Source organism: Phragmites australis, chromosome 4, assembly GCF_958298935.1.
Source record: "Phragmites australis chromosome 4, lpPhrAust1.1, whole genome shotgun sequence".
NCBI classification, from domain to species: domain Eukaryota; kingdom Viridiplantae; phylum Streptophyta; class Magnoliopsida; order Poales; family Poaceae; genus Phragmites; species Phragmites australis.
Genome location: NC_084924.1, coordinates 44,314,874 through 44,457,631, shown reverse-complemented (window position 1 = coordinate 44,457,631; position 142,758 = coordinate 44,314,874). Strand labels below are relative to the sequence as shown.

The following is a 142,758-nucleotide window of genomic DNA, read 5'->3' as shown; positions in this document are numbered from 1 at the left end:
AACGAGAGCATTGGAGAAATGTTCAATCGTTTAAACAACATAATAAATGAGCTCAAGGGGCTTGGCATGGATGTTTCCGATGTTGATTTCTCTCACAAGTTTCTTAGAGCTTTGCCTAACAAATATGATACAATTGTTACTTTGCTTGTGAGGTCCAACTTGGAGGAGACGGCTCCGATGCAAATCTTGAATGAAATTCTCACTCATGATATCTTCAAGAAGTCTCAAGAGGATCTTCATGATGATGTTATTGATGCCAAGAAGAAGAATGTCGCATTCAAGGCTTAAGCATCAAAAAACAAAAATGATCACGAAGAGAGCGATGATGATGATGATGAAAGTAATGAAGAAATGGATCTCTTTGTGAGAAGATTCAAGAGATTCAATTGATGCATGAGCTTCTTTTCAATAACCACCTACGGTCACAAACTCACAAACAAGTAGATTAGGGTAAATCGCCCAAAAGATCAACTAAAAAAAAAGAAAATATGCAAGAAAGTGAAGAAAAGAAGTATTTGTATTCCAAAGTTCGGATCAAACGATCCTACGTCTCAGTTGAGGTGCTCACAAAGAGTCAGATCTCTCTCAACCCTTATCCTCACCGAGTGACCACAAAGATTGAGCTCGGGCCTGTCGGTGTATCAAGAACCGGGGGTCCCTAAGTTCCGAGGCCAGGCCAGCCATCCGCCACGTGTCGCCATCCCGCGAGGTCTCTCCCGCGGGGTAAGGAGAGTTCGAGTCCAGGGAGAAGGTGCTCGGGGCCACAGTCATTGGTCCCTGAGCACCCCAGTTCCCCGATGATCCACGGAGTCTAAGTACTGGGAAGAAAAGTGCTCGGGTCGGTGCCTGGTCACCCCCGAGCACCCTAGTCCCCCGATGACCAGAAGAGCTAAAGTTCCGGGAGAGAGTGCTCGGGACTGCGGGTAGTAGTCCCCGAGCGCTCGGTTCCCTGAGGTTCCACACAAAGAGTGCTCGGGGCTGAGCGTGGCGGTCCCCGAGCATTCGGTTCCCTGAAGGATCGTGCAAGAGTGCTCAGGAGAGAGTGCTCGGGGAGGTGAACAGTACCCCCGAGCACCCGGTACCCCGAAGACAAAGATAGGCATTCCCGGGAGAGAGTGCTCGGGGAGGTGAACAGTTCCCCCGAGCACTCGGTTCCCCGACGACCCAGAGAGGCCTCCGAGGGGCCCACCGATGAGGTGTCCGCCAAACAGAGGTCTGAGGCTCGCATTTAATGAGCGAGCGTGGCCTGACACATCCAACTGCTCCCGCCGCAGCGTCAGTTCCTGCCATGCTTTGGCAGATGGGCGTGGGGGTATTAATTGCACGGGTCCCGTCCCGTATCATCGCAAGGATTGCGTTCCGTCTGCCGCCCTGCTGTGGCAGAGGAACAAGACAGGGCGGGCACGCCGGGTTGCCCTACGGCTGCCCGGTGGGCCCTCTCCATGGCGCCTGTTGCCAGGGCGTTTTTCCACCCTCCGGTCACTTCGCCCAGAAGAAATGATGACGTCTTTTCCAGTGATGGCGTCTTGGAACTTGTGCCCCCCTCCTTCCCGTTCGGGGCATGTCGTAGCCGGCAAGTGCTTAAAAGAGCCGGTGGCACAGAGGAATAGGGACAATCCACAAGCCAAAGAAAGAAGATAGACAACAAAGAGAGAACCAGAGGCCAAACGAGACCCGACTCGAACAGGAGCAATAAGCATCCAAGCATCAGAGACCGAACCATAGACGAACACAAAAGCACAAGGCCAGAGCGTAGTTCTAGCAAAGGAAGAGGGAGCCTCAAACTCTTAGTTAGATCATATTTCTTGTAACCAGCTACATCCTTTAGGAATCTCCCTCAGGACAGTTATTGCATCCATACAGGAGTAGGGTATTACGCCCCCGTGCGGCCCGAACCTGTCAAAACTCCGGTGCATTTACTTCTTTTTGCACTAGGTCATCATCCCCCCCCCCCCACCGGCCGTTGCATTTACTCTCATTTATTTCTCCGACGAACTTATTCAGGATCATCCCCCCGGCCGAATTTCTAAAAAGGGGTCTCTCGGGATCCCTGCGACAGGAGTTAATCCTCCGACAGGGCCTTACTTAACCTTCCTCTTCCTTTGTGGAGGCGAGGATGACATTCACAAACTTCACAAGGCACTCCACAAGCTTGGATGCTCTACGGGTGACGTCTAACCATCTAGGAGCTCGGAGCTCTAAGAGTAACGAATGCGAGTCGATGGCTTGATGATGAATTCAAGTGCTCAAGAGATGGATTTAAGCTCACTCGCACTAAATCTTACTTTCCAACCTAAACTCTCATATTCTTGCTAGAGTTAATGCACTAGAGGAGTGGGTGGGCTCTAAAGAGGCTATGAAGTCTTTTGTCTTGAGTTGGTTCAGCAGCACTGGATGAAAGGGGAAGGATGTATTTAAACTCAACCCCTAAAAACTAGCTGTTACAATTTTTTTTTATTGAACCGGAGTATCTGGGTTCACTCGGAGAATCTGGGTTGGCCTTTGAAAGCGCCACGGAGACATTTATCCGGAGCCTTATCCAGAGGGTCCGAACCTTCCCATAACCTGGAGTATCCGGGCCAACCCGACGACTCCGGGTTGGGCACTCAAGCCCAAACAGAGAGCTTAACTTGGAGTCTAACTCGGAGACTCTGGGCCAATGACCAGAATCCAGAGTATTCGGGTCAACTAGAATACTTTGGAGTCAGTATTTTGGTTCTACCTAAACACCCCTCGTCAGAGCCTTACCCGAAGGTTCTGGTAACCCGTAGACTCCTGGTCAGCTCGGATACTCTGGGTGCAAACAAACACTAAGACCTTCCCGATGTCTGTGGGATGATTGTATCTTTTATATTTGGTATAAAAGAGTCATTTAAGCATTAAGACATTTTCAAGTCAACCTAACGCATTTCTCTTGGTAGTACGATATTCCTAAACTCAAGTTCGAGAATAAAAATAATTTAAATCTAATGTGTAACTTCGTGCCACTTCTCTTTTCTTTTTAAGGGACACCCGCGTCGTTTAACTTCTCCAATAAAACTAAAACTATTCATAACTTTAATAAACACATTAGTCCCTTAATCATTTATCATCAATTATCAAAAGCCACATAAGGGGTATAGATGCACTTTCAAAATCTATATTGATATAATATTTAGTTTAACTAACAAAGAGTTTTGCAAGAAATTTGGTGACATGATGTCTAGAGAGATCGAGATGTCGATGATTAGTGAGCTCAACTACTTCTTTGGATTTGAAATCAAGCAATTGAATAAAGGAATTTTCATCTATCAAGAGCAGTACACGAAGAACATCCTCAAGAAGTTCACGATGGATGATAGCAAGTCAATCAAGTCTCCAATGCCTACTAATAGACATCTCAATATGGATGAATGGATGAAACGGTAAACCGATTGACCAAAAACTTTATTGTTCTATTATTGGATCACTTTTTTAACTTACGACATCTAAACCCGATATTATGTTTAGTGTATGTATGTGCACTCGCTTTCAAGCTAATCCTAAAATTTTTTATCCTAGCATCATAAAAAAATCTTGAGATTTCTTTAGCATACACCTAGCATAGGCTTGTGGTACCTCAAATGTGTTAGTTTACTACTCTTGGGTTACTTAAATGTGTTAGCATACACCTAGCATAGGCTTGCATGTTGTGCATAATTCCTTTATATAAAAAAAACCATAGTAGACTTTGGTGTTTATATAGAGAATGTTTCACTCCTTTGTAACAACGAGAGTTCTCTAAAAATTGCTAATAATCCTGTTCAACACTATCGCACAAAATACATTGATATTCGTCATCACTTCCTTTGAGATCATGTGGTTAAAAATGATATTTCTCTTAGTGGTGTAAGGTCGAAAGATCAATTGACAGATATCTTCATTAAACCTCTAAATGAAATCACTTTTTTAGATTGCGAAATGAGTTCAACGTGATAGATACTTCAAACGTCATGTGATGCCTTGTCATATAGATACATGCATGACAAAAGTTTGTCTAACCTTCTCAAGATAGTGGTGAACATGTGTTTTACTTGAGTTGGTGGTCTCCTAGTTTCGCTCAAAGCATATTGTTGGGTTCACCATGAAGAAATTTGAAAAGGGAAGTAATATGACAAGATAGATTTAATCTATGTTATGCATTCACATGCCATATAACTTGCACTCATGTTTATTTTCATACACTTATTTTGCATTCTATGTGTATTGGCGGTAGAAAGATAACAAAAGAGAATATCACTCTTTGAGATTATTATTCGCTCTTAATGTGGACATACACCTCTATAAGTTTGATTAAAAAGATGTAAGTGCTTAATGCATATTGAGTCATATCCTAGTGTATTTAAAGTCTGAATCCTTGAATTAATAGGAAATATGACTCAAATATTTCTTTGAAGTTTTCTCCTTCTGTTTTTATTGTCCTTTTCAAAACTATTATAAGATAGTCTTTTGGTAAATATTTAAAAATGAGTGTTTGAGAGGGTAAGGCTCACTCAAACTGGTCCAAACATGTGTTTTTGTTGTGCGGTTATTTGAAGTTTGGACTCAGTGAGATATTTTAGTTCAACAGAATCATTTTCTTATCACCGGATGATTCAACGCTCTTTGCTTTCTCCTTAGTGGATCATCCGACGCTAAGTGGCATGTGTTATATGAAGTCCCCCTGCATATGGCCCGACGTCTACTCATTGTCATCACTGGACCTTCCGGCGCTCAGTCAAAGGCAACAAAATAAAAGACGTCCAGATATAGTCTAGCGAGTACAATTTTGCCAACGCCGGAAAAGGTCCGACGTTCAGTGCTTCGTTCAGCGAACATTTCGGCGTGTGAATGTTAGTTTTCGGCTCGGTTTGCGAGCTCTCTGCAAAATTTAGTTTGACAGTCTTTCCGACGTACAGATTGTTTATTGCCGGACCTTCTGGCGTTTGCATTTGTCACGGGTTCCACCTATCATATATTCTTTCAGGCTCAACCGTCTCCTCTCGTCTCGACCTTGCGCCGCCACTCGAGCTCCTTGCGCCGACCTGCCAACTATCATGTCCCATAAAACCCAATTCCACCACTCATATCCAAGAGTCACTGGCTTAAGAAAATGCAAACCGATCTATCCGTAAACCATCAACATGATCAATGACGTCGATCAAACAATTGGCGAGAGAGAAAACGCAATCAATAAATCCAAAAGACTCTCTAGGGGCGGACAATCAACATGATCAGCAACGTAAACCCTAGCTACGTGTGGTGCAACCTCGGGCGAAGATCATAGAGATTGATCTTCTCATGGGCACCATGATGCGAAATCGTGGGATGGAAGCTAAGATCAAAACCTATCTAGTACCATGTAAACTAGACGAAACCCTATCATAATGTAATAGATGTATTGCTTATGTTTTAGGAACACATATTATATAAAGTACCATGCTTATAGTGGCAAGAAGCGACTTCTAAAGATAAAGCGGTATCTCAAGATTACACATCATAAACTACTAAATATAGGGATATGTCAATATATTTTAACAGGCAGTACACCGGTACTACATATTCGAAATGAAAGTGATGAAAAAAAAGCTATGATTATCTCGTTTACGTGATTTGAGCATTGAGTACTTTCCAAGATTCATGAAGTTATTTATGCGGCCATAAAAAAAGAACTCGAATCTTCCTTGTGCATGATAAACAAACACGCAAGCCAAATCAAACACTTAAAATAAGCAGACGAGGACAAAAGTCAGTTCACAACTTCACACCACAAAACAAAAAGGAAAAAAAAATCCACAACTCCGCCTACCCGGATTTTCATCAGCTTGTAACACCAACAAGTGGGCCATGTCGACTCCAGGTCCCACGAATCAGTGCCTTCTAATACTACCAATGATTAGTACTCCGGTATTCTTACGGAGAGACAGCCAGATGTTAAGATAAGTGGTCATGATACGCTAATCGGCCTGCCCAACACTCGAACGCTTGTTAAGTGAACTAAACCACGAGTACTGCTACACGTACCAACATTTGAATACAACTTAGTATAACTTACGATTTAATGGCTAAAATTACTTAGATGGAAGCCCGTAAAAAGATCGGATAGTTTAAATGTATGATTATATGTTTGATTTAAATAGTTGTACGGGAAGAATGCAGTGGAGTAGACAAATGTGCTGGCTGTAGCCCAGGACAGGGAGCAGAGTAGCAGACAGAGCCAATTGCATTGGTCAATGCGTGTGGTGATGACGAAGGCCCGGAAAAAAAGAAACCCATGCCGGTTTGTTTGGTTGTATCTGCCACCGCCCCACGTCATCTCAATCAGCTTCGCTGCGTGCCAAGCGATGCGTGTTTCAAATGCTACGAGCTAGACTTGTTTATAAAATTCCGGACATGTTAGATTCGATTTGTTCTGTTGTGAGAACTGAAAGCGCTATTGTGATTGCTTTCAGCGTACTTGCCAGACCAGGAGAACAGACTTTTTTGGACCACTCTGATTTGAACAAAACAGTTTTGATTTTGTTTGATTTTATTTTTTTGGGGGAAGTTTTGAATTTATTTGATCAGGCAATTTTCAAAGAAAAACTTCATTTTGTGCTACACACTTAAATGAAATAGGTTTCGAACTCGAAATGCAGTATACAGCTCCGAGCTCTGTTTTCAAGAGACCGTCCACATGGTATCTCCAAAAGAGTGACCGTATGACACACGGAGAAAAAAGATTTAAAGCGAAGCCTTTTTCAGTTTAACAGAAAAGAGGTTGCAGCATTCACAAGTCGCTTTCTGCTTTGCTCTCCCATTCTTTTGTTCCTAACATCAAAGTTGACGTACAAATACGAAAAATGCTAACAATACGGAAAAGTTAATAACTGATTAAAGCGAAAGCATTCTTTGCTTGCTGGAGGAAGCTAAATACAACCGAAGCATATATCTGACGTGAACAAAAACAGTGGTCAACCTCAACCAAGCAGATCGATGACCGTGGAGGTAAAATGCCGTTTCTCCAGCGATTTGCTCTGTTTTCTCACTGCTTTTCTTCAGTTTCAGTTCTAACTTTGAACGAGAACCTGTGCAAAACGAGCCAAACAACCGTGTCGTTTTAGATGCATCTGTTGCTTTTGCATCTAGATAGATGGCCAGGTTGCAGATCCTGGATAAACTTGCGCGTGCATCCGGCGAATGTAACCAATGTCTTCGCTGGTCCTAATTGTCGGTATGCTGGTCCACTACGCTCTCTTCGCCTCTGGGATACCATGTAGTCCCGTCCCTGTGGCGCTGTCCCTCAGCTATCCTCTCTCTTCCGTCTTTGGTTTCTTGATCACGTACCGGAGCCAGCAGCTTGCATTTTTTTTTCACATGTATCACACGCCAAGACACTACTCTTCCGTGCATCGTAGAGTGTATCTTGCATCTTCTGTCAGCTTTCAAAGATTACAGGACATAGAAATGCAGAGCAGTTTTTTCTAGAAAAAGAAAGAAAGAAGGAAGGAAAGAAAAGGTAAATCCAATGCAGCATCTTGAACAGAGAACATCCGGAGTAACAATAGAACGGTTGGGTCACACTTCCACCAAATCCCACATGGACACTTGGACGAAAGTTGCTTTAGTTGACAGTACGCAACCAACTCGCCAAATTTCAGCAGGAACACCCGGATTCCATTATAAGCAACGCAATCAAGGCGGAGAATGACAGCCGCTCGATCCCTCCCTCCGTGTAAGGTCTTACTTACTCCGTTTCGCAATATTTATTTACGACCTCAGAAATATCTATCTCAAATTGTTTGTCCATTACGGTAAACAAAAATACTTTATAGTTTATTTTCCTGCTATACCCTTGAGTGCATGTATACATTTACTCTAACGCTGTTGAGTTACTTGCTCTTATTTTTGTATTGATTAGAGGTAGCATGGTCATCTCTATATATTTTTCACTCGATTTTAGTATTCTTCAGTTTGTACGTAATGGTGAACGTGGATAAACAGTGCGAAACAGAGGGAGTATTTAACAGAGCTGTAGCTCTAAAATCGATTTTAAAATTTATAAGATAAAATAAAATAATTTAAATATTTATTTTCGGTTTAAAATAAAAATAATAATAAGATATCTTAAGACCTTCAATTTATCTAAGATATGAAGCCAAAAATAACCCGCTTTAAAATTTATTAAAGCTAAAACTCTTTCAAACATACCATAAACACTGCTATACTCTCTGCCTTTCTTTCTACCCAAAACAACCATCTCTTATACTTACAGCTTTTAAAAAAACCCTCTCTCCGGAAAGAAAATCGCAAAAATCCAAAGAATATTAGCACCCGCGCTACGCTCGGCGCCCCGCTTGACTCCACTAGCCAGATGCTGATCCCCTCCGCCGCTGCGCCCACGTGTACGACAGAGATCCCTCCACGTCAGGCTCACCGGCCCGCTGAGCTCACCTCCCCCACTTAATGCACCGCTCTTGGCTTCCCTTCGTTATCCCCCTCTTTTTTAGCTGCTTCTGCTCCCACCCTTCTTCTCGTCTGTCGCCTAGCTTCCCCCACAAGCAGCGAGGCAAAGCGCAGCGGAGCAGCAGCCGGCGACCGGTGGTTGACGCGGCCGCGACCGGTTGCTTGGCAGCCGTGTCGTCGACTTCGCTCTCCCGAAGGCGCGCGCTTTAATGCTCGAGGCTGCTTACTCCTTGGACTCGGACCTTTCCGCAAAAGCGATATTCTGGTATGGAGGCGGAGGCGACGCCCGCGACGGCCGTGTCGTCATCCGGCGGTGCGCAACTGCCGCCGCCCGGCCCGCCCGCCAAGAAGAAGCGTGCCCTCCCCGGCATGCCAGGTGATTGATTGATAGTATATTATTAGTCGTTTAGTGGCCCGAGGTGCGTTCTGGTGTTTGTCGTGATCGATGGTGACGGTGCCGTGAGTCGTGCAGATCCTGAGGCGGAGGTGATCGCGCTGTCGCCCAAGACGCTGATGGCGACGAACCGGTTCGTGTGCGAGATCTGCAACAAGGGGTTCCAACGGGACCAGAACCTGCAGCTGCACCGGCGGGGCCACAACCTGCCGTGGAAGCTGCGGCAGCGGAGCGGCAAGGAGGCGCGGAAGCGGGTGTACGTCTGCCCGGAGCCCAGCTGCGTCCACCACGACCCGACGCGCGCGCTCGGCGACCTCACCGGGATCAAGAAGCACTTCTGCCGCAAGCACGGCGAGAAGAAGTGGAAGTGCGACAAGTGCTCCAAGAAGTACGCCGTGCAGTCGGACTGGAAGGCGCACGTCAAGACCTGCGGCTCCCGCGAGTACCGCTGCGACTGCGGCACCCTCTTCTCCCGGTTCGTCCTCCTGATTTCTCTTGCAACGCACCATTCCTCCTCTCCGGTCCCCTCGCTCCCCCATCAATTGTCGTTCTTGCATCCAATTCCTTTGACTGACTTGTGGTTCGCCGTGCGCGCGCTTCAGGAGAGACAGCTTCATCACCCACCGCGCCTTCTGCGACGCGCTCGCCGAGGAGAGCGCCAAGGCGCGCGGCGCGCCGCCGCCGGCGGAGGAGGACGGCAGCTCCGCGACTGTGGGTCCGCCACCGGCTCCCCCGCCCCCTCGGGCGCAAGTACCTGCCGCACCGGCGTCACTACGGCAGCAACCGCCGCCGCCGCCTGCACCGCATCATGCGGAGCAGCGCAATGGTCAGTCCACTTCCACGAACGTCTCCTCTCTACCTGGCAGTATGCGTGCGTTTCTACGGTCAAATTCGATAGCACTTGCAGCAGTACAGCTTTGATGCATGTGTGGCTTCGGAATGTTTATGGTGTTTGTAAGATCGCGGGGGAGATGGGTGGAAGTCTCTGCGATTGTTTTTGTCAGGATCCGGTGAGCTAAAAAAATGCGACCTTGTCCCAGAGTTGGGGTGACGAACTGTGTTCTTGCACGCGTCTCGAAACTCGATTACTCCGTTTCTCACATGCGTCATAACTTCACACGAGAGAAAGAGAGATATAGTGGCGATTAAATCTAGGCACTGGGGGATTGGATTGTTCTTGGTTTCTTTTAGGATCATGCAAAGGTGCTTCTGATTACGACATCCCTTTGTGCACATTCATCCACGACGCCTTTCTGAACTCTGGAAGACTGGAACACTGAATCAGATGATAAAAGTAACACGTAAAAAGATCCCATCATGGGGCTCGTTGCTTTCTGCATCTATCTTTATTGCTCCAGCTTTTAGCGCTTTGCACCAATCAATCCAGTCTGAATGTAATTCTTGCTCCTGATTTGCTAAGCCTTCGTTGCACTGTATGCAGAGCGGGAGACCAATGCTCCCGAGCCCGTTCAGTTCGCGCCGCCGGCGCCGGCACCAGTACCTTCGCAGGCTCCGGTCACCACTTCCAATGTCAGTGCCAGCAGCAGCAGCGTCGCGGCGGCATCTAAGGGCCTGCTCGGCGGCATGTTTGCACCGTCTTCGGTGGCCCTAGCACCGCAGTTCCCGGACCTTGGCGGTGGGGTTGGCCGCCCGGAGCGCGCTCTGCCTGCCAAGCCCCCGTCGCTGTGCCTCGCTACGGATGTGTCATCCTCGATCTTCTCAGCGCCTTTAGCCGCTGACCGGCAACAGTTCGCGCCGCCGCCGACACCCTCCCCGTCGCCGCACATGTCCGCAACCGCGCTGCTCCAGAAGGCCGCGCAGATGGGCGCCACCTCATCAAGCTCCTCGTTCCTCCGCGGGCTGGGCCTGGACGTCTCGACTTCATCTCCGGGGGCCTCGTCGTCAGGCCAGCAGCACCACCAGGAAGCCATGCAAATGTCAGTCCCCGAGACTTCACTGCAGCAATGGCCCCCGCGGCTAGAGCCGGAGGCAGCGCCAATGCTGTCGGCTGGGCTCGGCCTCGGGCTACCATACGACTCGACCGGCGCTCCGGTGGGATTTCCGGAGCTCATGATGGGTCAGTCCTCACTGTTCAGTGCCAAGCCGGCTACATTGGACTTCCTGGGGCTTGGGATGAGCCCGATAGGTGCATCAGCAAGCAGAGGGCTCTCCGCATTCATTCGGCCTATCGGCGGCGCCGTCGGCATGGCCGGAAGTGGCACTGGCACTGCCGAGACGTTCGGTGCCGGCCGTGGCGCGCAGGCAACGCCGTGGGAAAGGAATCCGAGTAGCTCGCCAATCCTGTAACAGTATAGCTAGCAAGTACTAGTAGCAAGCGCTGTGAATTGGACGAAAGCAGGAAGAGGAAATAGAAGCAGCCAGCTTCGATTAGCAGCCATTCTCTTCCACCGCCTGTTCTCGCTCTTCTCTCGTTTCTTTAGCCTGGTACGAAGTTACATGTTGCTTTGCTCTTCGTTGTCTCTCAGCTCGTTCTGCTCTTCTCGTTTACGTCTTTTGCCGTTGTCTCTTCTCGTTTGCTTCTTCTTCTTGTCATCTTACTGCCGCTGGCTCGGCATTTAAGCACAGCACTGGGCCTGCGCAAAGTGGACAGGGAAATTAAATGGAATTGGTGCAGCCTGGGACGATTTGTAGTAGGTGATCAAGAACATTCAGGCTCCCCTGAATTGTTTTAAGTATCCGTCATCATCATATTGGTACCATTTCTCTCGCCACAATTTCTTCTAATCAATTCTGGTTCTGTGGCGCCAGGTGCATGCATGTGTAATGTGTTTCCGATAGCTGCTTTAAATAGGTTATTATCTCCGTTGTGTATGACCGTATTCTTGCGTGGTGCTTGGCTGGCTCCATGACTCCATCAACGGTTGACCAGTTCTTGTTTAGTCCTGCAGTTCTGCATCCGATTCAGATGATTGCAGCATCCTAAATTTCTTAGTTTGATATACTGGTTTGTTCCGGTAGCTAACTTCATTCTGAACTTATGATATGATGGTTAGGCAGATGTATGAACTTAATACGATAGCTTGACATGTCATCGTCCGGTATATTGTTACGATGTAGCGAGACATACGGGGAAGAACTACTCTACAAAGGCAGGTCATGCTCACATGGAATGATTAGTAGTTGAGACAGCTAGTATTTGTAAGGCTGCAATGTTTGATTCTTGTCGTGAAAATTACATCACCGATCCATGACGCGCAAGCAACGGAGGGAAAGGACCGAGTGGGAACGGTTAGAAAAGGATCGAACCGAACACATCGTATTCGTACGACTTCCTGCCTTGTGCTCGTGGGATGGGATTACTCTCGTGTTATCAGTTTGTGCTTCTCTTGCTCTTTTGGAATCTCAGTCTGGAAATCATGGAGTGCATTCTGAATGGCAGTTGCTCGTTTGTTTTCAAGTGCACTGCATGTGCTTGGCAGGTCGCTTTTGTATTTGGTTTGCGACTTGTGACAGCCTACTTTGAATCCCTGCATAGATGCAGACGGAGACTATAGGGTGGCCGAAGGAGGCAAAAGTAGTGCAACGATTTGTCATTCTGGAGTTTGTGTTGCCGTGGTGGTGACCCGTGAATTCGTGCTTGTTTGCTCATCCTGGCCTGCAGTTATGCCATGGAGGTAAGATTTGTCCCGCAGGGCCTCACATCAGGTATCTGTGCCGAGAAGAAGCAGTTGTATTCGGAGCAGTTTTTCTCTCTCACTCAAACAAGAAGAGCATTTAAGTGTAACAAGAAGCAGCAGTTGTATTCTAGTATTTGGCTGTAGATCATATAATCATGTTAGCTAGGTTGTTCGTTTGTCAAAAATAGTACTAGCATCAGCAGGGGGCCTGGCCTAGCAGCTCCAGGAACACTCTGACGGCTGCGATTTTGTCCGTAAGCGCGCGTGCAGGGGTGGCCTGGTAGCTGTTCGGCCAGCATGCTGTCACCGTCTCCCCCATTTTTCAGCGCGCTCTACAGCCTGCCGTGCGGAGCCTAGTCCAACACGCCCCGCGCAACCACGGGGGTGGGCGCGAAGTGTTCAGACTTCGCCCTGTGTTTTGGAACGTGGACATCGGACGCCGAGCTACAGCCGTAATGCCTAGTGGGTCACCTTGCAGCCTCCAATTTAGACCTGCGTCACACAGACATCAGCGATCGGCAGTCAGTCGTTGTGGCTAAAAGCTGATTTAGGTGAGCCCTGTCCCCCTTGAATAATGGACACCGAAAAGAGGTGCCGAGGGTCCGGCGACTACCATAAGCTGGTTAAAGTGTTTGCCTCTGTTCAAGGATGTGCATGCAAGCAGCCAGTCCATTCTTGATCAAAACTTGCCGCGTTATTTTAGTTTTGATGGTCGAATCACTGGCGCGGCCAACATTTTAGTTCCCAGACCAGAGAATGGCCCAAAATTTCTGACGAGCCGTGCCCCCGTGTTGACTGCTGAGGAGGAGAGTCCAGACCCAAGCTCCTGCTTTCCCGCTGGAGGTCACGGAGCACGCATCTACCGGGCTCGCCGACGCGTGCCTGTTGGCGTACGTGCGCGCGCGGCGCAAACAACCTCGCAGCTCTTCAACATTGTGGGCGCCTGGCAGGGCAGCGGTACCACACGGACGGACCTCATGGCCGTGGCACCGGCCGCTCGCGCGGGCGGGCGGCAGTAGTCTCTCAAAACGCACGGCGTTTTGGCGCATTTCGCACGCGTGCGCCGGCTGCAGCATTCACATGCAACCTGTGTACCCTGACCCCGGTCCGGTCAAAAGCGTCAGCCCGAAATGAATGCCGTTCCAACTTTCCCCGGCCCTGCGCGTCACGTGGATCGATCGAGCAGCGACCGCCGACCGGTACGTAATAGTAGTCAGAAGTAGTAGTAAATGCTGCCATGCAGCCCCACTCGCTTACCTGCCAGATTTATTGCCGTGTCCGGCTGCGGCCGGTGACCATCGCCTCCGGCAACGCAGCGTACGTGTGCGTAGTGGACGTGTGTAGATGGACGCATGGATGTTAGGGGCGGATCCAGCGGCGATGCTGCAGCACCAGCACCGCCCCCGGCGTAGGTAACACCAGTGACAGCCTCGCCGGTGCTGCACTGCATGCGCCTCTCGGCTCGTTGTTTGTGCTTCAAAGAACGGAATGCATGCACAGGCTATTTATTGGGCACCTCCTTGTTATGTCGAGTGTTGGGCTAGCTGCAGTCAGTTCCGTTAGTCACGTATGTGGGTTTGAGGCTTGTAGTGTGTGCAGCTGCTCTGAAGTGTGAATCACGTTTCGAGGTGACAATGACAATGGTGAGAACGGTGGCGAGAAGGGAGAGAGTTAGGACCTGTTTGCACACAGGAATGAAAAATAGGTTAAAAATCCAAAATTATATATATATATATACACGTATTTGCTGAAATAGATAACATGTTGTCGTATTTATAATTTTAGCATTCGTATTTGTCACATCATTTACCGAAAATAGAATTTCGGTACACCGTACGCCGAAAAACCACGAGCCCGGTCATATTTGTCACACCATGTGGCAAATACGGCAATATAACCTGTATTCGGCACAAGGTGTGCCGAATATGGTTTTTTCAACCTACAGTGTATCGAAAATCCATTTTCGATAGATGATGTGTCGAATACGGATGCTAAATTTGTAAATACGATAATATATTGTCTATTTTGATAAATACGCTTATCTATGTTGTCTAATTTTGGATTTTTGCTAAAAACAGAGGTATAGAAAAACACGTAGGTATAAGATATAGTGTGAAGTGAAAACTATAGTAATATAAAATAGGGGAATAGGAAAAATTTCCTGTTTGAATTTCAGGAATATTTTGAACATTCAAACTTTTGCATGTAAGGAAATAGTCGTTGCACATTTGCTTTAAAAAATAGCCATTGCACATGATGACCTTTACATTCTTGTAGCCATTGGTGCTTTGGTATTCTTGTTGCTATATAAGCTAGTATGAGGCAACCGCTAGGCAAATAGCACACAACTACTTGTTCTTTCTGCACACATCAACATAGCATGCTTGGTTGCCGTTCTCTCATCGTTCCAATAGGAGTTACCTAATAAGTTTGCTTTCTATGGATCCAAACTATCACTGTAGATCAAGATAAAGATGAAATTTTCGCTTTTGTCATACTACCAATGTTACAAGAAGGTAATATATCCAAAAGACAACTGATACACACATCTATTTGAAATAGAGTCATATTTATTGATGAAACTCTAAGAGGACATGAGATCTTATGCAAAAGATAGTTCCATATGGAGAGAGATTTTTCAAGCGCTGGCCCAAATGTTACGTGAAAAGGCCTTGCTGATTAAGGTACTTATATGTGGAAAAGCAATTAGCTATATTCCTTTATGCAATATAAAAGAATGCAAGCAATCAAACATTGCAAGATCAATTTCGATATCGCGGAGAAACAATTAGCCATCATTTTTGGAGCAGTGCGCAATGCACTTACACAACTCACATGCAACTATATACGCCTACCTTCCTTACACCCGTATCGAATTTTAAGATAGCCAAAATTTGCTCCATACTTCGAGACAATCCATTTTTTATCTCTATCTTGGCAATAACAATTGTATTTGTTCCTTTTTTATTTTAATTAAGGCATTTATATATATAGAATTATACTGGTGTTATTGGTGGCACCCACATTCCAGTGACTATACCCTCCAGACAACAGGAAACATATAGAAACAAAAAGCAAGGTTTATCGCAAAACATAATGGTTGCATACGACTTTGATCTAAAGTTTGTGCATGAATTTCTTCTGATGCAAGGGTTCTCTAGGATCCATTCCTCCTGGTAAATTATATCTTGTATATGTAGATTATGCTAATACATCAGAATTTCTTGCTCGATATCGAGAAACTAGATATCATTTAAAAGAATAAGGAAGAGCTGGACAAAAACCATAAAACCACCAGAAATTAGTCAACCTTCGACATGCACAACTACGAAATCATATAGAAAGAACTATTAATATATTAAAGATGAGGTATCCCATAATCATGCATCTTCTCGCACCTTGGTGGGAAAAAATTTTCGCCAGGGATTCTATTGGTCGACTGCCCCTGTAGGATGCTTCCGAGCTGGTCAAAAAGTGCGAAAGCTGCCAATTTTTTGAAAGATAGACCACTCAACCAAACCAAGCTCTGCAAAGAGTCCCTCTTTCTTGGCATTTCTCCGTCTGGGGCTTAAATATCCTGGGACCGTTCACAAGAACTCAAGGTGGTTACATATTTCTATTCATGGATATCGACTCGTTCACCAAGTGGGTAGAGGCTGAACCCGTAGTAAAAATAACCACAGAAGTAGCCAAGAAATTCATGAGGAGCATAATTACTTAATTCAACATTCAACATCGGATAATTACGGATAATGGTAGCCAGTTTAGAAGCGGAACCTTTATTGCGTTCTGCGAAGAATTCAACATTAAGATTTGTTTCACCTTAGTAGCTCACCCATAGAGTAATGGTCAAGTTGAGCATGATAATGGTATAGTCTTGCAGGGTATCAAAACTCAGGTCTTTACAGCTAAAGACTTACTCGAAACGATGGGTAAAAGAGCTTCCCTCGGTACTATGGGCCGTCCGTACGTTGACTAATAGGGTCACCGGTGAAACTTCTTTCTTCTTGGTTTATGGAGCTGAAGCAGTGCTCCGCGAGTGAGTTGCAGTTCGGATCACCTAGAGTAGAAAGTTACTCTGAAGAAGGGCAAGAGCACTTACGAGCGGATGACATAAATCTACTCGAGAAGTACCGAAGCGTCTATTCGAGCTGCCAAGTATCAACAGATGATGTGTAGATATCAAGGCCAGAAAATTCAACCCAGGCAACTCGCTGCTGGGGACCTCATCCTACGGAAGGTCCAGAAACAGGCCCAACACCATAAGTTAACATCTAAGTGGGAAGGATCTTACATAGTAGTCGAGGTAACTCAATGTGGGTCCGTAAGGCTATCTACTCCAAACGGCAAGATACTCGAGCACTCGTGGAACATCGACTAATTCTGAAAGTTTTATTCATAGAAAAGATAGGTTGCAGGTAAGTTGATTACATTCGATTCAGTTGGCTACTCGATTACATAGTTTTCTCGTTCATGCTAATCCGTGTGGCTAATGCAAAATTTACAGAAAGGATCAGCTTAGGTTTTTTAAAAAACCTTATTCGCCCTTAAACGAGTCAAGGAACTTTTTATACTCCTCCCTTAGGCGGCAGCTGATCACCACAGAAATCGGCCACCGACCAGCATAAGGGCCAGGAAAAGTGGCCGAAGCGAAGGCCCTGCTGTAGCTGATGACCAGCGCTGGTGATGCCGAGTGGTCTTCTGCCTAGTGCGAGGGCGACCTGGCGGTTGTCGATGGAGAAGACAACCGCACCTCCCTAGCTGGTGATGACCTGAAGGCTCCACTGCCGAAGACCTCGATGGTGGCTTGGTTGATGATCCGATCGAGATCACCACCATCCTCAATCCTCCCCCGTGTGGAGCGTTGCGCCGTCTGGCTTGAAGCGTAAGCCTTGATGTAATGGCGAACACGCTAAATGAGGGGGGGGGGGCGACGATTATCTATAGTGGGCGCTTCTTCCCTCTTTTTCTTAGGCCTACCACTCGAGTTCTCGTCATCGGAGGAAACGATGATGATTTCAGGAGGGACCATGGCGAGAGGCCTAGGGGAAAGGACTTCTGGGATTATTTCACGAGGAGGAGATGGAGTGGAGGCCATGGCTTCAAGCTCTATAAATCCTAGAAGGCAATGGACAAAGGAACAAAGGGGGGTGATATGAAAGACAGACGCCTTCGAGCCCCCTTTATTTATAGCGGGGGGAACGGGTCTTACTGTATAAACATAATCGTCAGGATCCGAAACGATGGCATCGCCTCAGGCGCGTAGCACGTTCGACGAAGTCAAGACGTCTTTATGGCTTGTCTTGTCTTCGCAAAGAGGGATGGACGGTCATTATGGCACGTTAAATCAAGATTGTGGTGAAAACGAGCTCAAATAGGAGTGGGTTTTTAATGCCCACCTGCCCGGCGGTTCGAGCTCACTTGATTCACATCACAGTTAAAACAATAGTGCTCAGGGGCTTGCACTCTCGAGTATTCGGTCGAGGATGGTGTGTCGATGCATATGCTCTACTCTTTTGTCTTGATTGCTACAACAAATAGAGAGTCGAGGGCTACATCGCATACCTTCGATGCTGGAACTTTAATCTTTGTTCGACTACATTATCGACCAACGGTACAGGTATCACAGATATACCATTGATCGATCTCAAGAATAACGATAGCGCGCTTTAATCGGTTTTGCATCTATCCGTGCTAGACTCTATTTCATAAACAAGGAAATAGTAGTGGCAGCATATTAGACAGGCAAAATATCAGCAACACCTCCAGTACAATTATCAAACAAAAAGAAGCCTATTACATTGTTAAGGGAAAAGCTTAGGAGATATCCACCTACAAGAACGCCACTTAAAATTCCCTTCAAGGGATTTGACCGTCCTGGAAACAACGTCGGGGTGCGAAATCTCGAGCACCTAGTATTCATCTCGGTCGTAAGCTGGTCTTGTCCAACGAAGCCTAGAGTTTGACCAGGGTTGGTAATTCCTGGTACCGGAGGGATGACCTCAGAAGTCAAGCCCAACAGAACTGTGTTGTCGTTCATCCAACTGTGGCAGCATATTAGCTTTCCAATCGAAAGGCTCCCAAATGTCATCATTAAAAGCATGGATGGAAACTGGCATTTGAGCATTGTGTTCAGCAGGATCATCAATTTGGTCGCCCCAAGATTTCAAGGAAAACAAGCGAGTCTCATCCAAGATAAGTTGAGTACCCTCCAGACCAGGCTACCAGAGCTCGAACTCTGGCATCAACTTTTCCAATGCCGCAATGACTCCAAATGGATCCCCTAAAGCAACCCTATTTAGGAAACCAATAATGTGCCACCAGAATTTTCTGCTGGAGATTTGGAACCAGCGCAGGGGACCATTGACAAGAAACACATATACACCCCTTGTCATCTAAAGATGGAAACATGGCATCCTTGGGCAAACAATGACGAATAGTTTCCCGTCCTTTCGCACCACACATCCCTCCAAACTTACCCAAAATGTATCATAAGAAAGTAGCGGAAGGTCGGAGAACCATCCTATCACTGGGTTGATCAATTTGCCCTTGATCTGGCGCCCTCGCTCGACGACAATCAAGAGCCCACTTGAGGCCCCGACTATCTCCCAGCTGTCATCGACTAAACCTAGGAAACAAAGATCAAAAATTTCTTCGCTCCCCAAACGATGCACCCTGATCAAGCCATCATTATGCACAAATGGTCTTTTCATGATCCATGGCGCAAACTCTGCCACCCTGTGCACTTCACGCCAAGAAGTGCAGACACAGCGGAAGAAAGCGAAATCCTCTGGGTGCAGCAACTTGTTAGAGATGATATCTAGTACTCCTAATGGCAGAGCAGCCCATTCGGATTCTCGACCATGACACTCAGGGAAGGTGACAGAAATCCTTGAACAAAAGTGGTTGACGCCGAAAAACTTTGGAGAGGAGATCTAAAGGCAAGGTTTTAGTAAAGGCGGAAAAGATGAAGGTCTCCAAGTAGAACGCGAACAATGGTGGATGAGATCGAAGGGCAGGGTTGCAATGGACGTCATGAGAGTAGGACGATAGAGCTTTCTACTCAGATAAATAGGCCATGCCTCAAGGTATGGCACGGAAGACGTTTTCGGTTCGGAAAAGGAGGATTTACCGTCTCTTTGACAACAACGCCTGTTTTTACCATGCTTCGACTGGCATGAAAAGCGGTACGATGACGACGTGCGAATCTCTGCACGCCCTTCCGCCCGCATTAAATGCACCTACATCCGTCGTTTCAAATTTCAAAAGGTTTTTTTAACTCCACTCAGTGCTGGGTGTCGATTAGTTGAGTTCTTTAGTTTTTTCCTTCAAGTCTCGAGTGCAGTTAGCTACCGGGTGCTCGACCCAACTGAGCTTCTACTTGATACTCGAGGAAGGACCTGCCTATGCTCGATTCCTTCGACCATAAGACTGATCCACTTTACTCGACCAAGGTTAAACTTGGCGGTACTCGAGTGGGCGTTTATGGAAATCTCTCCTCATGAGTAGAGTTAGGAGGCTACTATCGAATATCTAATTATGAGGTATATACGTATAAAGGATATATCATATATAAACAAGATATGTACAACACATATTAAGAAGTTTTAGATATCATGGAACCGAATCAGCGATACCTGATACACCTGAAATCACGAAAGTACATATCAGGAAGGTTTCGATTAGTTACCTAACTCGATGTGGTTAGTACTTAAAACATATCTGTCTACTTGGACGTCAAGGAAGACAAATCTTTATTGACCACGACTGGATAGGAGTAGATACTCCCACCCCTACATAAGGTGAAAAGGCTGGGGGAGAGAGAGATAGAGAGGAGACACAAGAACAACACACAAGGAAAACATAGGAAGACAGAACTCGAGGCAAGCATCAAGACCCTAACAGAGAAGGTACTCGGCGACCCCATTGCTTGTACTCGAGATCATCAATATACAACAACAACACCTTCACAGGACGTAGGATATTACTCTAATCAAAGGCCCGGACTTGTATACATTAATTGTCCTGTCTCGTGATTAATCCCTGCACTCGAAGGTACCCAGTCTATTTACGGACACATTGTCAGGAACTAATATTTGACAAAATTATCCATGTATCGCATAAAACTATATCTTTGTAAACCATTTATGCACATTAAGAAGTACCAATCTATACATAGGTGTAGCTACACTCACTCCAACTTACTTAAACCAAATATAAGTAATTCGGTAAATGAACTAATGACAGTGACTATTGAAGGCCTATTATCGAACATAGTTTAGTAAAAACGTTGAAATTGCATCTAGACCCTCTCCGATGTTGGTTTTGGATAATTGATAATAAATCATTAGAGAACTAATGAATTTAATGAGGTTACGAGCATGTACAATCTCATTGAAGAAGTTAAAAGATGTTGACATCTCTCAAAAAGAAAAAGAAGTGGCTCGTGGCTATTCAATAAATTTAAATTTATTTTATTTTTGAAATTGAGTATAGGTATGACGTGTTATTAAAAGGAATGTGTATAGATTGACTTGAAGATCGCTTAAGTGCTCAAAATATCCATTTAGGTTAAAGATGAGAGACAAAAAACGCACCACAAACACCAAAAACTCTAGTGTGCTAACTGTACCTGGATGTCTTGGGCCGGTCCGGAAGTTCTGGATAGCTGGAACCTCCGGATTTTCACTGAAATAGGGTTCTCAAGTGAAAGTTCTTTCTAGACCCAGAAGTTCCAGATTGGGTCCGGAACCTCCGGATTCTGGACATGATATTCGGAATGTTCGAATTTTTTCTGGTTGGGGTCATCAGGTTGAACTAAGTTTTGGATCTGGAAGTTCCAGTGAATTCGAAAGCTCCGGATTCTGTTAAATCTTCGTGGTTCTGATTGAAGCTAACTCAGGGCAATCCGGAATTTCTAGATCAATCCAGATATTCCGGATTGAGCTAAATTCACTGTAATAGCTAGTTTTAGGGGGTTGGATATAAATACCCCTCCTCTCGTGGCCTGCTGACCTAACCCATGACAAACTCATTGATGACACCTCTAGAGTTCTTCCCACTCCCTTTGGCTTCAATTCTTGCTAGGTTTTGAAAGCTGGGTGAGGGATTTGAGATTGAGTACCGGTGAGCATCATTCTTATCTTTGAGCACTTGAAGTCATTGTAAAGCCACATTGACATCGCGCTTGTTACTTTTAGAGGTTCATCCTCCTAGACGACTAGATGTCACCCGCCGAGCACCCAAACTTGTAGAGTGTTTTGGGAAATTTGTGAAGGCTCCTCCTCACGCCCGCAAGGAAAGAGGACAATTGACTCAGCCCGAGCTTGATCTTTGTGGTCACTTGTTGAGGTAAAGGGTTGAAAAAGATGTAGCTCTTTGTGAGTTACTCAATATAGACGTAGGATCCTTCGATCCGAACTTTGGAAAATAAATCACTTGTCTCTTTCCTTACTTTCTCGTATTCTTGTGTTCATTCTTGTTCTAGTTGACTTTCGAGCAATTCATCCTGATCTATGTGGTCGTGTGATTGTGACTGCAGGTGACTTGTAGAAATGACTTACTACATCTCTTGTGATCTATGGTAACATCTAGAATCAACTAGGAGTGCCTATGTATTGTTCGATTTCAATTTCATACTTTGTATCCAAAAAGTTCTCTGGAAGTTTTGGATTGAACCCGGAGGTTACGAATTTTGTTTAATCCGCTACAAAATTTTAATTTTTCAGAACACATATTCATCCTCCTGTATGTGATATTTTGATCCTTCAACTGTATTTTTAGTTAATAATTCGTAGCATTCTATTCGGTCTTACATGTTGGATGTATAATACTATTATGTCCCTGAGTGTAGATTAGCGTTACTGTCCATACATATATGCATTTATGATGAAAACTATATTTTATTTATTTAATCGGATGTTTGCCTAAATATAGGCTTGCTTTTTAAATATAAAATAGTGATTCCATTAAACTTTTTTATTTCTATATTTTATTTTTCAAATTTGCAAATATATGCGCCTATTTTAAAAATATCTAAATATATACTCATGTCGTCCTTCGTTCCTGTCACCCGTTGGAAGGGTGATATGTTTAAAAATATAAAGATGTCGCATTTCAATACTCTTATAATTCAAAACACTATCAAAATAATAATGAAAAATTCTAAAAAAAATTGTGGTGTATAAGATGCTATCATAGAGCTCACAAAAAATTCAGACAAAAATATAAACTGTAAAATGAGAAAAAAAAGATAAATTCCATGGATGTTGAAATTTATCTTTTTTTTTTCTCACTGTACAAGTAATTATTTGAGTTATTTTTTAAATCAAAAACTCGCTAAAACCATTGGCAACAAACACCTGGATACAATATGGTAGCCCAACAGGCTCATCTTCCACAGAATGCATGCAACTGAGTGCTTTTGCGCTTACCTTTTCAAATACATCAAGGATGAGGATGAGGAAGGGGCTCAGTTGGCTAGCGGCTTCAGGTGCGAGCACTGCCACCCGGGTTCAATCCCTATGATCGAACTCAGGCCTAACCTGGGTTTATTTCCATATTTAATTCCCGTTGCAGGCCTCTCAAGCGTGGAGCCACAATGGGTCTATCTTTAGGGAAATTTATCTTTTTTCTTCTCATTGTACAAGTAATTATTTGAATTAATTTGTTTAGAATAAAAATATAAATAAAAAACTTGTTAAAACTGTTGGCAACAAAGACCTGGATACAATCCGGTAGCCTAGCGGCCTCATCTTCCACATAATGCATGCAACGAGCTTTGTTGCGCTTACATTTTCAAATGCATCAAGGACCGAGGACGAGCAAGGGGCTCAGTTGGCTAGCAGCTCCAGTTGTGAGCGTTGCCACCCAGGTTCGATCCCTATGATCGAACTCGGGCCTCACCGGGGTTTATCCCATATTTAATTCCACTGCATGCCTCTCAAGTGTGGAGCTACAATGGAACTACGACGTACCCATAGTCTATGGAGTCTCGGATGATTATGTCGATCTTCCTAGGGACGCTACTATCTTTGTGTCTAGTATGTAGGTCTAGATGTGTGCGTAGGGTGTGTGAGTAGGTGTGTGTGATGGATAGATGTGTGGTTCCACGTATGTTCAGATTCTACAAGCTGTACCTAGATGAGAGGCGTCAAAAAAGAGAGGAAAAGTCCACTTTACCCCCCTTAAATTATTGGTCCAATTTGAAAGACCACCCACAACCAAGATACCAGAAATAGAACCACCCTCACTTTTGGAAAGCAGTTGTGGAATCCCCCAGAGCCGAATCTAAGGTAGTTTTCGTCTGATGTGGCACATAAATCCCGGTTTCAAATCCATACTGGCCCGAAAGGAATCCACATCACTGAAGAGCGACGAGAGGAGGGAAGGGAGGAGCGTGGATGGGGATAAGGATGGGGAGGAGAGAGCGAACTGGAGGAACACATCGAGGAGCGACGGCGAGCCAACGACAAGCACGCGGAGGAGGACAGGAAAGGTGGAGGCAAGGAGCGAGGAGGAGGGCGACGTGGTGGCGAGGAAGATGGAGAGATTGGAGGCTGGTGGGAGGGCCGAGTGGAGGAGGATGTGGAGGTGGACGGGTAGCGGGAGCAGTGTCGTGGGTAGCAGCATGATGTGGCGAGGAGGTGGCTCGCAAGGCGGGTGGCAAGGAGTGCATCCACGAGACTGGAGAGCGGTGTGACGATGGCGGTCGAGAGCCGGCGGTTAGTCCCGGGTGACATGCTGGGCCCCCGGGAGAGGGCGACAGTCGTGGCGTGCATCGTCTTGGCGATCGAGGTGCCACGTCCGGTGGTAGGGATCCTCGACCTCGTGGAATTTCTGGCGCTACAGGCGATGCGACGATCGCTGGAGGACATGCCTAAGTCAGCATTCTCCGATGGGTGGGACTTCACCACTAACCTACGTGGGTTCCCTGACATGTTCTGTGACGGGGACAAGGTGGTGGCGCTAGTGCTTAGTGACCCGTGGGTCACCAGGCCTGACAGGGTAGCTTGACCCGGCGCTTGATCGGCTGTCCGCGCTCACCGAGCTCTCGCTCGTGCCTAGCGCATGGAGGGGGAGCTCCCGACGTTGCTCGCCACATGTCAAACTTCTGGATCCTATCCGTTAGCAATACCTCATCTTCTACATGATACTGGACAGCATCAGCGCGTTGTCCAACCTCCGGACGCTCAACGTCAGCTTCAACCAGATCTCTGGTGCCATCCTACCATCCATCGTCGCACTACCATCGATTACCAACTTCATCCCCTACCCAAACCAGTTCACTGACGGCATCTCATCATTCCCAGACTCGTCCCTACTCCTCCGGTTGGACCTCTAGCACAACGCTCTCTTCGGCGGTGTGCCTGCCCTCCTGGCAGGGCTGCAATACCTCTTGCTCTCGGCGAACCAGCTCACCTGCACGGGTGACTCTATGTTACACCGGATGACATGACTCAACTTCCTCCACCTTAGAATGAACCATCTCGAGGGGCCAATCCCGTCGTCAGTGTTCACATTGCCATTGTCCGTGCTGCAGCGCAACTTCTTTGCGAGCCCTATCCAGCCATCCAATGACGTGACAATCCCGGTGGTGGACCTAAGCTACAACTGCTTCTATGGCCAGCTCTCGCCGCTCCTCACGTGCATCAGGTAGCTCCTTGATGGACTCTCCTCCCTGTCCGTATCCACACTCCTCCCTGCCCTTCTCTTGTTGCTCCCCTCCGACGTGTATTTCATTCAGCTCCATAATTTATGTGCCACATCAGACAAAAATCACCTTAGATTTGACTTGGGAGGTTCCACATCCGATTTTCAAACATAAGGAGGGTTCTATTTCTAATATAGTGGTTGCGGGTGACCTTTCAAATTGAATCAATAGTTTAAGGGATAAAAAGTGGATCAATATGTTTTTAAAAAATGCATCAAGGACCGAATCCCCCGTCTCATCCGCTTGGGCCGACGCGCATGGGTGGTGGGCTAACTGACTAACTTCGCGTGGGACGCGGACTCCTCGGACTGCCTCCCTCCCTCCCTCCCCCTCCGGCCCACCTCTCCGCCGCCCCCTCCATCAACACCGCGAATCCAACCCTAACCCCTCCGGCCTCCGCATCGCCACCTCGCAAGCAGGCGCCGAACCCCCCCCCCCTCCTCCTCGCCGGCGCTCTTCCCCACCTCCCCGTCGCGCGTCCCCGCTTGTGGTCGGCTCTCCGGTGCGTGTCCCTCACCCTCCCGCGAACCTTCACACACCCGCCTCCACTTCTCCGGCGTTAATTTCACCTTCCGCTATCTCTCTTCGCTTCGGTCGCAGGATTCAGCCCCTGCGATTCGCGCGCAATGGAGCTGGATCAGAGCGTTGCCGCCGGTATCGATTCCAGTAGCGCAGAGCCTGGTGCCGCGGCTTTCGATTCGGCGAGCGCCAACCCTGATGCGAACGCGTACAGTCAGAATCCGAGCTCCGTTATGCAAGTCGATGGGGCGCTTGTCACCGGCGAGAGTGTCGTGGCCCCTGAAGGTGGAGCTCAGGGACCTGATGCCTCCGGGTATCGGACAGAGCACGCGGTGTTGAACGGGACGGCGAGCCAGACGACGAATTACCAATCTGCAGGAGCTACAGAGAACGGCGGTACCACCACGGACGAGATGGGCGAGCTAGTTGCTGAGCCATCCTATGATGAAGGTAATGTTGGGCTCTCACAGGTAGCCTAATTTGGCATCCTACCTATTGTTTGTTCGTAACATGCTGCTTTCTTTTTGCAGCTGTGCTTCCTGCGGAAGAGGCTAGGTTATGGAGTGTCGTTACCGCGAACTGCTTAGACTTCAATGCTTGGACTGCACTTATTGATGAGACAGAGAGAAATGCTGAGGTAAAGTTTGGATTGCTGCTTGCCCATACTAATCATTCTTGCGACTTATTTTGTGCATCCTGCTATATGTGGAGGACCTTTTTTTATCCTCACAACTGCGTCCTCATATGATTATATGCTATTTATTCGTGTTAAGTGGAAAATATGAGTTTTGCGATTATTTCCTTGTAGCTTTGATTTGGTGCGTACTGTAAATGTATGTGTTTACTCTGATGTATGATAATTCGCTTTCTTGTTTTTCTTAGATTAGAATGTGTTTGCAGTCTTAAGGGCCTAATAGTGTAATATTGCCTTTTCCCTCTATCGTGTTAGTAGATTTCGTAACCATTGTGTTTCCTGCAGTTGATTTCAAGTGTTAATTACTGTTCCTCAACCTTTGTTTTTCCTATTGTAGTCGTATGTGATTTTAGTATTTTGTCTTTCAACGCACTTAATCTAAATTCAATCTGATTGATCAGTAATAAGAAATGGAACTTCTGTAAGATGAATTCTTTTTTTTGCTAATACCACATTTTTGTATATTCTTGTACAGAGCAATATTTTGAAGATACGGAAAGTATACGATGCATTTCTTGTGGAATTCCCTCTTTGCTTTGGTTATTGGAAGAAATATGCAGATCACGAAGGACGACTTGATGGCATCAATAAAGTTATAGAGGTGTACGAACGAGCAGTTCTTGCAGTTACTTATTCAGTGGAAATTTGGTATAACTACTGTCAGTTCGCAATTTCAACATATGATGACCCAGATATCATCAGAAGGTATCAATTACACATAATATGCCTATTCTGATGATGTTTCTGTCTTCTGACTTTGTTTCGAATAACTGGGCATTTGTAAGCCATTGTATGTATGAAGGTCCGATTACGTGCTTTAGAATATTTTAGAGCTCTATTTGTGCTATACATGTTATAGCATAGTCCATCTGAAAACTGGATATATTCAAATTCTGACTATGCTATACATGTTATTAGCATAGTCCATCTGAAAACTGGATATATGTCAATGAAGTGCAATGGGCCAATGGCCAATGCTGACCTACCTTGAGTTACTAAATATGAAGTTAAGTACTTATTTGACCTTCTGTAGGCTCAGTATCTCTGCCTAGCTATTTCTTTTAGGTCAATGTTAGTTCATACATTACCTTAGCTAACTTTGACATTATAACGTGCTTTGTTGATACAAATTACTTTAGACACAGTAAAGTTGAAATATGTCTTATAAAAAATAATGCTAAATGTAAAGTAGCTACTAGTTTTTGCACCTGCCAGCCATCATTCATCGAGTGTTTTCTTAATGTGCCTTTTTTGTCTCATTATTTCGTTTTTTAAATGAGTAACTTTGATCACCTTTTCAGTAACTTTTGCCACCTGCTTTTCTGCAGACTGTTTGAACGGGGTTTGGCATACGTTGGGACAGATTACTGTTCCAGTCTTTTGTGGGATGAGTACATTAAGTATGAAGAATCACTGCAGGCATGGAGTCATCTAGCCATGATATATACGAGAATATTAGAGCATCCTATACAGCAGCTTGATCGCTACATTAATTGGTAAGTTCGTTCGTATTGTTTATGCATTTTGTATGCAAGTGTGGAAGTGTAGCTTTTCTTTGTGTGTGTGGATCACTTCTTATGTGTATTATCAAATTGTTTTTTATCCGTGGCTTGCTAATTTTTAGCTTTATTGTCTGATGAATGGATTAAGAAAATATGAATAACAAAACTGCATCCACCATGTATCAGTAGAAATAAACACACGCACCACTATACCATTCCGGCATTTCCTAATCCAGCTATTATGTGGTTGTTATTTTAAGCACCTGAACTATAATTCGCAATGTATATTCTCATTTATAGCAGTACATAGAATGTAAAATTTCTTGTGGTACTAATTGTTATTCTTATTCTTATTCAGCCTCAAGGATTTGGCTTCGACACGGATTTTTTCGGAAATACTTACTGCAGAGGAAGCTTCTTTGTATGGTGTTACTTCTGAGAACAGTGCTCAGGCTCTTGATAGTGAGGCACATCCTGACAATGTCGATAAATCTGCTCAACCTGAAAATTCATCTTCAACAGAAGCAGAGAACCTTGCAAAGTATATCTCCATGAGAGAAGATATGTACAAAAAGGCTAAAGAGTATGAATCTAAGATTATTGGTTTTGAGCTAGCTATTAGAAGACCATATTTTCACGTCAAACCTCTTGACAATCCAGAGCTTGAAAACTGGCATAACTATCTTGATTTTATCGAGAAGGAAGAAGACATTAACAAGGTATGCTTTTGTACCTCTAGCAATCTTGTCTCTTTTTTATTTAGTAGATTTCATGGAACACTTGGTATCTTATAACTTACAATCCAGTCTTATTGGCTCCATTATATGCTTTAACGGCTAGTATTTGGACGGAGATTCCTTTATAATGGGATATTGAACTGAGGATAGAGCGTGGACATAATGTTTGGTTTCGATGAGGCTAAGTACTTCAAACTTTCATTTGTCAGTGGCCGTTCTGGGTTAATGAAATATGGTACCAAATACCAGTTTGAATTTTTAATCTCATATATGCAGGTATTTGCTTAATGTTCACCTTCTTAACCATCTATCTATCAAGCAAGGATGGTCCCTCCTTTATTATGGAGGGGCCTCCCTAATCAGCTAATGGAGTAACCTGTGTGAACTTCTCTTTTTTTTTTTTGTCAATATCAAATTCTTATTCCCTTTATTTCCCCTCTTACATCAGTCTTCTGATGGTACAAATACTGTTTCAGGTTATTAAATTGTATGAAAGGTGTGTCATTGCTTGTGCTAGCTATTCAGAATTCTGGATCCGCTATGTGCAATGTATGGAGGATAAAGGAAGCCTAGAACTAGCAAACAATGCCCTGGCTCGTGCCACTCATGTGTTTGTCAAGGTATTATTCGATAACTTGTATAACAATATGTACTTGATAGCATTGTTGTTTTTACCTTTAAACATTTCATTTTCTCTTCCTTATCATGCATGTTGTACGCACTCCTATATGTACATATAAATACAGCATCTGAATTAGTTAGTTTGTAGGACTTTCAAATGCATATTTACTATTTAAGGTTAAATCACTAATGGTGTACTGATTGGGAAGACCGGCTTTTCGAAATCTCATTTTATTATTGATGCTTTGAAAAGAATCCAAACTTATACCCTGTGCCATGGTTGGTGTTGGTTGCCAGGAGCTCAAACTAAAGCTCTCCTGATGTTTTTTTTTTTAATTTCCATTGGAACCTTTAAAAGTTCTAACTGAGAAGATAAGCATTGGTAATAATGTTTTTGATCTAATATTGTACAGCATTGTGCATTATATAGTTTAGCGGTTTTAGATTTGCTGATAACTACATTGCGTTTATTTTTATTATGTTGAACAGAAACAGCCAGAGATCCATCTATTTAGTGTACGCTTTAAGGAGCTTAATGGAGATGTTTCTGAAGCACGTGCAGAATATCGGCATCTTTACTCAGAACTATGTCCTGGCTTACTAGAGGCCATTGTAAAGCATTCCAATATGGAGCACCGACTGGTATGTCTCTGAACAAACAATTGTCTTGTTCCCTTTTTAAAAGTGTTCAAGAGTTTATTTAATCCGTTTCTCCTTGCAGGGAGATAAAGAATCTGCTTGTTTAGTTTATGAGAAGGCCATAGCTACTGAAAGGGAAAAGGAGCAGAGCCAGCTCTTGCCAACGTTGCTGATTCAATACTCACGCTTCTTATTTCTGGTAAGTTTTCATCAACATTTTGATATTGCCAAAATGTGAAAAAAATCATGGTTTACACGTCTGTCTAAATTGTATTGTCTGACTATGTGAATGTGTTGACTGAACATTCGGGGTTAGACAATAAGAAAATAGTGTTGAAAACTGTGCTTTTGTGTATGTTTATTGTGTATGATCAGACCTTTTATGGAAAGATGATTAAGTTTGCCATGCATCTCACGATTTACATTTTAAGCACTCCAATTTTGTTTTTTAGCTAAGAGATGTTTCTTTTTTCCCCTGTTTGATGAGTAGCTGATTGAACTCAACTTCTCCTGCATTCTTCGATTTAATATATCTCTGTTTAAGTTGGTGGAATTTGATGTATTCCTCAAAATGTGTAGGGCATCCGAGACTTAGAAAAGGCAAGGGAGACTTTAACTGCATTGCGCGGGCAGTTTAATGTGACGAAACCAATTCTTGAGGTTACAACTTTCGGAATTTTATCTGAAATGTTCAATTTTCCCTCATCTTTTTCTTTAATTTACCTAATACTACCTTTAATTTGCAGGCTGTCATCCATTTAGAGTCAATGTTTCCTTGTGAAAAGCGTATTGAATTTTTAGATTCACTCGTGGAGAAGTACCTTACACCTGAACCATCTCAAGGGGAGATTGCAAGTCTAGGCGACAAAGAAGAAGTATCTTCCATATTTTTAGAGGTAATACTTAAAAGCTGCACCTTTCTACATATAATTCCTTCTTGGTTTGGCAAGTCGAGGCATTATGAGTGTGAAGTAAGATAATTTTGTATCTAATTGTGTTTGTTTTGTCAATCTGCCAATGAGAGAATGAAGGTGAAATAGAATAGTGTTTTGATTAGGTACATTAAGTTAGTGTTGTTTATTTGAGTGTGGTTTGTATGGTGCAAGTAAGAAGTATGGTTGTCAGAAGATTGCAGTACTGGCACTTTGAACTAATATTTGAGGGGGCAAACATATAACTGTTCACTGTGATTATTTGATTGCTCATCTTTAGGAACATGAAGTAGATTGTGATAATTCTTGAAATTTTGGTTCAGTTGAGCTGTAGAGTTTTGCAACTTTTGCCTTCGAATGGAATGGAAAGCTATATATAAATGTAGAACTGTCCTTAATACGAAATTCCTGTTCTCTTCTGCTTTTCAATAATAACAATGATTGCACTGTTTGTACAGTTATCAAATCAGGTAATCTGCTAATGTAAGTGCCATGTAAATGAACTAGGCATCAGTATTTACTTTTATTTTGTTTATGGGCTTATCCAGTTAGATAGTTAGATTATTGATACATTTACGAACTGTTTACAGTTTTTGGATCTATTTGGGGATGCAAAAGCGATCAAGAAGGCTTTAGCTCGGCATACAACTCTTTTTTCATGTAAGAGAAGCATTCTGCCATCAAAGAAACGAAAAGCGGATGATGCTATTGTGTCAGACATAGACAAATTGGCTAAAACTGGGGGTACTCAGCCAGTCATGGGAACTGATCCAAATGCTCCTAATCCTCCCGTTTGGCCTGTGACTTCTGAAGCATCAGGACAACAATGGGGAGCCGGTTATGCACCACAGGTTGGATATTCCTATAAATCTGCATGATTTAGTTCCATGCTCTCTTTTTGGGTGAACAAATCAAGATAAGAGACAAATTTCTGGAAATGAAAAGAATAGGAGAAATGAGACATTATTGATTGTCCAGATTTGAACCACTTATCTTTTCAAACTTGGGTAGGAATTTAGCGGTCATTTATCTCAATACCTCTCATTCTCTCTCCCTGAATTTGCAGCCAACATACATGTTCCCAAGCTTTTGGAAATGTGAAAAACATGTTGATTCCAGAATCCTTTTTGGTGACTTGTTTCTTCCTTTTTTGTTGTGCTCATGCTCATTTGCTAGATCTAAAAGTTCATTCCTATGATATTTTTTCCATCACCCCTTAGAATTTGAATAATAAAACCCAAGAAGCTCTTTTACAACTAGTCACTTCTACCATTGTTTGGACATAATGATGCTATTGTGCTTAGCTATATATTGTTGCATTTTGATTTTAACTTCCTTTACATTGTAGTCTGCGTATCCTGCATATGGAACTTATGACTACAGCCATCAAATGCCTCAATCTGCCCCTCAAGCTGCTGCTTATGGTGCATATCCTCCAACATACTCTGCTCAGGTACTGAATCCGTCTCCTGCCTCCTAAATTTACGAAATGGTTCTGGATATTAAAAGATTATTCTTGGTCTCTTCCAGAATTTGTTGCAAGGAATGACTATGGCACATGTTATGGACTTTTTTTTCCCCACCATCAAGATTCCCTACTTGTATCCAAATCCCTAAACAGGAAAATAAACATTAGGATGTTAATTAGAATAAAAAAATTGGTTGTGCCAAAGTAAGAGCTGTCATGATTTGAATCATGTTGTAAGAGCATCTCCAACAATATAGATAGCTGCTATGTATAAGAGTTGTATATGTCACCAATAAATAATACTATAGACCTACCAATTAGTTTAATTGTAGCACTGTTTATAAAATTAATGTATAGGCCCACATGCAATAGACTGCAATATCAATATATTAAATGAGTAGACTATTTACTAGTTAGTAGTCAACTTTTATCTCTCCTCATTACTCTCTTCTCCACATAGACAAAAATCTGATGTGGATAGCCTTATAGCTAGCTGCCAGTATTATTGGAGATGCCTTAATTATTTGGTCTCTAGTTGCTTCTTTCTTTCAAGAATTCTCTCCGCTCCATAATTTTCTCTATTTCTGGTTGATGCTAGTTCTGAGGCAGTCTTGCACAAACATGGTACAGTTTACTAGGCAGTCTAAATTATCAATGGTAATCGGAGATAGTTACTGCTTGTAGTTTGTCAAACAAACCAAGTGCTATAGTCAGACCTACTGGCAGTAACATATGTTTTGTTTAGTCGCATCAGTATTAGCATCAGCAGATATGAACCAACTGCAGATTATGTTACATGTAGATTGGTCTTGGGAGCTGTGTTACCTGGACACGCATGTGAAATTTTTTTGGCGCATCGACGTGTATCCGCGCGTCGATTCGCGTCGGACATGGCGCGACACACATCGGACACCTGTGGTCACGTCTCGTGCCTAGCATGTCAGCCGGTGAGCGTCGATTCTTGTGACGCCGTAGTTGAGACGAGCGAGTCACCGAACGGGAAGCCGCCGTGGACGCGAGAGTTGAAGACAAGAAGATGGAGGAGGGCAGGGGAACGGCCAGCACCGAAGGGGAGCACGCTGTGGTAGCGTAGTCCGCAGTCTCTGGCGGATGAGGGCACCGGAGATATGAGGTGGGTGCAGGCTATCCATTTTGCTAGTCATTGGTAAGAGATGATGGCCGGCAGCGAGGGATCTACAACGGCGGCAGAGCTGCGCCGGTGGAAGAAAGGGGCTAGGAAACAAGACTGGCGGTGGCTGCTGTTTGGTCTTGGAGTCTGGAGTTGGTAGGGCAACTCAGGAGTAGGTGGACTGGATGGGCCACTAAATAACAGCCCATTTAATCCTTTGGTTCCTTTTCTTTTTCTTTCTTCTTTTTCCATTTTCAGCCTTGCATTATTGGATAATCTATGTACAGAATTAGGACTCTAATTTTTGCCCCTTGTACCGTATTAAATAAGAGATAGATCTCTACACTATACATATAAAAGTGATTAAAAATTAAAAAATTAATATGTATTAGGCGAATCCCCGAATCCTGTTTTCTAGAATTTGCCGAATCGGACATCCGCACCCGAGTCGGACTCCGACACCTGTGTCCGTGTCCCGGTAACACAGCTTGGGAGAATACTTGTGCTCACTATTACCATAACTGTAATTATTTCTTCACTGTTATGCTAATGTCATTGTTTTGGGACTATGGATACGTAGTCTTGTCTCTTACACCTCCATATACCTCATTTGTCCAGCGTTTTTTTTTTCAATCTTCACCACTATAGTAACTTTAAATCGTGTTGAAGGTCATCTGATGCAAATTATGGTTAAAATATTGTAGGCCTACACACAACAAAGCTACGCACAACCTGCAGCAATGGCAGTGGCAGCACCAGTGGCCGCAGTGGCACCAGCACCAGCAGCAGCTTACCCTCAGCAACCTGCGGCAGCTCCTCAACCCTATTATGGCACAACCTACTACTGATCTGTTGACTAATCTTGGACAGCGTTTCATCGAGCCTGTTAATCAGCAGGTCTTCGTATTTATGGTTCTACAGTCTAATCGGCTGGTTTGCCAGTACCATGTCAAAAGGCATCGCAAGACCTTTTGTACTGCTAGTGTTCCTGGAAGACTCAATGTTAGTGTTGGGGATGTAGCTAGCCCTTGCCCGGATGCTATTTGCGGTGCAAGACTCAGTGTTAGTGTACTGAGGATGATCACTCGAGTCGGAATCTGAGATTTGTATAGAACATTTTGGTGCTAGCATCCATGTGTCTAGGAATCTCGTCGCTTTTTGTAGCTTAATTCTTACTGTAGGCGACGTATTTGAGTTAGCGGTGTTTACTATGCGTATGAATTGCTCACATGATTGTCATCATCTACGGTACAAGCCCATCTGGAATGCAGGAACTTTTCTCGAGGCCTCGATGCCTCTTACCTGTGAAAATTTTCTTGCAAAGCTCTTAACTCATAGGGCCCTGTGCCCTGTTTGAAACGTGGGTATGTTTCTCAATTCCTACAAGAATTGACTGTTGCTTCCGAATTTCCAGCAAAATTCCTGCCAATCGGGTTCTAAGCTATTTTCGCATTTCAAACTGGTTCCCGGAATCAATTGTCAGCCAAGGAGCATGACCAGTACGATGTGTCATATGAATTACGCGGGCACATGCACCGACTCCTGTGCCGTTGCTAGTTACCATGTACGGTAACAGGCTAATAGCGAACGTAGCCGCAAGAGAAAATCCAAGCCATGCCCTAACGCAGGAAAATTTCTATTGTGTACACAAATCAACCAGCCACAACCTCATGGTAAGGGTCGTAAAAAAATCTAATAAAAATCTAATAGTATAGAGTATACTATCATCTACCATCTTCCGAAATTTAAGCTCAAACAACCACTTGTTTCTCCTCAGGCGCACGGCAGCACCCGCCTGAGGCGATAGCCTGAAATCGAAATGGCGTCATCGTACGAGAGGGGCCGCCGGCGCGTGCGCTGATGAGGCAAAACGACAGCGTCTCCCCCCGCTGGACTCACCCGATCGCATCGGGCGGGCGTCTCCACGCCCGAAGCGCGTCGCCTCGTGGACGTAGCAGCCCCCACCCAGTTCCCTTGGATTGGAACGTGCCGTCTCGTTTGCCACGGCGCCTCGTCTTTGGCCGCTCCGCGCGTCCCCTGCGGCTCTGCCTATACATCCGTCTCTTTTTCCCCACCGATCACCTCGTCGCACACTGGGCCATTGTTCTTGCACGCGTGCTTCCGCCTCTTGCTACTTGGCCAGCGACTCTTGCGCTTGCCTTCGGCTGTCTATTTGTTCAGTGAGATACTTCTGTGACCGAGCTGTTCTGTTCGAGGTAAGCTTTCCTGTCGATACCCTAGAGAAAACAGAGCGTTGAGTATTATCTAGCAGTAGGAATCTAGGACCCAGGAAACATTAGAAGTTGGAGTCGTCCTACACCCCTACTCCGAGTTGTGCGAACTAAGACAAAGTATGTGCTGCCTCAAATTCGCCGTAAATGTTTGGAATATGTAGGCAAATTTGGCAAGTAGATCATATTTGCAGTTAATTTTGCAATGCATCTGCGAAGTTTCCGTCTGTGACAGCGCTAACAAAGTTTTTCAACTTCTCCGATCTCCCAAGTTATGCTACATTGTTTACAGCTTAACTTTGTAGTAGCTGTTGATATTGTAACTTTTCAGATGCCTGAGTAATTCTAATGTTGGTTCATCTAGACCGATATTGCAACTTTTCAGATGCCTGGGTAATTCTAATGTTGGTTCATCTAGACCTGATCTCCCAAGTTATGCTACTTTGTTGATCACTGAACTATGTAGTAGCTGCTGATATTGTAAATATATCACACCACATTGTTTATTGAGTGCAGGTAATTGCACAACAACTCATGGCCGAGATCGACACTAGACAACTAGAATCTGTGCAGGCAGGAGTGGCTCTCTTCGATCCGATAAGCGATCAGCTCAACAGGTTCAGCCCAGACAGAAATGTGGGTAACCATCCATGCCTGTGTAAATTTGTAATTGTATCCACTAGTCCCAGCTTCCATCTTTCCAATACAACAAAATCAATCTCACGCTGGCGAAATGCAGGAGGAAGAGATTGTCATCATCACCAAGGAGCTCGCTACTTGCAAGCTGCAGCTCGAAGTGAAAGAAAGCGAGAGCAAGCAAGCCATTCTGAAGTATGAAGCTCTCCAGAAGGCCATGCAAGAACTCTCCGACAAGTACGACAGGGCGTCTCTAGACGCTTACATCCGTATAACCCAGCTGGAAGCTGACAATAGCACGATCAGAAGCCAACAATCGGAGATGGAAGAGGAATGCAAGACACTGAGAGATGAACTGGCTACCGTGAAAGGCGAGCTGGACGCCGCAAAGGCGTCGATCGCATTTCTGCTGAGAGAGGTGGAGCTGATGGAGACGAGGACGATCATGGAGAGGGAGAGCACAAAGGAGGCGTTGGCGCGCATCCTGCAGCTCAACGATACTGTTTTGTCGTCTGCGGTTGTGGCTATCAGGGCGGAGGAGGAGAGGTCTGTGTTCTTTCAGGAGGTGACACTTGAGTTCTTCAACTCTGACAAGAACCTGGAGGTGATCAGGAGGCAGACGGAGATGATGGAGAGCATGGAGAAGGAGTTGCTGGCGAAGACGATGGAGGTTGAGTACCTACGATCAGAACTGAAGCACGTCAAGGAGCTTTACATGGCACCGCAGGCTGGTTGTGACAACTCAGATGATCGTCAGGTTCAAGCATGTTGTGAAACAACTACAGATGATCAGAAAGCAGAAGCAGAGTTCACATCTCAGCACTCACCACAAGAATGTTTTGTTTCTGAAATCTTCAGAAAGGATTGCCAAGTTGTTCCATCTGATGACACCACGATGAAAACTAAGATGTCTGAAGATGTTGTAGAAGGTGAAGGAGGAGTAGAGGTTATGGTTCAGGTCACGACAGTGCCTGAAGGGAACTCCGATGTTCAAGAGACAAGATGCCTTGTCGCTAAAATCTCTGGAGAAGATCACGCTTGCATCGTCGCCACGGAGATCGCTGTCTCCAAAGACGAGGACGAGTTCTACACCAAGGAGCTCGAGCCCGAGCAGGGAAACAAGCTGGACGGGTACGTGCTCGTCGCGAAGAGCTCCGAAGCCAACGCGGTCAATGGCAAGCTGCTGGACGCGGCGCGCGCGGAGATCAGCAACCTGCGGTTCAGCCTGGAGGAGGCGGTGCGGCGGGCCGAGCTGGCCGAGGAGGCGAAAGAGGCGCTGGAGCGGGAGCTGAGGGAGGAGATCCGGAACAAGCACCCGTCGCGGCGGCTCACGACGTCGGACTCGGAGGACGGCCGTCGCCCGGCTCGCGAGAAGGCTCCTCCGGCGCTCGCTCCCATGCCCAGTAGGCCGCGGCCGACGCCGTCGAGGGGGCCGAGAAGCGCCCGGCCGGGAGGGGAGCACTCGCCGACGCCGCGCTGCGTGACACTGGGGAAGGTGCTGAATATGAAGTACAAGTGAAGTTCGCGTTTTCCATGTTTCGACTTTTGCGCATCTGATGTTTCGACTTTTGTCTTCTGTTTTTAATGGCTACGCTTCTCGCAGGCACACCAAAAATCAATGAATCTCAAAGAAAATTTGGTGTAAAAAAACGGTAGATAAAAAAGCACCACTCTTTTTCTAAAAAAGGAGATAACTCTAGATAAATAGCAAAATAAAAAATATCGTACAACAAATGCGATTGTAAATGTATATTTGCAAAATCACTTCCTTGCCCAGGAATTACTTCAAAATATAGGCAATAAAAACTCCACCTACCTGAGCTGAAATTACTCTACTCTACCCTATCTCCCCTCCTTTCTTTCGACGTGCCGCCGGTCCAACCGATACAGCCATGCACAATGCAATGAGCTGGCTAGTCGCTTGGATATACGCACTTGGAGAAGACGTCACCGCTTGGCCAGGCGCAAGACGTTTTGAGCGGGAGAGCAACGTGATCTTGCGATATATAACTATTGCAAGTAGATATAGAAAGTAGAGATTGAAGATTAAACTAAGAGTAGAGAGAATGATTGTTTGTATTTATTGATATGAATGTTTACATATTATACATATTGAAAGGATATGATGAGAGTACATGTTTATTAGGGAGAACAGGGTCGGTCCTGAGATTTCAGTGGCTTGGAACGAAACTAAAAGCGAGACCCTATTGAATATAAATATTTATATATTAATTAAAAAATAATATTCTAGATAGAGTCCACGAGCATTTACGATAAGTTTGAACAACTTAGAATGCATCCGTTACAGTATGGCTGAAACAAAATTATCGTAAATACCGAACAAAATTGTAAGAGATCAGAGTACATGCATGTATGCTTGTGTTAATGCATGCTAACTAGGTAGAGATACTCATATGCTTATGTACAACTTGCTACGTACAGCTCTAGTTACTTATCGGTACATGCAGCAGTTAGCTTGCAATCATAGTAGCTTTGGAGCTATCTGCTCGCAGGTGCTAGCACCGAAGTACAAACGCTGGACCCATTGATCGCCGAAGCAAGTGGGGACCTTTCTATATTTCAAATGTGCGATCTCAACAAGGGTCGGATCCATTTAAGGTGAAGTAGAAACTATAGAGCAGAAAAACCAGCGACAAAAACTCATATGCCAATGGCTGATGCATGTCCTCGATCGAACCTGCGGGCATGCGGGATGCCTTGGAGTCGTGCTCCCACGAAACGCAAGAAACTAGACTGTCTATACGGAAGAAAACATGAAACAGGCAAACAGCCAAATAGGCTAGACAGACAAATCACTTGAATTTTTATGGACCGGAGGAACCAGGCTACTTGCGTTCTATCGTATGGACTACTAAGCATAGCTGCTACTTTAGACCTAGTTCTATTTATTATCGTACGGACTGTTAGGTATGTATATTATATACAGATACATAAAAAGGGGCCCCTTAGTTTTGGAGGCCCGGGGCGGCCGCACTACTCGACCCCCCTCAGGGCCGGCCGTGAGGGAGAAATCCCTTTCTAATAGATAAACCTTTTGTAGTTGACACCTAATTGATCACATGGTGTTTATTCTCAATACTTCATTTTGATCAATTATTTCAGTTATAAACTCCTTGTTGAAAACTCCTCTAAAACCCTGTGAGAAAATATAAGTAGTAAATAATATATTGATATGCCACTAAAACTCCTTCAAAATCCAATGAGAAAATATAAGAAGAAAATTATATGACATATATTGATAATTGCATCATTTTAAGCTCATATGAGAAACCTAGATAGGAAAAACTCATTGGTGAACTTAGAGAACAATAAACATAGTCTTTGGGCCATATTAAAACCTCTGAAAATCTTTTAGAAAAATAGGAGAAATAATATTGATATTACCTCATTAAAAACCTTATATGAGGATCCATAAAGGAAAAACTCATACAGGAAAAGAGTACAATATAAGAACATATCATTATTCAGGGATCATCTCCGCATGAACCATACAAATCTCGTAGTTGTCGCATACTAATTTCGTAAATACATTTTTTGTAACGTGGAAGTTGGTAATGATTTAGTGAATAAATATATGATATTGTCATATGATTTAGTTTGCAAGATTTATATCTCCCATTATAAGGATAGAACAATTTATGTGCAATATATTTGGTTATATTGCTCTTCATGTAACATGTTTGTATTTGAGCAATGCATGCAGAATTATTTTCATAGATGATGGTTAGTGATTTAATGAAATTAATACCACATGATAGTTGTACGTGGTTTATTATTCTGCGAAGTCATACACATGTATGTGATATTTCAGAATGATAGTTAGAAGTAGACTTTAAAATCTGTTTTTGATGACTCCTATGAGAAGACTATATTACCATAAAATCAATTTTTTATTTGACGTTATGGGGATCAGTTGTATAGCTAGTATTTGAATATCCCACTATAGTCACATCTTAATTTTTCTAATAGAAAAACTAGATCTTTGGTGCCATAATGATATCTTTGGATATCCTCTCTAAGTCTCACCTAATGACATTGTTAGAGTTGTGCTATTTAAGCTAGACAATTATCCGTAAATGCAATATCAGGTATGTTGCTATTTACAAGATACATGAGCGCTTTGATGACACTAAGATATAGAACTTTAGATTCAATATCTTTTCATCATCAACTCAATATATGAATTGATCTTGATTCATATTTAGGGATTGAATGACTATAAGTATTTTGATGGATATGATTATTCAATATCATTTGGGTATTGGACTGATGGAATATGCTCAACTTGTAAACATAAGCGAAATTTAGTTTTAGCCAAATCATTTATCTCAAATTCCGTCATAAGATAATTACATATTTTATCGTGTGTGATACGGAGATGATACAAAATCCAATTGAAATTTTATTATGAACATACATATGCAATTGTTGTATTGGGGTAACCATTCTATGTAAAGAACTCATATAGTCAATTGTACCACAATCAACTTAACTATTTGAAATCATGGAGTGACTTTAAGCTGTATATAATATATATTATTATTTGTATTTAGATTCATAATACAAAGTCCATTAGAAACTTATATGTCCAAATCTATCCAATCCATTTGATATACCAATAATATTGAATATGAGAACATATTTTCCACATATATGATGGGGTATGTAATATCGTAATTGATGACGGGTCTCTGTGCGAACTCTTGTACTACAAGCCTAGCTATTTCACCACCTTATGGAACGAAAATCCATTTGCTTCCATAGGAAAGACATTGTGTTGTTGAGCAAAAGCATTTCTCCTTAATTACCACCTTTGGTTTGACCAATTTAAGTGCTGAAGCACTCTGCCTAGTACTTTTGGTTTGGATCCAACTGAAGGTGTATGGTCATTTTGAGAAGAAATATATGTCAACAATTTGTAGTTTTTTTTAATATCGATTGATTCTATAAAAATAATATAGTTTGTGGAAATATTATCCTATTTAACTCTGTGTATTTCCCAAACAATGGAGTTAGGATGTTCGCATAACTCAGAGCCTAAATTTGTGTACATATTTGTAATGGATATTTGGATGCTGAACATCCATAGGCGTTTGGATAGTGAATATCCATAAGGTGTCTATCAACTTGATGTTGATTTGTATTTACTGTATTGGAGGATATTCTCCTCCTGTTTCTGAAAATGCTTGCAAGAAGTTGTATCCCTTGTAATCATACTTCTCCCTCTCTTATTTTGGTTTGGGAGTTGAGTGATTTTGTTAGGTATCTCTACTCTTTCTAGCACATTAATAGCGAGAATCAGATTCGATGATACTTTTTATAACGAGTAAACGCTTCTAGCGAATTATTTGCAATATGTTGCAAATACAAGATGATCTGAATAAGGATTCAGATTTCTGGTACGTGGATATGAGGACTGAATGTGATCGTGTATGACATTCTCTTATGATTCCTGATATTCTTTGTGATATTAATCTCTCTATAATACTGAAAATTATCTTTAAAATATTGTAAGTATACAGGCCATGAATAAGTCCCTTATAAGGAACTCGAGGTATTATATGATTGACCTCATATAGATCCTCAATACCCTTTGAGGTATTATGCTCATTTTGTTATTATTTGAGCAATAAGTTTGGTAATTATATCTCATATAGATTCTCAATGCCTTTTGATGTATGTTATAGGATGATGATATCGGTACGTGCAGAATATAACCGATTCACAGATAGAAAATACTTAGTTGAGGCCACCATATATGTCATAGGAAATTTAATTTAAAGACTCCCTTACCTTAAAATTCATAATGCACCACCTATTTTCTTGAACGCATTCAAGAACAAACATTAGGCTCTATTCAACAATTTTATGTAACATCTAGGTATTTTACAATACTGATTGATACATTTATAAAATAGTCTCATATGTGTCCTTATACATAAGTAAAAAAGTAGTCTTTATTGAACAATTTCAGTTTAAATTTTACATATATTTTTTGAGTAAATCTAATTAAAATAGATTGCACATAAATTATGAAACACATAAAAAATTCTAAAATTTTTTAAAAACAAAAGACCGCTATTTTAAACAAAGAAGATGGAAATGGGGAATGGGAGCTGTCGAGTATCTTATCCGTGAACAGTATCAATGAAAAGTGCATTTTGACGGAAAGGCTAAAGGAGTGGCGTGGAAGGAAAAAAAATCAATGGTGAATAAGAAAATCCGATTCTTCCCGTGGTAAGAAAGGAAGTGTCATCTTTTCTGATGGCAAATAAAGAATTTGCCGAAAAAATCCAGTACCCGGGTCTACCAGTCACCTCGGGTGAATTTTTATGGGAGCGTTAACCATGGGTGTGATGCTTCAGATTTTGCTAAACTATACTCCTAGTGTTGAACGGTACGTTCATATGGTGCTTTAAATATGTTGAGCGGGTCACGATGCCGGCATTAGTTAATTTGCCTACGTCTTGTGTTTTTTTCTTGCTAACGATAGTCATGAGCTCATTACAGCTCTCTAAGTGGACACATTAGAAACCAAATTCCAGACACTCATCTTTTCTCGTGCCACCACCTGTATTTTCATGCATCAATTGAAAACTTAAATATCATTTTTATATAAAAACATATGCTTCTTTGTATGGAGCAATTTCCTATATGAAGCGAGATGTTTGTTTCGGATTTTTTTTTTATTTGAAACTCTAACCAAATGGATCCCTATACCTGTTCAGCTGCGCCAATCTTTACAAGGGCACAATCCATTGCTATGGCATTCTAAAGGTTAAATAAAAATTTATTTCCTTTTCTTAAAATGTTCTCAGAATTTTTTTCAAAGTTTCAAAGCCTTAGGACACTTTGCAGAAAGACCCTCACACTTTGATGTTTATGTAATCGGTTTAAAGAAAATGATTTTTTTTTAAAAATAAAAACTTTGGAGGATTCCACGGCAAGTTTCAAAATTCAGATTTTAAAAAGAATTTATTTCAAAACTTTATTCCATTCTTGAGCTCCATATTCAAATGTTTTAAAAAATGCCATGGAGATAAAAAAAAGTGCTATTTTACCCTCAAATGGCATATGTCCATTTTGAGGACAAGTGTGCACTTACGTGTCAACCTTCAAAATTTCCAAAACATGCAAATTTCAAAATAATTCAAAATCGCATGGAAAACCATAATGTAGACATGTGCTCTACAAATAACCAGGAGGAGCTTCCTTGATTGGTCATCTTTGGCGAATGGTGAAGGTAAAGATGAGCTATTCCCTTTTTATGAGATGCTGGATCCATGGGAAAGGAGGGCACCCCCCCAGTAATTTCAAGGAGAAAGAGAAGATGGGCACCGGAGGTTGTAGAGAGAGAGAGATGCAGATTATGAGGGTGAGGAGAGCTAGAGCTGATGAAAACCCTCATCTCGATCAAGCTAGGCCTTGTAGCTGCTATCCAGCATGTAAAGCGACACGAAAACCCAAAAATTCACTGTTGGCATCGTGAACAGTCTTCAAGAAGCAGAAGACTTGTTTAACAAAGCAGCCCATTATTGCTGGCTGTGCAACTACCGAAGTACATATATATATAATATATATATATATATATATATACAAATTGTAGCATTCGTAAGTAGGGCTAGCTATGCATGGCTGCCAAACGGAAGCATAACCAATGCCCAGTCAACTTTGGCATAGTAACTTCTATATTAATAACTTTTTTCTCAGTCCAAAATAAATATTATTTAGGCATCGACACGTGCTCAAAATATAATTTTGACTATTATTTTTATAATATATTGATAAAATATACTAGCAAAAATATATTGTTTTGAAAATATTTTTCGAGACAAATCTACTCATGTTATTTTTAAGTATTCAAACCCAATATATATAAAAAAAATTGTAGCTAAAGTTTAAAATAATAATCATTGGATTTGTCCATGTGCAGGTATCAGTTAGGAGCTGCAGGAGGGGGCTAGTATGAATGACGCGCAGCGCGCTGGGTAGGTGGGCGCGCGAGCTGGAAGTGAAACGCGGGAGCGAGATTTTCCGGAGCGGAACACATAAGAACGGAGTAGTAGAGATTGAGTGGTATGAGATGAATAATTTCTACAAAGTTTAGATAGTCTGTAAGACTGAAGGCGTAAGACATACTGCCTGATGCGAGAATCACTACGTATTTTTTTAAATAGTAAAAATTAACTACATAACCCTATTTATTTTAGATTGGAATAGAGTAGATATTTTATCTCTGCAAGGAGCGGGAACGAACCCTTATTTATTGCTTGCTAAATGAAGCGAGGTCAATAGCCATCAATGCTAACAAAATCAATTCCTACTCGCTTGCTATGACAGGATATGACAGCAGGATATGCATTCACTAATGGCGCTATGCTAACTCTCAAGATAGATTATGGAGCCATCCAATTAATGCATACTAAATCACACACAGCAGCAGAGAGATATCCATCCATCGTCCTCCATCCCATTTGTGCTGCTGCCTTAGCGCTATTTAAGCGCCCCATCTGCCCTCTGGACCGTCACCACCAACCACACCTCCATCCCAAACCAGCAAACCCTGCCAGCAATCCAAGCCATCACCTTAAATTGGACCAGGTAGCCATGAGGACCAGCCTCGTCCTCGTCGCCGTCGCCGTCGCCGCCGTGGTTTACGCCCTTGCAACGCCCGTCGCGGCGATCCCAGGGGGATGGAAACCTATCCCCGACACCAACGACTCCCACGTCAAGGAGATCGGCGCGTGGGCTGTGGCAGAGCACATGAAGACGTCCAACTGCAAGCTCACGTTCCGCGAGGTGGCGAGTGGCGAGGTGCAGGTCGTGTCTGGCCTGAACTACCGGCTCGTCATCGACGTGCTGGACCTCGCCGGCGAGGAGGCCAGGTATAAGGCGGTCGTGTACGAGCAGAGCTGGACCAACACACGCAAGCTGCTCTCCTTCGACATGGTCAACGGAACGACGGCCAGCTGCAGGACTAGGTTTTAGCTAAGCCCATCAACCCGTGCGCCTGTATGGGCTAGCGATTTAGATTTCTCGATCCGGTCGCTCAGTACCCCCAATAAGATTTCTCCAAAGGATACTGATGATACTTTTCAAGGAAATGGATCTATTTTGTTGCTCAGTTAGCATGAATACAACCTGTGAGGTTTACATACGTATCTTTTTTTTTTTTCGGCAACGGGAAGCCCCATTTCCATTACTTTTCAGATAACGGAATAGTTAAGAGTTTACAAACCAAATCCAGAGAACTAAGAGATTCGGAAAAGAACGTAAGGGAGAGTTAAAAGTTGCTACAGACAAAGTATTATAGAAGGGCATGTAGAAACATAAAAGGAGATGCCTAGCGAACAAACATTTCCATGACCAGGTGAACAGAAGGCAAAAAAAAAAAAAAACAGAGATCGTCATAGAAACATCCATCAAAAGGTTGCAAAAGCTTCCAGGGAGTAAGATAGCCTCAATGGTGAAACAAGAGCGTGGCAGTGCAGATGATCAATCTTCCAGCTCATCTTCAGGATCCTGTTGATCATCATCATCATCTTGGGGAATATTAGGTAACATACGGAGCTGACGATTAACACGGGGAGGGGCCTGGCACCTGGACAACAGTTGATTTACTGTCTCCAACAACCCCTTTTATTGTTATAAAATAAATAAATAGGTTGTGATAGATTCAAACATATTTATTGTACAATTAATAGACATGATAGAATCAGATGCTTTTATCTTCAGGGGAGAAAACTTGGGAATGGCCAAATTGCTAGATTTTGGGAAGACGTGTGGATTTCTTCTCAACCCCTTTCTTTGATGTTCCCTGTTCTTTATTCTGTCTGTAATCATTTGTTTTGTGAGAATAATAATTGCATGTGCTGTCACGGGTAACAGAAAACCATCACCTTTGCCACACCGAGACGCTTGCAATCCATAGCTACCACGGCCACCTTCTCGTAAAGCGTCCACTCTGCACCGAAAGAAAGCAAGCACACGTTTACGGAGGACTTTTACAGTACATCTAAATGAGTGTATGTTGTCTATTTTTCTCATCCGGTGGTTTAGATTAGTCCAATAATACTCTATCGTCCATCAGTATCATGGGTATCATTAAAGAGTACCATGGGTATCATAAGGTTAGGATTGGAAACAAAAAATCATGATAAACTTGTAAATTATATGTTTAATTAGGAAATATCAAAATATTAGTTTATTCTTCGTATAAGCTTTCACTTATTCTGTTCATTTCATTTATTAGGGTTTCCACCATCCGTCGATCGGTCGATGATGGGTGGTGAAGGTTCGAAGTCCGGTCAGTCAATGACGTAATTACCCCTAAGAGTATCAAGATAATTACAATAATACTTACTAAAATGGACGGTTAGATCACAACAATGATACTCTTCACTATCTAGTATCATGGTGTACTGTAAAGGTTCTCCGTTTACGACCGAGACCTAGAGCATACAGAGCAGTTGAAAGCTGCAAACTTTCCGGTCATATTTTCACAATTCGGCTAGCAAAATCGCAGTGACTGCAAAAGATGGCATCAATTTCCGGTGATTGATGCATATAGGATTTGTTGTTTTCTTGCATTCGGGATAAGCGGTAGAGTTTGTCTAAAATCACCACCAAGTGCAATTTTTATACTACTAAACTGTTTGTTTTCTAGAACATTGCTATTGGATGACATGATATCTCCAAGTGTCCGGTCAAGTGCTTCGAAACAATGTTTATGGTTAACAGTTGTTTCGTCCTATATGATCAATGATGTCTGTTTTATTAGCTTAGCCAACTATGTATTTTTCTTAATAGCACACACAGAATGCTCATGAATGTCCAGAGGAATTCGGAAATGTGAGCGGGGTGTTCGACCTCCTAGGAGTAGCAGAGCTGCCATGCCAGAAGATGCAACTACTAACGCTATCTTTCATCGGACTCTAATACTATTAAGCAATGTGTTTCATAGAAAGGTCTTGCCAATCCCACTATATCCATAAACGAAGAAGGTATGCCCACAAACATTCAAGGTTGAATGCTCTATAATATCATAAATGAACCTTTGGCTTGGATTCAATAAGTTGATCTCGTCATTCAGTTCTGCCAATGCACCATTCGAACCATATGCAAGCACTTCCATTATAAATCTGTTGGTAAGAAGCTGAGAGGAATTTTGGTCTGATTGTGGTAAGTGAAAGTGACTTAGGCTATATCCAATATTTGTGAGTAATTTTTTGCTTCGAGTGATTTTATTTAAGGATAAATTAATAATTTCTCCTATTGATAATGCAGGTGCTTCTAACTCTATTTCTCATTTTCATCACGTGCACACAGAATGATGACAATCATCCTCTATTTGATTCATCACTTCGTATACAGCAAAAGCAACAGCCTTTTTTGTAATCTACTTACTCCATACCATAGGATTGTGGGAGTTTCTCTCACTTTGTACTGTGACATCAATATACTTATCTAACTGCTATTTTTTATATTACAACCTCTTAACTATTCTTTTTTAACCTCTGTGTACAGGACGAGGAAACCCATTATAGCTAAAGGATTGACGTAGCTCATGAATTGTACTTAGCGATGCTTCTTCAGGGAGCTAAATTGGTCATTGTGCGCTGTGTATACAATGGTTGATCCAAATTCGCAGGCTAATCCTGCAGAGAAAAGGCAGGGTTTTTTTTTTCAGGGAGGGAAGGAACTTGTTGTGATGCCTGTTTGTTGATTCCTCCCGTTCCATTTGGTGCGTGAGTCTGATAAGAGTAGCTTGTATGTTCCTGCAAATAGCAGCTATTCTTTTATCATTCATTGCTATATAATTTTCAATTTTTAGCAATAGTCAATCAACTTTGGACGAAATTCTGGTAACTAAGATAAGAGCACTCCAACCATAACAGCAATGAGAAAATGTAAAAAGAAAAAAAGAGATCTGATCTTATATATATATGATGCATAATTGTTCTAATAATGTGAAAATTAGTCTGTAGTTGTTTTCTTGCATCACTACTACAGAGTACAGACTATGAGACATGCCTGACCAACACTATGGGCTAATTAGTTTTTTTTATCTATATACTGCTTTCTTCACACATATTTGTCAGCAATTTTCTCGTGGTAGCTCTGGAGACTTTATATTTCATATGTGCCAAATTAACTCATAGTAACATATAGAAAGAACTGGCCAAGTGCTTTAAACGATCATGAAGCCAAATGAATAAGAAAATGATGTGGCTGTTTTCAAAGCTGAAGGCACTGATGTGGTACATTGCTGTTGATCAGACTTGAAGGGAGACATAATACTTGCATCAGTTGAAAACTGTTGTTCAAGGAAGAGACTAAACAGAGAGAACCGAGTACCTGAAGAAATGTGAAATTTTGTACTGTAATTAGGCTTCCAAAGAAACACTTTTATTGAGTAGTTCATCAAAGGAAAAACTAGGCTTAAACAGTTCCGAATTATCTGTGATAACTTGCAAGCCGCATGATTAAATACCCATGTCTACTTCGACATTATTTTTTCCAGCTACTACTCTTGCCGTTTCAAGTATATTTTTTATGAGCAAATGAAGTTCTTTGCTGCATTTTTTTTTTGACCATAGTCCTTTCTTGGAACTAGCAAAAGATAGAGTTCAATGAAGGCAATTATTGTAACTTCATATCTGAACTGATTCATATACAACAAGTTAATTGGGAGATGTATGTGTTTCGTCAAGCTAAGATCTTATCATGGTTCTGATGTAGAACATGTAAGAAAACAAAATGACTGAAGTGCTCAATCGTATTCACCATGAGGAGTTTGTACATATACAGAGAACGAGTGGTCTAGAGGACCAACGGTTTCCTACATGCTAGGAAGTCCCTGAAGACTAGGATCATAGACCTGTTCTTCTACACCCCCCTTCAGTTACATCATCGGTGTTAGAAAATGCACAAGCTAGACTTAAACTGGTGAAACAATGCACTTGGCAAACCCTTCGTCATAATATCAGCATACTGGTGTGTAGTTGGTACTTGAACAACTCGCAGCTGCCCAAGTGCAACCTTCTCGCGCACAAAGTGTAGGTCCAGCTCGACATGCTTTGTACGCCGATGGTGAACTGGATTTGCAGATAAATACACCGCTGAAATGTTGTCACAATAAATTACTGTGGCCTTGTGGATTGGAACGTGTAGTTCTTGCAAAAGGTTCCTGAGCCAGCAGCACTCCGCCGTGGCGTGTGCAACTCCGCGGTATTCGGCTTCGGCGCTTGACCGAGATACCGTGGTCTGTCGCTTGGACGACCAAGACACCAACGAGTCACCAAGGAATACACAGTAGCCCGATGTGGATCGTCTAGTGTCGGGACACCCTGCCCAATCAGCGTCGGAGTAGGCAGTCAGCTGCGTTGTCGGTGATGCCAAGATCCGTAAACCATCGTCGAGTGTTCCACGCAGGTACCGAAGAATGCGCTTGACAAGTCCCCAGTGCACGTCCCGTGGCGCGTGCATATACAGGCATGCCTGATTGACAGCATATGCAAGATCAGGGCGTGTCAAGGTCAGGTACTGGAGTGCACCTGCTATGCTTTGGTAGAACGTCGGGTCGTTGAATGGGGAACCTTCCGTCAGGGAGAGCTTTGGCTTGGTGTCGATCGGCGTTGGAGCCGACTTGCAGTTCAGCATGCCAGCTCGTTCAAGTATGTCTGCAGCATACTGAGCTTGGTTGAGGAAGAAGCCATGTTCATCACGTCGAACTTGCACACCGAGGAAGAACTTGATGTACCCAAGATCCTTGATTGCAAATTCTTGGCGAAGCAGCTTGACTATGTGTCCCAAGAAATCACTTGTCAAGGCGGTGAGCAGGATATCATCGACATAGACCAGCAAATAAGCTGTCTGACCAGCTTTTCTGAAGACGAAGAGGGATGCGTCAGAACCGGTGGAGACAAAGCCAATGCGCCGGAGGTAGCCACCAAGACGCTCAAACCATGCTCTGGGCGCTTGTTTAAGTCCATAGAGGGACTTGACAAGACGACAGACATGGTTCGGGTATCTCTGATCGACGAAGCCTGCAGGTTGATGACAAAACACCTGTTCTGCAAGGTTGCCGTGCAAGAACGCATTCTTGACGTCGAGTTGATGGACGGGCCACGAACGTGAAGCTGCAAGATGAAGGACTGTCCGAATGGTTGCAGGTTTGACGACCGGCGAGAATGTCTGGTGGAAGTCGATGCCCGCACGCTGGTTGAACCCACGGACCACCCATCGAGCCTTGCGGCGCTCTAGAGTTCCGTCAGGGTTCAATTTGTTCTTGAAGATCCACTTTCTTGTGATGACGTTCGCACCAGCTGGCTGTGGCACGAGTGTCCAGGTGCCATTGGACACGAGGGCATCATACTCCTCTTGCATCGCCTACCGCCATGTCGGATCGCAAAGCGTGGCACGAACGGAGCCTGGTGGAGAATACGGCGCCTGTGCGGTGGTGAGGTGGGCGTACTTTGGGTTGGGAAGGACAATGCCGTGGCGGCCTCGAGTCATCATGGGATGCCGAGTGGGCTCGGTTGGCCCTACACCAGATGTCGTTGCTGCTGTTATGGAATCCACCGAAGGTGTGGCAGCGCCTGAAGGTTGCTGGACAGCAGCATGGTCGTCGACGAGGTCGGGTAGAGCCGGTGTAGACCCTGATCTAGCGCCCGCAGCCGTCGTAGACGTGGAAGATGTGGTGCTCGGCTGATGTACCTGTGGCGCACTAGTAGTGCTGAGTACAGGTTGTGGAGCTGGAGCAGCAGCTGCCTGGTGACGACGTGGTGGAGGCAGAACCAGCACGTCCTGAAGAGCCTGAGAACATGCTGGCGACGCAGCAGCTCGCACGGGTGGCGCCTGAGCAAAAGGAAAAACATTCTCGTCGAAATATACATGACGAGAGGTTAGTACACGACGAGATTCAGGGTCGTAGCAGCGATATCCCCGTTGTTCAGTTGGATAACCCAAGAAGATGCACTTGATCGAACGTGGGGCGAGTTTGTGCAGTGCGGTAGCAGCGGTGTTGGGATAGCAAAGACAACCAAAGGTGCGTAGGTGGTCATATGTGGGTGGCACGCCGAAGAGCAGCTCATATGGGGTTTTCTTTGCGCGTGGGCGACATGGTCGGCGGTTGATCAAGTATGTAGCAGTGCTGAGGGCATCCGGCCAAAAACGAGGTGGGACAGAAGCATGGAACAGCAGTGCACGCACACTGTCATTGATCGTGCGCATGACTCGCTCGGCTCGTCCATTTTGCTGTGACGTATACGGACATGTGAGGCGCAGAGAGATGCCATGCGTGTTGCAGAAAGCGCGAGTTGCAGTGCTATCAAATTCGTGACCATTGTCAGTGTGGAAACACTTGATGTCGCGCTGGAACTGAGTTCGCACAAAAGCATGGAAAGAAATTAAAGTGGGAAGAACATCCGACTTATGACGGAAGGGGAATGTCCAGACATAGTGAGAATAATCATCAAGTACAACTAAGTAAAACTGAAACCCAGAATTGCTTGTTATTGGTGAGGTCCAGACATCGCAATGAAGAAGATTGAAAGGGGAAGCAGAAACATTATTGGAGGTGGGAAAGGGCAAACGCACATGCTTGCCCAAGCGACATGCATGACATGTATGTTTGCCGGATTTGTTACAGGAAAAACCAAAGGAATTTAAGACGCGGCGCAGGGAGTCCTCTCCTGGATGACCAAGACGGGCATGCCACAGCTTGGAGTCATGGGAGGCCAGAAGAGCCTGGGCGTGCGCTGGACCACTGGATGTCGGCCATCGGAGGGGATAGAGATCGCCGGAGGAGTCACAGCGGAGTAGAACCGTCTGGGAACGAAGATCCTTTATGGAAAAACCACACGGGTCAAATTCGACAGAAACGGAATTGTCGTGGGTGAGAGAACGAACTGAAATAAGGTTCTTAATCAAATGAGGGGAGATCAAAACATTATTCAGTTTAAGAGATGAGGATGGTGTAGGCAAAAGGGCGTGTCCATGGGACTGGACGGAAAGAGGAGCGCCGTTGCCAACAATAATATGAGAGGGTGAAGGAAGGGAGGAAGGGGATGAGAGGATACCGGAATTAGAGGCCATGTGAGAAGTGGCCCCGGTGTCGAGAAACCAATCATCACCACCGTGTCCTCCGAGCGGAGCGTGATTCGGTGCACCGTGAAGGGTGGAGAGGAGGCCGTGGGGAGGCTGCTGGTGCTGCATGGCGAAGGGGTTGGCCTCGCCGAAACCGGTCTGTGGCGCTTGCGTGAGCTGGGGCGCCTGGAACGCAGCCATCGCCTGTGGCTGGGGCGGATCGGGACGCGGGCCGAGGGCACCTTGGGACGGAGCACGCCATTGGTTCATGGGCCATGCCTGCACGTAGCCGGTCCATGGATTGTACGTCTGGCCCCACGATGGCGGAGGCCCGGAAGAAGCGGATCCTCCTTGTGGACGAGCGGTGCTGGAGGCGTCGCTGGGATTGCAGAACCGCCCGTCCGCGTTCTTGCGCTTTTTACGGCGATCGCCGCCCGTGGAGGAAGGCGCGTGGCCGCCATGGTGAGCGGGCCGAGGTGGCGTAGAGGGGGTGGAGGAGCCCGCCGCCAGGAGTGCCGTGGCGGCCGCCATCTTGCGCGTCAGGGACCGGCGCTGCTCCTCCTGCACAAGGTAGGACCGAGTGTAGAGGAACGTGGGCGGCGGCACCTTGGAGGAGAGGACGGCGACGGCGCCACTGTAGTCAGGATGGAGGCCGCGTAGGGTGTTGATGACGAGGGCCTGATCGGTGACGGCGGCACCAACGTCGTAGAGAGCGCCGGCCAACTGCTTGAGACAGCCACAATACTCCGTGATCGACATCTCGCCTTGATAGAGACTGTGAAAGTCTTGTTGCAGGAAGACAGCACGCTGGAGGCTGTTGTCGAGGAACTGGCTGTTGATCGCCTGCCAGGCAGATTGCGCCGTGGAGCGGGGCTGATAGACCGCATCCATCAGTTCCTTGGACAGGGACGTGTAGAGCCAAGAGGTGATGCTCGAGTCGTTCTGGCACCACTCAGGGTCATGTTGCATGAGGACTGCATCAATGGTGCCATCCACATGATCCATCAGGCCGAACTTCTTGAGCGTCAGCTCAAAGAAGGTACGCCACTGGCGGAAATTGGCGGCATCCATGTCGAGGATCATTGGAACATGAGCCCGAATGTTGATCATGGCGATCGAGGAAGCAGTGGGGGTGTCCGCGTCGGGAAGAGCGGCGAAGGGGTTGGATGCGGCACTGCGAGAGGAAGAGTGGGAGGGTGACGCCATGAGGAAGACGACTTTGATAGAGGCAACGGAAGGATGGAGCAGGAAGCGTCTGATACCATGTAAGAAAACAAAATGACTAAAGTGCTCAATCGTATTCACCATGAGGAGTTTGTACATATACAGAGTACGAGTGGTCTAGAGGACCAACGGTTTCCTACATGCTAGGAAGTCCCTGAAGACTAGGATCATAGACCTGTTCTTCTACAGAACACATCCGGTTATTTGGATGATTCATCATTACTGTGAGTGGCATTTTGAGGTGATGTCTACGCACTAATACATAGTAATTGATTTAGCTATAGTACACCTACAGATGTAAGAATATACGTGCATTGATATCAGCTATGTATGCATAAGAATTCGCCTACTCTGAAATCAGCAGGACAACTTGTATACAGTTTACAATGCTGTAGGGCTATGTAGCCCACTAATATTTATGTATAAATATATCAGTCATATTAATGTCCCAACGAAACTATACCCAAGTGATATCAATCACAGTCCATGTATACTTTATAACTTCTTATATTACATTGCAAGTAACTATTTTCCCACAACATTATTAAGTTTCAATTGTATATGGCAGATGACTCCATTGAATAGGCTAGCGAACCTTGCCTCGGCTCTAATAATGGATATGACTCCGATCGTGAGGTGAACCTGTAGGTATGCACTTGCTTCAAGCAACTCAAGTGGCCCTATTCTTATATTACAAAATGGAGAGGCGGCCTCTGAACAAAAACTTTGCCACGTAGAAGCTTAAGAGAAGATGCTGAACCTAACCTTACCATATTAAATAATATGCCATGCATAGTTATATTACCTATGTACTACCTATGGACAAGAACATATGTATCTACCGTTACATCTACCGTCAAGAAGCCTGCTACCTATTGTAATCACTTGATAACTTTATATCTGATATATATTTGCTGTATCCGAAGAACTCATCTGCATATGTATCTTATTCTCTCAGTTATCTCATTTTGGATTGTACAATAGCCTTTTCTTTTGTTCATATTCTTTTCCTCAATCTTGATCCTAAGAACCAGACCAACTAGGCTGTTCTATCAACTGTGCATGCATTGGAGAATGATTGGTACGAGACCTGGATGATCAGGAGAAGCATGAGCCGATATTGTGTAAACAAAGAATCTTCTGAAAATGTATAACTGCTTACAGCTGGATTAGATTGTATGATGGCGTTTATGTTTCCTAATGCCTCACCAATCTCATCCTGAATTGTTCCAAATGCAACATAAACGAAATGACCCGACAAAGGTCATCCAAAGCAAAGCAAAAACAATAGCAGAAAGGCTATTTACGTAAAATGGGCCGGGCATAAAAACTACCATGTCAGTACTGAACTGAATGACCATGTTATCTTAGGCCCTGTTTGTTTGCTCTGGATTATGGATTCTGTAAATAAACAGCTAGATTATGGAAGCGGATTCTGCAAATATATGTCTAGATTATAATATAATCCACAATACACTCAAGATGAATTTATATGATCCACAATCCAGAATATAGGAGAAACAAATAAGACCTTAGTTGCTCGTACCATGATACAAGACTACAATATCACGGGCCAATGTGCCGGCCTAGCAGGCGTATCACGGGCCAATGTGCCGGCCTAGCAGGCGCGGCAAGGCCGCGCTCTATTTCTAGTTTGGATCTGATAAGCGAGGTCAAGGTAATGTTTTACGCTACTGCTCTATACTGTTGTGGGCTTCGTCGGTCCGCTTCATGGTGTTTTGGGGTTGCTGGGCTACCTGTTATTTTTTAACCTTTTCATTTGGCGAGAGAGACTACTGTTTTAGTATTGGAGCGTGGTTTTCTCCTCCTCACGAATGCGATCCAAAACTCCTCGCTAACCCACCCATCCCTCCTCCGGTCTCGACCGCCATGGCCGCCGGGCGGGCCTTCCTCTGCGCCCCCTGCTCCTCCCTCGCCGCTGGCGCCCGCCGTCTCGCCTTCGCCCCTCCGTCCCGGGCCCTCGCCCCCGCGCTCCGCCGCGGCGGCCGCTGCGTTGCCTCCGTCTCCTCGTCCCCCAACGCGGCCTCCGCGCCGGAGCCCTACGTGCTCACCACGCCGCTCTACTACGTCAACGCCCCGCCTCACATGGGCAGCGCCTACACCACCATCGCCGCCGACGCCATCGCCCGCTTCCAGGCAAGCTTCCTCGTATGGATGCAATCGCTGTATTTTCGATCAGTTAGGGGCTAGGGATCCCGCACGAGCAAAATTGCAGCAACTCGCACATGCGCGGGTTTCACGAGATCCACGGAAGCACTAACAATGTTTACCAACATGGAGACTCACATTTTGTCAAGTGGCCGTTGTGATGCTGTGATAAATGTATGGTGCGGTTTACTGTTGTATGATCAGGTGGTGATGTGCAACTCCGTCGCACATGCATTGCACGAATGGAGAGAGGGATTCTATATTTTCCATATACTCATACTACTTCATAACTTCATACTACGTCACTTTATAGCCATGCCCTAGATGAAGTTCGTATATGCTTACAATCTTACTGCAGTGGAAATAGAACAGCTTAGTGTACAGAATTTTGTGTTTATGTTTCTCCAATTGAATGGGGCCTCAATGTTTTGACTATTTGAACTAATGGGAGTGGAATGCATGACTTCTGTTGCTTAACCCTACTGTCTAACAGTCTGTTGATGATGCTTCTGTGGTTGCAGAGGTTGCTAGAGAAGCAGGTTATATTTATTACTGGAACAGATGAACATGGTGAGAAAATTGCCACTTCAGCAGAGGCTAGTGGCAGAATCCCAAAGGAGCATTGTGATACAATTTCAAATTCATATAAGATGCTCTGGGCTGATGTACGTCTACAGCATCAAGTGTCATTTTACAATACTGTTCACCGCAGAGTAAACATGACCTCATTTTGTCCTCCAAATTTCTTTAACATTTCTTGCAGCTAGACATAGAGTACGACAAGTTCATTCGCACTACCGATCGTAAGCATGAGGCTGTTGTTAACGACTTCTATTCTAGAGTATTAAACAGTGGTGACATATATAGAGCTGATTATGAAGGACTTTACTGTGTGAGCTGTGAGGAGTACAAGGTAAGCTTCTGTCTCATCCTTCTTATATAGTACCGTTAAATATATTTATCAATACAAATATTGATTTTGTGCCTCTATTGTTAACCAGGTTGCCTACTAAATGGGTTTACCGACCAATATTTCTTTTTCTGGCTTTACATGGAAAATATACCTTCTTGGCTACTGATCCATTTTATGGGGGGTTGGTGTCTATGTTGGTTACCATGTCTAATTTGTCTAAAGTATGAGTTTGGTTGGATTTAGGCCGTGGTTTAGTTTTTTGGGCTTTCGAAAATTTAGATGCAAACCAACATGTGAAATGTGCAAAAGTGCAAGACTTTGCTATATTAATGCTGATAGGTGTGTGTACTATTTTATTGTGTGGTCTATTTTATTTTTATGCTATGCAGCTACATTATACCATGTGCACTTATACAGATTGACCCTCTTTTTTCAATATTAGTAATTGTACTAATGTTGGTTTTGTTGATTGAACACAGGATGAAAAAGAGCTAGTGGAAAACAATTGTTGTCCTGTCCATCTAAAGCCTTGTGTGCCAAGAAAAGAAGATAACTATTTCTTTGCCTTGTCAAAATACCAGCATAAGTTGGAAGAGCTACTGACAAGAAATCCTGATTTTGTAAGGCCATCACATCGCTTGAATGAGGTGAGGTTTTAGTCCTTTTAATATGCTTTTGTTCTATCATTTTGGTGATTATTGAGTTACTGTACATCACTGCAAATTGTGTTAGAAAGTGTAAAATTGTTTGTGTAAAAAAGGAGACTCTAATCAGATGATTCGATCACAGACCAGAAAAAGTGAAAAAACTAAGTTGTCATATGTCTTCATGGAGCTTTTCCACAATTTTCTCGATCATGTCTGGTGTAAAGTATGCAACAACTAAACAATGCGAGTTTGACTGGGTCATTGCTTTTCTGAAGTGTTATTTGACATATTAATAAAATCCATGCAATACATTTTCTTATGGTTAACTTGTCAAGTGGTTACTCAGATGGCACCTTAACTAGGTTAAAGATGGAAACTAAGATGACAATACTTACCAGTTCTGAGAAAAGAAAACTGCAAAACATTGCTTTATAAGGGGGAAAGAAAACTCAGAGAAAGTTAATAGACAGTGAAGAGGCTCTGCGGTTCACAACTGTTCCTATGTATACTTATTTTGTGCAGTTAGATCAATACATCGTTGATTATGAATGTAAACCAAGCTAAGTCCTTAGCGCTTGTAACTTCTCCTTGCTGTTGCAAGGTAGGATTGCCTTGACTCCACAAAGTACAATGTGCATCGGTGCATGCTGAAAGCAATGTGATTTGCATGTTGTAAATTCTGTTTTTGTTGAAGAAAGGGCTGGCATCTTAGTAAGTAACGATGTTAATAAATGTTATGATGACCATTGGACTTCTATTTGATTCAATTTGCAAGAGAAATACATCATTCCTTTCTTGCATGATGACAATATCAAAACGTGCAACTTAGTAATAGAAGCATTCAAGTTTCATACTGTTGCTTCATATTTTAGCTTCCAGTAGCAACATAACCTGGATTGCTTCATTACTTGTCAGTCTTACAGTTTGGATATTCTTATTTTCATGGTTTTAGAATGTACCTGTTCTCTAGTCTTTCTCACAAAGACACAGCTTGTAGGTCCAAGGCTGGATTAAAAGTGGATTAAGAGACTTTTCTATTTCCCGTGCATCTGTAGAGTGGGGCATTCCGGTGCCTAATGACACCAAACAGACAATATATGTCTGGTTTGATGCTCTATTAGGGTATGTTTCTCGCTTCCCAGTCCACACCTGCTCCTTTGCATGTTCCTAAGAATGGTGACTTGCATATTTAACCTGAATTTTGTTGTATAGGTGTTCTTGTGCTATCAATTTATGTTGTTTATTACTACCATGCAAGTATAGAAGATATTCAACTTCATTTATTTACAGTCCTTGGCAAATTATTAGATTACTTGTGCTTTTGTTTTTCCAAACTGTCAACTTGCTATGCATAAATAAAGACTGGTTCTGTTTCTAAGCTTTACGTTCGATGATAACCCTTATGGCCATGTTTACATTTTTGGGATGCTTTGAATTCTGATAATTGCTATTTCTAGAAGGATTACTGCTTGTTGTGCACCCTTGTAACATTACTGGAGTCTAATTGCTTGGAGTTCATCTGAAGGGCTTCACTGAAGGCTCTTCTTAATGATCTCTCATTCTCTCTCTATGACAATGATTAACAAATCTCTTTTGTAGTACATTGTGCACTGTTCATGCATATTGTGTTTTGTTTCATTTTGCTAAAGGTAATATATGTTTCTAGCTTTTTGTAAGTTCTGGTATATTTTTACTCTTCCAAATGTATGTTACATTTCACAGTAAAGTTAATCATCCATTTTTATATCAAACGATGGACACTTTACTACTTAAGCATAATTTAAGCCCATGCATGCAATAAAAGAACGGGGAGCTCTTGGTCTTTATGCTACTCCCTCCCGTCTGAAATAAGTGTCGTTTTGAACATCGACATAGTCTTCAAAATACCACTTTCACTACTATTTTTTGTTATAATATATTGATAAAACATAGCAAAAGTATACTATTATGAAAGTACTTTTCGAGATAAATCTACATGTGTTATTTTCAAGTATCCAAACTCAATACATAAAAAGTAATTTGTAGACAAAGTTTAAAACAGTTGACTGCACGCAACCCAAGATGACATTTATTTTGGACTGGAGGGAGTACTCTGCTATTTGGTTGAACCGTTGAAGACTTGAATCTTGTAATGAGGATGGAATTATTTTTCTTTTAAAATTCTTGTTCCCAGCGACTCAAGTATATAATCGTATGCAGTTCGGCCTACTCATTCTTTTCATGTTGGTTGACTATTTTCCATATGTTTGCCTCTGTAGGTATATCTCAGCATTACTAGATGATGGTGAGCAGGCAAGTTTGCAGCAAGCTGTTGATCGTGGCTGGCCCGCATCCCTGCACCTGATAGGAAAGGTTTGTTCCAAGCATTATTTATAGCATCTTCATGCATTTGTGTTCCTTGTTGCTACTTATAGCAAAATACTGGGAATAATTCAGAATATGACACTCAATAGAGTGTCAGTTCAGGATTTGCCAGTTGGAACCCTATGTATCAATGACAAGTGGGGTTAGGGGCCACATGTCAGTGAGCCATAGAGTGTCGAATCCCGAATTGCCACTCTACTCAATGTCATATCCTGGAATCTCCCGAAAATACTGTATGCTTCTCTTCTCATTCATAATTAACACATTTATTTGCTTGTTTGATATTTTATTATGATGGCAAGGAACTCTTATAATTTGATTTGAACTTGGAGAGTACCAGAGTACCGTTTGGTTTTAACTTTTTTTTAAAAAAGAAAAAATACTGTTAATATGCAAAATATATAGTTCAAATGAATAAATCAGCATGAACTCCTTTTTGTTGTTCTATAGAAGAGTCAAGTAACATTGCATGGGGCACCTAGTTTTTTGCGTATGGAGAAATTTTTCACAGTTGCTCTATCTTTCTCCAATTTCTTAATTACTTCCTCCCATCTTTCTATTTTTAAAATTGGATCCAGTTTGTTTAAACTTGTTTCTGTTGAGTCCTACTGCTCAACGAGCAGCTACTTGGGCTGATAAAATTCTGATGTGGCATTATAGCTAATCACTGTTGTGGCACTAAATCTTGGAAAAATCATCAGCATATTATCAATTTTGATCAAATTGCTGAAAACTTATTGAGTGATAGGTTCAGCTAAAACAATTTTGAGATAAGTAGGTTCTAATTTTCGAAATTGACAGAACTGGCACTCAGACTTAGCTATAAAATTAAGTAGAATAGAACATTTCTCTATTTGTTTACTGCTTTGAGTATCTTGTTATATTTGCCCTCCATTTTTTTGAAAGGAAAACAGTAGGGGAGTCCCCTACTGCAAATTAAATAACCAAAAGATGAACTGTACAAAAGGCTTAAGCAACAGAGAAGAGAAGCAAAAGATATCGATGGTGCTAACATATTTCCTAGAGCTGGTCACAATCACATACTATTGTAGGCATTGATATCGATGGTCGTTTTACAAGCAAGAATATTGGATGGATTTCTTTTGTTTTTTTATTTATCCAGTAGATTATGGTTTGTGATGAATTGTTGTGCATGTACCTCAGGACATATTGCGGTTTCATGCAGTTTATTGGCCAGCCATGTTAATGTCAGCAGGGATGAGTGTTCCTGATGCAGTTTTTGGTCATGGATTCTTGACAAAGGTGAACTTACTTATTTTCAACTGTTCATGTTTCCACTTCTTCAGCCTGATAACAATATAGCACTGTACCCTAAGTAAACAATAATGTGGGGAAGTGTTAACGCAAAAAATCAACACAGAGGTCACAAAATAACCAGATTGCTTCACTTTCATGTAAGCGCACGACTAGTTTTGAAACAAACTAGCAAAAGGGATAATTCTCCGATTACGGTGAAGAACCAACCGGCTGTTTTACAAGCAAGAACATCAAAGGATAGCTACTCCAATTTCGCAGGAGCATGCGACTGATTTACGGGACATATCATCAAAGCATAGCTACTCCAGACCTATTCCTAGGAAGAACAGAAAAGAAGCAAAGAAAATATATATGTTTTTGTGTTTGACGATTGTGCGTATTTCAATCGGCTATACGCCCCATCTATTTATAGGGTGGATGGACTTATCCCTTAGACAGTTTGATCTTTCTCTCCTCAGGTTAGGATTCCGGTCGATGCTGGTCTCCAACGCGCGCTCCACCTCAACACCCGTTGGGCTTTGGTCTTGCACTTGGCCCGGTGCGCTCCGCCTGAGCCGGCTCCCCATGCCAGCAGGCCATTGCCCCGCGCCAAACCCCGGCAAGCCACACGTGGCACCCTCTGGGCCGCGTGCTCGCACGCTAGGCCGAGCGCCGAGCTGGCCAGCGCCTCTAGCACGTCTGGCGCGACCCACCATGACACTATCGATCCTAAGCGTTGAATCCCTTGAATCGGCCACCACTGTTTACATGCGTGCAGAAGTTCGAGACGAAAATCAACGTATGTAGCTAGAGCTTCCATCGCGGCTGTCTCTTTCCGCCTTTGCATGCAGCATCTAGCCACAACTGCTGTTGCTGCTACATGTTTCTGTGTTTCTGCATGCACGTTGCCGACTAGCATCCAATTTCCGTCTCTCTTTCAATCAATGTGCTAATCACCTAATTAACCGGCCACATTAACACCATTGCACTAACAACTTAATTAGCAAGCCGATTATTCATGACATCATGAATACTTCTTTATTCAGCCAATGACCCAAATAAAAGCCAAATTAAATTATGTGATATCTGATTACTACCTTAACTAATTAATTGGCCAACAATGTAAGCCAATTAGCAATCAGATCGACATATCCTTATCTCAACCAAATGTAAGCCAAATTAAATCAATTACCTAACGGCCTTTTAATCTATTAACACCAGATGGTCCGGTGAGAACAAAAATGTGAACACCGGACTATCCGGCGAGCTCAATTAGACTGAAACCCTAATCCTCGTTTTAAAGCACACCGGATGTTCCAACGTAGCAAATACACTCACCAGAGGTTTGCGCCGGATTAATTTTTCCACAGAGCAAAACCTTTATGCAAAATTTGAGTTATATGCACTGGATAATCCGGCGTTAACACCGAATCTTTCACCGGACCGATTTTTCTAGAGAGCATCTTTCTCTGCAAGAAATCACCCTTTTACTCACTGGATAGTCCGGTGATGACACGGCCTCTATCAACGGACTATCCAGTGTGTACAAAAGATTTGGCCGTGCCATTTTTTGCTATTAACAGGAAGAGTAACAATTTTTATGTCTAAAGAAATGGAGGCATAACAATACGAGAATGGTATTTTGGTTTAAACTTTAAACTGCTTTTCCTGCAATTATATGCGCATTTTCCCGATATAATGTCTGGATATCTGTTGCTGAATGATTAGTTTCTTTGTGTAGTGTGATGTTCTACTTATCCATCACTGTTCCTGCCTTACCTCTTTAGCCTTTTCCTATTTTATAATTTTAATATTTGGTAGCTTGAAGAAATTGGATATATGTGCTTGTGCTCACATGTCAATATTTCATGGATAGAGTACTAGTTTTTTAATGCAGATCTTTGCACTCCACGCAATAGCATCTATACCTTACAACATATTTTGTTTATTGTACAATCTGAGTCTTACTTTTGTGGTGGTAGTATATTATGCCTGCCTATAATTTTTTTTTTTTCTGTAAGAAAGGTTGCTCTGGTGAACAGAGAATGTAAAAAAAAAAGTATCTAGATTCTCAGTTAACTTTTGTCTCATCGAGCCACTTTTATTTCATGCACCAATGCCTTCTATTTTGAAAATTATAGGATGGCATGAAGATGGGAAAGTCATTAGGCAACACACTTGAACCAAATGATCTGGTAGAAAGATTTGGTGCTGATGCTGTTAGGTACTTCTTCTTGCGGGAAGTAGAATTCGGCAATGATGGGGACTATTCAGAAGAACGCTTTATCAATATAGTCAATGCTCATCTTGCTAACACAATCGGTATTTCTACTCAAATGCCTTTGTTTCTGAAACTTGTACTTACTCTTTATGTGAGCTAAAACTTGTTATGCTTTTTGCCTTCTTTTTTTTTTACTCGGTATTCCTTATTTGTGTTACCTATGCATTTTTACGTATTAATAATGATCTCATTCACTCATGTGAACAGGAAACCTCCTTAATCGTACACTTGGGCTACTAAAAAAGAATTGTAGATCCACGCTAGCGTTTGATGCAATTGCTGCTGCGGATGGAGGTTCGTTCAGAGATAATGTAGAAAATCTGGTAAGTATGTTTTCCTAGTATCTTTAAACTACAAGGAGACGAGTGGAGGATTTAATAATAAATGATGAGTTTGTGATTGAATGCAGTCTAGTATGTTTGACCGGCTGTACCAAGACTTAGTAAATATAAGGTCCAAATACAATAGAGAATTTGCTTTTATAAGTGAAATAATTCAATATTATACATTAGTGAAGCTTGAGACGTTGAAGACGTTGCTCTTTGGTTTTTAATATCCATATGCTTGGATGCTACTTCCATAATTTATTTGTTTTTTATGGTGTATTACACCCAAACCTGTAATGCTCTTGTAAGTTTTATTTCTTAGCCTATGGCCAATAAAGACAACCACCGTTATCATCCAAGCTAAACTAGTTTATGATTTATGGATATGCCATTCATCCTGTTAACTAATATGTGGCAAGAAAGGCTTAAATATTGTCAGTATGTGTTGCCAATGATGTGGTCTTTCCATCTGTTGTTCAAACTCGTGATGCATCTGCTATTTACCTGCCTACTAATAAATATCACACATTTGCATGTTCTGTTGTGTATCTGTTGGTGTCACAGTAAAAATTGTTTATACAGGTGAACAAGGCAAAGCATCATTATGAAAATCTTTTGCTGTCATCAGCATGTGAAACTATTTTAGAGATTGGTAACTTTGGAAACTTGTACATTGATGAGCAAGCACCATGGTCTTGTTTCAAGCAAGGGGGTGAAAGTGCTGAAAAAGCTGCAAAGGTAAACATTTGAAACTGTATTTTACTCTCTCATCGGCTTTTCATGTTTGTTTCAGATATCATTTGTCAAATCTTGAATGCTGAAAGTTCAATTTGAAATTTCAAATCACATCTAAATCAGTTTGCAGCCTATGCAAGTGATTTCTCTTGGAGCTTCAGAATTCTTTTGTTGTTATACATCTGACAGCATCCTAGCTCTGATTTCACCATGACTGATGTTATGCTCTGTGACAACTAACATCAACAATAAATCTTATTTGTGCTGACAATTTCTTAAGATATATTTTTAATGGTTCGTGACTTATGTAATGCTGTTTGATGTGACACATGGAGCTACTGGTTAACTGTCTACAAAATTGGTTCCATTATTGTGAAATATTTGGATGGAATCATATATGTCTGATATTTCAGATGTTTGGCAAGCTATGCTACACATTGTATGAAATTACATGCCACCTATGTGTAGCATTAATGTCAGAAAGAAAGCTAAGTGGCATTATAGATATGACTTGATTTCTTAATTCTGTCTCCACTTATCTACAGGATCTTGTGATTATTTTAGAGACGATGAGAATAATTGCGATTGCACTATCTCCTATCACTCCAAGCCTTTCTCTGAGGATTCATACACAGCTTGGTTTCACAAAAGACCAATTTAGGGTATTGAGATGGGTATGTTCTTATATCAGAGATATGTTGTATGATTTCATTTCCCATTTTTGGCAAGTATTTTATGGTCATCCTCCAAAATATAATCTCCTCAGAAAATGCAAGGTTAAAAAAATCTATTGTGAATCTGCCTCAATATTTTTCCAGAGCATGTAATTCTTGTTAACTATGTCCTTAGGAGGATACGAAATGGGGAGGCCTTAAAGCAGGTCAGGTAATGATGGAGCCAAAGCCAGTCTTTGCAAGGATAGAAACTGAGACGGAAGATGAAGCTCAAGCAAGTTCAAAGGCAACAAAACGCGGGAAGAAAGCATGCAGTAAAGGACTTGTAGAGGCATAGTCAAGTTTCTGATGGAATAGCCTATCTGGTTTTGGAATTTGTTCTTTGCAAACATATCACATATTTATGGTGTCGATAACGGAAAACCACCAACGATCCTGAAGCTCTGTGGCAAAGACATGGACATTTGTGAGAGAACTGCTGCATTTTTCTCCCAGGCTTTCCAATTCAAGTTAATACATTGAGATTGCTAGCCTGGTAACCCGGACCCCTTCTTTGTTGCAAGTCAGTTTTCTTTCACATTTTGGGTGCAAAGAAGTGCAAACTTGCGAGTTAATAATAGTTGAATTCGAATGTAATTTATAAATTTTTTCATAGGGAATATGTATGTATGGAAGAGAATCCCTTTGGGGCAGATAAATCATTTCTATGCAAGTTTGCAAAGATGCGCCCCATATTTGTGCATAAAGCTTTGAGGTTCAGAGTTTCAGAAGGCGAGCAGAAGGATAATATTATGTACAAGCTGTTGGATGTCCTTGTGTGTACAATCATGGACTTTCTGCATTTCCTTTTTAGAAGACATAATTTATAGAATCAAGAAAAAAGTAGAGAGAAATAAAAAACGATATCTTGTGTTGATGTCTTGGAAATAAAATAAATAGTAAAGGTTTGAGGTAGGTTGAATACTCGAAGGCAGAGGGAACAAAATGAGGGCAAAAAGAGAGCAGGAATCATTGAGGTTGCAAGCACACATTGTATTTTGGAAAGGAGAGAGCTTTATTAATGATTAAGTAATTTCATGAAAATTAAGACTCCTGACACACTCAGAAATACTAACAAATGAAACACAACTCTAACTCAATCTTATAACAAAAGAAACAAGACTCTTGACTTAATCTTATAGCTAAAGACGCCAACTCATACACGACTTTATTCTGCTCTTTCCTTATCTTCACGACTTCAAGCCTCTGCAGCTATTGGAATTTTTTAATAATATATTTTACTGAAAAATTGCAAAACTAATAGGTAAATTAAAAAAATTGCAAGAATATGTATTTGTCGGCACACGAAATAACGACAAAGGACCTATCGGTATTCTGTATGTTGACAGCCTATGTGGCAGTGGGCACGAGGACCTGTCGGCATTCCAAAAGCCAACAGGTTGTGAACCCACCTAAAGGGTGGTGCCACGTAGGCGGTTCGTATAGGGTGGTGGTATATCGGCATTCGGAATGCCGATAGACGACTCCTCGTAGCCTGTCGGCACGTGGAATGCCAACATGCCTGGCAATATTTCGAGTGTCGATGGGCCTTTATATATTTCACGGCCACCGATTCCTCTCCCACGCACGACTGTACATAGAGAGCGGGCGGCGACGAGCAGTGACGGCGAGCGGTTGGTGTGGGGCGTCGTGAGGAGGGAGGCAGCAACAGTGAGTGGGCGGGCAGCTTCGGCCGACGTGCAGCGGCGCCGTTAAGTGTTTTTTTTCTTTTTTTAATTAGTTAGAAATTTAGAGTAGTTAGGAAGTAGTCATAGTTTTTTCTTTTTTGCTTTCAGGTATGGAGCTCATCAACCTTGTGATCGATGTAATGCATCGGACATATTTGGACGGCATGGACCAGTACCTGTCCTTATGCTTGCATACTCCGGACCACTTCTACAGGCTTGACCAGCGTTGGATTCCGAGGTAATAACTTTGTGCATTATATGTTTGTTGTTGTAAATAACTTAATATTTTGCTCACATTATTTATTTTTCATAGCTTGAGGGCATCGGGTCTTCTTCATTTGGCCTGTCTCCTCGACCCAACTAGGGAACAGACCCCCCGGTTTCCCCTAGATAGGGCACCGTTGACAGCATTGGTCGACTGCTAGCGGTCGAAGATGCACATTTTTCACCTGCCCGTAGGTGAGATGACTGTCACGCTGCCTGACGTCTCCATGCTACAGGAATTGCACTTGGCGGGGACTGCAGTGTTTGGGTCGGACTTGCACGCCGGGTGGAGGGACGAACTCCTGGCTAGGTTCCACATAGTCATCCCTGAGGGTCAGCAGCTTGAGCAGGTGGGCTTCGACTCGCCCCACGCTCAACAGAGGCACGCATGGGCTTAGTCACATGTGTGCATCGAAAAACGCGCCCGCAACAACCCCATCTCACCGGTGTGCTTCCTCTGGCTGGATCTCTCTCTCTCTCTCTCTCTCTCTCTCTCTCTCTCTCTCCTTTTTCTCTCTCACCAGCGGTGATGCTCCACCAGATCTGCTTCAGCCGCCGCCTTCCGCTTCCACTCACGCTATGCGCCCACATTTTGAGAGGGAAAGGAGAAATTATGTTAGGTTAGGGTTTTGGCTGGCGCCTGGGGTTTTGTTCCTGTGTTTTCGTCGGATGAGGATGAGTAGCTGAGATGGTTTCATGGCGTCGCCCCAGGTCAACACCCTTGCGATGTAAGTGGGTCGTGTTTTGGGCTGGCTCGAGAGCAGCTGAGCTACGCTCTCTACGTGCAGACAGGTCGTAGCGCGTGCGTGGGCAATTTTTTTTAGGGCGGGTCGGTTTTAAGAACTTTGGGCTTTTTCAAATTTGGGGATTTTCTAGTGATTTCTAATGCCTTTTATTTTATGCACTAGACTTCCCAATGAATATTGTCTAATAAATAATGTTTACAATTCATGATTATTTCTCTGAAATGACTTTTCCAGCGAACTCAATGTTTCTCTTAACTAGTTTAATTAACAAATGAGGATCCAAATAATGACATCTTATGCATCAAAATTTATGAATATTTCTCTATATAAATTGGAATCAACAAGAAAATTTATTTAGAGAATTTTCATATCTTTTTTGTCTGTAGTTGCATACCGATCAATATTGTTTATGATCATGAGCTGAATTTTATAATTAATTTTACGAAAGTACATATATAATTACTTTATGACCAATGTTACGAAGGCGCAGAGACAGCACCGGCGGACAGGCGGGCAGCGAGGGGTGTCACGCGTGGAGATGCATGGAATAAGACGAGGGCAGTATGTTCGTTTCAGAAATCTAATGGACAAAACGGCTAGAAGTTGACGGAAGTGGCAAAAACAAGCAATGAATTGTGAAACTGATGGCCAAATGGAAATTTAATAAAAACACGATGGAAGAAGCAACATTTGGATCCTGTTAATGGAAAAAACAAGATTTTCACTAATTTGAAATCGCATTCCTTTATGGAGCAAGAGACAGGGGCGCACCTGCTTTTGAGGCAACCAAAAGGTGCAGCACTGCACTGCACTGCACTTCAGCACATAGCTGAGCCTCAGCATGCAAAAAGATGGGCTAGGCTCCCCCAGCTTTTGGACACACCCAGCGTCGCATTACATTAAAAAAAATCTACGCGGTGTACCCTCTGCTTCTGCTAAGTGCTTAGTATTGTCTAATTGTAGTTAGTCTGAATCCATGCATAACTAAGTTTGTATATATATTTTGTGCCTTTGAAAACTGTCTCATTTTTATAATCAATAAGTGGACAAGACATAAAATTTCACGGAGTAGCCGTCGGAGCTTCAACGTGGCGCGGGCCTCGCAACAGGAAGCTGTCGTCCCCTTCACCTCGTCGAAGTCCATGGAGGGCCTGCGGCAAGCGGACGGGCAGCGAGATGCGTTGGCAGCGAGCGACGGGCTACGCAGAGACAGCACCGGCGGACAGGCGGGCAGCGAGGGGAGAAGCAAGGAATAATTAAGACGAGGGCAGTATGGCCTTTTCAGAAATCTAATGGACAAAAACGGCTAGAAGTTGACGGAAGTGGCTCAACGAATTGTGAAACCGATGGTAAAAGGGAAATTTAATAAAACACGATGGCAGAAGCAAAATTTAGATCCTGTTAATGGGAAAAATAAAATTTTCACTAATTTGAAATCGCATTCCTTTATGGATCAAGCGACAGGGGAGCGCCTGCTTTTGAGGCAACCAAAAGGTGCGGCACTGCACTGCAGCACATAGCTCAGCGCCTCAGCTTCAGCATGCAAAAAGATGGGCTAGGCTCCCCAGCTTTTGGACACACCCCGGCGTCGCATTAATTTTAAAATATTATATACGTTGGAGTATTATTTTTTATTAGGACATCCAAATTCAAATCGGATTTCAAATTCTATTTCATGTGTTTAAATTTTTTAGGTAATACTGATGCTGTGTACCCTCTCCTTCTGCTAAGTGCTTAGTATTGTCGATTTGTAGTTAGCCGCGTGAAAGATGCACACCATGTGTATTATAAGTTTATGCTAAAACGAGTAACAAGTTCCTTGTCTAAAGTAATGTCACTATGCACCAGTCATCACGAAACTGTGATGGTGCTTTTCTGTTCGTGGCAAAAGCTCTTCTGCAGGAATTCAGGGTTGTTCACGCCTAGGCGCTTTTTTCCGTAATCACCGGGAAGCTTTCTTGTCGATTTGGACAGCTGCTCTTTTTGTCCAGCGTGTATGTCTACTCTCCCGCCAATGTTTTCGCCCTTTCTTGCAGCTACCAAACTGTTTCGTGTAAAATTTCTACGAAGTTCATGCGTTCTAAATATCCTCTAAATCTAATTCGGACGATCTACTTGCGCAATTGGCCGCTGCTATGTGCAGTAGTAGAAGAAAGCGAGAGAAGAAGATGACTCAGCAGCAACAGGATGCTGCTTCGGCCTTGCACAATAAATCCAGAGAGCCGCCGGACGGGGCACAGACGCGCAGTCGTCGTACTCCCCGAGACGGGGCATTGGATGCTCTAGCTCTAGCTCTACCCCGTCTCTGCCTCTCTCCATTATCGGAGACCAAAACAGCATTCCCTGGTTCTTGGTCCTTGCATTCTTGGTTCCTCGGTTCCTCCTTCACAATCTCCTGTTCTGGGCAGTGGAGCAAGGCGTCGCTTGGTTTCTAGAGAGGGACCTGAGGAAGAAAAGCCATGGTTCTTGAGGAGTCCGGGCTTGCTAGTTCTTGGTAGCCCTTGGCATTGGCATCCTATCGTTCTCGGAGTCCAGGCTGGGTCAATTCGGCCATGAGGAAGCACGGGTGGCAGCTTCCCTACCACCCTCTCCAGGTATAGTACAATCTAGTTAGCGCGCGGGGTTGTGCTTTCCCTTTTCCTCCCAGTGTTCGTGCTGTTGTTAGCATTTACCACTCCCGTAATCTGTTACTGTGTTCTGCATTTGACTAACTGCAGGTGGTGGCGATAGCCGTGTTCTCGGCATTGGGTTTCGCCTTCTATGTCTTCTTCGTGCCGTTCGTGGGGACCAAGGCCTGCCAAATTGTGGCCATGGCTATCTACACTCCATTGGTGAGGTTCCTGTCCTTTTTGAGAGATTATATTCGCTAGTAGGGATAGATCTGGCGTTGCATATTTGTTTCACTGGTTGCAGCCTCGCGGTTAACTATTTCTTGGCACCCTTCCCATCAGGCATTGAGGGTTCCAGTATCTGTATAGAGAAATGTAATATGCTATGTATGTTTTGCACATATCTGTTGTAAAGGGATGATGATATGACGTTAGACTATATAACTGATTGAGTGATTGAATTTTTTTATCTGCAGAGTATTGAGTGTCTTCTTGTTGCAGATTACATGTGTTGTTGTGCTATACATATGGTGTGCTGCAACAAATCCTAGTGACCCGGGCATTTTCAGTTCAGCAAGGCATCAGGAATTAGATAAGGATCAAAAGCAATCCCAAATGAATTCAAATCATGGTCATGGAGGAAGGCCATTAAGTGAGGGTTTTAGTGCTGTTGATAACAGTGAGAAGCTGAGCAGCATGCTCGAGATGAAGGATTCGCCTTCTTGGCCCAGATTTTCTGAAATTCTTTGCTTAATTTGTTTCCCATTCTCTTGCCTTTGCAAAAGATGGCTCCATTTGGATAATCAGCCTTCAGATCAGAACATAAGTGAAGAAGGCATGTTTTTCTGCAGCTTATGTGAAGCAGAGGTATGACTGCCCACATCCATCATACCTGAACATACTGTTCTGTTTCTTCAAGCTGTACTTGTCTGCACTACTAAAGCATGGCTTTTAAGGTCACCTAAAAACAGAAATTTAGTAAAATGTGTACAGTGAGTTTCGCATTTCCTTTCAGAACTTTATGCTTAGCCTGACTTGTGCTTATGTAGAAGAGATAATTCCCTGTTTGCCACTGAATATTAACAAAATTCTCGATTTGCCACTGAAAAAATCATGGCCCCTTCCATGCCATCACTTATTTTTTTCCTTTCCCTGTGTACCATCACCGTCATAACGGAGTTGACGACAGTGACACACAGGAGATGGGAAAACTTAATTTTTCATCCCTTATATGCCACTACCGTCACCTCTGTTATGATGTCAATGGCACTTAGGGGATGATAAAACTAAATTGGTGGTATGGAAGGGATCATGATTTTTTCAGTGTCAAATCGAGAATTTCATTAACATTCTGTGGCACACAGGGAATTATCTCTATGCATAAGGTGGGTAGCTGGTGGATCCATGTGTAGACTTTAAAAATATTGCTAATATTCGGTTTGTTGTTCACTAGAACTTTGACATACTCTAATGAATTTGAGAATGTATAAACTTGTCAGGGTAATCAATGAAATTCACAAGTTACTGTTACTAAATAGATTGAATTCAGACGAAAATGATGACAAGTAGTTTGAATCAAATGCTCATGTTATTCCAGATTGTAAATAATCATCCACATGTGATGTTTATGCAAGCATCCTCCAATAGCATCATTTCGGTGCCTTCCGCTTATGCAAATAAAGTTGTTCTCTCATTGTCTTAGTATGCCCTTGCCACGTGCAGGACAGTACCCGGAGTCCTGTAGCAGTACAGCCATAGGACTCCTAGGACGCCAACGCTTTAGAATGAAGGATTCAGATTTAGGAAGGTTTAGGAATTAAGAAATAAAAGGAGGTTTTCAGATTAGGTAGGAGATAGAATTATTTAATGAAGGAGATATTTGATTAGGAAGGAGATAGAGTCGGTTTAGGAATAGAACAGGAGTCGGTTTAGGAAAGTAATATTTGGAATACGGCAGGACTCTCCAGGCTAGCCATGTACCCACCCTATTTATAGAGGGCGCATCCAGGAGAAAAGCAAGGAAGAAAAGAATTAATCTAGTCTTCTCTCAATATTCTGTCTTCCCAATCTATAGTCTAGTCTCTCCTCTAGCAGTCGACGCCGCCTGGCTATCCACCCGACGGATGCTTATCCCCCTTATGATCTTAGGACTAAAACAGCCCTAAAATTATAATACAGCGACTACAGCTGAATGGGAAGTAGGTGTCCTTATGCTATTGTCGTCTTGGCTAGTTTTAATATTTGGTGGTATCTTTAACATTTCCGATATCTTCTGAAAAGTGGCATAAATTATTCACCTTTCTTCAACATTTCCGATATCTTATGAAAAGGAGCATCAATTATTCACCTTTGGAGTTTGGATGTCATTGCGAGATTTTGAAGAACGGCATTATGCAGGTTTTGAAGAACAGTAAGCATTGTAGAGTGTGTGACAAGTGTGTTGATGGCTTTGATCATCATTGCAGAGTAAGATTTGTCTTATTGTTTCCCCTGATACTAAGAACTATCAGTCCTCACAAGAATTATTACCTTATTTCCTTGCAAAAAATGATCTTATTTCCCTGCTGCTTTGTTCTTTTGTAGTGGCTTAACAATTGCATTGGGAAAAGGAACTACAAAGGGTTCTTCGTTCTAATGGCTTCTGCGGTTATCCTGGTAAGTGTGGATCTCTCTACAAACTGACAACAATAGGAATATAAAGAGCATTATATCAGTGATATATACCCTATGTAATGGCCCTTATGTAATTGAATTTGCCTTGGACCAGCTTGTGATGCAGTGGTTGTCGGGAGTCCTTGTGTTGATTCTCTGCATCGTGAAGCGAGGAGAGTTCTCCAGGCAGATTGTCACGAAGTTGGGAAGTAGCTTCTCAACTGTAGCTTTTGTAATTGTTGTGGTGAGTTCAACTGAAATCTTCTTCTTTTTCCTTATCTAATGTGTGTTTACTGCATTGAAATTCATAGAATTTATTGGCAACATTAAAATGACGCTGCTATTTTTTAGAAAGTGTTACAAGATTGGTAATACACTTTTTTTTTCTTCTTTTTGCAGGCAACTTGCACCATTTTAGCAATGGTTGCAACCATACCACTCACTCAACTTTTATGCTTCCATATCCTTCTTATCAAGAAGGTAAGTTGCTCTTGAGGTTTAATTGAAGAAGCCTTCGATAATAGCATACAATAGACACAATAGGCATGCTTGCAATTTCATATTTTGTCAACACCTTTTTATCTGCTTCCAGAAATAGACATGCTTGGTCACTACTATTTTTCTCTGTTTTCTTGATCCACTACATGGCTATTGTAACAGATTATCTATTCTCTTAATAAGAAACAACAACAACCACTCTTCCTTTGTCCCACTGCTGATAGCACAGGAGTTGATTGTTTGTCATCTTTTCTACTAAAATAAGTCACATACTATAACGAGTTGCTATAATTGACCTTGGTTCAGTCAGAGAGTTATGTATCTTTGGAAAGATAAGTAGAAAATATGTGCATTTGAACTTGATGTTCTTTTATCCGTATTACTGGAGGCTAAATTGATATCTTTTTTTACATGTGTGTTCAGGGAATTAGCACATATGATTACATCATAGCTTTGAGAGAGCAGGAGGATCAACAAGAGGTTCCTGGACACCAAAGTCCGCAGATGTCTATTATTAGCTCGGTTACTGGATTTAGCACAGCCAGTTCTTTTGGACCACTTCGTCGTGGTTCATGGTGCACTCCACCACAATTATTCCTGGAAGATCAGGTATGTGACAGTGGCTCATTTCTGTCAAAAACCTTATGTAACCAAGAGGATAAAGATTCGGGATGTGCGGAAGACAGCAGTGTGATACACCACTGAACCATGGATCATATGTAGGAATCTTGGATGTGTTGTTGTGTTAATTAGCTGAATATGTCCACATTAATTTGTGTTCTCGATGTAAAGCTAACTGAAACCAAACAATTTTGTTTTGAAACAAGTAGCATCACCTTTTGGTGTCAGTTAGAATTATTTTATCAAAGCTGTTGTTCTGCTAGCCACATTTACCGATGTTATCCAAATTCAGGAAGCTTAACTCCTGGTGACTGGTGAAAAAAAAAAGGTTCCTTAGCAGTCCTTTTAAAATAATAATAATAGTGATAATAACCATGCAGCACCAATTATTGTTCTCCCATCTTTAGCAATCAATGCTTATTGTTTGCTCAAATCTTTTGCAGTTTGATGTCATTCCTCCAGAGATCGGCATGCCACAGAACTCTGGCAGTAAGAAAACCAAGGAAGAGGAAGGAGCAAGGAGAAAAACTGGAACAGTGAAAATCAGTCCGTGGACACTGGCGCGCCTTAACGCAGAGGAAGTATCTAAGGCAGCTACGCAGGCAAGGAAGAAATCCAAAATCCTGAAGCCAATTGCAAAACATGAAGGCCCAGACAATGGCAGTAAACCAGATCATAAGCCTAACAACAAGAGACGACCTGACAAAAGAGGATATTTCCCAGCTGAACTTTCTCTTGACCCCCTTGCAACTCTATCTGCAAGTGGTACCGGAAGCAACTTCAGCGATGCAGCCACGGAAATTTCCAGCAGATTAGCCCCATTACAGCTTGAAGCAAGAAGCGCTTTCCAACCGAGTACTGCAGCATCCACCAGAAATGTTGATTCATCACCAGAAAGTAGCTTTGGCTCGCCTGATCTCCACCCCTTTCGCATTTCTTCATCCATGGCTGATGATATGCAAGGAGGCATGTCACATCCAGCTCACAAGGGCATTGAATTCACAAGATCGTCAAGTGACGGATATGAAGCTTCGGGAGGGGAAGATAGTGACCGCATCCCTTCAAGAATTGTGCACAGATCATCAAACTGGGCGAATGCCATTCTGAATTCTGGTCAGGGAGGCACTTCAGCTGATCTGCACATGCCATTATCTGAAGGCTTTATTACTAACATGAAGTCGAGCTAGTTAGATATGCCTTTGCTTGCAGGCGGCTTTGACTTGCTGACCAGCTGGACTGGAATCATATGAAGCTGCGCATGTTGGTTCCTAGAGAATTGTTGGATACAACACAGCATTGTTGGCAAGAATTGGCTGGTCTCGAGCTTTCAGATTAGGTTTGGTTGCTAGATTTATCTGATTGTTTGTGGGGTTTTGGATTAGTTCTAGGTGCTAAATTTATCTGATTATGTGTAAAACTGCGTTCATTGCTGGCGTTGCTCCTTACCGATGGTTTAGCATTCCCCTGTCGTCTTGGCAAAATATGAATGTGAGGTTCTTGCACATGTTAGAGCTTGATCTAGATTACTATGCCTAAATTTCTTGCTGTGATCCTTCAAAAGAAAAATCCTTGCTGTGCCATCTGAACACGTTAAACAATTGAATGTGTTCTTTAGGTTTTCAATTTGTTTTGAGAAACACGGAGAGATGAGTAATATTTTGCTCCTTTCTTGACACCACGGGCAGTACAAGTTGAAGGTCTGCGCCATGGTGAGCAGAGCAGCAGCAGGAACGCACCGGCGATCACGGACACGATCGCCCAAGGGTTGCCTCAAGTAGTTGCTTGAGGCGGGCGATCCACTTTAAACCGTAGTACCTGTTCACCTGATCCGACAGCCCGGAGAGCTTGCTGATGTAACTAACAATAAAAAGTGCAAGTGCAGCAAGCAACCAATTTAAATTTTAAAAAAGGTACTTGCATTGGAGAGATGTTTTTATACGAGCGCTTGATGACGTGTCTCTACTCAAGCACTCCTATAAGATCATTCCTTCATTTGGATCCCTTTTCAAATGGATTCTTTTACCAGAATCATTCTCTTTAGGTTTTTACACTCTAATAACATTTTCTTTCTTAACAGACTTTTAATATTCTATCATTTTTACATAAGTACTATAACATATACAATATAACTGTAATATATGGTATGTATACATTGTACATGTATTTGGTACGCAAATGGTATCTTACTCCAGCCATTTGCTGTCCAGCCGAGCCACTACCTTTCTGTTCTCTTCCTTCTCGCGAGACCAGAGCAACAACACAGCATCTCCACCTCCCTCTGTTCTTGTTCCCCACTGTGCTTCTCCGGTTCTCCCTGATCCAAATTGGTCACCAAATGAGAGCACCTCCCCTGCTCTGCTTCTCATCTCCCCAACAAGCAAGCACCAAATCCACCACCTCCCTGATCCTTTCCGTCCAACCAAGCCAACACCAACACAGTTAAATCTCTCCAGCTATCTCTCTCTTCTTTCTCTCTGGCTCATCCGCAGCATAGCTCAATCCAACATGGGAGGACCTCGGTCTGCTTGTTTGGAGCTCGATTCGAGAGTGAAAGAACTCAATCCGACTGCTTACAGCTCGATTTCAGCAGAAAGAAGCTAAATCCGGCATGGGGAGGAGCTCGATTCGAAGGCGAGGTGGTCAATTTGGGTGCTGTGGTGCCCGATTTGAAGGCCCGCCACTGCTCGTCGAGGTCAGCATCCAGCACTCGATTCGCGCCGTAGGAGCTCGATTCGCGGTTCGCGCCAACTGCGGAGCGGAGGAAGCTCGTTTTGCGCCAAATGCGGAGCTAAGTTTCACCCGTACGTGATACACTGACACGAGAAATATATATAAATATATAATTAATTTTTACTAAAATATAAATAACTGAACCAAAACCGATCTGCTCTTCTTCTCTTCTACAGGCCCAGTCGGCCCTTCCATTCTCCCCCCTATAGCAAGCCCAGTTGGCCCACACGTTCTTCTCCTACCTCTAGCCGAATCGTACATGAGCCCTCATCTATCTCCATAACCGAAACAAACCAAACATCCGATGTGAAGTTAGGCATCCGACGGGAGCGGCTCGCGCGGCCGAGCGGGGTCGGATGGCGTGGGCTAAGGCCCTGGCGGCAACGTGCCTATAGCTGTAGGCGGTCGACCTATCTCACTGCATGGTTGCCGAGGACGGGGAGTCGGAGATGGTCGCCCTAGCCATTGCGACGAGGCTTAGGGAGCTGGTGCCGGACAAGTGTTTGGTCGTGATGGATGTCAGGCTGGCGAAGGTGGCTATGGGGTGCCCGGGGCTAGAGTCTCAACATCAAGAGGTACTGTGAGATCCCCGACATTGATATCGAGCTAGTCCAAAGTATAAGGAGATATCAGGAAGTATCGACGAGCATATCGTGAATTATTTTTTTATTTTTAGGTTGTAATTTTCCGATACTCCTGATACCTGTATCGGGCCGTATCAACGTATCGCGCCGTATCAGATACGAGTATATCGTCCTCTGCTAAGTATCAGTGATACGTAGCTGCGGAGCGAAGAGGTAAGAGAGAAAATCTCACATCTCTCCTGTCTCGTTCCCCGTCAGCCCCCGACGGCCGGGAACCCTTGAGATGGTCTAAGCACTCGCACGCCGAGATAGGACATCAGAGGGTGACAGTGTGATGTACTGTTGCTGCTAAAGTGCATATAACTTCACTTTATAAAAACAATGCTCTGCCGGTTCATCGTACCAACGTAAGGGCTAGATTAAGGCGTTTATCCAATCATCTCAAAAAGAAAAGGAACAAGTTTCTCCAGTCCATTTCATGGGTGAATTTGCATCTTGATCTTGACAACAACATCAAACTTGGGCTTCGGGGTGTAATTTACAAACAGTCCTATCAGTAACTAAACACATAAAGAAAAAAAATAAGGACCAGACGCCTGCATAACCATTTTGGTACTGTCGCTAAAAACCATCAGTTGCTACATCACAAGTAACATAGAGCAAAAGGATGCTAGACTGGAACCCGTTTTCCTCTGTAGCGGTCAAGGAACTGCAGATAAGGGAAATTGGACTAGTCAGAATGTGCAACGGGCCAAGCTTCTTGTCCCAGGAACAAAAGAAGAATGCCATGTGCCGTGAGCTCCTTACCGATGTCACAAACGGTTGTTGAAAAAACCAGCCAATGATAGGAATCCTCTGCAAGAACACTGAAAGTGTTGGCCAGAATCCACTGCAATACATCCAGGTCAGTATCCGGGTACAAGCAATTTTTTTACAGCAACGATGGGAGTTTGTAAGAATCAAATTGCTACTCATAGCATTGATTTTTTTTATACTTTGTCTCAACATGAAACGGCAGATTGCTAAAAGAGAAACTGTCACAGAAATTATCTAACCTGAAGAGTACAATAAAGCCATATGCCTCTAAGAGCATGCCAAAAAAGGGCCACCCAATTAGAACCAGGAAAAAGCCAGCGCCAAATGAGATTGTACCCTGTTCATTAGAGTAGTTAATGAGATATTAGTCATGTTTAAGGATAACAGCTATAGAAAATCCAGTGGTCATCAAACCTTGTAATTTTTAGGTTTGGTGAAGAACTGCATAGTTGATCTCATACCAATTGTCAAACCCAAACCTGACAGGAAGAGAATCTGAAATGGCATCAAGAGGAAAGGTTAACCATAGGTTAACTCAGTTGACTTAGCTCCTCAAAAAATAAAAAGGAAATACAACTGGAAGAAAACTTACATTGCCCATTGCGATAAGCCCCTTGTCAAAGAAGAAAATGATTCCCAGAAAGGAGAAGAATATTCCAAAGCCTGTCAGGCCAAGCCCAATCTCTGGCCAAGATGAAAATCAGAAGCCACGAATCAATGAGTGGGAAGAACAAACTGTAATCAACCATTGAATATGCTTACAACATCATATGACAAGGGGCACGTTGTTCCACAACACTAAAAAGAGTTCGCAAGCTGAAATATTTCATCATGTTTTGAATGTTGAACACTAGAAGAGTTGCACTGAGCACAGCTCCCTATCCCAAAGTGGCTGAAGTTCACATAATTTTTGTACATAGCCACAACACTCAAAAGGCGATATTTTCAACCTGCTAACTATACTAAGGATTCACCGAAAAATGGCATCAAAACCCAACCAGACCAAGCTGGTTTATAAGCGATTGCTGACTGAACTAATGATTATCTGTTCCGCATTATTATGGTCAATATAGGACAGGTACAGTGGTATCACTAGTAAATCAGAAAGTAGCATAGACCTTAGAGCAGTATCACATGTGGCGCTGTTATCAACTAAATAATCCAAGTATCATTCAGAGATTCAGAGGTCAGCCAGCAGCCCAGCACTGCCGTTATTTGTGTAGTATGGCTTAGGCTTAACTTGCGGAAACTCTTAAAGATTTATCTTTGCTTTGTCTAAAAGCTTTACCCAGTTGGTACAGTTAGGCCTAGATTTCCATATATTGGATCAACTCAGTTGCGATTAGCCATATATTCTTAAACTGCTATGGTATCACAAATGTTATCTAGGTTTGAATCTGTCCCTATACTTGCTTTTTCTAATAAACACTCAAGCATTGAAGGACAGAGAAAATAGTACATGATATGCCCCTGATGCAGTGTAATCAAATCTAACACTTAAACTACTGGTTAAGTGATGTGGTACATACTGCACAGTACATGATATACCGATGATGTATCATAGTCAATTGCAACATGAAAACTACTAGTCAAGGGATATAGCAGATACCGCGCAGTACATGATATACCCTGGGTGTATCCTAGTCAATACAGAATACACTGAAAAGTACTGTTTAAGTGATCTGGCACATATGCCACAGTTTTACTGTAAGAATAGGCGGCATCGCAATTTGCAAACTCGTCAATGCCAGAAGCAGAAACAAATGAGATAAAGTAAAGCACATCAACATTTAAGGCCCAGCACAAGTTATCGATGCTCCCATCATATACAAATGGAACAAAAATTGAACGACAAATTGAGAGAATGGCGCTGGGTACATACTCTTGAGGTCATTCATCTCGAAGGAAACCATTTTGTCTAGTAATGACACTGCGAAGAACAGCACAAAAGCCTGGAACTGCACAAAGTGTAAAATTAGGCACAATTTGAGCAAACGAAACAGATATTATAGAAGGACACTGATCCCTGCCTTAATCAATAGGCAGGTGGGATCTCATGTTTTCGGGGCATCGCACTGTTACTAATCACCATGTCCCCTTCCAAGCGAAAAACTATGCCGCAAATCGAGACACACAAGGGCAGATTAACGTGGCCTTGGGGGGGTTCAGAATTCGACCACGCAGCAACGAAATCCACAATAATCTGGACCTATTGGAGAATCTATCCCATGATCCTGGAAATAAAGATTTGGATCTGATTGCTCGTACTAAGAAATGGAAGACCAGAACCAAACTAACTCTTAGAAATACCATCCAAGCAAACCAAGCAAACTAGGGTTTTCTTACCGACAAAAGAAGAAATCAATTCAAGTCCGGGTGGATCTGAGGACAGCGACTACGAAACAAGAAATCGAGGTGGCGTGCTTCGGTGGGAGGGAGGCTTGGAGATGTGTTCGGCGGCGCGGCCAGGCGAAGAGGGTTCGTTTGATGTTGCCGCGACCGCGCGAGACCTGGAGGCGCACGGCGACCCGGGCCTGGGAGGAAGGAGCGACGGCCTGCCCGCGGGGTCGCCTGGAGGGCCGCGAGGTGAGGTGATTTTGTGATGATAGGAGGATGGAGAAAAGAAGATCGGGAAGAACATTTCAGAAATACGGTCCGACTCAGTAGAATTGTGAAATACACTTCATACAAGTTTTGAAAATCTCTAAAAAATAATGTCTGCATGTAAAATGGAATTGCACAAACGTACAAAATTTCACCATCAAACTCGGCATTTGTATTATACGAAATTGATAGACAAACAAAGGCAAATAAAATTATACAAATTCAATCTCATATTCGATTCCCCCTACATTGGTGTTTTCACCTAACATTTTCCTAACTCTTAAATTCACAAATTCAAGTTCTCCATAAATGCATCCAAGTTTGAGCGTTCCAATAGGAAGAGCAATCATCTGTCGGGAAATCCTTTGTTTCAGTGGGTGTAGCAAATATGGTATTTTTAAGACATATATGTGATTTGGTGATTGATGATAATATAAATTAATGTGATTAATATGTTTGTTAAGTATATATCTTAATAGGTCTTATAATTCAATACATGAAGAACTCAAGAAAGTTTGAATTGAACGAGCTTAGAAAAGATTGTAGTCACCGGATAGTCCGACGTTTAAGAAATTGTACACGTCATAGTGTTTTCGGCTCAAAAGAGGTGCTTCAGGTCTACATACCGAATGGTCCGACGTTGAGGTGAGAAATCGCCAGAGCTTTTTATAGAAGTTGTGCAATTTTTTTTTTAAAAATGGTTTTGAACTCACTGGATGGTTCGACATCTCCTCAGTTGGCTTTAGTGGAGCTTTTCTTAGAGGAATTTCTCTCGTGATAGTGGAAAAAGATTTTTCTACGCGCCGGATGGTCCAGAGACTTCGTCAGACCATTTTACAATAGTAATGGCTAGTGACACCTGGCAACGGCTTGTTGTGAGTAAAGTTACATGCCGGATGGTCTAGTGTGTGTAAGCAGGTACATGTCGGATTATCCAGCGTTCCCAAAAATTATAGGTGGTTAGGCAACAGCTAGATTTGGACCTCTAACCTATAAATACTCTCTCATTTCATCTCATTGTTATCCCTTGTCATCCCAGAAGAGTAGAAACATTGTGTGTGTAATCAAGAAGTAAGAGAGTGCACTAGAGATTTGCAAAGTTCTTAATTGAAGATTAAGAATTTTATTATTACATAGAGAGTAGCAAGTGTGCATCTAGTTGTAGTTTAGGTTTGATTTTAGTCAAGTGAAATTATTGGCTTGTTACTCTTGGTGGCTGGTAACACTTAGTCGGTCTTGGTAATCGAATGTCTCGTGGAGATCTTGTGGGAGCCATAAGAGAAGCTTCTGTGCTTGGTTTGATGTCCGCTAGTTTGAAGATAGAGAAGTAGTAATTATGAGGAAGTACTTGAGTCTTGGTGGCTTAAGAGGAGTAATATCCTTAGTGGATTCTTCAATGAAGACTAGAGGAGAGTGTCAACTCCTCGATATCTCGAGAAAAAATTTGGTGTTTTTTTGTCCATCTCTTTACTTTCTCGCATTTAAATTTAAGCATTTACATTCATATAAGTTTTCAATTCCGTAATTTACTTAGTGCTATAGCTTGCTTGTTTTCTTTCAGTGGGAATAACAATAGCAATTGCCCTTGAAATCTTTCACAGGTCTGAACCTATGTTTGAGGGTCTTTTTTTTACATGCAACTTTTCGAGTAAGAAGCGTTGTGGCAAGAGATTACAAAGACTAAAAGCAAAATATGGGTTATTATGATAGACAGGAAACCCCTTGATCTGACTCCTTAATCTAATCTGACGGTGATGACGCCTATGGGTGCCACTCCCCTTATTGGAGGGGTGGTCTTGGGCTATGGCTTCATACTAACTTCAAGATCCTATATATGGTATATCAGGGTAAAAACACATGATTAAGTTTTTTGAATCGGACGATGACGACATTTATAGTGTTGCATCCCTCCTTGGAGGCATTATTTCTATGTCACAGACCTTCTCCTTTTTGGTCATTGTGGTAGCTGACAAAGTATAGATATGGATGTTTGTGTGTTGCCTGAGCAATGGAATTGTTTCTTCCTATAGAGATAGTTTGGATCTGGGATTTTGCTTTGGTGAACCGATGGTGAGCTTTGCATCATCTTCAAGATGGTCGGTATGAGAAACATGCCCTCTTAGCTCCCCCATTAAGCTGATGTGGTTGGTTCGGGATTCTGGGCCGTCTATCAAACTTAATTCATAGAGGAAGAAAATTGAAGCTAGACATGTAATAGCAAGCAAGTGTGTGGACATGGAAGAATACATAGTGGTATTGAGCTAGAAGACATGCTTATTCCTTGTTTCCTTTTTCTGTTTTGAGTTTTCTTGAAGCCGATTTGTTTCGGTTTCTCTAGACTTTGGTGGTGTAATTGAACCATTGTTGTAAGTTTTGATGTTCTGTTGATATATCCTTAACGTCTTGATGTTTTGTTGATATAGAGGTTGTAACTTTACTTCCTTCATTAAAAAAAATGACACATCGAAAAAATGGGCCAGTAGCATCTTTATTGCATGTCATTTTTCATCAAAATAGTACCACATTACATTGTGATGTGTGCACCATTTTATTGCAATTGCATGCACATGAAAAGAATTGTCAGCATATCTCGCCAAACATTTTGAACAAGTTTCTTTAAGCTTGAAAGAAATTGAACCATTGCCAACATAATTCCACTAATTCTTGCATTTGTTGGCACATGATGCAATTCAGTTACTCTGACACACCTACAATAAGCAACATTGATCATTCTTAAGAGGTTTATATGATATCATCTTAAAAAAAGAGGTCTACATGATATTTTACAAAACATAATGTAAGAACTAGAAAACATTTGATTTCATAATATAAGTATTAGAGTTACAATGCAAAGCACACTTTAAAATCTACGGATGGTATTCTTCACCCAGGTTAATCCATTTTAAGCTTCACTCAGACATAGATGAGCTAGTCCAACACCAGTGTGGGTCCAGTATACAATCATCAAGTCATTGACCCTTATGATTTGTTGTTGATCCTATTAAACTTCTAATTATGAATAGTAAGAGACACCTAGTAAATATATAATAACTCAGTGTTCTAGTAAGATAACCATGATGATATTTGTTCTCCTGGATCCGTCACTACCCACGGTTTGATTTCAGAGCCTAAGCCAACCCATTTAATGAGCGAGCGAGACACGCCCTTTGCTACATCTGACAAAGTGATGCTAAGTTCCAATGTTTTCTCTCATCTTGCCTGGTTTTTTATGATCTCTTTGTTGAGGCATGCAACCCCAATTTTCATGTGTCGACAATAATTTGGGGTTCCATGAATCAACACTTTTCTAACCCTACCCTTTTATGTTGCCCTCCCCAATATGCAAGGTTGTGTCTGTCATCTACTTGCATAGTGCCCCTATCCTCTCCTCTCCTCTCCAACGACAAAGCCATCCCGATCGATGATGTTTTTCTCTCACACCGGGTTTCTCCTCCTTATCCTTTTACCTCTAATCGATTCTAGCACATAGCTGCACAACAGCTGCTAGCACCATCTTCGAGGTGCGCCGCAAGCTCCTGGAGCCATAGTGTTAGGGGAGGCAGTGCCGCGATACCTCCACAAACATTTATATAAAGTTCCCTTTATGTAAATACATCTCATCCATGTATATACTCTAAAAAGCAGTTGCATATGAATGGGGGCATGCTTCTCTCTGATAACTCTTCAGATAAGTTTACCAAAGTGTACAATACTAATAACAAAGCTAGTGATACATGTGGATACAATTAGCATTGGACGGTTGAGCATGGCTGCTCCTATTCAACAATGAAGGAGGTGCAACATCGATTCTAGGTGACATCCAAGTGCAGCTTGACCTCATTATGACAGCACAACATCACCTATAGATATTGGAGGTTCACAGTCGAGTTCTTTGCCATGTACTTTGCATTACAATCAAGTGTCCAATGATAGTGGGACCACCCTGGCTAGTACGAGCATCACATTTGGAAGAGTTTCTTTAAGTCAAAGTGATGTTATGTGTGTTATTGTAAACTTGCATCTCGTTTGTCAATGATAACTGACAACTTTGGCTTTATTTGTAATGTTATTGCTAAGCTAGCTAGGTATTTCATATTTGGGATCACCACACTAAATTCCTCAATGCCACAACAATCCATTGTAACATGGAAAGCAAGGAAGATATTTGCTCATTTCCTGGACACCACCAAATAGCAATAAAATTTTTGCTATTGAGAACTTGGTGCAGCTCATGGTAGATAGCTATTTTAGTGACCAACATATATGTTAGTTGAGAAACAAGCAAAGCAATGCATATAGATAAAGTTCTCTATAAAGTTTTGGATATTTATGACGAAGTAAGAAAATTCTAGAACTAGATATTTAGAAAGAGGGTTATAATAGGAAGATATTTCATAGAAAATCCTAGGGGTGGCCACCTCCACTTCCACCATGCCATAGTGAGCCAAAGGAGCCACATATATCACCATGACATGGCTAGTTGTAGAATGACATTATTGAAGAATGGATTATTATGGTGTATTTGGAGTAACCGCATGGAGAGTGAGTCTTGTATAAGTTGTAGTGATCTTGTAAGCCACATACTTCCTAGTACTTAGTAGTTGAGCTGTGATTTATCTAAAGATTGGCTCTGCCGTCTAGAATCAAAAATGTTTTGTCTTCCTTGAAAGTCTGCTTTATCATCTCCGAGATATCACTAACTAGTAAGAAAGAAACGCTAACTATCTTAGTGTAACTGGTGTATTAGAGTACAAAGGTACCACACAAGTTTGTATTGCTTCCCAAAAGTCGGTACTAGAGTTAGTGTATTAATTTCCAACATATGTCATCTTATAATACCAATTAGTAATTCTTTCTTTTTTTTTGTTATGCCCATCCACCTATGTTACATCATTATCGTGTGTGTAGCTTTCTTCAACTGATAATACGTGAATCGTCATTTGAAGCTGCCAGAAAGAGATATCATATTCCTACAAAAATGAGATGTTGACATTACAACTTAGACATTGATAAGCTACCAAATATCAATTTTAGTCATAGTTCACATTTAGGTTTTAGGATTGTAGGCATATTTTAGTAGCCTTAGCCTATAAGTTATTTGAATCTTGGTATTTTGTTTTTATTTGTGACATATTTTGAAAAATTATTATGTAGGCCACACTATAATGTAAATCTGAAATCCATCGATGTTGTTGCCATTACACTACTAGTGCATATATATACTTTTGAAGGTGAGGAGAAAGGTGTCACCATACATAGTGGTACTATATCGAGGCATCTCCCCCGAGGTGGATTATAATGCCACGATGATTGCATTATAAACTCTTATCTTTGCATCAATCCTCATAGTGGAAAAAATCCGTTGATTGCTTTTTATCGATGATTGTACATATTTGATAAACACCATGATATGTTATTTTGTAATTTTCTTCAATACTTTCTTTGTTTCTAATATTCTGGAAGGTACATTTGATAATTGTCTGAAAAGTTTTGTAACGCGTTCTTATGTACATCAACATGTCATAAGATTTATTCTTTGTATTATTTCCCATTATTTTAGAGACGATGAAGTATTTTCTAAAATCACCTTTCATTTTGAGGGAGACCTTGCATTAATGTTTATCCACATAATTACCTTTTGCATAATGAGGTAAATAGCATCTCTATTGACTAGCTTTGTGTTAAATTTGCACATTGACCTATGTTATTGTCATTGTGCACGGTTAATACTATGTTTTTTCAGAGAGATTGGTACTATGTAAGACTCCTAAATGGAAGATTGCAACATGTGGACTAGCAGGATATTGTGATATTGGGAGGTAGGCGTCCTTTGGCACCATTAGCCTATTTGCTTTTCTATATGGTCTTTCTAACATAAAAAAAAAATCAGATCTAGTCCTTTCAAATAAGTTAGTTGTTTACGACATAGAAAATCAGTTCATTGGATGGATAGACCACTACTGTAGGTTCCTCTCTTTGAAAATTCTCATTTGAATATAGTACACCTGCTTATGGTTGTTTTATTATAATTAATTTCTTAAGGAAGATTTTAATATTTACTTATGACATCGTATCTGAGTGTTGATCTCACATACTTTTTTGATATAGCCTCCTCGAGCATTAAAATGGAGGATAATGAGACTAGATCAACATATCCTCAGAAGGGGGCATTCAGTGGTAGATTTTTTTGTATTGTTGTTAGTTTTTAGTAGTGCTAGGATGGTAAGCATCCAGCTCCATACTACTCTATTTAAGAATATTATCATATTTGTATGTGACATGATGCTACACTAGCAACAAAATACTTCGTCTAAGATTGCTATCACTTTTGTTTGTGACATAGTTTGTTGGGAATATTGTTGTGAAATGATAATAAGACGCACGGACAATGTACTACACATTAAACATCATTGTTTAGCAGCTAGCACATACAAACACTATATCATACACATCATTGCAAAGCTGTTAGTTGGAGTTGGGAAACATGCTGATAGAGTTATGTTGTTGAGACCACAAGACAGAAATGGCAAGTGTGTCCAGATTATAGCAGGAAAGATAGGAGTGCATAGTGGCACCGTATTGTATATTGAAATATCTTTGTGAGGTGAAATTGCATTTGCTTGCTCGGCGCATAATAGCCAAAGATATTGCATATTAATAACTGACCGCAATCTTCTAGAACAAAACAAGATGGTACATTTTGGAATCAGCCGGTACAAAACAGAATGAAAAATCTCATAGATTGTCAAGGCAATTGCCATGTACAATCTCAGAGACAGGGTTGCATTCTAGTTGAAGCCTAAGTCATATGGTGCATTGCCATGTACAATCTCAGAGACTGTCAAGGAAAGACCTCCAAGCCGTGCCTCCAAGCAGAGCATCATGTGCAAATGGAAGGATGTCAGCTAAGTTCATCTGCAACGATACGCCTCAGCTAGTTATAAAATTATTCACATCAGATTTTTGCTTATATGGTGGAGAGATAACATCACGAGAGATAAAAACTAACAACTAATTAGTAGATCATCTACTCATTCAATACAATGATAATATGATATTGCAGTCTAGTGCAAGTGGACCTACCTTAGTTTGTAGATACAGATATAATTAGGCTATTGGAGACATTGTCTATAGCGTTATATAATAGTGATATGTATAAATAGTATAGAGAGCAGCTATTTATGTTGTTAGAGATACTCTAAACAACAAAAAAGCTGCAAACCTTTTGAGAAAACGTTCTCAACATAAACAGCTACAACCCAGCGAGAACAGCGAGTCTCCACCTAACCGTGACATTAACAGGTAAAATGCAATTACTCCATCCAGCAAGGGCAAAAGTACACTAGCGCACGCTGAGCTGACTTTAGGACGTGTTTGTTTCAGTTCCGGGTTTAGATTTAGCTTTTACAATTTAAAATCGAAATAAACAGATAGTTTTTTATCCGTTTGTTAGATTGTTAGAATCTGAGAAGTTAGTTTCTCTTAGCTTTTCATAGTTCGTAAAAGTCTATTTTATTAAACTGTTCATAAAAGTTTTTTAAATCTATAATTAAAAGTTTTTCGCAATCCAACTTTTTACAATTCAGTTTTTTACAATCTACAAGTTATTTTTAACAAACATGCCCTTAAACCAAACCAAAAGATATCAAGCGCATAAGCATTTCAACAACAGTGAAAATGCATCCATGATCTAGTGTAACACACGACACCTATCTTAACCACACGAACAGATGAAACATCTTCCTACTGGTTAGGAACAAAATCTTCCATACTTCGATCTGAGATATTGGATATAGAATTCCACTCTTTAAAATGGATAAAAAGGAGTAATCAGCTGTGACACGTTTGCAAAAAAAAAAAAAGAATCCTTAGAAACAAACTATCAGTGGAACTACTAAAATGAGATCCAAACGAGATATCAAACGCATAAGCATTTCAACAACAGCGAAATGCATCGATGATCCAGTGGAGCACACGACACCTATCTTAACCACACGAACAGATGAATCATCTTCCTGCTGGTTAGGAACAAAATCTTAGAAAAAACTATCAGTGGAACCACAGAAATGAGATCCTACTGCAGAAACAAAGCAAGATTACCTAATTAGCAAAGGCAGAGACAATAAAAACTCAAGCATTTTACTTTCTCAAGGGATAAGTCATGTATCAAACAAGATGTGTGCTGCTGCATAAATATGCATCCGCGTTTTTCCTCACCATGGCATGCCTGGACAAAACCAACTCCATAGGCATAACAAACCTATCCACACCCAAAAATTAACTCATAGGTAGCATTCGGATTAACAATTAGACTGCTTCCTAAAAGTCAATTCCAAATGAATAATCCCAGATGATAAGAGATAAATATAAGAACTTGTACTCAAAGTCTCATCCATTCCAAATCATCTAGTACCAGATGCTAATGTGCTCTTTGAATTCATGTATAAAATCAAGACATGTATCGACATTGATCCACTTGAACGCTGATTCATCAGATATTCAGATAGCAGCAAGACCACATTTGAATGGATGATGGGAGGCAGACAAATAGTAATTGACATAATCTTCAGATGCCAGATATTGATTCAAAGGGAGAGGGAAAGTAACCACCTTTACAACAGATAACAGAGAATTAATTACCTGTTCACATACACAGAAAATTGTGACAACCATTTGACTGCTGACCGTTATCCTTCTCAGTAAATTTTTTCCTATCCGTGCGGAGTCTTACTAGATTATAACAATCAGAGTTCAGAACAAAATTGTGGCCATTGATATTTTTAATTGGCTTGTTAAGTCGGGTCAATTCAATCTCAAACCATTGCTCAAAGCTTGCATAATATGCTAGAGAGCTCCGTGCTGCATTGATTTGCAAATCCTAGGGACAGACGGTTAAATCTTGATCCTCAAGATAACAGAAAATGAAAGCAAACACAGCACGCACTTAAAAGAGAGCTAATTATCGAAGAACAATAACTGCATAGATGTGCAAACAGCTAACATTCAACTTATCGAAACCAGATCATAGCCATAGCCTGCAGTCCTCACACCAATTCCAGATGCAATGTGTCCAAATTTATCCCAGCAAATAGAAATGTAATGGATGGCCGAGGCTCATGCCGCGGGCTGTGGTTCGCCGTTCTCGCCCGCGGCCGCGGCGTGGGCGTCCACCGACGGCGGCTCGGCCTTGGCTGCCGCGGAGCGGGACTTGACAAGGTCGAGGAGGCGGCGGCTCACCTCCTTGGAGTAGAACTGCAGCGCCTCGATCCCCTCCTCCACGGAGGCGGCGGCGGCCCCGCTGGTGGCGGCCGCAGTGTCGAACGCCTCGGCCTCGATGGCGCGCGCCGCGGGCTCGGCGTCTGCGGCCGGCACGGCGCCGTATCGCTTGCAGAGGATGGTGTCCCCAGTGAGAGTGTCCACCAGGCGCCGCACCACCGCGTCCCGCGTGCGCTGCGTCGGCGGCCAGATGCTGAACGAGAACCCCTGAGACTCGTCGCCCGCGGCCGGGGCAGCTGCCGCGGCAGGGGCGGGGGCGAGCTCGTCGGTGGCCATGCTTGGAGGCTTCTGGTAGTTCGAAACCCTAGGAAGGAAGGGGGAGAAGGGAGCTCGATCCGCTCGCTGGCTGCGGGATTTTAAAGCGGTGGTGCGTCGTTTCGGTGCTTCGGTGGTGCGTCCTTGTAATTGAGGATTCGTTCGGGTGTTGCGGTGGCGTCACGAAAGGGAAGTGCGATGCCACGGAAAGGCCAAGAGTTTCCTCCACGGAAAGGCCAGGAGCCGCCATCATCGGTTGGTGGCTCCTACTTACCAGGAAGCCCATCGTTTCCTCTTTCCATTTCAGTTTGAATTCCAACATTCAAATCAGATCTCCAGGAAATGGTTAGGAAACCCGGATTAATGCGGGTGAATAATACATTCGGTGCGATCGCAATACACAGTCTTCGATTCCCCTTTTCATTCGAGTTTGAATTTCAACGTTCCATCCAGGAGTGGTAGGAAATCTGGATAAATGCGATTAGATGCTGCATTCGGTGTGATGGCCAATAAATTATTGTGTTTTCTGTATCTGTGTGATGGCAATATACAGTATTTTTGTATTCAGATTTGAGCAGTACTTCCCGTCGTGCTGCTCGTAGCTGGAGCTCCGGCAATGCCGATCTCACCGGTGGGCTCGGTGACAGTCACAACCCAGCAGCGACAGCGTTGGGCCTCGACCGGCACACGCGTACCGCCCTGTCTGACGGCCGGGCGCCTGCTACGAGCCGTAACCTCTGTCCTCTGCCCGAACTCTGCCGTGCACCCGTCCCGCGCCGCGACGTCGGTTTCTGATCACGGGCTCCTGCTCTGCAGTACGCCGCAGCAGGCGACCCACTTCAGCCGACGGCCGTTCCTGTTCAAGTCTTGTCTTGTGGTGTCGGTGCCGCGAGCTGGCAGCCTGGCAAGCACCGCGCGGACCACCGCGGCTGGCTCGTCCCGACGACGATTTTTACAGCACACGCCGTTGCTCCGGCACGCTGTTGAAGTTACTGGTTGCTTTCACGGTTGTCTTGCAACAATTGAGATAGTTCGACTTCCTCCATTCGCCGTTTCTCAGCGTGCCCTTAGCCATGGCCCTTGCCTCCTTTGGGTCTCTGGCAATGGAGTGTCACGTGATGGACCACATCCTCAATTCTCACGGGCCGGTGCGGGCCATCTGAGCCTTCGAGTCATGTGTGCTCTTTAGAGTGGCATCTGGGTAGATGCTTTCCGCAACGGGTTCACCTTCACAGACACGCTCCGCTAATCCGTGACGTTGCCACCGAGTCATACAAGTCCGAGCACGATTGTTGCAAGTAGGCCAACAACAAGCGACGAGTAACAAGTAACAATGTGGTCTCCGGACTCTTAGTTCTGTTTTCATATGATTCTTAATTTCTTATATGTTAATCGATCGATTTTAGATTTGTGACCCGATGTTTTTCTACTCATATTTTTTAGATGGCCGATATCAACCTTCTGTGCATTGAAAAAAAAAATCATAGAGTTGTTAGAGTTTTTACTTTAACAAATATCTGTTCACACCTACAAATAAATGGTTGGAGAGTTTTTAATTTCACAAATATCTAGACCATACCTCTTCTCTGGCGAGAACAGTCAACTTTGCCAAAGAGGGTAGCATTTCTCTTGCTAATTCCATCGCCAAATGTTCTCCTTTACTCCATTTTTTAAAAATAACAACTTTTTTTTGCAAGTCTCTACTCCATTTTACAGTAGAAAACATTGAAATAGTGTGTTATTTGATCTCTAAACTATGATTTTTTTTAAACAATTATGTCTACTTTGTTCGATGTGATTTGCAATAAGTCATCAATTAATGAGTTAGGGAAACAATTTCTTATAAATTTCACGTGATAATTGGTAAAAAAAAATTTAAATTTATTCGGTGTTTATTATAGATTTGCACTAGTTTTGGATATGTTAGAACCGGCACTGCCCCTACCGGCCCACCGGCCTGTTTGCCAAGTCCGCAGCTACCTTAGACGGGACTAGATTTAGGCCACATGACCTATCTCTTAGGTGCCACGTGCCAAAAGAAAAGCGAATTGGGCATAGTTCGCTTCGTTAGTTTTTGCGGTAGAACATGTGAACATGTATATCGGGTTAGTCTTAAACTTAAGGTGGATTTTTGTATTTTTAATTAATTCTAAAAAAATAATATATGTATGTAATAGTTAAAACGTGTCCACGTTACGTGAGATTATATCTTCAATATTATTTACATATGTACTATAACACATCTATATAGATGTGTAAGTACGATGTGTATGCGCGAGTGTATATTTGTATTTGATTTTATATAAAAAAATATGTCAGAAGAAGACGACGACGAAGAGATAATTGGTTTCAACATGGTGGCTGCTAATTCAAAGGTTACGCGGCCTGATCTGGTCCGTAGAGAAGGGCCGATTGCCCAGATTTGCCAAAGTCCGGGGTGAATTAGAGTGTAACTCTAGGTCTAGGGGATTAACATCCCTAACAAAAAAAATACTGTTAAGTGGGAGTGTAACTCTAAGGGATTTGGTCCGGATTTGTTACGACAAACCTGATCATGAAATCTATGAAAACCATCAATTAATTCTTTTTTGGAAACATGGTGTGTGACCCCGTTCCTTCCAAGAAACGAGCAAGCAAGCTAAATTATCGGTAAACAACAATTTAAAGCCCTGGCTAGTTGTACGAAAGAATTTAGGATGTTGTTGATAAAATCCTGTTATTAGTAGCTAAGTAGAAGTTGAGGATTCTTTAGAACTTGTTTCAATTATTACCGTTTCACGCAAGGTATGCAAGCCAACAAGTTATCACTGATCACCACAGTTTTTAAATCGTTTTTCAAAGGCATCAGTCGCATCATAAGAATTTCTTGCTTAAATCGTACCCATCTCATCTGAAGGGATTGGTGACGTTTTAAAGATAAATTAGGATATAAAAAAATTTATAAAATAAATATATATTAATTTTTATCTAGAATTACTCTAAGTTTATCTAGTATGTATACTTTACTGTTCAAAAAGTTTTGTAACATATAGTCAATCCTAATAAATTACTCTGAAAAATAAATATGTATAGGTAACTTGCAAATATATAAATGTGGAAACATAAAGAAGATAGAAAGAGCAATCTCGACATAAAAAAATGTATCTTATGGTATTGATAGTATAAATGCTACTTCTAGTTTATGTTGTAGTAGCCATCTAGACTATTGCTCTTGATTGGCACTGATCACGATCATTGAGCCACCTAGCCCTCAAGTAGGTTGAGCTACCAAGCCACAAAGGTAAGCTTTATCATAAGCCTATCTTCTGCACACTTGTTGTCATCTTCACTTCGAAGCTTGAGCCATCAAGAAAAATGTTTTCGCGTCCCCATACAAGCTTCTTACCACCGCTTCATATGAAGTCAGAGGGTCAACAAGCTTGAGCCACCAAAACTCATGGTGCCAGCAAGTTATCAAGACTCCAAGTGATCGATGTACCACTTGGTACAAGGTTTGATTACTTCTTAATGTTCTCTCTAGACAACAACATTTAGCAACAACTATATCTATGTCTAATAGCACTAATCACTCCCTATTCTTATGTTGATTGCTTTGAACTTTTAGCACTTTGGTGGCTTGAATAACTCCTCAAGTGTATGTGAGATTTTCTGGACTCCAGCACACTCAAATGACCGAGTGAAAATATATATAGCCTCAACCCCGCGCACTAGTCGTTGCTCTAACGGTCACATTTTTCATAAACGTTGGATAATCTGGCGTGCACCACCTGTGATCATCGAACCTTTCATTTGCATCGTCCACCTAGGACTAGCCGTTACTTCCACTCAATCCTCCGATGAATTCTTCGATACAAGCACGAGACCATCTGTATAACTCCATTTTCCACTGAACCGAAGGAAATCTTGGAAAAATACTCTGACGTGCACAACTTCAAGCGTTGGACCATACGATGTGTGGAAAAATTAAACTTCAACTTCTAAAATGCTTCGGCGTGCACAACTTCTTCAATCATCGGATTATCTGGTGTGTACAAATGCTCGGAGACAAAAGCTCCGGTGTGTATAATTTCTTCATCGACGTATCATCCGGCATATACATTTTTCCTGATACTTATCCAATTCAATCCAAGCTTTGTCCCGACTTTGGTGGCTTCTTCATGTGTTGCATCTATCAGACCTACTAAAACATATACTTAATAAACATGTTAGTCATATTGACTATATTGTCATTAATCACCAAAAACACATACGTGCCTAAAAAGATCATATTTGCTACAATCTCCATATTTTTATGATTGATGATAACACAACCAAAGCAGAAGAACTTACCACTTTGCTTGGATGCATAGTAAGAACAACCAATGATACAAAATTATAAGGAAAAGATCTCATCTTTGTCATATCTTATTCTTACCTTCATTTTGTCTCTCTTTTATTGTGATTTTTATGGAGACAATTCTTCCCTTTTCTCCTCATATGTATGCACACGTGAGTCTACTCCATAGAAGTCATAACAAAAAGAGGACAAAATGAAAGTAAGAACAATATTAACTTTTTCTTATAATTTTGTATCATTGATTGTTCTTACTATGCATCCTAGAAAAGTAGTAAGACCTTATGCTTTTTTCTAATTTGTATCATTTATTATTTATCACTTGCTTTGGTTATGTTGTCATCAATTATCCAAATCATATATATATATATATATATATATATATATATATATATATATATATATATATATCGTGTTATATGATAACCGTACTTCACAACTATTATTGTTAAACAAATTATAATTTGTATCCTCCTAACGTTACTTCACTAAAAAGATACCCACACAAATACATTAAATGAATAATAAATTTTTGATAAATTACGTTGAAACAAATTTACACTTACTCACTCATCTAGTTACTTTCTTTATTTATTGCTCGTGCCCTGATAAAAGAAAGTTATGCTATTGCACTCTATTCAGCGTTACTATCACCAATAGGTATTGCACTCTATATAGAGAGATGGCACGAAATGACACATACTCACTCATCAAGTTTCTTTATTTATTTATTCGCTCGTGTCCTAATGAAACAAAGTTGCACTATTGTATTTCTTTCATCCTCACTATCACCAATAGATACTACACTCTATGCAGAGAGAGGACACAAAATGACACATGACAAGATGTGGCGTGAGTGACAAAAGCAGCACGTGGCAGGGTCGGCTTGTTTTTGGAACCTGAGATGCCGAATACGGTGCCGTATTCGGCACCTCAAGTTCCGAAAACAGGTCGGCCCACCCATTTTCGGTGCTTCGCGTTCCGAAATCGGGTTTTCGGTGTTTGAGGTGCCGAATACAGTGCTAGATTTTCAAATATGCCGCTATGTTATCTATTTTGGCAAATACAGTGGTATATGCTGCCTATTTTTGGATTTTTTTTCCCTGCATCAAGCAAGCAATTACTTATATACCTGAGTATTTTTTAAGGGTTAGTATGGTTGGATGATAAGGTTAGATGTGATATGATCATTCATGTTTTGTTAGATAGGGCGATTTAATTTTTTATTTGGTAGCACGGATAGGATGATCTAATTTCTTATTTGGTTGGATGGATAGATCTTAGATGGGGTTAATCAAAATTTTATGAGATTCACTTATCATATATTTTGTTTTTCAACTAAATATAATCATATGAGATCTTATTTTGTTGATTTAATTGTAACGAATACAATGATATAATTGGATTGTAAATCAGATAAATAATTTAGGAGATAATATCATTTAAAATGTGCTAACAAAAAAATTTATTTACTGTAACCAACCAGAATATATCATATCAATAAGAATAAAGTTCATACAGAATATAGATAGCTACCTCTAATACAGAATATAGATAGCTACCTCTAAGTAGTTTTTGGCAGACGTGCTATTCTAACATCTGATATGAATATTCTCTCTAGATGATTATTCCATCTAGCTTGTTCTCTAACTAAACACTTAAAAAATTATATGGTCATCTTCTATCCGGAGATATCACTCCAACAAAATACACATAGGTAACCAGTGATTGCCCATACATACATACGTTTATGGATCTTCGTTGCTTGCGTAATCAGGAATTATAGTGTTATTTAATTCTCAAAAGAATCATCTAGTTAATTAAGGATCAAGAGATCTTACGAGTTTGTACTAATAGATAAATATATTTTGTATCGATAGGAAAAAAACAAAGGAAAATGAGCTCATTAACATACAAAGAGTTCTTTTTTTTAACATACAAAAAGTTAATGCATATAACGAAACGTTTTTCTTGCCAAATTTTACCAAATTTAAAACATTTATTCTTAACAATCACCCTTCATGCTCTATTACTTTACTCTTTTATTGATATGAACTTTAGTTATTTTAGCTATAGAGATTTTTCTAGCAACTTCTATGATAGGCTCATATTGAACTAGCAAAGGTAATATAAGGTTATTGAATGTATAGATCATTAATTATATAAAAGATAGACATTTGTTAATCTGGGCGAATTTATGTATTAGCAAAAAATATTTTAATCTAATCATGAAACATAAATCTATCTAAGACGTCAAAACCAGTATTTTATTATTTTGAAGAATGGAAAAGAGATTAATCGATATTAAAAAAACATTATATATTTTTATAAAGATAAATTCAATAGCTTTTATAGCGTCCCTGCTAAAGATGTCCAAATGGGTCGTGCCTACTGGGCCGGGCCGAAGCATGACACTGTAGGCACGGCACGACCCAAGGCTAGACGGGTCGGGCCGGCACGACATAAGGTCCCGGGCCGTGCCTGGACCGTGCGCGCAGCACGACGGGCCAGCACGGCACATCCCGTATTTTTTGGGTCAGCACGGGCACGACCCGGCCCAGGTAGGTACGAGCATGACCCAAACCGACCCGGGCACACGACGGCCCAGGAGGCACGACACGCAGCGGCCCAGGCGGCACGGCCCAGCGGGAATGCCTGGGCTGACTGTAGCTGTTGTGCGTGGGCTCGGTACACGGGGGGGACGGCACACGGGTTTAACGGGTTAAATGGGTCTGGAACGGCCTGTTTAACCCGTTAACCCGGTATTTTTGAATTTTATAGTCGTTTTGTGACCGTTTGAGCTCCAAAAAATTCAAATTTTTTTGCAAAAATCACTATTTTTCACCTATAAATAGAGGATCACCTTGCCCTTTCATTGCACAGTAGCAACATCATTTGCTCTCTTGTTTCCTCCTCTTATTCTTGTCTCAAAGTTCTTGAGAATTAGCGATAATTTGGCAAAATTAGTTTGAATTGTTGCCAAAAATCCGAGCAATTCCAAAACCGTCATCCTACTGTCTTGATGTTGAAAAAATCTTGGTGATTTTTTTGCATCGTTGTTCATTCGTGTTTTATTATTAGTTTTATTAATTGATTATTTCTAACTCTGAATATTTGCATTTTTTACAGTGCCATTCGACATTGATCGTGGATGCCGGTGATCATGATCATAATACATCTATTGATCATGATTTTTTCCAATGACTCACAGAGAATTACGGCCCCTTTGACACCAGTGTTGCAAGTGATGATGGACCCGGCGGTGAACCTCCGGTTGGTTCACATGCAGGTGATGCAGCAGCACCTCCATCGTCAGGCTCTACAAGTGCACATGTATTAGCAAGCACCAGCTCTAAAAGATCAAGAGCAAGTACTTCTGAAGTTTGGCAAGACTTTGAAAGGTTCTATAAAGAGGAAGACGGGGTAAGTGTCAGGTATGCTAGGTGTTATATTTGCAAACATGAATTATCTACAAAGTCCTTAGGTGGAACGGGACATTTGAAGAGGCACGCCATAACTTGCAAGCGAAAGAGTGGAGCAGCCATGAAGCAGATGGTGCTGCAATACAACCCCGACGGCTATGTTCGTCATTGGGAGTATGACTCTTCCAATGCTCGAAAATAGTTATGCCGCTTCATTGCAAGAGCGGATATACCACTCAACATCAGTGAGTCTTCTGCATTTGAAGATTACATTAAGCAAGCTCATAATCCTAGTTTCACGTATGTTTCTAGATAGACAAATAGTAGGAATGTGGTAAAATATTACAATACGTGTCGTAGTAAGCTTAAAGAAATGTTGCAAATATGTACATTTTCAGTTACTTTGACCTCGAACATATGGGCAGGTAGAGCTAGAGAGGATTATTTTAGTGTTGTTGCTCATTTTGTTAATAATGATTGGGAATTAGAAAAGAGAATAATAGGTTTCAAGTTGATTGACAACGCGCATACCGGTGAAAATATTGCTAAAAAATATATCAAGTAGTTGAAGACTTTGGTCTGACAAATAAAATATTTTCTATCCCTTTAGATAATGCCGGTGCAAACTCTAGAGCCATGGATATTCTTACTCTATTGTTTAGTACATATGCTGAATCTTTTTTTCTACATCAACAATGTGTTTGTCATATTATCAATCTTATAATAAAATCCGGTTTGAAGAGGTTGTCGCAATACCTAGACGATTTTCGTACTTCAATATCTTTTGTAAACTCCTCTAACTAACGAATTGTAGCATATAAGCAATATTGTGTTGCAATGGGTATGCATCCATGTAAGTTTGTTGTGGATATGCCGGTAAGATAGAACTCCACTTTCATGATGCTCAAAAATATTGTGCCATATAAGAGTACATTTTGTGTATTTATTCATACACACTATCATCAGCATGGGATCAAACTTTACTCACAAAAGCGTATTGGTATGTTGCTGAAAGAATACTAGAGTTTTTTGAATTTTTTTATGATTCAACTGTAAGTTTATCGGGAGTTTATTATCCAACATCTTGTTTAGTAGTGCATAATATTGTTTAAATTACTGCTCATTTAAACATGTATGAAAATGACAATCTTCTAAGAGATTGTGTAATTCTTATGAAATCTAAATTTTTAAAATATTAGAAATAAATTCCTTTATTGTGTGCATTTGCCTTTATTTTATATCCTAGAGCTAAATCGCAGGTTTTTGTAGAGTTCTCACAATTCTAAGTGATGTTTTTGGCTATGATTATTCTTATTATACTAATGTTCATTCTAAGTTATTCAGTGTTTATAGTAAATATAAAACAAAGTATGCCGGAGTTCGCTTGCAACGTCCTTCACTAGCACCCACAACCAGTAAGAAGACAATAACGTGGGGAAAAATATTTGGTGGAGGTTCTTCATCAAGAAGTTTAGAATCTTCGTCACGATCGTATACGACTACGGTGCTGGAATTCCAAAATTCAGAGGGGAGCTAACTACCTTCATCGACAGCAATGTTATCAGCCATGAACAAGAAATTTCAACATACTGCAATGGTGGCATTAGCACATGACGAATTATCCAATGCTTTCACTGTTAGCACGAGATTTATTAACGGTTCCCGTATCTACAATTTCTTCTGAGGCTGCCTTCAGTCTTACTGGAAGGATAATCGAAGAGAGAAGAACAAATCTATCAAGTGAGATGTTGAAATACTCACCATAATAAAAGATTGGGAACAAGCTGAAGCACGAATGCAACATACTATAGAGAATACAGAGCTTGAAGATTCATTCCAAAATTTGTATCTAGATGTTGATGAGAATGTGTAATTTTTAATTTTTTGAGCTAGGTTATACTCTTTTTTTCTTTGTTAGAAAGGTTTTTAATGAGGCAACATATCAATAAAGCTCATTTTTAGAATTAATTATGTGTCCCTATTATTTCTAAGTTTTTTATTTTATTAATGATTTTTCTTTATTTTTTTTGAAAACGACCCGCCACCCACCTCTCGTCTTGGCCTGTAAATACCATCTTAAACTCCTTGTGTCCTGTGATCCCATCAACCACTCATCTCTTTTTTTTACTTGCTAGCCAGTAGCCACTTGCCCACTTCGAGAGATCAATTCTATATTTTCATTCATGGATTAAGACGTCGAGAACTCGCATGCATGGTTATGGGTGTGACAATATTTTGAAAAAGTCTTTAGAGAAATTAACGGGGAATATGTAAGATTTGTTAAGTGTAATATATGTAGCCATGAATTATGTGACAGATCTCTAAATAGAATGAGACGTTTGAGGAAGCATATTAAATATTGCAAGTAAAATTTTGAAGTTTCTAATGAAATCATGTAATTTTCGAAGCATAGCCATAGGTTGTACTCTTTTTTTCCTTGTAATAGAAAGGTTTTTAACGAAGCAACCAATCAATAAAGCTCTTTTTATTTATTTATTTTTTATATTTTTTATATTTTTTAAAATTTTATAGTTATTATTTTTTATTTATTTCTATTTTTAAAGTGCTGCCGGAGCGGACGTACCTCTATCATGCTCACCGGGTACGTCGTGCCGACCATGCCGTAGACCGATCCGGTACGACATGATGAAAGATAGATCAAGGATACAGCACGCGAACCAGCACAGTACAGTCCATTACAATAATCCGACCTATCTAGCCGTGCCGTCAGCCCGTACCGAGCTGATCCGTACCAAACTGACCTATATCTCTAGCCCCTGCTTAGCGTTATACCCCGCAAGGAAAATGGAGTCCAGCCGCTATATTCCGCACAACCTCACCGAAAAGATTATGATCCGGCCGTACATCGAACGCAACGACCCACAGAGAAAACCTTCCACTCTGCCGCCCATCGCGCACCGGTACCCGCGCCCGTTCAAGCGGTGCCGCATCGCGCACGAAACCCACCGGGCGCTCCTCCCAACACACGCGCACCACCCCAACGAGGCCGCGCTGCCGAGTCCCGCCCGTCTCGCTGCCCCTTCGTCGTCGTCTGATCGCCATCGCCTCCTCTAGAAAACACGCGGTCCACGCTCCGCTCCAAATCCCATCGCCGTTAATCTCGGGACCACCCTCTCGCCTCAGCGGCTCTCACCCCCCGTTGCGGCCGCCGCGCGAAGCAGAGCAGCCATGACCGGCTCCGAGCAGCGCGTCGTCGCCGTCATCATGGTCGGCGGCCCCACCAAAGGTTAGTGCTACTACTAGATCCGCTCCCCTCCGCGCTTCGCGCCTGCTTGTCTGATGGCTTGGCTCTGGTGTTGGTTTCCCGGGTGCAGGGACGCGTTTCCGGCCGCTGTCGCTGAACGTGCCGAAGCCACTCTTCCCGCTCGCCGGCCAGCCCATGGTGCACCACCCCATCTCCGCCTGCCGCCGGGTAAGCCGCCAATTCCTTCGCTCCCTTCTCCTTTGTGGAATTGTGGTCTTTATGTGTTGCTATGTGCGGTTTGTGTGAGATAAGCTTTTGGATCCCGCCGCTGCAGACCCCAAACCTGGTACAGATATACCTCATCGGGTTCTACGAGGAGCGGGAGTTCGCGCTCTACGTCTCGTCCATCTCCAACGAGCTCAGGATCCCCGTCAGGTTCGCTTTTTATCCTGCCGTTCGCTTCCAGTGGAGTGGGTTGGATTGGTTTGGATTGAGTTGAGGTGCGTTTGGTTTTTTGGATTCCAAAGCAGTGCCATTGACGACGTTCTGTTAATTGTAGGTATCTAAGAGAGGATAAGCCACACGGGTCGGCCGGAGGGCTCTACAGCTTCAGGGATTACATCATGGAGGACAGTCCGGTAATGCCTTAGCGCCCTAACCCGATTGTCAGCTTGAATTGTAAACTGGATTAGATATTTAGGTAATTTTGCTAGGGTGAAGGTATCTTTGCTAGGGTGAAATGTAGTGGATTACCCAACTCCAGCTGTTTGAATGGAGTTTTCCTATTTGAGATATCTGCAGTGACTGGAGTTTTGTGGGAATCTACTCTGTTTTGCTGGGTTGGGTTAAGGGAAATTTCATCCTCTAAAAGTTAGTTTCTACTTTTACCTGTGGTTTTGCAGTCACACATAGTTTTGCTGAACTGCGACGTCTGTTCTAGCTTCCCCCTGCCAGACATGCTAGGTAGGTTGCCAAGTAACTGAAGTGTTCTCTTCCAACATTTTGTCTTGGCTACTCTATTTATTAGTTCCGTGATGATGTTTCATGATCTTAGATATCTTCCCTTCTATCACAAGCATGGATAGCGTAAGAATTGAATATTACATGAGCTTGTTCTTGCTTTGCTGTTTATGCTAATGATACGAAATCCACTTGTCATCAAGGCCAAGTCTGACCTTGTTCCTGTGCTGCTGGTGGAGTGTAGTGAGAGTAAGTGGAAGGAAAGTGTAGTGTTTAGTGTTGAATCCAAAGCTGAACTGCCAAACTTCCCACCAGTAGCTTGTTTTGACACAATCACTATTTACAAGCTTATAGCGAGGCAGCCACCTCTAACATACACTATTGTAGCTAAGGTTATTAAGTTACATGACACGATATTCAATTTTGAGCAGCGACAGTTGTATGCCTCACTACATAATTTTAAAGCAATATAATCGTGTAGAGCATATATGATGATGAAATGATTAATCATTAACATGAAACAATGTGTAGAGCATTCATGCACACTTCACTGCTAAAGGAAATACTGGTGCCAAAAGAGTGTGTTAAAGATATTTTGGATGTGGCCATTAATTGCATCAATGGAGAATAAGCTCTTTTGGCACGAAATGGTGGGCACTCCGTTTGGATTCATCTAAATTCATGAATATCAATCTCTGACATAACTCAGAATATCAAACAAATATTTGAGCTGCACTATAAACTTCTGAACTCATCTTGATTTGCAATATATGTTTTTGTTGATTAGAGAAATAGGTGAGATATGTTGGACTTGCTCAACGATAGTTATTAGTACATTGTTAACAAGCACCGTCTTATTTTTCTCTTAAGATATTAGATGTTTGTATAGCTTCTTCAGCGTTAGTCTTTGTTGGATTCCAACAACTAAATGCTATCACCGCTCTCATCCCTGCAGAGGCCCATAAAAAGTATGGAGGAATGGGTACTTTACTAGTCAATAAGGTATGAGAATACTATGCTACAAACTTGCAGATTAATCCTCATGCATAATTTGTTAGACTTAACACTTTTAATCAGGTATCTGCAGAGTCAGCAAACCAATTTGGCGAGTTGGTAGCTGATCATGAAACAAATGAACTGCTACACTATACGGAAAAGCCAGAGACTTTTGTGAGTGCAGTGCTGATCTTTGCTGTTTTGTTTGCTTTTCTATTTTTTTGTGGAGACTTTGCATGCTTTATGGTTCTGAAATTGATTGCAGTATTTCACATTTAATGGTTCTCAATGAGTAATTAGCATAGCTGATATCTCTAATGCAGTTTATCTATCTGTAGGTGAGTGATCTCATAAATTGTGGAGTATATATTTTTACTCCCAATATCTTTAGCGCCATTGAGGATGTCTTAAAACAGAAGAAAGACAGAGGTATTATCCGCTGTTATATGATGACTTTTTCCCTTGTAAACTTGCGCTATGGTTTAAACATACTGCTCTTGTTTATGCTATTGTTCCCAATGCCAACTTCTCTTAAGTAAGTAAATGTAAAATGCCTTCTTTACTTTTGACACAAGTCACTTGGAAAAAAATTATTGCAACGCTTACATACTTCTACCATTAGTTCTTACTTGGATGCTCTAAACTATTTTACTTGTAGTGAATTAGATACTCTTACTTGGTCTTCTTAGTTCCCTCGATTGGCAGTTTATATTTACAACACACAGTTTAATCCCTTTAAACGCCATATTTCAGCAAATTTGCGCCGTGTATCCAGCTTTGAAGCTCTTCAATCAGCAACCAAGTATGTCTTTGTGATATATTCTTTTATACTGTTCATGCATATACTTTTACAAAGTTTGTTTGACCTGCTAAATATTTACCTTTTGCTTCTCCATTTTGTGGCAGTTCTTCCAAGAACTGTATATACTCCATCCGATTGTAAATGTAGGTCATTTTAGACTTGTGCATAAGGATTAAGAAAGTAGATCAAATGACCTTGTTGCCCTTCATTTATTCTGTATTGAAAAAGATAACTCATTAATTTGTGAAAATGGTAGCATTTATTGAACAAGGACAAGGAAGGAACAAAAGAGAAAAAAGTGTATAGAAGTTCAAAAATAACTTATATTTAGAGAATAGTTGAGGAGGCTAAAACGACTTACATTTGCAATCAGAGGGAGTATTTGATAGAGCTGCCATTTAAGTTAATTACAAAGATTTTTGTAAATCATCGCCATCTTATAAATTTAATGTCAACAGGGCACTTCCAGCAGACTATGTTAGGTTAGATCAAGATATTTTATCCCCTCGAGCGGGAAAGAAGGAGCTTTACACATACCAGACACTTGATTTCTGGGAACAGATCAAGACCCCAGGGTATACAAAACATCTCTTGATTCTGCTTTTTCTAACATTGGAACTGTGGAGTAACTTGTGTTTCATCTTGAGTAGGATGTCTTTGAGATGCTCTGGGCTATATCTTTCACAGTTCCGCCGTACCTCTCCTCATCTTCTAGCCTCAGGAGATGGCAAAAGGACTGCCACTATTGTAGGTGATGTGTACATTCATCCATCTGCGAAGGTGCATCCAACTTCAAAGGTAATGCCTGTTTCTTCTACCTATTTTGGCAGATTGTGAGATCATAATCAGTTGGTTGTCATTGACAGATAATGAAGTGCTTTACCTTTTTAATTGGAAATAAATGTAGCTAACCTTGTTTAGTAATATTCCATAAACAGATTGGTCCCAATGTCTCAATATCAGCAAACGCACGCATTGGAGCTGGTGTCCGGCTTATCAGTTGCATAATTCTGGATGACGTTGAAATCATGGTTATTTTTTTTTTCTGTGTACCAAGTGATAGACCTTGTTAGGAACATGAATATCTTATAGTTTTTTTTGGCTGCAGGACAATGCAGTTGTTATACATTCAATTGTGGGGTGGAAGTCATCCATCGGAAAATGGTCACGTGTACAGGCAAGCTTTTCTCGCTACCATTTTATATTAATTAATCCTTATTCTATACGAAGCTTAAAAGTTTGCTTTAGAACACTTTGTCAAGTCCAATTCAAGTAGCGTGAGCATTGTCTCAGTGTTCCAATGTTAATTCTTTCACTGTGGATGTTATGCTTCTGAACAGTTTAGTGTATCTAGTTTTCTTGATTTGGTGCTCTATAGTTCCATATGAAAATGTAATACATTCCAGGTAGACATTTGAGTGCAATTAGTCTAGTTATGATGTCCAAAAATTAAGATGCGATAGTCTTTATCTGGGCACATCAGTTAGCTTCATGTAATCAAAGTTCTGTTCTGAATTCAGGGTGAAGGTGACCACAACGCCAAACTTGGTATCACTATTCTTGGTAAGACCCTAACTAGATTTATTGTTACTTTCCCATAGAAATATTTGTGATAATGTCATTTCGGAATTGACAACCTATCTTAACGCAGGTGAAGCCGTTGATGTTGAAGATGAAGTAGTTGTAGTTAACAGCATCGTGCTCCCAAATAAAACTCTTAATGTCAGTGTGCAAGAGGAGATCATCCTATAACAGTTCTCATTTTTTTTAGTTTTATCCCAAATAAGGTCTTAATACCAATTATGTAGTTTCTATTTATTCATTCCCACCATGTAAGCTTCCATTAGATTGAGATTATTAGTCTTGTGTTTATACCCATCTTGAGGTGTGATACGATGCAGGTAGCGAGTGTGGTGAACTGGTGATGTCGACAATGTACAAACAGGTTACACTATTTTTGTTGAGAATGAACACTTCATTATCAAATCTACTTCAATTTTTGTGAATGAGTTCCTTCGTGCTTTCAGAGCACTAATTATTCAGCAAAATGTGCAGGCAATGCAAAGAAATAGGCTTTGACTTACGTTATACCGTTTCCAATACATCAGTCGTAATGCTAACCTCTGTACAAAATCGCTTCAGTCGTACAAGGTATCAAAATACCAGTGCTCTGCATTGCCAATGCGACCGAAATGGCGAGGCCAATGCCAGCTATTTACAAAGTTTGGCATGACAGATTTCATGACTGATATCTAAACTATCCTACCACCAACTATTTTCTGCATCGCCTGCAGCGATACTGCAAAAACACTCTCAACATTCAAATAACAGCAACAAAGGGGGGGACGAGGTTCCTAACGTCACCGTCGCTGACATGTGGAGCCCACGTCACACGGTACGTCAGAGGACCTCCTTCAGGGGAGTGGATCTTACCGTGCGGTCCTTGTTCTTGTCCCTGATGGCTTCTATGTTCGGCCACGGTATGCAGAACTGCACGTTGTGTATCGCCAAAATGGCATCCTTAAGATCAGAGACTCTATACCCTGTGTTTTGTTAAAGAATCAAGTTCTGGAGAATTATACACACTAATGTCATACGAAATATGCAAGCGTAAGATATAGTCAGACAAAAAAAACGCTGTCTTCTTACCCAAGGACGAGTCTTTGGTTGGATTGTGAACCTGGCTACAAACAGGCGGGCGGCGGCGGCAACTGATGGCAGGAACCGTATGCAGTCATAGTCCAGCAAGCTCAATTCTGCAAGATAGCTTACACATGGACTCCAGCTTTTTGGCGATGGCACGCTGAACTTTCACGGAAGAAAAATATTATCAAAAGAACATAAAGAAAAGTAAATGTCAGATGCTCAAAAAGTATGCTTACATTGCCTCCAAGACAAGAAGCTATGACCCAGAGAAATTTTGAGCCCTAGGCAGTAATCACAGTGCTATTTATGCAACAGCATTCAGACATGGTAACCATTTTGCATAACAAGGAAAGTTATGTAAAACGTGAAATTTTATTCAAAATTTCAAACCACTAAAAGAAATAGATGGAACACATACCGTAGGAACGTTCTTACAGTGGGACCCCCCATCTCAAAGTTAAGAGATTTCAGTAAGTCGACTCCATCTTCACCACCTGCGGTGCATACAAAATAGAAACATGTATGCGGTGCCATCCACAGTCCAGGAGGAGTAAGCAAGAAATGGAAAGTTCAGCAGAAAAAAAAAGCGCTACTTGCTGCTTGGTGTAAGTGTCATCAGTGATATCACAGTACTTGTTCACTTTCATCTTAGAAGGCTCAACTTCTTCGTACTTCCTGCAACATTCCAAATATGCAACTCAGCCACTCAAGGATTAGTTTTAAGAGATAAACAAAAGGACAAAAAACAGTTTAGTCCCCTACGCAGCAACAAGTAATGCAGTAACACCCAACAGTTGCAGCTTGTCCCAGGTAATGACATCCATTGTGCCGATTTTAATGAAGCGGTCAACATATGAAACCGCAAGGTGAAGTGTTTCTGCCTGAAGCTTGAATTCCTCGGCTACTTCCACCAACCAATCCACAAGGACAGCACTCATGGTGAGGATGATGTCTTTCTGGATCTTCGGAAAATTGTCTGCATTTGGTCTCCTCAATGACTCAACCTAACAATCTCACAAAAATTAGAGAAGAAAGTCACGCCTAAAAGGCTAAAACCCTCCATCTTCATCGACCAAAACACATAATCTCTTGCATTCTGTTCAAAACAGTGCTAGTAAGTTCAGAAAATTAAGATTGCATGGATCCTGAAGCAGTCACAAACTGCAACTGGCCGAAACAAAGTAAAACTTAATGGAATTTAGCTCCAAAAACTCAATTTTCGTTAGTGATTGTGCCAAAACCTATGCTCTGGACGGGGAAACTCACCACAGCTGCATGATGCAACATCCTAGTTTCACCACTTGCCTAACCAGCAGCAACTGAAACTAAACAAAATGAACATTTCACTTCACCAAATCGGAATCAGACAATCCCAACTCAATAAAATCCCCCAAATCCCCCAATTACATCAGCTACGATCACACATTCACAGCCCGAATCAACCAGACCCTAGCACTAAATCTGCGTACCTGCAAGCTCCGAGGGGAAAGAGAAGTCGAGAAACCCTCACCTCGAAGGACCGGAGGTACTGGTCGATATCCCCGAGGTACGGCGCGACCGCCGCCTGCGCGGCGCCGGCGTCGGGCCGCTTCGGGTCCAGCAGCCGGGAGACGTCGGCCGCGGGCGCAGCGTCCTCTCCCTCCCGCCTCTTCCTCGCCTCCTCCGCCCTCGCCGCCGACCGCGTCCTCGGCTTCGACGCCCGCGGCGCCGCACCGTCATTCGTGTTTGGTCCGGTGGTCGGGAGCTCGGCCAGGGCCTTGCGCTTCCCGCCCGGTCTCGGAGGAGATGGAGGCACGGCGCGGGCGGCGGCGTTCTCCTTGGTGTCCATCGCCTCCGGGTCCGCCTCCTGGCGCTGCTGCCGATGGAGATGGTCGCGCGGGTTCGTTTCGTTGGTTGCCTGCCTTGGTTTGGGCGGGCGTTCGTTTGGGATTGGGACGCGGTAATTTATGAGGCGGTTTGATTTTCGAAATAGGCTTAAGGCGGGCATCTGCATGCCGAAACGCACTATCACACGGGGCTATGTAATCTGGTCTCGCCGACTTGTCGGGTCCCATTTGAAACAAATGAGAAACGTAAGAAAATCGGGTCTCTTCAATGCTATAATCATGTATTATCATGTGATCCTTAAAATGGTGTTTTCTCGCTCGATGAAGCGTCAGATAAAGTATAACGACTCATCTTATCGCTGTCTGATTAGGTATGTGTTGTCCTTAACCTCGGGTTAAGCATAGGTCCCTAAAAATTGGCGATAAACTGATCGAACAGATCCTCCCAGAATAAACCGACTCCCGAGGGAGGTTCATAAGAAAGAAACAGGCTGAACTAGTCAAGGCGGTCGAAAAGTAGTTGGCCATGATTTTTCCGTAGCCTCTTGCACTATGATGATGTAGATATGTAGAAACTCATCATGGTTGGTCGAGCCATCGTACTTTGCGGCTAGGATCAGTTAGAACTTGTCCGACCAGTACACCTCTCAGACGGGTTGATAGGACGTTGCACTCCATTCCATAACGGGAGTCACCCACTGATGGGCGACAATACATGCTTGAGGAGAGAGACGATGATCACGCGGTCCTGGGGAGGGGATGAAGGAATCTGACACCTCCCTGTGTGGGGAAGGCGAGTGGTAGGGCTACTTGCCCTTTTTCTGCTCTCGCACGGTGCGGTCCTCCTGCTCTCGGGTGGCCACCTGGCTTTGGATCACGTCACGGAGGTTGCTTTGGCACAGTGAGTCGTAAGTTAAAGGGTTGGTTGTCCCGACGTGGTGGGGGTCTCCGAGCGCTTCGCGTTTTCGAGGGAGGACAGGATCTTTCCCACCGTGGGGCCCACCACGATTCTTGGCAATCACGACCTTCACCGGTCCTAGTGACTGACGTGGAGTTTGCTGCAGTTTGGCGTCGGACGGTCTCAACCAAGAAGGCGAGGTCACACAATCATGATGCTACTGGTGAACCCTCCAGTATTGTTATCGGTAGGTGACTAAGAAGTATTTGCATGGTTTGTAGATTTTGTGCATGCGTCACGGCCTTATAGTCGAGCCGTCGAGTGCGAAGTTGTGACATATCGTGAGGGGGAGCCCCCAGCATTTGTGCGACATGAAGGCCTTGGTGACGCCATCGCCAAGGATCGTGTCCTCTGCAGTGGTTCCTCTAGGCGACGATGTGGTGGTTGGGGATGTGCCAAAGCGTCCCTATGTCCAATGCTAGTCTGGTTCCCCTCTAGGTGTGTCGCATGGGCATCATTGCTGGTACCTGGAACGCCTTCGATGTCCCCCGTTACATGAACTATCATGCTAACTTCCCATTGAGCCTCGGAGCCTTCGGATTCCGATTCAATGACCCATACCTGGAGCATATCAGGCTCATTTGGATCGTAACCCATGACAAACACCTCGCGGTGACTGAGGTCCTCGGAACAGGACTCAGTGGTTACCGTGGATCCAGCCATGGGTAGCCTAATCTAATCTCCAACACTTATCAAAATACAGAAACACACCCCCTACCTTGTGTGCCAACTATCGAGGGTTAGTCTCTGACAATGATTCCAGGGTGTACCAGTCCATAGGTGTGTGAATAACATTTGCGGTGTGCATGTGTTTGTGATGAACTCAGGAACACAGGGGTTATTGAGGTTCAGAGCTCATGAAGGATCCCTACGTCATATGTATTTTATTATCAGTATTTATGAACTGGTTATAGATGAGTCTCTCTTTTCTAGACCCGTTCTCCTCTTTATACACGAGAGAATGAGAACTTACAAGTGGGCTATTTTCCGCTAACCAATATCTAGATAGATGTACTTTGTTCCCTGTAGAAGGAGTCTCGGGAAGGAAAACACTTAAGTAGATATCAATAAATATGACTAGATAGGTTGGGTATGGACGCCCCGCGACCAGCAAGGGTTTGTTGTGGGATCATATTGAATTGCAAGGAGATTGGTCTCGCAAGCCTCACGCTGGTCGTGCGAGCCAAGGGCTGGTCACGCGTTGAGCCAGAGTTCAAGAAATATCCCCCATTGGATGCCATATCCCATGTGGGGCCTGTTAGCTAGGGTACTCCCTTAATACTCTGACACAAGCCCTACCCACATTGATGCAACTTTCAAGATATCCGTTAGGAATATCTGGATGAGAAGTCTCCATATTTTCCACCAACTCAGAAGAAGTTTTCTTGCACCGACAATCTATCTTTCCATAAGGCATGTTTCATTTAGCGATGAAGAACTATATACCATTGTAACTTATTGTAGATTGTCTAGGGATAAGGTACGAGTCGTTGCATGTTACCTTATGCACTGTAGCTGAATACAGGCAACGAATGCTTACAATGAGCCTTATATGTGATATACTTTACTTTCATCAATGAAATGCTCAGGATTTATCATAATACAAATATGTATTTTCTACACCCAATGCTTTCTTAAGATTCCCTCTTTGCATGCAGAGGTAACAATAACTCATTGTTGAACTTTTGCAGGATGACATGACCACAGCAAGACACTGGCTTTCACATGTAATCTCTGCCAAGCATCAATTGCACAACTTTCCCACCTTTCACAGGGAATCTCGGGTCATTTGTCTTTATACACAATACGCTCATGCTTCAACCCCTAGCCACGCCCATGCATTCAGCCCGTACATTGGACCCCGCCCACCATAAATAACCTCTGCCTGAACCATGTGTACACCACTCATTCCTCACCTCTCTCAATTGTATTGTCTTCATCAACTCCACCAAACCCACCTAAGAAATATTAGGGGACTTCCATCCTTCAGGGGTCGAACCACTGATGTACTTTATGTGGTGACCCTTATAAGCTTCGCGAGTCCTAGTACATCTCCTACACCTATAGCATATGCTTCTTCATTTGTGTCAACTACCAGTACGACCCGTCTCGATATGGATCGTATGACTACCCACCGGTATGACGACATAGATCATTCCTATGGCAGTTCTCATACAATTTCATGCATTGTTTTACTAATATTCTCTCTTATTTCATTTGTCTAGTCTCCTCCACCTATATGTGACTTCATGTGATAACTGGACATGGAGCAAACTAAGGATTAGCAGCGGTGGGTGGACATGAGTATATGGTGGAGCAGGTAAGCTTACGAATGCGGGAGTACGAGCAACAATAGAAGGAACTACGACTGAAGCGTCAGGAGGGGAAGCGCACGAGGAAGGCAGCGATGGAGCGCGCTACGTCTGAAGCATGCAAAGCTGAGAGGAAAATGAAGCGGGAAAGGACCTGTCGCCTGAAATGAAGCAAAAGAGGGCCCGGCGCGCTAAGGCGGTAGACCCCGATGCCCTCATAAAGGGCAAATATACTAGGTACACTCAGTAAAACATCCATCGTAACTTAGACTGTTTTTATTCCCTAATGCATATTAGGTTTAGCAGTAGCACATAATTAGGTTAGTCTTTAGGCGTACTGTATATGCCAATATTTGTTGTTGTCATCTTTTTATGATTAGGGTTCTTCATGCAGCGATAAAAAACCCATGTCCCATGTAATATTTATCAATATATATAATCTTTGTGCCGGGGTATATATCATAATTGTGTTTCACAACTACTATTGTTAAAAAAAAATTGATTTTGTATCTTCCTAACGTTATTTTACTAAAAAAAATTACATAATTTTACATCAACTAAATAATAATATTGATAACATTACATTAAACCAAAATTAAAGATAAAATTAATCACTTCGTAAAACCGTTTGGACAACTATTTACATAACAAATATTTTTTCACCAAACCATATCTATTCTGTCAAAAATTAAGTTAATTCACAAGCATATCGCCCTATGAACAGGCGATATAATGTTATCGCCTATTAAGTGGGCGACATAAAGTTCTTGCCTACTAAACTGAACTGACGAGAACTTCTCTAAGAATTAGTACACAAGATCTCATATGTTTAACGAGTCATATCTTATTCTCATCCTACCAATTTTTCACAACATGTAGTTTTAAATATATATAGAAAAACTAATCTATACTCCTCGGAGTACATACTTCGTACTATGATATACCACATGAATAAACTAGATATACTCCTTTATTAATATGAGTATATTTATATACTTGTTCTAAGATACTCCAATGCAAACTACATGAAAAAATTAAAAAAATCCATCAATTTTAATAATACCTTTATATTTGTACATAAAATATAATATATAAAAAATATATACAAATCAATAAAAAATATATATACTACATAGATAATCTTATATATTTACATACTCTATATACATATTAGTTTTTCCTGCAGCGCTGACGCTGATGCCTCGGGAAGTCAATGCGGATGGACCGCATGCGATAGCCCGCCAGCCGGTGCGCGCGTCGCCGTCGCCGTGTCGACATGATTTCGCCCGTCATCTTGATATTCTGTTATCGACAATAGGATAGCCTCCTAGATTGTCCTGTTTATCCAAAAAATTCCAAACCGAGCGGCCTTTTTCTGTTTTTTTATATATATTGTTCCCTCAGAACATGAAGAAATAGGATCCCGGTTTCCTATGCAACAGATATTATCTTTTTCTTCTTATCTTTCCGATGGAAACAAAATAGTTTTCTAGTCAGGAATAGTTTTTAAAAAATGGTTACGGTATCTTGACGTTTTGACACCTCATTGATACATATAGGGAGTTGTACTTTTATTATTAAAAAATAAAGAATTTCGCGTGCAAGAGGTTAATTCTGTAACGCTGGACCTGGCTTTTCTGATAGGATGTAAATTTTGTATTTTCTAGGTTATTGAATATATCTAAAACTTAAAAAATAAATTAAAGATTTATTTCCATCCAATTAAGTAAAATAATAAATTAAATAATGATCTAAAACTACCTGTTAGATATCTATTTATATCTCTACTTACCGGCTTTATACTGTTGTGAAAACAAACCATACAGTGCAGTTGCTACCGAGCAGCCATCAAGTCTTGTTTCTCAACGAAGCAGATCGGTTAGCTTACCATCCAATCCGTCTCAGCCTGGTAGCTAGGGGCGGACTCATCTTATAGGTGAAGGAATATTGAGTAATTTTTCATTTTTTAATGATGCATTCTATATATCAGACTCAATAAATAGAATATTTGAATCTCTAATACAATAAGTAAGACACTTAGTTATTTTTATTTTGGGTCTCCGCTGCTAATAGCTTGCTCTGTCAGCTTGTGCTGCCACTTGGTGTTGGTTGCGGATACGTATGTGCAACGAAAAGGACTGAATAGATCGCTAGTAATCACATGTTGGTGATAGATAGCGGCGTTTCATGGTGGCGACTGACTACGAAATGCTACAGTGGACGGGGACCGTGGGTGACCATTGCACAGGAGGAATACCACTATGTAATTCGTGGATAATTATGTTACTAACCTTTATCTTTTGGTTGAATTCTTCAAACTCATCAACTCGCTGTGTACCACATGGTGTCTTACATTTCAGCAAACAACTTTCGATAGTTTTATAGAGCGGTGACATATATATTTTTTCGTGGCAACCGGTAGCACACCACTAGTTGCCGTGGGCATTAGGTTGCCAGTGGCGGTGGTGCCACGCTAGCTGATGGAGCAGTGATTTCGCTGAACAATCGTGCACACAATGACGGACCCAGATATTATTGCCAGCTGCCGTCGCAGTCCGGCCCGATTCTGACCACACGGAGTTGGGCAACGAAATTCTGCTGCATCACATTGCATTGGCTACACTCGCTGACTCGCATGCTTGCAGCATTCCCTGGGACAGTTTGTTACGGCAACACCAAGTACTAGCACGTACAAGCTCTAGCGGTTGAGCTAGCTACTAATTCTTATTTTACAGATGTGAAGAGAAAAGAAATAAGTGAAAATAAAAATAAGAATTAACTGATATAGAGAAGAATCTTAAAGAGTTATCTCTCGATGAAAAGATAGCTCTAACTACAAAACAGATCTCATCCTAACATCTCTCTCCTCTACGAGGTATAGAAAATTATGAACATTAGAAACTATATAAATTTAAAAAATTGTGCTTAATTAGAATTAGCAACTAGCTCTCATAGAAGTGCGCTTAAATTTCGATAGAGCAGCAGCTTTCTTGGGATCAGATCATGCTCCTCAGGGGACGAAACAGGCCCGTGACGCCACGGCGCCGCCACGGTTAGGCCAGCAGCGGGAGTGCTGCCTTTGCGGGCTTGGCACATCCTTGGACCAACTCCACGGCCGCTGGTCACCGGGCCCCACAGGGGAAGGCTTCCTCCCGCGTGTCTGCCACGTCCGATTCAACCTGCCAGATCGTAAGTCTGCCACGCTCTAGCTTGATGGGACGATGGACTAAACTAGTGGCAGCACTGCGCCACTGATCCGAGGCAGATTTTGCGTACCAACCACGAGGCAATATTCTTCAGCGCTGTACTACTGGCTGATTGGTTGGGATCTCAAGTTCCTGACGGCTAATGCTGAACGTGCGCTACTTAACTTTTTTTTTCCAGCGTGATCTCATTGTCACTTTGTCAGGCTGCGGCACCGATGCGGTTTTCTAGTCATTCTCTGACACAGGTGTGGTGAGCAATATCGTCGCGGCCATCGCGCGCCACAAAACAAAGCAATAACCGGTGATCATCCTCATTGTATACGCAGGTGATCACAGCCCATGAGTAGTTTCGCATCCATCGTTCCCCTTCGTGCCTTGTTTGGCAAATGGGAAAAAAAAATCCATCCATAGGAAAATCGATCCACGTTTGGATTGGGTGAACCCCAGTCCTGCCACTCAACCCACGCGGTTTCAGTAACAACTAATCCAATGTATTGGCTAAAAGAAAAACTAACCCCAATGTATTAGTCTTATCTTTGGTAAAGGGAAAAAACAAAGGGACTCGAACGTACAGGCACTTACGGAAAAAACCAGATCGGAGAAAGCAGTTGCTGGGCTATGGTGATGCGGGCCTTCAGGCGATCGCGGCTCGATTGGCAGGGTCGACTAGGGCCGCGCCCGGAGCAACGGCGTGGTTGAAGGCACGCTCGGCTGATTGACCTCATCGCGGTGGTTGCCCGTCGAAACGAAGACAATAACGACACCCTGCTCACCGAGGGCTCCTAGATCTCAGTGGACTCCCCTCTCCCCTGCCATACTTGCCACAAACATGGGCAAAGAAATTACAAAATTCTAAAGGCCTAGAAAGTACATTGGTCGTGCGCGATGTGCCTAGAAGGCCCTCTCCCCTGCCTTGCCAAGCGAAGCCTCGGTGATCGAAAATTCCATATTCCATCGGGAGATTTAACACATTGGTCGTGCGCGATGTGGCTCGACCTCATTAACTTTGGTCCCTTTCAGATGGGCGTCTGATCGATCACTTCGATCGAGTGATTGGAACTTGGAAGCAAGTGGCAAATCATAGTGAAATCATTGGATAAGAGAGGATAAACTCGTATCCGCCGTGGACAGTGGACCGAGTTAAGATTCAAGAACTTACGATGCGTGCTGCTTGGCGCGGCCTGACGCGGCGACGCGTGAGGCGCTTAGTTAGTGCCTGAGCAGGCCACTCATCGGTACGATGATTGCCGGGGCCGCCAGCTAGCAGATTGCTAGATAGTTGCTACCGGTGCCATGCGATGTTCAGCGGTACCGCTCGATTCCGCGGGGAAATTACGAGCCATCTCTATGGGGAACGATTTCGATCGGCTCCACAAGGCTACAACAAGGTGCCACGGCATGCAAGCGACCGAGATCGAGCCGCTCTGGGTAGGGTTAGGCAGCAACTAGCACGATACGAGTTTTACATGAACGCCGCCCAATTTTTTTAAATAATAGAAGTACAACTTCCAGCCGTAAATAGGGATATAGGGTGAATCACCCACCACAATCCTAAATACATGAGCCAAAACTTGATCCGTGTGTGTCACCTATGAAAGCTTTCACCAGAAAATCTCTCAAGTTTCATAGCATCAGACGTATCAGCCATTGTTAGTTCAAAAAATAAGTTACAATTAGGTTTTTAGAATGTTGAAAAAATACGACAAATTTTAAGTCTAGATTTTATTAGGGGTAAAACTACACAAGATAAACTAGATGCGTACACTACAACCAACATATCTATCATGTATTTTATATCAGAAGCATATTTCTTATGAGTAAAAGTTACGCGCACAACTTACTCGTTAGGTTGATGAAGACAAACTTCTGTGAGGGCAAAGTAGTTAATATCGTGGAAGAAGGTTCTCGGACGTAGTCAAAGTCAAGGACATCGATGAAGAAGTTGAGATAGGTCGTAGTCATCAAGCGGTCACATTGAGTGCTGCCAAAAAACTTGATTGTCGTCTCCTACAGGACTTGTGCGTCACTGATTTCAGAGATCTCACTCTCCTTTCTCCTCGGTGCATACTGATCGAAAAGGATGACAAGGCTAGGCAGTAGAATGAAACCATGCAGTGGGCACGAGAAAGAAGAGGATCAAAGAAAATGAGGAGATAAAAAAAAATAGAACCCTTTAATCAGGATGTCTTCTGGTTCTCAGCCATAAGATTGCTAGTTTTAGTCACAAATATCAATTAATTCTAATCAAGTTAGGTGTTTCAATCTTATGAAATTGCTAGAAGAAATTGTCATATTTATACATGATTTCAAATGCCTATTTTAATCCCATTAAAACAAAATCGTCGTATTAAAAAGATCATTTCTCCTACTCATCTCAATCCAACAACCAATCCCTTCTTCTCCCTTCCCCAATCTCATTCCTCCTCTTGATCTTCTTCTCCCTTCCCCAACCTCATTCCTCCTCTCGATCTCTCCCTCTCCCAACGAGCCCGCCCCTGCCCCGCACTCCTTCACCTATCTCTGGTGGCTCCTACCGCTGAATCCATAGTCACAACCTGCCTCCACGGTAACCACTATTGTTTTGACGCTCCCGCCCCAACTTTCCGTGCTGGCTGTCCTCCGCCACTCTAGCCAGTGGTGCCCTTATCACCTCGCCCACCAACTGTCCCACCACCAGACCAGCTTCCCTCCCACGGCAACTCCCTCTAAGCGTGGGGACATTGTGAAATCCCAACACCTTAACCCTATATCCCTAACCCTAATCCATTAGACTTTGCTCCCAAACACTAACCTCTCCGAACCTCGTCAGACACAGAAGATGTGTAGTGAACATACCCTTAGAAAGATTGTAGTAAAATATCTTTAGGGTATGTATGTGATTTTGTTGATTAATAATAATATAGTCAATGGGACTAATATGTTTGTCAAATATATATTGTAGTAGGTCTCACGGATGCAACAAAAGAGAAGTCACCGAAGCTGGAACAAAGAGAGAAATAAATTGAACTTGTTTAATGAATTTTGATGTGATAAAATGGGATGGATCTCTATATAATCTTGTATAGCTCTTCGCAAGCATTCTATAGAGTCTAAGATCAAATCAGAGTTTTGAGCGAAAAGTTATGTCCAAAATACATAACAATGTTTTGCTGAAATTTGTCTGACCGGATAATTCGTGCTCACATCAAAATTAGTTCGGCGCTACACCGAATAATCTGGTGAGAACAATAAAAAATAGTCCGGTGTTTATAGAAAGTTTGAAGCGGATTCTTTTGCCTCACTAGATGATCTGGTGTTCAAAGAATGAACATACTAGACTATTATTTTTAGAGAGCTCCAAAATAAACATATGCACGTAGCATGATCCGGTGCATGTGTCTAGTGTTCAGTGAGTAAATCACAGGATAATTCGGTATTCGCAGATGAGTTTGAGTGGGTTCCAATGACTAGTTTCTTCTGTAGTACTCACCGGATAATCTGGTGCTTATACTGCTGTTGTCACCGGATCATCCAGTGTTTCCAGTTTCTATGAGTCATTGAAGCAACGGCTAATCCACGGGTTTGAGGCTATAAATACCTCTCTACTCGGTTATTTAAAGGTGTGACATGCTGCTAGAGTACAGGAAATCTCATAGACACTTGAGAAGACATCTAAGCCACCAAAATGTTTAAAGTAATCATCCAAGGTGATTAAGCGCAAGATTAGAGAGTGATTAGTGCTTATATGCCTAGAGAGAGTTGTTGCTAGGTGCTACAACTTTGAGAGAGGATCAAGGGGTGCTCGTAACTTGTATCAAGAGGTACGCCAGCATCTTGGAGTCTTGATACTCATCGGCAAGTTTGTTGACCCTCTAACTTAGTGTGAAGTGGCGACAAGACGATTGTATGGAGACGTGGAGACCCTTACTTTTGTGGCTTAAGCTCCAAAGTGATCAAAGCGGCAAGTGACCAGAAGAGAGGTTAGTGATGTGACTTTGCCTTGGTGGCTCAAGAGTTGTGACCGACTGCCGACCGGGAGTATATCCTTGGTGGAGTTTCAACGTGGATTAGGGGTGGCGTTTATGCCATCGATACTACGGGATAAAAATCTCTCGTGCTGAGTTTGTTCTCTCTACTTTATTTACATTTCTGCATTTACATACTTGCTATCTATATTTGCATTTATCTTCCTAGAGTAGTTTGCTAGGATTGGATATAGTTTGCAAAACTCTTTGGAGCAGTAGAGTAGACACACTAGATAAACTTAGAGTACATTTAGATAGAATTTGATATAAGTTTATCTTGTGAAATTTTAGGAGCCAATTAGGTTTTAATTGTCCTAATTCATCCACCTCTTAAGATGTCACCGATCCTCACAATTGGTATTAGAGTCTCGTGCTCTTGATAGACCTAACATTCTAGAGTTGTGAAGTCCGGAATTGGGATGGATACCTATAGCGATTTACATTTTGATGACACTAATTTCCTCTGATGGAAAATTCCTATGGCTTGTTATTTGCAAGCTAAAGACTTAGACGTTTGGAGACCCACCAAGAAAGGGATGAGATCTTGCATCACCAATAAGGAGAGACAATTAAATACATTGTTGAAGAGTATTCTTTTATCATATTTAAATGTTGATGCGTGTAATCGTGTCTATTCTCTCACCAATGCACATGATATTTGGAATAGTCTCATTGAAATATATGGAGGCACAAAGGATGTGCGCAATGAGAAATATCATGTGCTTGTTACTAAGCTCAATAGCATCAAATAATTTGCACGTGAAAGTGCTAATGACATGTACTCACGCTTGAATATTTTTTGTCAATTAGATCAACGAGTTAGTTTTGATGCAAATTGATGATGATCAAGCGGTGAGAAGAATACTTCAAGCTCTTCTTTTGAAGTACAAGCTGATAGTCTCCATCATCTACAACAACAACAACATCAAGAAGATAACTCTAAGTTAAGTGTTTGGCAAGATCACCATTTATAAGATGACCATCAACATGGGGAGGAAGTCTCTTCCTCATCTGACGTCAAGAACTTTATTCTCACAAGCAAGTAAGCACCATACTCATACATGAAGACGGAGATAAGGAGGCAAGAGCAAGAGTCAAGCTCAAGCGAAGATGATAAAGATGAAGATGAAGAGAGCAATGAAGATGATGAGCACAACACATCAAGTGATGAAGAAATGGACCTCAAAGTCGCCAAGCTCATCTCTTAAGTGGAGAAAAACATCAAGAAGATCAATGCTAAGATTGATCATCGAATCTTCATGAAAGACTTGGTCAGAACTATTGATTATATTAAGAAAAAGAAGACCAAAAGCAAGAGGAAGATAAGAAGAAGAGCCAAAGCATTTGCAAGCATAGGAAGATGGGTGAGCGAAGATGAATATTTAAACTCAAGTGATGAGAGCTTCGCCATCTACTCCTCCAAGAGAAACTTTTTCTCAAGGTCATTATCATGTTAGTCGTTATCTTACAAGTCATCTCATAAGTGCCTTATGGCGAACGTATGGATATCGATGTAAGCGATAATGAATCCGATGAGGATTCTGTAACATCCTAAGTTTTAGCATGTAAATTAATTTTGAAATTTACTCCAAATTAAAAAAAATTCTAATTATTTAAACCAATATAAAACCAAGAAATATATATTTGAAGTATATATACTCATATGTATATATTCAAATATATTATTTGGGCTAAGTATTCCAAATAGCATCAAGGCAATTTCTGAATTAATCCCTGCTTTAAATTGGTTCATATGCTTTGGTTTGAGATCTTTACGGTTCTTTGTGTGGAGATTTGAATTTAAATATCTCTCAAATTCAAATCTACTCTTAGATTCTATTCATCTCAAATCCAATTCAAACTCAAATCCTTTGATTCAAATCATCTTCGGAAGCTCAAGATTCAAGTTCAAATCATAATTCAAATATATTTAATTGAATTGATCTCAATCCAAAGTCAAATTTGAATTCAAAACACATATTTGAATTTAATCCCAAAACCAAAATTTCTTTCCTCTTCTCCTATTCACCCTGGGCTAAATCTCTCTTTCCCTCTCTGTTTGGGCCCAAATGCAGTTGGGCCTGCTCCCACGCACGCTCACCCGCGCCCACGTGTGCTCGTCCATCCACATGTCGGCCATCCACCGCTCGATCGCCTGTGCTCTATCCTTCCTCCTCTAGCGCGATGTCGTGCCGCGCTGTCCTGCGCCACTGCGACGGTGGCCTCTCTGAGAAAAATCACCGCGACACCCCCTCAATGCTCTCTCTCTTCTCTCTCTACCCTCACAGCACGTCACCCGAGTGTCTGGCGCGAAGACTTGCACCCCCACACACGCGTATGGGTGGCGCAGAGCTCCCATGCCGTGGGAAAAGAGGTAGGCGCCGCTCCGCGACCTCACCGCCGCGCTGCCTACCAACGTCCGCCCGACATCACACGTGCACCACCTCTCTGCAACTCCCTCTCCCACTATAAATAGCGCAGGGCCGGCCTCTCTGCTCCCCATTTTCCCCCTCGTTTCACCATCGCTGTTGCCATTGAGCACCACCGCAGCTCGCCACCGTCGATCCTCTGAACACATGTTGCCGAGGAGCCTCAGGACCTTGCCACCGTCCGTATGCCGCCGTCTGTTAGTTAGGAGCTTGACGGGAGCCCGTCCGCGCCAGTAGTCGAATAGCGCCACCACCGCCTCCTCGAGGGATCACCGGACACCACACCGCCCATCGCCGTTATTGCGCTCGGTGAGCCTCCCAGATAAATAGTGCCATTTTATAATTTTTCGATTTAATTTTAGATTAAATCTTTTGGGAGCTATAATTTCTCCGTTCTGGCTCCGATTTCAATGATTCTTTCGCCAAAATTCATCTAAAATTAAGATCTACTCATTTATCATATTGTGATACCTATTAAAGCTCATTTGAATTTCTTTTTGATGTTATTTGATTCTTCTCTAGTATAGCTATTATTGATCGTAGTCGCAATTGCATAGCAACCAGAGATCTACGAGTGTTGCGCGGGAAGTGTCAGGAGCAAGGTGGATCCCAACTACATCCAAGAATTCGAACAGAACTTCAGAGAAGGCAAGTCCTATTTTCTTGATCATATTGAACCTATGTTTTCAAATAATTTACATGATCAACTTAAAACTGGACTTATATCGCATGTGCTATGTATTGCGCTTTACAAACTACTTGTAGTAGTTAATACTATCAACACTTGCTATGGCGTCATCCAAAATACATATCACCCTAGGATTACCTGTTGTTATCTATATTAATGACATCTAACGTCTTAATATCTAGAATGCTTAGGATTGAATACGTCTCCTCGGTGACGTCTCTTTTAAAACACCTCTCATCGGAGATAAGATTTACTGTTACCAATGATAACTTATATACCATAAATCCTTGATGGTTGTAAAATCCTTGATGTCGATAGGATATGGTGGGAGATGTGTAAAAATAGGTGAAAACTGTTTTAGTAAGGACAAGTAGAGTAGTACTATAGATGAGGATGCTCTTGGGGGCTTGAGTTACCTTTGTGATATTCATTGCTAGAAGATACCTACCCTGACCATTAAGGACTGAGTCATTTCGCAGCCATACCTTAGCAACCCCCATGCAACTATGCGTCCTGAATGGGCATGACTTGACTTCTTCTTCACCGGACTGAGTTAGGCATCATACTAGGAAGCTGGGGATCAGCGAGCAGTCAAATGACCATCTGTCCCTCTGTTTGGAGGTTACTAGTACCGACCTAGGCTTAAAAAGGGAATTAGCCTTCAATACATGGACTCTAGCGCTTAGGGGTAAATCTCGTAGAAAAGCCCAGCAGAAAATGTGTTTGGAGAGTCTCGGTGTGATTCGTTCCTCTTCTTGCGACAGTTGGAGGCTGAGCATATTGCGTGGGTAAAGTTGTACAACCTCTGTAGAGTGTAAAATTATTCAAATAGCCATGTCCACGGTCATAGATATGCGAAGACAGAACCTTTTTTGTTAGACTCTGGGTGTGTATGTCTTGATGAGTGAGTGTGTAGACTAGATGTTTGTATGGTGAGATTGCTGGCTAAATCTATCAAGATCTGTGTGGTACTAGAGGTACACCAGATATGATGAAAGGTATTGCGGAGTGAGGTGTAGCACCTCTCAAGATCGAGAAACCCCTAGATATCTCCTGTTACCTGGTTTTAAACTATTTAAATTATTTTAAAGTCAATCATAGACGATACAATTGGATACCTACATAAACTACTTTATGCTTAAAACTAAATCATAAAGCTTTATCCTTGAATCACCCCTTTATGCATCTATCAAACGCCTTAAAGTAGTATAGGGCTTATCAAGTACCTTTCGTACTCATTCTTGCTATCATTCAGATGCAGAAGTCGATGCTGACTTTGTCGGAGGTGAAGGCAAGAATGAAGAATAGTCTTAGAAGTCGCGCCCGCACCCTAAGTTGCTTGTGTCTTGGGCTTTTGCTTTCCGTTGTGTTTTGTTGGCCTCTCGGCCAGGTTTGTAATATACAATATAGTTTGTAAATCTTTTATACTCTGTAACCTTAATGATTATGTACGAAGTTTGACTGTGATACTACAACTGTTATACTATACGTATTAGCTACTTAATCCAGAGACTGATACTGGAGGCACAAAAGAACCCAGGTTTGGGGTCTTACAGATTCCCGCTCTTAAGAAGAACTTCTTCATTTGATCAATGAGCAACAAAAGGCTCTTAAGAAACAATTAAAAGAGCTTATAAAATTCATTGTATTTAATGACATTCATGTTACATTTGTTTCTAATTATGAACAAATATTGAGCAAAATCAATTTGCTAAACAAGGAGTATGAAGAGCTTAAGTCTAAGGTCTAAATTTAAGTGCATTGAATCTCAAACTAAGGCCTCTTTGAAGCAATCAACATCTGTCTTTAATTTCAAGTCTAAGGTAGATGTTTCTACTTCTTGTGATGATTTGATTGATTTATCTAGCTCACTCATCTGCAATGAGACATGCATTGAGAATATTGTTGTAGAACTATATAATGAACTATTTGCACAAGAGAATAATGAGCTCAAGCAAAAAGTGGATAAGCTCAAGAAGTACTTAACAAGATTAAAAGCAAGAAACATATCCAACCACCAGAAGATAACCATACTACCATAGTGAAGAAGCTTATGGAAAAGATCCATCGTGATATGCTTTAAGTGTCATTAAGAAGACCACAAGTTCTTCCAATGCAAAGAAGTCGAGAATGAGATCAAGGAGAACAAGAAGATCATGAACCTCTCTAACAAGACCTTCAACATCCACACCATGACCAACTACAAGACTAAGACCAAGAGCAACCACAACAAGCTCAAGAAAAAGAACAATGGCAAAATGGTTGCACAAATAGTTGGGAGAAAGGACCGATGGTGGAACCAATCTATTTGGGTGCCCAAGAAAGTCATCACCAATATGAAGGGGCCTCAATAGGTTTGGATCCTAAAGAAGACTTGAAGCACAAGTTGACTTGGAGATTTGGAGATTTGTCTTACAAGATGAAGTGAAGGTTCAAGCAAAGAAGCCAAGTGTACAAGATTGGACGCATTAATGAAGATGATGATCATCATATACCTAAATTCCCATCCAAAAGTAAATAAGGCAAAGATACTAGATGATAAATATCTAAATTGATGAATTTACATGCCTTATCAAGGATTTCATGCTCTCAATTCAATTTATTGTAACACCTAGTGTAGGTTTTTCATATGGTAGGTTGCTTGTGCTTGTCTCTAACCTATAAACAAACTACATGGTTTATTAGTAGTAGGTTTCTTATTTGGCACTAGTTCTTCATTTAATTTCTTTTATACGTCATAAGTTCAATCTATAGGATAAAATTCTCATTGTTATCAATAACAAGTGTATATATCTCACAAGTATTCAATACTTGTATGCATACATTTAGGAGGAGCATATCCTATGAATTGTGATTTTGATACTAACATATATTGCAATTTGTATCTTTTGTAGTCTTATAGAGCTATCAATATATTCCGGAGGTATGCAATGCTTAAAAGTTTTAATTGGTATAATTGTTAATTCTTTTGTTTATTTAAGCTATCTTCATGTATAATATGGTTTAAACTTTCTACCAATCATATTGTCTAGTTGTGCAAATATTTATTTCTCATCATATGTATGCATATATATAGAGAAAGTTTAAATCATAATATGTGAGCTTAATGAATTGTGATCCATATGATTTCATTCCAATTGGTACCATATTATTGAATTGTATTCCATCTAATGGTATTATTACAAGTGGTATCATTTCTATTAGTATCATTTTATTGGATCATAATTTATGAAGCTCTCTCCTATGTGCTCTAATGTCTTTCCTTGAGTTCAATATGTTTTTGAGCCCTTTTTAAGATTGTTGTCAAATGGGGAGAAGATTGATGACCAAAGCAAGAAACAAGATACAAAATATCTAGGAATACCGAAGTTGACAAAGGGGAGAAGAAGAAAATACAAGAAGCAACATGAGACACCTAGAATGACAAAGGGGGAGAAACTCTTGCATTGGTCGATCAAGGGAGATAGTGATAATGGAGAAAGGGGGAGCCACAATAATAGACGGACTAAATGGTAAGAACATGCATCCAAACATTATGGTATAGCCTTGTACTCTTTACAATTGGTATCATTTGTTATTTACCACTTGCTTTAGTCGTGTTGTTATCAATCATCAAAAAGTGGGAGATCGTAGCGAATATGCCCTTAGAAAGATTGTAGTGGAATATCTTTAGGACATGAATGTAATTTTGATAATATAGCCAATAAGACTAACATATTTGTCAAGTATATGATTTAGTGGGTCTCATGTATGCAACAAAAGAGAAGTCACCGAAGCCGGAACAAAGAGAGAAATAAATTGGACTTGTTCCATAAATTTTGATGTGAGAAAATAGGATGAATTTCTATATGATCTTGTATAGCTCTTCACAAGCTTTCTATAGAGCTCAAGATCATCAAAATCGGTGTTTGGAGCAAAAAGTTATGCCCAAAATACATAACGTTGTTTGCTAAAATACGTCTACCAGATAATCTGGTACTCACATCAAAATTAGTCTAGTGCTACACTGGATAATCTAGTGAGAACAATGAAAAACAGTCCGGTGTTCACAGAAAATTTGAAGCGAATTCTTTTGCCTCACTGGATGATCTGGTGTTCACAAAATGAACACACCGGACTATTATTTCCAGAGAGCTCCAAAATAAATATATGCACATAGGATGGTCCAATACATGTGTCCGGTGTTCAGTGAGTCGTCACAGGATAATTCGGTGTTCACATATGAGTTTGAGTTGGTTCTAATGGCTAGTTTCTTCTGTTATACTCACTGGATGACCCGGTGCTTGTACTATTGTTATCACTGGATCATCTGGTGTTCACAGTTTCTGTGAGCCGTTAAAACGGCTAGTTCGTGGGTTTGAGGCTATAAATACCCCTCTACTCGGTCATTTAAATGTGTGGTATACTCCTAGAATCCAAGAAATCTCATAGACACTTGATAAGATATCTAAGCCACAAAAGTGTTTAAAGTGATCATTCAAGATGATTAAGTACAGAATTAGAGAATGATTAGTTCTTATAGGCCTAGAGAGAATTGTAGCTAGGTGCTACAACTTTGAGAGGGGATCAATAAGTGATCCTAACTTGTACCAAGAGGTACGCCGGCATCTTGGAGTCTTGGCGACTCACCGGCAAGCTTATTGATACTCTGACTTGGTGTGGAACGGCGGCAAGACGATTGTACGGGGATGTAGAGACCCTTGCTTTTGTAGCTCAAGCTTTAAAGTGATCACGACGGTAAGTGACCGGAAGAGAGATCACTAATGAGACATTGCATTAGTGGCTCATCCGGCTTCTGGCCTTGCCTTGGTGGCTCAAGAGTTGTAACCGGGTGCTGACCGGGAGCATATTCTTAGTGGAGCTCCAACGTGGACTAGGGGTGGCGTTTATGTTATCGATACCACAGGATAAAATTTTCGTATACCGAGTTTGCTCTCTCTACCTTATTTACGTTTTCACATTTACATACTTGCTATCTACCTTTATGCGTTTATCTTCTTATAGTAGTTTGTTATGATTAACTATAAGTTGCAAAACTCTTTTGAGCAGTAGAGTAGACATACTAGATAAACCTAGAACACATTTAGACAGAATTTGATATAAATTTATCTTATGAATTTTTCGGAGCCAATTAAATTTTAAGTGTCCTAATTTATTCCTCCATCATAGAACATCACCTATCTTTATAAGATGAAGAAGAGACAGAGAAAAGGAGGAAGAGGAAAAAAATCTGATACAGAGATGCTTGGAATCACTCGGGCAAAATATAGCAGAGCAGCATAGTTATAGGTTGGTGTTTATAATTTGGAGCAATGGGTGCTTATTACTTATTAGTAAATCTACTAACTTTGATATTTCCTTCTGCTTTAAAAAACATCATTTTTTGGTTTTTTTATATAAGTTCTTTTTTACTAAAAGAGACGAATAAATACAAATAACAATTATGTATTGATGGGCACTGACAGCGACAGGGGCAAACAGGGAACATCAGAAATAAAAATTACTATGACAAATTCTTTCAGAAACCAATCCTGTATCCTGATTCTAAGAGCAATCTCCCAAGTCCCATCCTAACAGCATCTCCAAAAGTCTCTCAATCCCACTCCCTATAGTTAAATTTAGGAATTTTATTTCAAAACCTAGCTCTAACAGCTCTCCAATACCACTCCTAATATTTACTAACCCAAAACACCTCTATCCTTCTCTACTTTTGGGGAACATCCCCCACTCCCTATCTGCCAACAGCCCTTGGCCCCACCCGCTCTTCCTCCTGCCTCCGTCCCCTGCTGCTCGGGTTCGTCTGCGAGCTTGGCCTAGCTGTGAGCTCGGCCTCCACCTCCGCGCTCCCTCTCGTCACACCCGCCTCTCCTCTTGAAGCCTCAACGACTTGAACGCCACCTTCGACGACGAGGACGAGCAACAATGACCTCCGGACCTTCCTCAGAACCTCGTCAACGAGTCGATGGATGTCTTCGGCGGTGAGGAGGACGACCTCTTCTGCACGCTCATCGACACGGACCTCTCAGACCCGAACCCTGACATCAACGTGCTATGGTAGCTCCCACCGTCATGACGTTCTCCTTCGTGGGGGTGCCCACGCTGCTGGGAGACCTCCTTGGGTGTGGCTGTAGCTATGTATTTAGAGCAGTTAGGTCTGAAAAGAATCCTATCACCATTAATTTTACCCTCTGACCTCTGTTGTGGCCATACAATCATCTCACCATTTAGGATCTTGAAGGGCTCTATTGCTATCACTGTTATCGACTAGTGACGTGGTGTATACGTCTACTAATATTTACCAACCCAAAACACCTCTCTCCCTCTCTACTTTTGGGGAACATCCCCCACTCCCTATCCGCCAACAGCCCCTAGCCCCACCCGCTCTTCCTCCTGCCTCCGTCTCCTGCTGCTCGGGTTCGTCCGCGAGCTTGGCCTAGCTGTGCTCCGCGCTCCCTCTCGTCACACCCGCCTCTCCTCTTCAAGCCTCAATGGCTTGAACGCCACCTTCGACGACGAGGACGAGCAACAACGACCTCCGAACCTTCCTCAGAACCTCATCAACGAGTCGATGGATGTCTTCGACGGTGAGGAGGACGACCTCTTCTGCACGCTCATCGACACGGACCTCTCAGACCCGAACCCTGACATCAACGTGCTGTGGAAGCTCCCGACCGTCATGGCATTCTCCTTCGTGGGGGTGCCCACGCTGCTGGGAGACCTCCTTAGGTGTGGCTGTAGCTATGTAGTCAGAGCAGTTAGGCCTGAAAAGAATCCTATCACTATTAATTTTACTCTCTTACCTCTGCTGTGGCCATACAATTATCTCACCATTTAGAAACTTGTAGGTCTCTATTGGTGTCACTGTTATCGACTACAGACGTGGTGTATACGTCTACTAATATTTTCAATCAAGGAGTACGAGCTCCTGTCTTCACGGGTGATATAGATGGGCTGTTTTGGGTGGTTGTAATTAAGTACAAAGATAAATGTCAGCATGTTAGAATATTGAGAATAAGATATAGAGAATTTATTGGAGAATCGGACTATTTAAAGAGAATATATTTTAGAAATGACTCACTGCAGAGATGCTCTAACTTCCCATCCCCCACTCGCCCACGCACGCATCTATCCATCACCCATGGCGTCCCGCGACCTCGCCGAGAGCCTCCTCCCCGGCGGTGGGGTCGGCGGCGGCGCCTCCGCCTCGCACGACGAGTACGAGGAGCGTGCGTACGATTCCGACGACAAGGTCTCCATCTCCATCTCGGACTCCGATGCCGATGACCCCTCCGGCTCCGGGGGCGACGGCGCGCGCCCGCCCTTCTCGTGGCGGAAGCTCTGGCGTTTCACGGGACCCGGGTTTCTCATGTGCATCGCGTTTCTTGACCCGGGCAACCTGGAAGGCGACCTGCAGGCGGGCGCGGCCGCGGGGTACCAGCTGCTGTGGCTGCTGCTGTGGGCGACGGTCATGGGCGCCCTGATGCAGCTGCTGTCCGCGCGGCTCGGCGTGGCCACGGGGAAGCACCTTGCCGAGCTCTGCCGTGAGGAGTACCCGCCCTGGGCCACGCGCGCGCTCTGGGCCATGACCGAGCTCGCCCTCGTCGGCGCCGACATACAGGAGGTGATTGGCAGCGCGATTGCCATCAAGATCCTCTCTGGAGGCACCGTGCCGCTTTGGGGCGGCGTCGTCATCACAGCCTTCGATTGGTGAGTTGCTTCGCGCTCGTGGCTGCAAGAACGCTTACGTTTTTGTCCCTTTCACTCTGGGTTCTGAACTCAAAATTCCTAGAGGTTTTTTGTTCTTATCTTGTTTCGAGGCTAACGGGTAAAATTTATGAGCAAGCTTGTTGATTCTGTTAACTGCTTGGGGAGTTAGAAAATCCTTTCTTGGATAGGAAAGTTTGATGCTTTCCTCTTGTTTATTAAATTGGAGCTCTATTTGCCCTTCACTGCTGTTCTTCTTCTCCCGAACTGAAAGCTGTAAATTTTTTTGTTGCGTTTCTGTTGCTGGGTTGATGCGGCGAGTAGAGTCTGTGCTTTCTTCTGTTGGACGCGAACGGATGGCATCTCATGAGAACTGATGCTTCCTCTTCCCATGATCAATTTTCAATTGTTTTGGTCTGTTCTTTTTATCTGCGCTCCTTCAGGAATCCGATCTCTGCCTTGGATTCTTTTTGGTTCCGTCTACTGTTAGGTAATAAAGTTCGCGTCTCTTTGGTCTGGTGTGCTTGGAGTCAATCGATTTTGAGTGGGATCACCCCTCTTGTTTGCTTCCTGGTGTTGTTTTGCTGGTGAAAGTTTCGCACTTTTGGGGCATCGTTTCTGGTTCTCTGTGTTCAATCAGTGTGTTGATGGCTACGGTAGAGTAACGGCTTTGCTTTTCTGTATACACTCCTGCTGTTTTGGGCGCAGAAAAAAATCAAACCAAAGCATTCCGTGGATTATAATTTGCAGTTTGCTGATGCTTACAATCTGCTTCCTGATCGGCTAAAAGTTGTAGTACTTGTAGTGTTTAGTAGTAGCTTCTGGAGATGCTTCTGTGCTGAGTGCTGGTTTAATTATTGCGTTCTGGAATTGTTGTTGCTTTGCGTACTCTGCTTGCTCTCCACTTGAGAATTTGTTTGATCTGCTGGTTTAGTCGATAACACTATAGCAGCATGCTTGGAGGCTGCAAAGTGCTTGGTCAGCTGCGGCTGCAACCATTTCACTTTCGATCTCGCGTGGGTCAGACGATAATGTATGCTTATTGGTTTAATACTTCTTATTTCTCTTCAGTTAATGACTTGCACCCATGATCTGGGATTAGTGATTAAACTACAGAGCATGGATGTATCCTATCTACATCCGTACACTCCTACTTACTGCTTATCTGTTCCCCTGGTTAAACCTCTTCCTTTTTGCAATGCTAATTGCTAAATAAGCTTACCGTTTCTGGATTAGGAAATTGGTAGCTATGAAAGTAACAGGAAGGATTAAATAATATTTGGAAGAGTTCTGCTAAACAAGTCGTCTGCTGATGATGAAATGACAATAGTTTTTCTTTTGTTTGTTACTCAATGTTTATCTGATTTTGACTAAGGTATTGTTTATTGTACTGCCAACTGCTTTTTTCCTTTCATGGTTAACAACTGTTCAGCAAAACTGATGTATATGTGACTCATGTGACATATTCCCGATGCCAGCTTCATCTTCCTTTTCCTGGAGAATTATGGTGTGAGAAAATTGGAAGCATTTTTTGCTGTATTGATTGCAACCATGGCTCTGTCATTCGCTGTTATGTTTGGTGAAACAAAGCCTAGTGGAAAGGAACTTCTGATTGGTAACTCTAGCTCTAACATGTCGGCAAAATGCTTTGTTTATGTTGAATCCTTGAGAAGCAAAGGAGTTAATTCATTTTATTTCGTATGCAGGTTTGGTGGTTCCGAAATTGAGTTCAAAGACCATTAAGCAGGCGGTAGGAATTGTGGGCTGCATCATCATGCCCCACAATGTTTTCTTGCATTCAGCACTAGTGCAGTCCAGGAAGATCGACTCAAAAAAGAAATCCCGTGTTCAAGAAGCAGTGTACTACTACAACATTGAGTCGATTATTGCACTCATTGTGTCCTTCTTTATTAACATCTGCGTCACAACGGTTTTCGCGAAAGGATTTTATGGGTCTGAACAAGCTGACAATATAGGTCTTGAGAATGCTGGACAGTACTTACAGGAAAAATACGGAACTGCATTCTTCCCCATCCTCTATATCTGGGCTATTGGTTTGTTAGCATCTGGACAGAGTAGCACAGTTACTGGCACATACGCGGGCCAATTTGTTATGGGAGGTTTCCTTAACCTTCGATTGAAGAAGTGGCTACGAGCAATGATTACTCGAAGTTTTGCCATTATTCCAACTATGATTGTGGCTTTATTTTTCGATACTGAAGATCCTACAATGGATGTTCTGAATGAGTCACTCAACGTTCTTCAATCCATACAGATTCCGTTTGCACTAATTCCTCTCATCACCCTTGTTTCAAAGGAACAAGTCATGGGATCATTTGTAGTTGGTCCCATCACCAAAGTAAGTTTTTCTTTGAGTTTTGTTTAATGACCAACTGCCATTGCTGTATGAGGCCATGATCTTGTTATTTCATTGCGTCATGTCATTTCAATATTTGAAAGAACTAAAAGGTATTAAATTGAGACGCCTTAACATGATTCTTCAATGTTTTATACCATAGAACTTAGCCTTAGGCATGACAGCTCTGACATATACCATCGACATGTTTATTCTGCGTCCATACTCTGTTCAATATGGTCCGCCTACCTCTCAAGCAATTGTTGATGTATTTAGCCTGCAGTTATTTGTTTGATGGCATGAGGCTCCTTTGCAAAATACTAGTAACTCCATCCATCCTATTTTGCTATACTAACTACTTTTGTGCTCTTCTCAGGCGATCAGCTGGATTGTTACGATATTTCTGATGCTTATCAATGGGTATCTTATACTGTCCTTCTATGTTACTGATGTCCGGGGTGTATTGCTTCGCTCAAGCTTGTGTGTTCTGCTGGCTGTTTACCTTGGGTTCATCGTCTATCTTGTTGTGCGAAATACTTCACTGTATTCTCGCCTTTGCTCATCAATGTCAAAGAACTCATGAGCGTTTCAACATCGTCGTTTGCCACCATGATGAATCGGAGTAGTGCATAATACTGGAAGAAAGCTGCTCCTCCATGTGTAAAGCTTGTACCACTGCTTCTTTGTATTGGCTCCATTATATAGGAGAAGTCTATATATGTATATCCCTTGTATACTTGTATTTGTGGGATATTTGGTAGTAGGCTTCTCCTTTAGGATGGACTAAGCTATACCGGCATTCAAATATTTGAGGTTACAAGCAGTAGATAAAATTCTTATTTATTTCTCATTTCTGAAGATTATGGTGATGTGAAAACTACTATTGACATAATGAAGATCACTCATCTGCCGTAATTCCCTTCTGATTTCTCATCTGCCACAATTTCCTTCTGAGCAGATGAAAATACCGAATCATCCATAAAGTTCGATGCCCGACGCCTCTACTCATGCCCGATGAACTGTAATTTTCCTTGATTCACACGTTGCAGTGGATATCTCATTGGTGCAATTCTGAATTCCAGGATCTCACTACATATTCCAGTGCAGCTTAAATGGAATTTCTTGCGAGATATAATGAATGATTTGCACTTGGTGATCTATCATAAGCCAACATGAATAATAGCTAGAGAACACGATGCGAACAGGTGCTTTGGAACACCGATGAGCGATGAGAGATGAAGAATAGCTAGAGAACACGAGTAGCGTACTCCGTAAAGAGTGTCACCTTGGTTTCAGAACCTCTTAGAAGCACATCACAGATTCTTTCTACTGATGTAAACATCATCCACTCGTTCAAATATTAGGTTGTTTTTAAAAATCCAACAATCAGGTATTAGGATTTCTAAGGGCAGGCCCGTAGCCTGACTGAATAGGAACAAACAAAGATAATAAAACATGATATTCTCTTAGTATTTTTGTATAATTTTCTTCATGCATAATATGAGCTCTCCTTAAATAACATTGCTTTGTTATTTTTTTTATCTTATCCGCCACTTTATAAAGATGCGAGTTGAGTATGGTTATAAATGTAACAGCATGCAAAGTAAAACACATTGCACTTGTCTTCCGTCGGAATGTTTCCCAGGCCATTACTGTTGACCCGGGCGGTGGCATTTCGATGAGCAGACGACAGCTATTGCTCAAGATTTTTTTAGTAGCAATTACTAAAATTTGAACTAATTCTTAAAAATTGTATCTAATTCTGAACATATAAACGGATATGATTCAAAATCCCAATGTTAAATTGTTTCACAGCTCTGTATCTTCTTGTTCTTAAACATACATATATACTAGTACAAAGCCCGTTACTTGCAACAGCTCTCAAATGTTACACCCAATAATATTTATTGTTTTCCATGTAATGTGAATCAACTAATAAAAAGGTGATGATTATCATAGCATATCGACTAATATAACATTGTTTAATACTCCATACCACACTACTCTATTCTTTCGGAGAAGTTAAAATCAATTGTAAATGTAAAAACTCTTCGAGTATGTTCTTAGCTGTAAAAATATTATGATTCATGTTCCATAACAAAAGGAAATAATCTCAGAAACAATATCTGTTGGACCAATGCTGAAAAGTGACACCTGAATTGATCACCCTCTTAATGACCAGTCATCAGCCTCTAAGGGGTCTTTGGTACTGTCAAAAATTGGAGGTTTGATCCTCATGAACTCTGACATCTTGTTTTGAGGTTCATAACCTCGGTTGTTATTTCCTGCTTGTGTTATGGCCTCCAGTAGACGAGTTTGGTTGGCCTTCACTGCCACCAGGTCAGTCTCCGATGGTGGGGGCAGTGGGGTTCCTTAACTTCTGCAGCGGCTTTGTTGGACTTCCTACTCCATTGGTTCTCGGCTAACTTGGGAGTTGGCAACCCTGCCTTTGTCTCTACCTTGGCTCGTAACAGCTCTCCCTTTGGATCCTATCGCACTTCCGGTTTTAGATCCACCCTCAGGGGCAACAATGATAAGAGCCCCCCTGGCGTTGTTCCCGAAGGTGAGACGATTGCCTGGATGACTCCATCTTTTCTCTGTAGATAAGAGAGGAAACAAGAGCTCAGATACAGCTAAAAGATGAGGACAAGCAAGGTAAAAGCAAGGATAATCCTTACTAATCACGCAATCAAGAGCCAAAAAGAATCAATATCAAACACAAGCACTAACACCATGTATTAAACAAACCTAGGACTATCTCTGCTAGGTCTCTAGTACATAAGTTTTCATTCTACAAACGACAGGCATGCTCACAGAGTATTTGGCTACAGGGTTATCTACAACAAAAGCTACAAAAGGATCTACTCCTACTGCTAATTAGTCGTGATGCGTTGTCCTCATGCGTCATCTGCGGACCTATCAGCGGCGTTGCCAGCGGCTGACTCAGCAGGTGAGAGGGTCCCTACTGATGTCGGGGTGGAAGTGGGGTCGAAGATCCTGTCGACGTCATTATCACTGTTGTGGTCACTAACGAGCTCACGCTCGCTAAGGTCCTCCTCCTCCGAGTCGTCGGTGGGTATCACCATATCTCCATCCAAAATCGGCTCGGCAGGCACTAAACTTCCACTGGCTGTGGGAACTGGAAGGGGCCAATCTTGCTGTGTGCTATAGCTACTACTATATGTGCTAGTAGGAGAGGTACACCTGAAAGGACGATGTGCTGGGTCCGACTCGCAGGTAAATTGAAGGTGCTCTTCCTAGCAGTTGTTCTGATCGGGAGCCATTCATGACATTATGTCTGTTAAGATCCCTGTGATGCGCCCTTACCGCCCTCTGCCATCCTTCGTGATTTCTTACCGTGGTGTCTTCAACGGCTGCGGCTTGGACTCTGATCTGATCCAACATCACACGGAGAGTTCTCTCCCGTGTCTCTAACTCCTCTGCCCTATAGCAACTAATCTGGAATAGCTTATGGGTCTCATCGTGCATGTGCTCCAAGGCATGGAGGTACTGTGCTGTGACGGTCATGATGGTCTCGTCCTCCTCTTCCTCATGTCTTGCATCCTCCATGGCAGTTAGGCGTGCACACCAAGCAACTCGCTGGCTAGTGGCAGCTACAAAGTGCCTCATGGGAGTGTGTGCCACCTCTCTGACATGTCTCCCGCACATGTGTTGAAGTGCTTCGTAAGCTACTAACTAATACATGTGAGGGTACCATACTCCAGTGGTGCTAACGTGCCATGGTCGCTAGCTGGGGTATCTCATACAGTTGAAGATTTGCAGCACAACATGGCAGTTCTGGGATTCATTCTCGTCGTACTCACGCCTGGTGTACTCTGGGCGTTGGATATATCCCAGATGACAATAAGCTTCCCACAACAACTTGGGAAAGCGCTTCACTTGTAGACATCACATTGTGTTTCAGTCCTCGTCTTCTATCTGCTGAGGAAAAAGAGATAGCTTAGAACTAGCATAATAAGTTTTCAAAGGTAACAAGATAGATGGTAAGTACAGTTGCAGTTTTAATAATATAGTTTTTGAAAAAGAAACAGACACAAGCAATTCTATTCTAAGATCACGTCCTACAGCCAAGCATGGCTCTGATACCACTCTTATAAGACCCCTATCCTGGGATCTTCTGTGCCTCATGTATCAATCCCTGAATCAAGTAGCTGATATATACAATATAACAGTTGTAGTATCACAGACAAATTTCGTACATAATTACTAAGGTTCAAAGTACAAGACATTAAAACCCATACTGTATATTACAAACCTGGTCGAGAGACCAACAAACCGCATCGGAAAGCAAAAGCCTAAGCCACAAGTAGCTTAGGGTGCGAACATGACTTCTAACTCTACTCTTCATCCTCGTCTTCACCTCCTACGGAGTCGATATTGGCTTCCTCATCTTAATGGCAAGAAGAGTGAGTACGAAAGGTACTTACCAAACCCTATACTACTTCAAGGTATTGATAGATGCATAAAGAGCTTTTTGGTTTAATTTTAAGTGTAAAGTAGTTTGTGCAGCAATCGTATCATCTATGATTCAGTTTAAAATAGTTTAACTAGTTTAAAACTAGGTAACAAGTTATATCTAGATTTTTTGATCCTGGGAGGGGCTACACCTCACTCCACGGTCCCTGCAATCACCTCTGGTGTACCTTTAGTACCACACAACTTCTGGTTGACATTGACTTCTTCATCTGAATGATAGCAAGAGCGATTATGACAGAGGTGCACTGGTGAGCTTGTCGGAGTTTCACGACGAGAAGCTAACATTGACTATATATGCGATGAGGAACTCGACTAGGGGCTCCTTGACGGTGGCTGGCAGTGGGAATGACACCAGGCGGCGGTCGGTGTTGGTGGCAGCGACGCTAGTAAAATTGGGCAACACCTCCCCTATACTGGGAGGTGCCAACTTGCAAGGTAAAAGGGCATAGCACCCCTAGGCTTCTCGGCACGATGGCCAGACCACATCATAGAGCACAAGCACGGCAGCGACGAGTATTTGCACGACAGCAGAAACATGAGCACGGTGACACACGGCTAACTGCTAGGAAGGAGCTCAAGGTGGCGACACACTACCTAGGTGGACGCGTGAAAGGACTAGGAGGCTCACCGAGAGCAAGAACGACGACAGACAGGGCTGCGGTCGGCGGTTCATCGAAGAGGCGACGATGGTGCGGCTCAGTCGAAGGCTCGGACGTCCTCATGTTGGGCTTTTGGTTGATGAAGAACGACATTAGGGCGGCGGTGTTCTCCGGGTGCTCCTCGGTAGCTCGTGGGGGCAGAACGTCGATGATGAGGTCACAACGGTAGATATAGCAGCTGAGGCGGTGCTGTGGCCATGGGAAAATAGGGAAACAAAGAGAGAGAGATAGAGAGAGGTAGAGAGAGAGAGAGAGAGAGAGAGAGAGAGAGAGAGAGAGTCTACTTATAGAGGGGGAGGGGGCTATAGAGAGGCGGTGGGAGCGTCATGCTGTCCCTGGGGAACAAAACGGTGGGCGGCGAAGATATTTTCCCGTAGCATGGCGGCACTACGCCGGCCATGCACGCGGGTCACAGAAGTCGTGGGCGACCGATGCTCGGGCTACGTGCGGGAGAGAGCGGAGAGAGGAGACAGAGCGGAGAGTGTCAAGACGATATTTTCTGGGGAGGGAGGGAGGGGCGGTCGTTGCGGTGGCGAGGGGCGTTGCGCTGGAGGAGGGAGGAAGACGACGGAGGTGCGAGCAAGTATGACTGACACGTGGGCAACTGAGCTCACGCGCACGAGCGGTTAGGCCGGCGCGTGGGCGGTGGGGTCGCGACGGCCTGCTGTGGGATGGAATAAAGAGAGGGGAGGGAGATTCAGCCCAGGGGGAAGAAAAAGGAAAAGGGAAAATGAATTAAGTTTAAATTCAAATTGATTTGAATTTAGATTTGACTTTGGATTAGGATCAATTTCAAGTAAGCATATTGAATTTGTGATTTGGACTTGGATCTTGAGATTTCGATGTGATTTGAAACAAAAAGCTTTCAATTCAATTTGGATTTGGGCTGAACAGAATCTAAGAATAGATTTAAAATTGAGAGACATTCAATTTCAAATGTCCACACAAGAACCATAAAACATTGCATATGAACCAAATCTAATGAAGGGACCATTTTGAAAATAACTATATTGTATATTGGAATACCTAGCCAAGTTATTATATTTGAGTATGTATTTTTTCTTGATTCTAATTGACTTAATTAATCAGAAATTTTTTAATTTGAAGTGAAATTTGTAATTATTAACACATTAAAATCTCAGGATGTTACACGCACCTTCCTCGCAGAAGCCCGCAGCTGGTTCTCTCTCACCGGCATCCTCGTCGGTGTTCCTCATCGTCTCCGTCTTGACCCCCTCAGTGGAGACACCCCTCCCTACCGCTGGCTTCGTCGCACCGTCACCGCTGCGACCAATCGGCGGCCCATGCTTTGTCGCGTGTGGAACCCCACAGGCCTTGGTCTCACCGACAGCGTGCTCCCTGATTTCCGTCGGACTGAGGAGCAGGTGGAGGCAACGGCCACCCATGTGAAACACACAGGCGGTCGGCCTTAGGCCGGCTTCGCCCTAGAGGCGGGGTGGTGGGGAGGGGGTGGCGCGCGCCAACGACCAATCCCAATTGGATGTGCAAGTAGGCCTAAGTCGGCCAATCCATGGCGCAAGTAGGCCATTAGCCAGCGTGGCGCCACGCCTGACCCAGCTAGCGCTCGGCGATATCACACGGTGGCGCTAGTGCTCGGCATAGCCCACGAAGATGTACCTGCACTGGCGGCTTCACATAGAGGCAGTGGCGGCTGGAGGGATGTTGGAAGCCCTAACTGCCCCTCCCCTCCCCTTATATATGTGCCCGCATGGGCCAAGTTGGCTAGCCAACAGAGCCCAAGCCAGCCTACCACTACAGCTCGAGTTGGCCTGCCACTACAGCCCGAGTCGGCCTACCAACAAGCGCCCGAGCCGAATTCGAGCAAAATTGAACGGCATGAGCCACCTCGAATTTTAAATAAAAAACACCTTGGGTTTATATATATTCATGGGCTCTTTTATATAACCTCTCTTATATTCTATCAAGGTATACATCACTTGTCTTTTTAGACATCTTGCATTTTTATACAAGCAATTACAACATTTACTATTACTTTACTCTCTTAGTAAATTAATACATGTCATTTAATGTAGGACATAGCTGATCTTCCTAAGAAGAGTTTCCCAGAGCTTGATATGAATGGCAGCAATTACTTGACCTAGGCACAAGATGTCAAATTCAGTTTGTCTACCCAGTGGATCCTTGCCACCGTAACTCCATAGCCGGAGGATGCACCTCCAATACCTAAGTATTCTAAATATGCTACTTTGGTTTTTCTGCGACATCACCTCCACCCTAACCTAAAAAAATAAGTATGTCATATAGGAAGATCCACCTACTATATGGACCTCCCTCAAGGAGCGTTATTAGCAACAAAAATCTGTCATCTTACCAGAAGCTCAACACGACTGGTCTCTACTTCACTTTCAGGATTTTAAATCCGTTGCAGATTACAACTATCAAGTTCACAAAATTTGCACCAAGCTGAAGTTCTGTGGTCAAACAATATCATATGATGACATGATTGAAAAGACTTTATGCACTTTTCATCCGTCATTCTGGGTATCGCAACAACAATATTGCCAACAAAAATACACTAAGTATTCTGAGTTGATATATACATTGCTACCGACGGAGAAATATGATGAACTTCTTATGAAAAATCATCATAACTGCCCAACGGGCGCTGCTCCACTTCATTAAGTGCATGCTAATACTCAGAATACTAATAAATTTTGTAGCCGTAAACGGAACATCTGGAAGGGTAAAGGAAAGTGGAAGCCTTCCAGTATGTATAAAAGGTATGGTATTGTCAAAGACAAAGGTCAATTCAAGAATAATGCCAAAGACATCTCTCAAGCTTGTCAGCGATGTGGATGTAAGAATCATAATACAAACAAGTGCCAGATTCCTAGGCACTTGGTGGATTTATATCTCAACTCTATTGGGAAAGGCAAGCAAGTTCGTGGAGACAAATTTGAGGCACACCTCACTGAACAATCTGCTGACGATATGGTTGTGGGATCTTCTCAAGATGTTCCTCTGAACAATCAAGATCCGGTTTATCAGAAAGAGGACGACCCCCTCAATGTGGATAATATGACCATGGAATTTTATTCCCAAGACATATTCGGAGATCTCTCTTAGATCTTCGACTCATCCTCGTTATTATTAGCCTAATATTGTCCTATTAAGTGTTGTATATTGTATCATTTGTATCTATACATGTACCTCTGACATGTATTAAATAATATCATCACTCTATTCTATATATGAGTATATGAGTTAAATTCCTACTGGATTTTCTCTTATATATATATATATACACACACACAATCTTTTATGGGACATCAACACATGGAGGAATAAGAAATTTGTTTAGTGGATAGTTGTACCACTAATACAATTTTACAAGAGCACACATATTTTCATACATTACATAAAAAACATAGAAATGTTATGACCATCGCCGGCCACGATGCATTGATTGTGGGTTCGGGTCGAGCCACAATAAGACTCCCTATGGGTACAAAATTAGTAATCGAGGAAGCACTCTTCTATCCTGATTCAACTTGTACCTTACTCAGTTATAATGACATTCATCTTAATGGCTTCCATATTAAAAATCAAACTAAGAATGGTGATGAATTTCGATTTCTCACAAAATCTAATGGATTTAACGAGGAGGTACTTGAGAAATTTCCCTTCTATTCATCTGGATTGTACTATACGTACATCACACCTGTAACACATGTTGCGTTTAAAATAATTTTTTTAAATCTTGATAAGTTCAAGACTTGGTATAATCGCCTTGGTCACCCCGATATTGGGATGATGAGAAAAATTATTTGCAATTCTATTGGTCACAATATAAATATGTGCCAGAGGGAAGTTAATTTTAAGACTTTCTTACTTTAAAATTAAACATGAACATATTAATTTCTTTAAACGTACTCAATGAGATATATGTGGTCCAATAACCTTTATTTGGGCTTTTTAGGTACTTCACGGTGCTTATTGGTGCATCTACTCACTGGTCTCATGTGTGCCTCTTGTTCACACATAACCATGTGTTTGTAAATTAATAGCTCAAATTATCAAATTATGAGCTAATTATCCTGAACAAAGGATAAAGTCCATTCAATGGACAATACTGTGAAGTTCTCTTCGTGAGCATTTAATGATTATTGCATATCTCTAGGTATCAATCTAGAGCATTCAGTACCATATACTCATACTCAAAATGGTCTTGCTGAAGCTCTTATCAAGAGAATAAAATAGATTGCTCGACCACTTTTTATAGAATTGCAAATTGCCTACATCATGTTGGGGTCATGCAGTCTTGCACGCCGCAGATTTGATTCAAATCAGACCAACTGCAGATCATGCAACCTCTGCGTTGCAAATAGTATGTGAAAATCAACCAAGTATTTCCTATTTACGAATTTTTGGTTGCACCGTGTACGTACCGATTCCACCACTGCAGCGTACTTCCATGGGTCCCCATAGAAGATTGAGTGTATATGTGGGGTATAATTTTTCGTCAATTATTAAATACCTCGAGCCCCTAACAGGAGACTTGTTCACAGCCCGGTACGCTGATTGCATCTATAAAAATAATTTTCTGATATTAGGGGAAGATTTGTACCATAATGAATGGCAAAAAAACAATTGGAATGCCACTAGCTTTCAATCTCTAGATCCACGTACTTTAGAATTTGAAAAAGAAGTTCAGAGGATCATAAATTTATAACACTTTGCAAATAACATGTCAGATACATTTACTGACCACAAGGGTGTCACAAAGTCTCATATTCCTATAGCAAATGCACCAGAAAGAGTAGAGGTACCTTATAAACCACTCATCTCCATAATCCTAGTAAGAGGGGGGGGGGGGAAATCTGGTTGCAAATAATGCTTCTGAAAAGCAATCGCGGAAGCAAAGGGAGATATATTTTAAGTCAGTAAATGAAAATCAACCTATTATTGATAGACACCAATTGGATACTCTTCATCTAGAGCTCAGCACAACTGCGTGCACTAATATTGGTGCTGGGACATCGGAACAATCTAACTCCATGGTGATGAAAAATCCTGAGGAGTTAGAGGAAGTATATGAAATTTCCATAAATTATATTGATTCAGGAGAATCTTATAACCTTAAGACTGCAATTGTGAACATCTATTTGTCAAATATTGCCAAAAATCTCGAGGTAGATCCAGAACCTAAGACCATAGCAGACTGCCTTAAGCTCTTAGACTTAATCAAATGGAAGGAGGCTATTAAGGTAGAATTGAGCTCGCTTGCTAAAAGAGAGGTATCTACATTTGTAATACCTACTCCTCCAAATGTTTTTCCTGTTAGATCTAAATAGGTTTTCCTTCGGAAAAGAAATGAAAATAATGAGGTGGTGAGAT

General features: G+C 42.3%; 10 protein-coding genes and 2 pseudogenes across 14 annotated transcripts; 9 read left to right on the top strand and 3 right to left on the bottom strand.

The window, feature by feature from the left end:
* The first annotated feature begins 8,331 nt into the window (after positions 1-8,331).
* LOC133916722 (zinc finger protein GAI-ASSOCIATED FACTOR 1-like) lies at positions 8,332-11,888 on the top strand. Its single transcript, XM_062360530.1, has 4 exons — positions 8,332-8,818; positions 8,915-9,311; positions 9,439-9,662; positions 10,278-11,888. Exons 1-4 carry the CDS (start codon positions 8,710-8,712, stop codon positions 11,141-11,143), a joined length of 1,596 nt encoding a protein of 531 aa, XP_062216514.1. The 5' UTR covers positions 8,332-8,709; the 3' UTR covers positions 11,144-11,888.
* A 12,289-nt stretch (positions 11,889-24,177) lies between these two features.
* LOC133914835 (probable LRR receptor-like serine/threonine-protein kinase At2g16250) lies at positions 24,178-25,132 on the top strand (annotated as a pseudogene).
* A 376-nt stretch (positions 25,133-25,508) lies between these two features.
* LOC133916721 (pre-mRNA-processing factor 39-1-like) lies at positions 25,509-34,738 on the top strand. The gene is made up of 14 exons (XM_062360529.1): positions 25,509-25,688; positions 25,787-26,155; positions 26,236-26,342; positions 26,875-27,104; positions 27,728-27,895; positions 28,260-28,620; positions 29,115-29,258; positions 29,749-29,901; positions 29,981-30,097; positions 30,478-30,558; positions 30,645-30,794; positions 31,421-31,681; positions 32,179-32,283; positions 34,132-34,738. Exons 2-14 carry the CDS (start codon positions 25,813-25,815, stop codon positions 34,273-34,275), a joined length of 2,364 nt encoding a protein of 787 aa, XP_062216513.1. The 5' UTR covers positions 25,509-25,688; positions 25,787-25,812; the 3' UTR covers positions 34,276-34,738.
* Positions 34,739-36,051: 1,313 nt separating this feature from the next.
* LOC133914452 (uncharacterized) lies at positions 36,052-37,821 on the top strand. The gene is made up of 2 exons (XM_062357555.1): positions 36,052-36,294; positions 36,398-37,821. Exons 1-2 carry the CDS (start codon positions 36,193-36,195, stop codon positions 37,811-37,813), a joined length of 1,518 nt encoding a protein of 505 aa, XP_062213539.1. The 5' UTR covers positions 36,052-36,192; the 3' UTR covers positions 37,814-37,821.
* A 6,960-nt stretch (positions 37,822-44,781) lies between these two features.
* Positions 44,782-45,472, top strand: LOC133914451 (cysteine proteinase inhibitor 8-like). The gene has a single exon (XM_062357554.1). The coding sequence runs from the start codon at positions 44,923-44,925 to the stop codon at positions 45,301-45,303; it is 381 nt and encodes a 126-aa protein (XP_062213538.1). The 5' UTR covers positions 44,782-44,922; the 3' UTR covers positions 45,304-45,472.
* Positions 45,473-55,414: 9,942 nt separating this feature from the next.
* LOC133916720 (methionine--tRNA ligase, chloroplastic/mitochondrial) lies at positions 55,415-65,717 on the top strand. The gene is made up of 12 exons (XM_062360528.1): positions 55,415-55,785; positions 56,319-56,462; positions 56,561-56,710; positions 57,190-57,357; positions 58,355-58,479; positions 59,616-59,709; positions 60,886-60,984; positions 63,120-63,300; positions 63,467-63,582; positions 64,168-64,323; positions 64,866-64,994; positions 65,170-65,717. The coding sequence occupies exons 1-12, from the start codon at positions 55,519-55,521 to the stop codon at positions 65,329-65,331; spliced, it is 1,791 nt and encodes a 596-aa protein (XP_062216512.1). The 5' UTR covers positions 55,415-55,518; the 3' UTR covers positions 65,332-65,717.
* A 4,202-nt stretch (positions 65,718-69,919) lies between these two features.
* LOC133916719 (probable protein S-acyltransferase 22) lies at positions 69,920-75,691 on the top strand. 2 transcript variants are annotated; one of them, XM_062360526.1, is made up of 9 exons: positions 69,920-70,325; positions 70,449-70,562; positions 70,842-71,207; positions 72,738-72,806; positions 72,924-72,995; positions 73,108-73,236; positions 73,392-73,472; positions 73,914-74,099; positions 74,555-75,691. In XM_062360526.1, exons 1-9 carry the CDS (start codon positions 70,284-70,286, stop codon positions 75,296-75,298), a joined length of 1,803 nt encoding a protein of 600 aa, XP_062216510.1. In that variant the 5' UTR covers positions 69,920-70,283; the 3' UTR covers positions 75,299-75,691. The 2 variants fall into 2 exon arrangements, with proteins under 2 accessions (XP_062216510.1, XP_062216511.1); XM_062360527.1 differs by having other exon boundaries at positions 70,302-70,325; positions 70,817-71,207.
* A 2,183-nt stretch (positions 75,692-77,874) lies between these two features.
* On the bottom strand, positions 77,875-80,903 carry LOC133916718 (vesicle transport protein GOT1-like). Of its 3 annotated transcripts, XM_062360524.1 has the most exons (8): positions 80,588-80,902; positions 80,272-80,475; positions 80,124-80,199; positions 78,834-78,925; positions 78,656-78,736; positions 78,481-78,578; positions 78,233-78,314; positions 77,875-78,134 (listed from the first exon to the last, which is right to left on the bottom strand). In XM_062360524.1, the coding sequence occupies exons 3-8, from the start codon at positions 80,152-80,154 to the stop codon at positions 78,096-78,098; spliced, it is 423 nt and encodes a 140-aa protein (XP_062216508.1). In that variant the 5' UTR covers positions 80,155-80,199; positions 80,272-80,475; positions 80,588-80,902; the 3' UTR covers positions 77,875-78,095. The 3 variants fall into 3 exon arrangements, with proteins under 3 accessions (XP_062216508.1, XP_062216509.1, XP_062216507.1); XM_062360525.1 differs by lacking the exon at positions 80,272-80,475 and having other exon boundaries at positions 80,124-80,193; positions 80,588-80,903; XM_062360523.1 differs by lacking the exon at positions 80,272-80,475 and having other exon boundaries at positions 80,588-80,901.
* An 8,901-nt stretch (positions 80,904-89,804) lies between these two features.
* On the bottom strand, positions 89,805-90,592 carry LOC133916717 (MFP1 attachment factor 1-like). The gene has a single exon (XM_062360521.1). The coding sequence runs from the start codon at positions 90,395-90,397 to the stop codon at positions 89,960-89,962; it is 438 nt and encodes a 145-aa protein (XP_062216505.1). The 5' UTR covers positions 90,398-90,592; the 3' UTR covers positions 89,805-89,959.
* A 10,464-nt stretch (positions 90,593-101,056) lies between these two features.
* On the top strand, positions 101,057-106,100 carry LOC133916714 (uncharacterized). Of its 2 annotated transcripts, XM_062360519.1 has the most exons (15): positions 101,061-101,378; positions 101,467-101,564; positions 101,671-101,771; positions 101,896-101,974; positions 102,239-102,299; positions 103,252-103,298; positions 103,374-103,466; positions 103,631-103,721; positions 104,046-104,094; positions 104,553-104,669; positions 104,745-104,892; positions 105,033-105,125; positions 105,203-105,271; positions 105,615-105,657; positions 105,746-106,100. In XM_062360519.1, the coding sequence occupies exons 1-15, from the start codon at positions 101,321-101,323 to the stop codon at positions 105,844-105,846; spliced, it is 1,248 nt and encodes a 415-aa protein (XP_062216503.1). In that variant the 5' UTR covers positions 101,061-101,320; the 3' UTR covers positions 105,847-106,100. The 2 variants fall into 2 exon arrangements, with proteins under 2 accessions (XP_062216504.1, XP_062216503.1); XM_062360520.1 differs by lacking the exon at positions 105,033-105,125 and having other exon boundaries at positions 101,057-101,378.
* A 146-nt stretch (positions 106,101-106,246) lies between these two features.
* LOC133916716 (cyclin-A3-1-like) lies at positions 106,247-108,734 on the bottom strand (annotated as a pseudogene).
* Positions 108,735-129,221: 20,487 nt separating this feature from the next.
* On the top strand, positions 129,222-133,138 carry LOC133916713 (metal transporter Nramp2-like). Its single transcript, XM_062360518.1, has 4 exons — positions 129,222-129,870; positions 131,346-131,482; positions 131,574-132,226; positions 132,600-133,138. Exons 1-4 carry the CDS (start codon positions 129,233-129,235, stop codon positions 132,804-132,806), a joined length of 1,635 nt encoding a protein of 544 aa, XP_062216502.1. The 5' UTR covers positions 129,222-129,232; the 3' UTR covers positions 132,807-133,138.
* The last annotated feature ends 9,620 nt before the right edge of the window (positions 133,139-142,758 follow it).

Bases quoted from the DNA above. Each gene is read 5' to 3' on its own strand.
- LOC133916722 (XM_062360530.1), top strand. From the start codon at position 8,710: ATGGAGGCGGAGGCGACGCCCGCGACGGCCGTGTCGTCATCCGGCGGT. The intron at 8,819-8,914 runs GTGATTGATTGA...TGAGTCGTGCAG, and splicing joins TGCCCTCCCCGGCATGCCAG to ATCCTGAGGCGGAGGTGATC. The intron at 9,312-9,438 runs GTTCGTCCTCCT...CGCGCGCTTCAG, and splicing joins TGCGGCACCCTCTTCTCCCG to GAGAGACAGCTTCATCACCC.
- LOC133916721 (XM_062360529.1), top strand. From the start codon at position 25,813: ATGGAGCTGGATCAGAGCGTTGCCGCCGGTATCGATTCCAGTAGCGCA. The intron at 27,105-27,727 runs GTATCAATTACA...GCTTTTCTGCAG, and splicing joins GACCCAGATATCATCAGAAG to ACTGTTTGAACGGGGTTTGG. The intron at 30,559-30,644 runs GTTACAACTTTC...TTTAATTTGCAG, and splicing joins TGACGAAACCAATTCTTGAG to GCTGTCATCCATTTAGAGTC.
- LOC133914452 (XM_062357555.1), top strand. From the start codon at position 36,193: ATGGCCGAGATCGACACTAGACAACTAGAATCTGTGCAGGCAGGAGTG. The intron at 36,295-36,397 runs GTGGGTAACCAT...GGCGAAATGCAG, and splicing joins GGTTCAGCCCAGACAGAAAT to GAGGAAGAGATTGTCATCAT.
- LOC133914451 (XM_062357554.1), top strand. From the start codon at position 44,923: ATGAGGACCAGCCTCGTCCTCGTCGCCGTCGCCGTCGCCGCCGTGGTT.
- LOC133916720 (XM_062360528.1), top strand. From the start codon at position 55,519: ATGGCCGCCGGGCGGGCCTTCCTCTGCGCCCCCTGCTCCTCCCTCGCC. The intron at 60,985-63,119 runs GTGAACTTACTT...TGAAAATTATAG, and splicing joins GTCATGGATTCTTGACAAAG to GATGGCATGAAGATGGGAAA. The intron at 64,324-64,865 runs GTAAACATTTGA...ACTTATCTACAG, and splicing joins GTGCTGAAAAAGCTGCAAAG to GATCTTGTGATTATTTTAGA.
- LOC133916719 (XM_062360526.1), top strand. From the start codon at position 70,284: ATGAGGAAGCACGGGTGGCAGCTTCCCTACCACCCTCTCCAG. The intron at 72,996-73,107 runs GTAAGTGTGGAT...GCCTTGGACCAG, and splicing joins TGGCTTCTGCGGTTATCCTG to CTTGTGATGCAGTGGTTGTC. The intron at 73,473-73,913 runs GTAAGTTGCTCT...ATGTGTGTTCAG, and splicing joins ATATCCTTCTTATCAAGAAG to GGAATTAGCACATATGATTA.
- LOC133916718 (XM_062360525.1), bottom strand. From the start codon at position 80,154: ATGGTTTCCTTCGAGATGAATGACCTCAAGA. The intron at 78,926-80,123 runs GTATGTACCCAG...CATCTTGGCCAG, and splicing joins CGAGATGAATGACCTCAAGA to AGATTGGGCTTGGCCTGACA. The intron at 78,315-78,480 runs GTTAGATAATTT...GATGTATTGCAG, and splicing joins GGCTTTATTGTACTCTTCAG to TGGATTCTGGCCAACACTTT.
- LOC133916717 (XM_062360521.1), bottom strand. From the start codon at position 90,397: ATGGCCACCGACGAGCTCGCCCCCGCCCCTGCCGCGGCAGCTGCCCCG.
- LOC133916714 (XM_062360519.1), top strand. From the start codon at position 101,321: ATGACCGGCTCCGAGCAGCGCGTCGTCGCCGTCATCATGGTCGGCGGC. The intron at 101,379-101,466 runs GTTAGTGCTACT...TCCCGGGTGCAG, and splicing joins GGTCGGCGGCCCCACCAAAG to GGACGCGTTTCCGGCCGCTG. The intron at 104,670-104,744 runs GTATACAAAACA...CATCTTGAGTAG, and splicing joins GAACAGATCAAGACCCCAGG to GATGTCTTTGAGATGCTCTG.
- LOC133916713 (XM_062360518.1), top strand. From the start codon at position 129,233: ATGACTCACTGCAGAGATGCTCTAACTTCCCATCCCCCACTCGCCCAC. The intron at 129,871-131,345 runs GTGAGTTGCTTC...TCCCGATGCCAG, and splicing joins GTCATCACAGCCTTCGATTG to CTTCATCTTCCTTTTCCTGG. The intron at 132,227-132,599 runs GTAAGTTTTTCT...TGCTCTTCTCAG, and splicing joins TAGTTGGTCCCATCACCAAA to GCGATCAGCTGGATTGTTAC.